Here is a 144179-nt window from a genome sequence, read left to right as displayed (position 1 = left end):
CCAGGATTAAGCGACAATATTTGTTGCCGAATTTGTTGGCATTAGACGGGCCTGAACAGTACTTCTAGATAAGCTAAAGCATTTCTGCAGCAGTTTCACCGAGCGTTGCATCTGCAAAAGTTCTTAAGTTCCTACTCGCCCTCTGACGGCGACTTCTCAGTTATATGCATGCAACGCACCCTCATACGTGTACCCAATTATACGTCAGAAAATAACCTAACCGTCCAGCTCTAGGCTTATCTCGAAGCCCATAAGTGTACTGGATGTGTAATCCAGAGACAGCTGCTCTATGCGAGCGTGTCACCTCCGTGAGAGCGAGTCAGGCATACTGTGCCAGCCCGCATCTCAGCGTATCTCAGGTTTCCCGCCGCTGTGTACCATGTGTACCGCTTTCACACGTGTGTTGCGGGGCGCACCCTTTCGCGGTCCTGGTACCAAAGTGTCGGTTGGTCATCATACCTCGTGGCAGTGGCATCACTAGCGCGGTGCTGGACCTGAACGGCTGCAGCGCTCGGAAAGAGGGGACAGCTTGGGAGTCAGGGAAGGTGGGCAGTGCGGGGATAAATGGGAACGTCAAAATGCGTATTCAGTGTGAAAAGAGAAAGGAATGTAAGGTTCGGCGTGTCATTTTTTTATGTCTTATTGTGGAATTGTCCGCGAGTGGGACAGAAACACATACCTGTACGGAAATATACAACACCCTTCTAGCGTGTCTAGTGAACGACACGGGCATGGGAACTGTCGAGGGCGGCGGGTGTGTCAAATGCTCTCATAGCATTTTTAGCAGTATAAATCATCATCATCATCATCATCAGCCTGACTATACCCACTGCAGGGCGAAGACCTCTCCCATATTTCTCCACTTAACCCGGTTCTGTGCTAGCTGCATCCACTTGACCCCCGCGAACTTCTTAACCTCATCCGCCCACCTAACTTTCTGCCGCCCCCTGCTACGCTTTCCTTCTCTTGGAATCCAGTTTGTTACCCTAAGCGACCATCGGTTATCCTCTCTTCGCACTACATGTCCCTACCATGTCCATTTCTTCTTAATTTCCACTAGAATGTCAGCAACTTGAGTTATTTCTCTGACCCACTCTGCACGCTTCCTATCTCTTAATGTTACCCCTACCATTTTGCGTTCCGTAGCCCTCTGGGTTGTCCTCAACTTAAGCAGAACTTTCTTGGTTAGCCTCCACGTTTCAGCCCCATAGGTGAGTACAGGTAAGATGCAACTGTCGTATACTTTCCTCTTGAGGGATACCGGTAAGCTGCTAGTCATAATCTGCGAGTGCTTGCCAAATGCGCTCCATCCCAATCTTATTCTTCTTGTTATTTCCTTTTCATGGTCCGGATCTGCGGTTACTACCTGTCCTAAGTAGACATAATTGCCTACTACTTCCAGTACTTCGCAACCTAATGTAAACTGCTGTTCCTTCCCGAGGCTGTTGAACAGTACCTTAGTCTTCTGCATATTGATTTTCAAGCCTATCTTTCTACTTTTCCTGTCTAGGTCATCAATCATTATTTGCAGTTCATCCCCCGAGTTGCCTAGCAAGGCAATGTCATCAGCAAATCGCAGATTACTGAGGTATTGTCCATCTACCCTTATCCCTAACTGCTCCCATTCCAAGTCTCTGAATACTTCCTCTAAGCAAGCTGTGAATAGTACCGGGGAGATTGTGTCTCCTTGCCTAACACCTTTCTTTATGGGAATTTTGTTACTTTCTTTATGCAGAACTATGGTTGCTGTGCAGAAGATATATATATAGATATATATCTTCCAGCACCCCCTGATTTCGCAATGCCTGCATCACCGCCGATGTTTCAACTGAGCCAAATGCTTTTTCGTAATGAATGAATGCTATGTATAAGGGCTAGTTATATTCCGAGCATTTTTCTATCACCTGATTGATGGTATGGATATGATCGATAGTAGAGTACCGTTTCTGAAAACCTGCTTGATCCTTTGCTTGGTGGCAGTCTAAGGTTGTCCTGATTCTATTAGTGATTACCTTAGTAAATACCTTATACGTAACAGACAGTAAGCTGATTGGTCTGTAATTTTTAAGGTCCTTAGAGTCCCCTTTCTTATGAATGAGGATAATGTTTGCATTCTTCCATGGTTCCGGTACCGTCGATGACACCAGGCACTGCGTATACAGGGTGGTGAGTTTTTCTAGCACGATATCCCCCCCGTCCTTTAGCAAATCTGTAGTTATCTGATCCTCTCCAGCTGATTTCGCCCTTTTCATAGTTTCTGGTGCTTTCTTGACCTCGTCCTTCGTCACTGGTGGAACGTCTGACTGTTTTTCCCTGCTGCCAATCTCGTTACGGTCCTGACTACTTTGGCTGCTGTAGAGATCAGTCTCCTCGGCTACTTTGACTATCTTGTCCATATTGTCCATAATTCATCATAATATAACTAAAACTTGCAGTATAGCCGGTTGGTTAAATGTGTGTTGAATAGTTAAGTCGCAACCGTTAGTGTTGGCCTTCTTTAATGTGAGATTTGTAGACCAACCGTAAGCAATGACCATATCAATTTTCCGAATTTTGAAATTTCAAATTCTATCACTTAGTATAAAGAATGCGTTGGGCGTATTTTTCTTTCGAGCTCCAAAGAAAGCTAGCGAAAAAAAAAAAAAAAAAGACACGTGATGAGCGCATTCGCACGCCTCGACTTGGTGCTCTCGAACTTAGTTCGAGCGACCGAAAACAACTGCGGCCGTGGCTCTACGGCTCCATTGCAGCTACAGGACGATATGTCTGCGATGGTTTTTTTACTTTGGTCGTGTCTGAGCGCGACGAGCTCGCTGGATACCGCTGCAACGGGGCCGTCGTATCACGGCAGCAACTGATTTCGTTCACTGAAACCATGTTTGACAGCTGTACAATCGCTGAGTGCGAATGTGCTGGTCACGTTTCTTTCTTTCTTTCTTTCTTTCTTTCTTTCTTTCTTTCTTTCTTTCTTTCTTTCTTTCTTTCTTTCTTTCTTTCTTTCTTTCTTTCTTTCTTTCTTTCTTTCTTTCTTTCTTTTTGTATTTCGCGGGCTTTTTTTGGAGCTCAGAAAAAAAGATACACCTGTCGCTTTCTTTTCGTAAGTAATGGAATGAGGGTTTCTGACTGTACTCTCCAGCTTTGCAAATCACATTTATTGTCCAAAGTCAAAATTCAATCGTTTAAATTTTTTTCTAAATAACAAACTAGCAGCTGTATACAACAAGTATCGCTAGCCTATCCGAAGTATTTTATTTTTTAACCCTTGGCTCAAGTGCCTAGACACCCGGGATGTTTCACATAACTTGAACCAAGGATTAAAAAAGAAACGGTGCAGCGAAGCTTGGTGAAATCAACGGCATATAATTTTCCGTCATGTAGTGCTCATCAGGGTATTTTTACATACCGATCAGTTAGTTAATTAACTAAGATAGATTTTACAAAGTATTTATTCACTTTGGGGCCAGCCCAGCCGCGGTGGTGAGTACCCTGGTTCGATCCCGACCACAGGCGGCTGTGTTTCGATGGAGGCGAAACGAAGAGATGTCCGTGTGCTGTGCGATGTCAGTGCACGTTAAAGGCACCCAGGTTGTCGAAATTACTCCGTAACCCTCCACTACGGCACCTCTTTTTCTCTTTTCACTTTCGCTACCACCTTCCTCCCTTCCCTTACGGCTTGGTTCAGGTGTCTATAAAACAAGTGTGACAGATACTGCGCCTTTCCTTTCCTGTGAATCAGTTATCATCATTCGAGGCCAAGTGGGTTTCATCATGTTGTGGAGGGGGTTCCGAAACAACATATCTAGTTTTTTTCTATCAACATACAGCCTTGGTCAAAAGTCCATGAGGCCAAATAATTTTTGTCTCGGCCACAAAACTAAGCCATCACGGCGTAATTTAAGAGGAAAAGGCCATAAAATGCTATGAGACAGTTGCTCGGTGTGATAAGAAAACCTTTCCGTAGCATTTTAAATGTCATCTCGCCTTTAAAGATAGCGTTACGGCTCCATTTTGCGGCTGGGACGAAAACCCTTTGGCTTCAGGACTTTTGACCGATACTGTAGTTATGATTGGATTGCAAAACGTTTATTTCGTAAAAAAAAAAAAAAAAAAAAAAAAAAAAAAAAAAAGGCAGAATGCAGAGGATCCGTGCTAGGTAACTATCAGTCCACGGCTGACAGCGACCTGAGTATCCCATTCAATGACCCGGGTTTAAACTCCCAGGTCTGAGCTGACCAACACCCATTGCTCGAGAGTATGAACTTGTATTAGAGATTCCTGGAATGGCTCCTCTTTACAATTCCGCAATATGTGATCACAAGTGGCTATTTCACCACATAGTGTACATTCCGGTTCGTAATCACCGGGGTAGAATTTTGACAACAGGTAAGGAGTCATAAAGTAAATATGGCGCGGCCGTTTTTCCTGCATTGAAAGAAAGCCCGCGAAGTATTCAAAAAGATGTCACGTGTCTTCGTCCGCGCGTTATAATATGGCAGCGCTCCCAAAATGTTTGGACAAACGAAACAGTTTGTTAAGCTTACCGGTTTTCCTCTGTGACCAACCGACACCTACGACAAAATGTACGCAGTGACATATGCCCAAGTGAGCAGCCGCCGCTCATTTTACGGGCTGCACTATGACACAAGTAAATAATAAAATAAATCTAGCTTGCCTTGAATTAGGCGACTTGAGTGCTTTTGCTTCCTTTTTTTCGTCAGTGTAATATCTCGATAAAATCTCCTTCACAGATTGCTGTCGGTGGCCTTCCCATCGCTGCTGATCGGGGCTTTCTGTGCGCCGGCAAAATATGCTAACGGCGTTTTCATCTAGGTTATGCTGACAGTGGGCGTCCGTCGGCCCGTTAAAAATTCAAAACGCGTTTGGCAGCGCTGCAATGCGGTCGCGCAATACAGCAGTTTTGTGGTATTTATTCATATTTCGCGGGCTTTCTTTAAATGCAGAAAAGAATTATCACGTAGGAGGCAGGTTAATTTTAGAAACTGGGTCGATGCATGTAACCCACTGTACCACTTAATGAAGTGTACTTGGCCCTAAAGTGCATAATAAAGATTTTTCATAATTAATCTTAGTTAATTGCTTAATTTAGCGGAATATAAATATACCGCTGGAATCCGCTGGGGCGAGGTGGCCTCTTCCCTTCCACAGAACGGTTCAGAAGAATCTGATCTTCAAAAAACAATGCTGCCATAATTACAATCTGTCAACATGCAATCAAAAGGCATGTCACGGCTACGTGTGATTGTATTATTTAATCTACTTTCAAGCCTGTGCTTTTCTGGCATCGAGCCAATCTCTAACTGAAACGGTATACAGGTATAGTATTGCGCGTTCCAGGGTCGGCCCCACGCACACTCAAGGCTTTCTTCTGTGTCTTTCTCTTTCTCGGACTTGACGAATGTTTTAACAATGCACGACAAAGACACTGACAGGTGCGGTTCTCGCCTTGTCGGCACGTTCAATCTCACAGCTGGTCATCTTTGATGTACAGAAGTAAATAAGCAAAGCACGTCGAGTAATGTCCACCGCCGTTAAACTGTCGGCGTGATAAAAAAAAAATTGTTTGGTCTGGTTTGTGGGGTTTAACGTCCCAAAGCGACTCTTTTCGAGAGACCCAGGCTTCAGATTCGAGGAAAGCTGCAGAACATAACCTTATACTCGATTCTCGAGGTCTGCGTGGGCCGGTATCTATAGAATGGGCCCAACTCTACTCGCCGCCACTTCGGCCAAAAGCCGCCCACGGCCTGCGATCAATTTCTAATACCGGCCCGGCCCGGTGCTCACCCAGGTGGGCCCATGCAGGCCCGTTTAATTTTCACGACGGAACTTCACTCTTAGAAAAAGAAAACAGTGAAAAAATTTCACTTTTGTACAGTATGCTACAAATTAAGTTATCGGCTATATACGGAAATGAAAGAGAAATTACTGCTGGTTTCTGAATCATTCTCATTGTGCGGTGGCAGTGTTCTTTTAGGTGACTTATAGATCACACGGGATGTCCTGTAGTCGTCGGCATTTCTATCGGGTCAAGTTTTCGAACTCAGTGGAATCGTCCATAGCCTCCTGGTCAGATAAGTGGACCCCATGCCACATCCCAGAAACATGCTCGTGATTTTTTTGTTTGTTTTTTTAGGCGGCGAGGCTTCAAAAACACGGGGTGCAAGGGTCCGACGTGTTCGATTCCCATTTCGCTCTTCCGCACCAACCTGGTTGGCAGCTCCTTTCAATATTCGAGCCAGTCATCTGGTCTCATGACGTCACACAACCAGCCGAGCTGTTAGACGTCTGGCCAAAGAGAAATGAGCGCTGGAGGGCCCCTCCTAATTAGCAGTGACCTGCCACCTTCCAAGGGCATGCTCGTAACATTTAGAGGCTGCGCGGCTTCACATGGTCGACGTCGATGCCAATGGTCTTTTTTTTATTGCCAAAGCAATACTGCTCGCAGTTTGAGCCTTCAGCGTGGAACGGCGATGACCACCAATTGACCTTTGACCTTTAGACGACCCCTAGCTGGCAGGAGCTGCCAACTTGGGTCTCTCGTTTCACATGGGACGGTTATGTCAGAATCAGCCTGCCAGGACCCTGGCGTTCACGTTACTCCTAGAGCCCAATAAGGCACGTTCATACGGCTTGGTTAAAGAGGGGCTTTATATGTGGGCTGGCAGGAGCTGCCAACTTGGGTCTCTTTCACATGGGACGGTTATGTCAGAATCAGCCTGCCAGGACCCTGGCGTTCACGTTACTCCTAGAGCCCAATAAGGCACGTTCATACGGCTTGGTTAAAGAGGGGCTTTATATGTGGGCTGGCAGGAGCTGCCAACTTGGGTCTCTCTTTCACATGGGACGGTTATGTCAGAATCAGCCTGCCAGGACCCTGGCGTTCACGTTACTCCTAGAGCCCAATAAGGCACGTTCATACGGCTTGGTTAAAGAGGGGCTTTACATGTAGGCTGGCAGGAGCTGCCAACTTGGGTATCTCGTTTCACATGGGACGTTTATGTCAGAATCAGCCTGCTAGGGCCCTGGCATTCACGTTACCCCTATAGGCCACTAAGGCACGTTCATATGGGTTGGTTACAGCGGGGCTTCATATGTGGGCTAAGGAAGAAGAAAAAGAGAAGAAGAACGCTCGGTCACCCGCAGCTAATGCTTTCGCTCAATATTTGGTTCAGCAGCGTTGAACCCTTGTAATTTTGTTTGTTTTTGTTTTGTGTTTTTGACATGGCGTTATTAACGCTCTCGTATTGAAAGCCTTGCAAGAGGCGTGATCGTGGTTCTTTAAGGCTTCGAGGCTTCAAACGACCGACGTCAACGCTCTCGACACCGACGGATGATTGCTTTATTTTTTCTTAGGGGAGGGGGGGAGGGGGGGGGGGGGTCATGGGGGTATTAAAGCTCTTGCGTTAAAAACATGTGTGTAGAAGCTGAAGAGGTTATCAGGAAGCAACAAGCACCGCTGCGGGCTCGTACCAGCGGCGAGTGCACCTAGTCAAGTCGGCCAGCCGTAAATCATTATAAAAACAGCACTGCTTTCCATCCTTTTCCGTGGATATCGTGAGAGAAATGTCTGAAACTTGCTCCCCTCATAAGCGTACTTGATTCAGCTAGTGGGTCAGGAGAGCAGCCGATAAACAGGGGTTCAAGGTAGTCATAACTTTACTTAGATGGCGAAGAGACCTCGTAAATTGTTTTCACTTAAGTGATGAGCTCCCTTCATAGGGAATCTAATTGGGGCATTGCGGCGTATTAGAGCGGTAACTCTGCTCACTGCAAAAGTTGCCCACATGCAGGATGTGTCTGATTTGACCTTGACACAACCTTGATGAGCATAGCATATCAGTCACGATCATGGATCTGGTAGGTGGCAGAAAATATGGCCAAGTACCCATTCGCCGGTGAGTTGTGTGATGTCACAATACCACATGCTGTCACAAAGGTGGGAGCATTCCAACTCGAGTAAGGTATATGAATCAACATTTCAGGCCTCTTGGATGCGGAGCGAGCGTCCGGTACTCCTAGTTCATGGAGGCATGTTCATACTGCTCGATTAATGCGGCGCTTTAGATATCTACGTCGGGTGGTCAATTACAACCCAGTAACTGGAAAACGTGGCAGCTTATAACTGTGTGGTAATAAGAATGTGCGAGGCATTAGAGGATTGATCACTTAAAAGGAGTTGTAACAATGACTTTATAAATTTGTCTGTTAAGCCTCTTGAAATGCAAGTTTCTGCCACCAACGCATGCCTGTGTAATACTTCAATGCTGTGGCTGTAATTTATGTTAATATACAGCATTCGTAATGCTTACTTCCTCTACATGCACACTCCATGTCTTGGCCGTTGCTGAAGGCCCATAGCAGAAAAAATAACATTTTATGTTTGGTCAGAGTGGCATATGTGAAACAGACGACATAAAAACATTAAAATATTGAATGCCGCAGGCCCTGGTCAAGTTATCTATGGCATACATAGTTCGACCATACGATGCATACATTGTATGCATCGTTTAGTATTCTGCACGGCTTTTGTTGCAGTTATTTATATGACCTTTCTGAATGGATGGGGAGGAGGAAAAACTTTATTTAATGCAAATTAAGTCAGACACTCCCAGGAGGGTCCCTTAGTCCAGGAGCCCTCTGGCCGATCCGTCTAGCTTGGCCTGCTCTACCAGTCGTAGCAGATCGGCAGGTTGCGTGGCCAGAAGGGCGGCCTCCCAGGAGGAAGGGGTGTGGTTTTTGGTAGGAGGAACGCGGACGGGATGTGGGCATTCCCATAGGTAATGGTAGAGAGTGGGTGAGGTAGCGTTGCAGTACCGTGGGAAGACAGTGTGGTGAAAAATGGGTGCAAATTGATGGTCAAGTTTCCTGCTGTGGCCATCAGGTACTTTGCAAGAAACATCATGATTTGGAAAGTCGAATCATGGACAACGAAAGGCGGCTTGTTAGCTCTGAACAGTATTCTAGAAGGGCCAACATTGAGATACAAGGAGTCACTAAGCATGATAATGAGTCGACTGTCGAAATAGTTTCGAAGATTGGGACGGCAATCAACGAGCCAATCTTGGAATCAGATCTTGAGGCCTGCCATCGTGTAGCCACAAAAATCCTAGTAAATCCAGCATCGTCGTTCAGTTCCAGTGCCGAGCAAAACGCGACACTGTACTTCGCAAGGCAAAGAAAATGCGTCCAACAAACAATGACGATCCAGCCCCCGTGTACGTGAACGAGCACTTGTGTCCTGCTCAAAAGAAACTGCTTGGTCTGGCTACCAAGAAAAAGTATGAGCATGGTTGGAAATCTGCATGGTCATACAACGGCAAGATCTATATGAGGTATAGACTGAAAAGTCAGCTATCATACTGATAGCCAATGAAGCTGATCTAAGCAAGATCTCCGCAGCGCCTGTCAATGACACCGACATTGTGAGCCAGGAAAGCAGCTCCGAAACTACCGCTTGAAAGTTTTTTTTTTTTTGTTTTTTTTTTTCTGGCATTTACATATATAGCGAACAGATGGATTACCACCCGTTTTCCTTAGCGCACACAATCAACCTTAAAAATCAGTTCTCCGAATCAGCCTTTCGGCTTAACGTCCGCTCGGCTTGCAACAAAGAAGATGAGATTGCTATCCTTTTGAATCAATTTCCTTTCAAGTTTACTGTTGTAATGTTGACGGAAACGTGGTACCAAGATGGATGCAGAATGCTAGAGCTACCCGGATATGAACATTTCTTTCTTAACCGTATGAATAGACGTGGCGGTGGTACTGCCCTTTATGTTGCTTCCCGCAAACAATGCCATAACATACCAGATTTTAGCATGATAACTTCAGATTATGAGAGTCTAACGTTACGAGCTGGTAATGAAATTTTTTCTGTATTGTACCGGCCCCCCACTGGCGATGTTGCACCGTTTATGAATTTTTTGAGGAGTTATTAAAATATACTTCTAAAGAGATGTCTCGGTTTATTTGTGGCGGCGATTTCAATATTATATTGTTCGTGACTTCTCTACGCAATTGCTCTCGTCTGGTTATGTGAATTTAATCGAAACCGCAACTAGAGTAACATGTTCTACTTCGACTGCGCTGAATCTTTTCATAGCCAATATTGAAACTGATGTCTACAGTGCCGGAACAGAGGCTTCTGATGTGAGTGACCATTGTCCTATATTTGTCACCTATCGAAAGGAAGCCTCGAAGCGTTGTGATTTTAAAGAGTCTTTCTTAGTTCGACGCATTACAGATCGCGCTTTAGAAGCCTTCAGATGTGCCATCTTACAACACGACTGGTCATCTGTTATGTGCAAGGAAACAGCGAATGATACGTAGGCTGCTTTTAGTGCGCAGTTTTTACATATTTACATCAAGCATTTCCCGCTCGAAACAGTAACGCGCTCTAAAAAGATAAGAAAGCCGTGGATTACTCATGAACATCTAAAAATGATAATAAATAAAAATAGATTCTATCATTTGTTTTTGCGCACGCGCTCAGAAGACACACTGAAATACTTCAAACAGTTAAGGAATAAACTCAACTCAGAACTTCGCAGGGCAAAAGCTGCATACTACGAACGTCAGTTTACTGACACTACTCGACAGCCCAATAACATTGCCTGGAGAGTGATAAATGACGTCTTAGGCCGTCAAAAGGGAAACCTCATTCCTAAGGTTTCTTAAATGGTCTCGAAATAAAGAGCAAATCACTTGCAAATTATTTCAATAACCACTTTGTGAATACTTTAGTTCCTTGTTCCTGCAATTCGAATACAGATAACGAGGTGAGTAGTTTGACTCAAATAACGGAAAGCATATTTTTAGAGCGAACAGATGAAATTGAAGTTTATAATATATTCCTGGGCTTAAAGAATACCAAGGCTTTGGACATCAATAACAAACAGATTAAACCAGTAAAACACGTCGCTGACTTATTTTAATCTGTGCTCACTTATATTTATAACTTGGCGCTTGAGTCTGGAATTTTTCCCACTAGTATGAAATCGGCTAGAGTTTCGGTAATTTACAAGGGTGGTGAACGCAACTTAGCTTCAAACTATAGACCAATTTCTGTACTTCCGGTCATTTCGAAAGCATTAAAAAAGCTTCTCTACATACGTATAATGAGGGTTCTTGATAAAAAGCATGCTTTAAGTGAATCGCAGTTTGGCTTTAGAGCTAGTAGGTTAACATAGACCGCATTGCTAGCAAGAAAAAATATTGCAAAATATTGAAATCACCGTAGGCATTTTCATCGATTCTAGCAAGACGTTTGATTGTTTAGACCATAATATTCTAATCAATAAGTTATACTCATGTGGGATACGCGGAAAGCCGCTATCATTACTGGAAAGTTATCTCAGTTGTTGAACACAGTCTGTAACACTCCATAATGTAACTTCTGAGTTTCTACCTATCCGCTTCGGTGTACCGCAAGGTGTGCTGGGGCCCTTCAGTTCAGTTCAGTTTATTACCTTAAGGACCCCCGTGGGGGTATTACATAAGGGGTGGATTATACAAAAAAAAATAAGTACAATGGTTGCCATGTGGGTTCAACATACAATATGATCTGTTAGTGCTTTGGAAAAGTTGGATGGGCAGGTGATAGCGGCGATGCTGTGGGAAAGGCCGTTCCAATCTAATGCTGCTCGGGGGAAGAAGGAGGCAGCGAACGTGGTCGTATGGGTCCGAGGCCGGGCAACTTGAAGAATGTGACCAGTGCGATGCGATATGCGAGCTGGTGATGTGATATAGCCTGCGTAACCGTGGGTGCTGTAAAAGAACTTATGAAACAGGTTTAGGCTGGCAATGCGGCGACGAATAACAAGGGTTGATAAGGCGGATTCTGCTTTTAAAGACGACACGCTGGCTTGGTATGAATAGGTATTGTGGATGAATCTAGCGGCACGGTTCTGGACGGATTCGAGGGCATTTATGAGGTATATTTGATGTGGATTCCATATGGGGGATGCATATTCTAGTTTCGGTCTGATTAGCGATTGGTAAGCCAGGAGTTTAACTTGTTGGGGAGCGTGACGTAAGTGGCGTTTCAAAAAGCCTAGTGTTTTATTCGCGGATGATATTACATTAGAAATATGTGTGCGCCAAGATAAATCATGAGATAGCGTGACTCCTAAGTACTTAAATGACTTAACTGCTTCTATTGGGATTTGAGCTATATTGTAAGAAAAAATAAATGGTTTAGTGCGACGGGTGAAGGATACAATCTTGCATTTCTGAGGGTTAAGTGTCATCATCCACAGGTCGCTCCATTTCTGAACGTTAGTTAGGTCAGTCTGGAGGGCTTCTTGGTGGGAAGAGTTATTAATAGTACGATAAATGACGCAATCATCTGCGAACATACGAATGTGACATGATACGTGAAGGGGCAAGTCATTAATGTATATTAAGAATAATAACGGTCCGAGCACTGATCCTTGGGGGACGCCTGAGGTTACTGGAATGTAATCAGAAAATTCGTTATTAACTATGACTAATTGGGTTCGATTTGTTAAAAATTCCTTAATCCAGTTTAGAATGCTAGGGTGAATATTTAGGTAAGAGAGCTTAAGTAGTAATCTCTGGTGTGGTACTTTGTCAAAGGCTTTTGCGTAATCTAAAAAAATAGCATCAGTCTGTTGGTTGCAGTCAAGGTTGGCATGTAAGTCATGAACAAATGTAGCCAGTTGTGTCTCACAGGAAAGGTTTTTACGGAAGCCATGTTGTGATGAATGAAAGAAATTGTTGGAATCGAGAAAGTTCATGACTTGAGAATAAATTACATGCTCCATGATTTTACAAGGAATGCTTGTTAGGGAAATGGGTCGATAATTTAAGGGCGAGTTTTTATTACCGGACTTGAAGATTGGGACGACCTTTCCCACTTTCCAGTCATGCGGTATGTTACCTGAAGAGAGAGACTGAGAGTACAATAGTGATAAGTAGGCCGCGGAAATGTGCTTAGTATTTTTCAGAAATTTCGAGTTAATTTCATCGATCCCGGCTGATGACGTTAGCTTGATGTTTTCGATACGAGATGATATACCATCTGCGAAGGAAGAAACTGGATCCATGGTTGACGCTGTGAAGGAACTTATGAAGGCGTTAGCAGGTAAATCACACTCTTTCGCAAAAACAGTTGAAAAGGCTCTATTGAAAATGTCAGCACATTCACAATCGCTGATGGTTTGACCCATATCGTTAGTAAGAACAATTGTACGTGTATCCTTCGGGTTTACTACGTGCCAGAATTTTTTAGGGTTGTTTATTAGCATTTTTGGCAAGTCAGAGTGGAAAAAGGTGTGTTTTGCGTTGCGGATAGCAGCAAGGTAATCAGCTTCGGCAGTGTAGTACTTTTCCCATGATGCTTGGCTTGGGTTCCGCTTTGCTGCCCGATAGTGACGCTTTTTCTTGTTTTCCAGGCGTTTCAGGGCCGTAGTAAACCACGGTTTTTGCTGGTTAGCACGGAAACTAGCTACCGGAATGTACTTGTTCGTTAGTTCGTGAACTTTGTCCCTGAAAATCGTCCAATTTTCGTTAAGAGACTTTGTGTGGAAATCGGTTTCATAAGTTGTAAAAAAAAGCAGTTAGTTCTTCATTTGTTCAATATATTCATTAACGATATTATCAACATAGATAGCACAGTTCAGTTTATAATATACGCTGACGACACTACACTGCTTGCCTCTGGCACAGACTTAAACAATGTCTTAACAAAATGTAACGCTACTCTAGATAAATTATCAGTTTGGTGCCGCTTAAATCTACTTAAATTAAATGTAGCGAAAACTAAAGCAATCATTTTTCGGGCAGAAAATAAAAGCTTGCACCACAATTATGTGTTAAGTTTTGAAAGACAGGTGATTCACATTGTTGAAGAGCATAAAGCATTAGGAGTATATCTTTCATCTAACTTGAGTTGGGAAACGCACGTCAATTATCTTTGAAAAAAACTTTCTTCTGTTGTAGGTGCACTGTCACGGTGCCGCAGCACTTTTCCCTTAAAATGTAAAATTCAGATTTATTATGCACTCTTTCATTCCCATTTAACCTACTGCAATTTAGTATGGGCTACGACGACAAAGACTAATATGGACAAATTAAGTGTACTACAAAAAAGAATCGTTCGCCTGATTGCTAACCTTGAATGATCATTTCCCACAACAGACGTTTTTCAAACACATAACATCATTCGCATCGACAATCTTTATGAATTCTGTCTTCTGCAAACAATGTATTTTTCTTCCACCAATGTCACAAATCATTTATCAACATTGGCATCTTTAGAATTGCGCCATACTTCGGTTGACACAAGGAATCAAGACACATGGACAATACCGTTTTTTCGTAATAACTACAAATTGCAGTCTTTAATTCATAACCTCCCTTGCCATTCAAATATTTTTAAAAACACTGCTGGCTATACCAAAAAAGATCTACTGAGCTATTTTGTTAAATTATGAAATAAATATATGTTGCTTTGATTTGTTTATCTATGCATTATTTCCGTATTTATTGTGTTATCTTTGTGCTGATTGCTGTACGGTTCTCTTATTTACTTGATTTGCATTAATATAGCAATCTTCTATTTTCTCTTATTTACCTTACAGCCCTGTTACTTTTGTATGAAAAAAAAAATTTATACGTGAGTCTTTTTGATGTTTCTTTTCTGTTGTATATTGCGAGTTTTCATTATGTTTGTATATTTCATCGTTACATTTTGTTGACACGCTTGCTGTGTACGCCATGCCTTGCTGCTCTAGCAGGTTTTATCCAGGAAACCTTCCAGCAAAACTGGAAAATAAACTGAAACTGAGCTGATGGCCACAAACGTCATCAGCGCTCAAAGTCTACAAAGCACTTCTTCACTTTTTAAGAGAGACAAGCTTGACTGACAGACTGTGACTTTCGCTTCTCCTCTCCTCTTCTACGCTCCCCATTTAATACCCCATTCCCCTTCCCAGTGCAGGGTAACCAACCGGAATTCATTTTTTCTGGTTAACATCCCTGCCTTCCGCCCTCCTTTTCTCCTCCTCCTCCACAGACATGTAAAACAGCCAATGTACACTTTATCCCCAACCCGGCAGGAAAATCAGCATTGAAAACCTACACCCCGTATCCCTCACGTCATGCGCAGGCAAACTCATGGAAAAGGCAATCCACGCGCGTCTCTCCAACTATCTAGAGAACAACGAGCTACTGCCACTCATGATGTTTGGATTCAGAGCACATCTGTCCACCCATGATGTGCTTCTGCAACTCAAACGCGAAGTCATTTATCCAGCACGCAAAAACAGTGACAGAGCCCTCCTAACCCTCGACCTCAAAGGAGCGTTTGACAACGTCAAACACTGCACAATCCTCCAGAACCTCCAGAGCACGAACTGTGGCCAGCGAGTCTACTCATACATCTTCGATTTCCTTAAAGACAGAACCATCAGCATTAGCATCGGCACAAAACAAACCACGCAAGTGAAGATGGGCACGAGAGGCACTCCGCAAGGGGCAGTATTATCGCCATTTCTGTTCAACATTGCACTCCGAAATCTTCCACCCCTTCTAAATCAGATACAGGGCATACGACACGCCCTGTACGCTGACGATATAACCATCTGGACAACCACGGGTAGTATGGGTATGATTGAAGAAAAACTACAAACAGCGGCAACAACCGTTCAGAATTATGCACGAGCGTGTGGACTAACCTGCTCTCCCGAAAAATGTAAACTCCTAGTCTTCTGCCAGCACAAAAATCAGGCCACGATCAACATCCACGTTGACAAGTCACCCATCATGGAAGTTCGGACCGTCAATATATTGGGTCTGTACATCAATGAGAAGGGCAACAACCACCTCGCCATCCAGAAACTCCACCTCGTGAGCGAGCAAGTCGCCAGGATGATCGCGAGAATAAAGACGCGGAAATCAGGGATGTGAGAAGATACTCTCCGACTGGTGCAGGCTTTCGTCGTGAGCCGCACCGTCTATGCAACACCCTACCTCCGCATCAAGAACCTCGACGCCATAATCAAAACAGCCTACAAGAAGGCCCTGGGCCTCCCTCTTACGACATCGACGGACGGGCTTTTATGACTGGGCGTCCACAACACGGTAGACGAACTGATGGAGGCACACCTCAAGGCGCAGGTGGTACGACTCTCCACGACTCTAACTGGCCGACAAGTCTTGAACAACTTGAACATCAATTGCCCCCGACAACTAGACCCTAAAAGCGACATCCCAGCCTCATGGAGAGGACAATTCAAGGGAACTCCATTGCCGAGGAATATGCACCCCGACTTTCACCACCCTCGGTAATAGAGGCACCCCGCAGGGATCAGTCCTTTCCCCTTTTTTATTTAACATCACACTCATCCCCATGGCTAAAAAGCTGTCACAGATCCCAAACCTCTCCCATTCTCTGTATGCAGATGATATCACCCTGTGGACCACCACTGGGAATGTAGGTAGCATGGAAGAAACTCTTCAGGAGGGGGCAGACATGGTGTCAAGATGCGCAGCTTCAATAGGCCTTGCATGTTCCTCCACCAAATCCGAGCTCCTGATACTCCACCCAAGCCCGCGGAAACACCACCAACCCCCTATGCTCATCACCGTAGATGGTCAGCCAGTACCACAAGTTCACAAACTTCGAATACTAGGTATGTTCATACAAGACAACGGCCTTAACACGGATACACTCTCCAGACTGACTAACACAACACATCAGATCACCCGCCTAATCAAACGTATAGCCAACAAGCACTGTGGAATGCGCGAGCATGACCTCAGACGCTTAGTACAGGCATTTATTATAAGCCGCATTCTTTACTCGATTCCGTATTTATATCTAACAAAAACAGAGACAGACAAGGTGGATGCTCTCATCAGACACGCTTATAAGGCAGCTCTCGGCTTACCTAAGCGCACCCCAACCTATCGACTCTTAGGCATGGGAGTTCATAACACCCTCAGCGAACTGGTGGAAGCCCACCGCATCGCCCAACTAGGACGGCTCTCCACTACCCCAACTGGTCGCCACATTCTTTCCTTTCTCCAACTTAGACCATTAGGTCCCCCTCCAGTAGAAACTTATGAAGTTCCAAAGACAGTCCGCGATCACCTCACTGTCCACCCACTTCCGAAAAACATGCATCCCCTTCATAACCAGGCCAGACGAAAAGCGAGAGCACGTGCCCTACACAGAGCACATGCGAACGAACCCGACACGGTCTACGTGGACGCCGCAGAATATCCACAACGCTCAGCTTATGCGATATGCGCGGTATCCAACCGCTTCGAACACATCACATCAGCCTCGATCATTACCCGAACGTCCGTAGAAGCGGAAGAATCCGCTATAGCCATCGCGATAGTCTCTTCCACTGCCACCCTTATCCTCAGCGATTCTAAAACTGCCATACAAAATTTCGCCCGAGGCCAGCTACATGCTGCCTCTCACAAAATCTTAACTACCAACGTTCAAACCCCCCGACCCATAGACCTTGTCTGGGTACCAGCCCATTCGGGCAACCCCGGTAACGAAGCGGCCAATGCTGCTGCTCGAGCATACGTCGACCGAGCAACAGATACCGAGGACCTAGGCAGTGCCAGAGATCGGCTGATCACCTACAACGACATTACACTACACTACCGGTCTGAAAGACTTCACTACCCTCCCCCACACCCCTCCTTAACTAAACCACAACAAATAACATGGAGACACCTTCAAGCCCGTACCTTTCCCTCCCCAGCACTGCTGGCACTCTTCTCCCCCTCTACTCATCAGTCCGAATGTTCCCTCTGCGAGGCCCCGAGAGCTACATTCGAACATATTATGTTCAGATGCCCGGAGTTTCAACCACCGGCCGAATTGCGCCTTACGGACAACGAGGCTTGGGAGATCGCGGTCTCCAGCTCAGAACCGGCTCCACAAAGGAGACTGGTCGACTGGGCTGAAGCGGTCGCCGTCAGGCACTGCCTGCTGGCCACCACCCGTGATCAGGAGCCGGCCCAGCCCTTGTAACGAGTATTTCGCGGCTCCACTAAATAAAGTTTTTCACCACCACCACAAGCACGAGCGGACGCTATAAAAAGGCACCACGGCGGGCGCGAGGGCGTATTCTGTCGATGTCGCGGGTCCTGAACGAGGAATGGCGGCCGTTGCGGTAGTACACCAAAATCAAACAGTGGACGGACTATTATTGCCCAGCCAAGACACACTGGCTGCGGAAGAAGTGGCGATTACCCTAGCTGCAACACACACTACCTCAGAATACATTCTTACAGATTCACAGACAACATATCGCAATTACCTCAGGGGCAGGATTGCACCGCTAGCAACTAAAATCGTGCAAGATAGTTACATCCGTGGCTGCCAACCCACACATAAACAGTTAATATGGATATCAGGTCACCAGGGCATCCCAGGGAACGAGAGAACACATGCCTCAGCCCGAGCATTTCTCCCCCGCGCACCCAATACGGATCTCGTGGAACCTCCTACCCCATTGCTAATTTACACTGAAATCTTTCAGCATGTAAGATTATCTCGCCGGGTCTACCCTCCACCGGCTAAGACACTAGACAAAGGGGAGGAAGTACACTTCCGCAAACTACAGACCAACACTTTTAACAACCCACGAAGACTACGCGCAATAGATCCAGAGGCGGATATGATGTGAGCCTGCCAACGAAATTAGACTATCGCTATTATTAACCAGCCAACGCAGGAGGGGTGGGAGGCAGCTCTGACCAGCTCTGACGCAAGGAGGGAAAAAGAACTCGCTGAAAGAGCGCGGACAGCAGCCTACGCCAATGGGGTTCCGGACTAAGGACTCCAACCGCCGCTGCAACCTCCTAAAAATTTTCATTAAAATATTTTCACCACCACCTAGCGCCTCCTAGACATCTGGGTCTGTTTGCTGCTTGTTTGCTGTGTGGTGCGGCGTTCGAGGAAGGGGCATAAAAGGCGCCGCACGGACGCCTGGATCGGACGCCCGGCGGGATCAGCTTCGTATATGCATGAATCACCTGGTGACGTCATGATCTATCTTGACGGTACATCGCGCGCCCCTTGTCGAACACAGCCAGCACCGGGATTCGAGCCACGGTCCTCTTTGCATGCGAGGCGGAAGTTCTACCTCTACACCACCGCTGCACCCCACATTGAACATGTACGCAGAAATGATTATTTTATTGAATAAACTCAAAGAATGTTTCAAATTTGCAAAGCAATAATAAAAATCTCAGGTAATGCAAATTCAACACTTTAACAATAACTAAATTCATCGCAAAAAAAAAAAAAGAAGACACGTGAGCACCATTGCGGACAAAAGTGTAGCAGAAGACATACAGTGCAGGCGTGTAGCATATTACTTTATGCACGCTTCACTAATCCCTGCAGTAATGTCCTTTATACGCAAAATTATTATGACTGCCTTAATTTTTGAAAAGAAAGTCAGCAAACACATTGGATCAAATAGCGGCAAAGCAATAAAGTAAAAACAGTGCCGGCAGCAAGGGACATTGGAATGAACGCACAGACGCGCGGGGCCCTTGCGTCGCCCTCCTCTGCGCATTGTTCGCAGGAGGTTTATTGCCTTTTTTCTGGATAAAACTGCTCTTGTGGGTTCAAAAGCGTAGCGCGTAGAGAGCTACTGGCGAGCTAGGAACACATACGCGCTGAAATGAAACGGTTAACTGTTTTTGTTTTTTATGCGAAGCATACCAGCCGCACAACCGAGCTCTTCCTTGCTGCGCCGCGCGCGGCCGCGTAGCTACCACTTGACCTGCATCGGCGCACCACGTGATATGACGTCACAACAGCTGTGAAAGCTGGGGCTCAACTCGTGCGCTCGCTTGCGGACGCGCAGCCTCCGCCGGCGGCCTAACTCCCGCTCCTACCGCTAGGAGATACTGACGTCACGCAATTGTAATCTGCTTTTTGCTGTCAGAAATAACTGGAAAATTACAGTCTCTCGATTGCATTTGTCGCGATTATGCTAGGATCCCCGGCCTCCTTCACTAAAAATCAAAATTCGGGATTGTAGAGGAGCTAGCCTTTCCAGCTTGTACTTGTAGTGTGCGTCGGTTACTCGGGAGCAATGAATGCTGGCCCTGAAAAACTATTTGGCAAGTAAACCCGAGGTATTGCGGGTAATCTGCACTAGTTAGGTCGTACGGCATATTTTTTTTTTTTCAATTCTTGAATGTGTCTTGCCATGCTTCGACGCACGCGTGGGTTAAAAAGTATGCCTTCGTTTTATCAGGGATACGGCCAATGTGCGGGAGGTGTTCACATGATCACACACGCTTCACTTTGACCACGACTACTTGGCGTTGGCAGGTTAACTTCGCTTTGAAAGCTGGAGCTCTAAAACCGCGATTCCGCGTATTCATTTATTGCGAGAAAAGTTTTCCCATCGATGTCAAATCAGCCGGAATCATTGCATCACTTTTCTGTATTTACGAAACTTAAACAATCAATAATGATTATAGTTATGATGTAAAAATAGGGGAACATTTTGCGAGCAACAATTCTTAGCACTGTAACATATTACTCATTTCAATTGTATGCAATATTTTTTTTTCACCTAGCCTGAGTGATTAACTCATCGCTCTATGTTCTAGCTACATTTCACTGAAGACCAGTTTGAGCCGCCAATATTACACGAACTCGAAAAAAAACAGGCCAAACGCAGTTCCCTCAATTTTCTCTCACCGACCTGTCCTGAAGTAAAGGAAGCCTCCTCGACAGACATGAACCTCGCGCTGATAGTAGTCAGTTATTTCTGTGGCTTGCTCTTTTCCCACCTCCATTTATGAGAAAACAAGAAAGTATAAGAATTAAAAGTCAATGTATAGTTGTCTCGTCAGATATTATGAGATAATAGAGATATGACTGACAACGTAAGTCAATGAAAATTGAAGTATATCAATGGGTCATGGGACGGCATCAGATTAAATAGTGATGGTTATGAATAGTGATAGGTAATGATGGTGACTGTTACGGATAATAATAGTAAATTATAGTAATAGGCCCGGATAGTGAGGTGATAGTGTTCGTTGCGGATAGTGACAGTGGCAATAGTGATAGGATAGTGGTATTAGTAGATATAGTGATAGATAGGATAGCGATAGTTAATGAATTGGCAGTTATATGCTTTCTCATTTCCGCACGTTTAAGACCTATGTGCACCCTGTAATTTTTTTTATTTGATTGTTGCGTTCAATGAAATCAAGCTCTTTTACATAGCGCATGAGGCCACAGCATGCTTGCCCCAGAACTTCAGTGAGTCGGCAATAGGGCCCACCACTTCTCCCAGTGTACCCTGCTGTCTTTTAACCACACGCGAAGTCAGTGAGTGGCCGCGTACTCATAAAATTATTTAATTCCTCCATCAGCATCATATCAAGACTGCCGTGGCAAACCTGTTCCTTGCCTCGAAGCAGCAAGGAACAGCTCAAAATTTGGTTTTATACAAAATTAACTAATTAACGCAGATTATCGCGGATCGCTAACTAGCACAGTGCCACTACACTTGGCCTAAGCTTTCCAACGGTATACGTTTCGATGTTGCAGCTAAAATTTAGATTTTAATTGCAATTTACTAAATATCAATTAATTTGGCCCAGTAATTAATCAACATACATGTACAATTAACCAATAAACCAATCTCGTGATTGATCACGTGACATATACTATGCTTAGAGAGATAGCTTGACAGTAGCGAAATAGACTAAGTCCTGCTTTGACCTTCTCAGATCTTGAAGTTCAAAGCACCAGCCTGGATCGTTTTCCGAAGTTTTACCGCGGTGACAGATTTCACGCTCTAAAAAAAACACGAAGTCAGAGGCAGTACTAGATTAGGTGCACAAAGTAAAACCTTAGACTTAAAAAGTGTCTGTAGCACAGAACTCGCCTGAAAGCTTTGTTTATCAGTATTTCCCATTCAAACAGTTCTAAGAAGAAACCAATCAATTCATGAACTTTACTTTCGGCATTTCAATGCTTTTCTTGCAATTTTTCAAAAATTTTGCGCACTCCTGGAGCGCAGACCTGGCCCAAAAGCTCGCGCTTCACTCACTGCTGCGGCTGGCCGGCGGGCGCTGAAAGCTTTGTTTATCAGTATTTCCCATTCAAACAGTTCTAAGAAGAAACCAATCAATTCATGAACTGTACTTTCGGCATTCTCAATGCTTTTCTTGCAATTTTTCAAAAATTTTGCGCACTCCTGGAGCGCAGACCTGGCCCAAAAGCTCGCGCTTCACTCACTGCTGCGGCCGGCCGGCGGGCGTCAAGGAGAAAAAGCGTGTCGTGCGCAGCGCTCGCCGCCGCCGCGCGAGGAGAATCGAGGAGGAAAGCGCGGCGCGGAGGAGAGTGTCGCTACTTTCAAATTATCAAGAGACTTTAGCTTCATTAACACCAGAGATATCGGCGATTAAAAATGGAGCTCCTCCTCGCTCCCCTCAACACTCGGAGCACCAGAAAAAAAAAACGAAGAAAACAGCTCGGGAACTCCGCCCCGCTAGCCCCGCCCACGAAGCGTCATCGGGTGACGCTTGGTTCTCGGACTTCCGGTCGTCGCGCCTCTTTTTCCCGAGCGTCGCCCATGCATTCACAGTCTCTGCCTTTACCGTCCCGTCTGCGTTTGCATAGCTTTCAACAGTTTCAACAATAGTGAACTATAGTTTCAACCTTGTCTGCTGTCTTCCTCGGCCGCCGGTTTTTTCAGTTTCTTGACGTCTCGGAATTGTGTGCGACAGCATCCCGAACGACTCGGGTCGTTCGCGAGCGCATACCTGCAGGTGGGAAGCCGCTGTTCACACGTACCGGCCGCCGCCGCGGAGAGAGCACTTTTCTTCATATCCCTGTCCCATTCAGTGCAAATTAGCGTGCACTCCTGCCGAGCACGGTTTTCTACAAGACCGCTTTCTTCTCTCGCGCTGCCTGGGTCAGTCTCTTTGGTACCGTCTTCTGCGGTTTGACCAACGGCGGCCGGTGACCCCTCGCGGAGTTGACGCGATAGCATCGACTCTGCATGCATGCAGGCAGACGATCGAGCGTGCGAGTTGCCCGCGTGCAAACATATGTCGTCGTCGCTTTTAGTCCGGAGCTGCTTTCATTATGGTCGGCGAGAGGCATCTCTTATGCATAACGAATGGAATGTATACGTGTACGTATCACTGACGAGAGCACGGACTGATGATCGCTACAGAGTTTGGATATCGGATGACAGCTGAGCACGAATTATTCGTTCGCGAATCTTAAAATTGAGATTAACAAAAAGGATGGTGTAGTGTTGTTTTTTTTTTTTTTTTTGACGTCCTCTCGCACATCGTTTAGGAAGTGCCAATGCGCAACGTGCACGCGTGTTTTATCTCATGTGTACGCATCGTCCGAGCCAGAAATGACGGCGCAAAGCATCAGCAAAGCAGCTCGGCACATTCAGTTCGGCAGCGCAGGTGGTCACTGATTTTCGCAGCGACACGCAAGAATCGCGCACATGAGCATGCGAGCGGCTACGCTAGAGACGCAGCGAAGCGGGCGATTCCAAAACGCCGTCCGCCGTGGCTTCGACGCAAATAAACAAGGCCTAGCGACGACCAGGGAGCAGCGCACGACCGGAGTGCCGTCTGCCGCAGCGCACCTGGCGACATCAGGTGCTGCACTTAAGCGGTGCGAATTTGTGTACTTTCGCGATGAAGCTGAGAGTAGACGATTTTTTTTTTTTTGACGCACGTTCCATTTAATTATCAACACGCCGCACAAATGGTCGATGCGGCAAAGACGAGACAGGACACGGGACTACAGTACGCTGCTGCGCCGTCGGTCGGTACATGAAGGTTGATGCTGCCTATTTAATCGGTACGGTGTTAAGTCGGACCTGCTGGTGCTCTTTTCGCACTCCTGCACCGACGCGCACTTTCAGTCGGACGCCACCACCTTTTCGGTTAACATCGCGAACCGAAGCGCCAAACTCGGGTTCACGCATGCATCGCAGCATTCGAGCAGACGACTTTCGCAGCTACCGGAAGTGTGTTCGTGACGTAGTGGCCGTCGCGGCTGCAGCCAATGGTAGCCTGTCGTGGCCTGTCCCTCTCGTGACTTGATACGTAGGTAATCACGGCAGAATAGTCCCAAATCTCGCCGCCACGCGGAAAGAGCGCAGCCCGCGAATTTCAAAAAACGCTGTTTTTAAAAATCAATAATAAATCGCCGGATTTTTCTTTCTCAAGGAATTTTGCTTTGGACGAATGCTCGGAAGTATTTATTCTACACATTGAAAACGTTTGTCAGTGACCTTTCTAGTCGTTTCATGCCCCCTTTAACCCAACAAACCAACCAACCAACCACGTCCAATGAAAACGGCAGCGGCGCGCCGATCGGTTTCCGTCGACGGCGGCGGTGCAGCGAGAACACTAGGCGGCGGCGCGAAGGCGTTGTCGCTAAATTTCCAGGGGCTTTAGTTGTCGCGCGTGTTATCTGATCGCGAAGGCGGAGCTTAGGTGTCTGCGCCATGTTTTTGCTTCTGAGGTTTGTTCTGTACGTGTTCACAATGAGGAATTAAAGGGGCGATGACAGGGTCGTTCGATGTATTGCCGTTTTATACTTCTGTGAATAATATACAGGTCTGTGATTCTACTCGCAAAGTTGTAGTGCCTAGCGCGCGGCGCATATTACAAAAAAAAACGCGATAGAAATCAGAATTCGGAAGCTCGTCCCACCGAGAGCCATTTTGATGCGATGTGATAACTTTAATTTTCCACCAGATAAGGAGGCCCCCAATACCCGCCCCCGGCACGCAGGCCTAAAGGACGGGAGCCAAGACCTCCGCGATCAGAAGCAGGCAAACAGGTCTTGACCCTTTTGCGGCTTCTTCCGCCAGGCGGATGGCTTGTTGCTGTGGAGCAGGGACCTCGCTCCGCAGCAGGGCTTCCCAGGCTTCTCTACAATTTATATTTCTTTTAGCCCTTGGGGAGCTAGCACATTCCCAGATTGAAATGCTCATGTGACGTCACAAAGTATACACGGTGGAGCGTCGTCTGCAATGCAGGCTGCGATATCAAAGAACACATTTTTGTTTTCTTGTCATGCAGAAGTGCTTGGTGAAGATGTTACCGCACGAAAGCGATATAGGGAAGGCATGTTTTCTTCAGCATAAGGCATGCTCATAGTCAGTGGGCTGCACGGTTAGGTTCCTTAGCTTTTCGATGCACTGGTCTGTCACATTACACCGGCGACGACGCCAGCACAGCCAACGGTCGCCGATCAGCGTAGTGTGAGGTTTTCGGCCCCACGACGCCGACGGAACTGATCGGCGGACGGTCGTCCGATCTGTTTTGGTCGGATCGGAGGTCGAGCGAGAACTTGACACCCGATACTCGAGTGAACGGCCTGAACAGCTGCGCTTGTCTGTAGCTTAACCGAGTTAGAAAAGGGGAAACAAGAAGCTACACTTTATGTGCTCCCCCTTGTCATCAGCATCAATGACCTTGACCAAAAATGTTAGTCGGCGCCGAACTGGTTGGTTGGTTTGTGGGGTTTAACGTCCCAAAGCGACTAAGGCTATGAAAGCCGCCGTAGTGGAGGACTCCGGAAATTTCGACCACCTGGGGTTCTTTAACGTGCACTGACATCGCACAGCACACGGACGCCACTCCGTTTCGCCTCCATCGAAACGCAGCCACCGAGGTCGGGTTCGAACCCGGGTACTCCGGCACTCTGAGTAGGCCTAGCTCGAGTACGCGCGTTTGGGTCTAGAGTTTCGGCGATTACGTTACGGAGCGCGTATTCATAAGCTTTAGCAGTCGCATGTGGTTATTGAGTGTATTTCTGGCAGTAGCGATCCCAAATCGACGACTGCTTACATTACAAAGCGAGTTCACATTGAGCGGCGTCGATATATGTGACCCTGTCCAGCGAGCAAAGCCGGCAGCTGCCGGCGCCGCATCCGGAGCAGGCAGGGGACATAGCATCCACGTTGCTTCTTGGAGCGCACTTGTAGTTTGTGAACAAATAAAGGTGCAACTGATGCGAAAAGAATGGTAGTGTTTTGGTATTGCTAGGGCAGCTTGCATTTTATGCCGTACGAACGAGCAGCATACATCCAGTCATTGCAAAAGCTATGTAAACAAACACGCTGGGGGCACAGTCGTAATCGGCGAATCGGCGCATTCCTGTGGGAGTTGAGGGTTCACACACTAAGTACTAAATGGTGTATGCTTACGTTGAAGCACTCACGAGTCATTTGCTGGAGAAGCACTAAAAATGTAAGGTGAGGCTCGGGAGTCGTTCGCAGTCGCCCGCGCGGCTGCGGGGAAGGCGAGACGGAGAGGGCCGCGGCTGAGAGGATCTTGCGCGCACGGGCATGCATTGAAGAGCAATCGAATCGCGTTGGATCTTTCGATTACAGGACTGAAGCGGCGGCGGCACATGCTTTCGTCCGCTGGCCGTGGCCAGATTGAACATAGTTTTTGCGAAAATGCTTTACCAGCCGAAAATAGTCAAGTCTGACTAACCCGCGCATAACAGCAAGTCACGAGGTAGCGATTCGTTTAAACGTTTTGGCTGCTCCTCTAATGTCGCAAGGTATGCTCTCACGTCAAGGTATGCTTGTTTGAGATTTAATCTTAGTTTTTGGACCCAAAGAGGGACGGCTCAACACTCAGGAACATAACGCTATCCCCTCCCCACTTTCGCGGCACATGTACACGGCCGAAGGAAACATTGGACAAGTGCCTTTTTATATTCGGGAGCGCTTGTTGCTAAAACAAGCTAACTCTCTTAACGTAAGAATAATATGCTTTTGATTGCAGGCCTAAATTATATAGCATGAGCCCGTTGATTTCGGCCTCCTCGGCAATCTCTAGACGAAGCGCAAAACAAGTCCGAGGATCTCTAAGGCCGCATATTATTGTAAAGACTTCTCAAAGAAAACAGAATAGGTGAATAAAATATTTTTGCTGAATAAAACAAAAGCTCAGTGACCACCATCAACGACGTGCACGCAAGAGTGCAGCCGGCAGCGCGAATAGCAGACGACATGGAGACGTCAGCGTTGACACTGTGATTATAGTGCCTAGAATATATTGGCTAGTGTGCCGACCGAGGCCTCCCGGGTGGCACCATGAGCGATGAATGCCGGCGGCCGCCGCCAGGAGCGCTGCAAACTGAGTGGGTACCAGCCGCGCTGTCTGCTGCCTACCGCGCTCTCACATCTTCGGCAAGAGGGCTGCTTACACTGCATTTCAGCTCTCATTAAGTCGCAACCGACCTCAGCTATTACTGAAGCCGCTGACTACTAGTTTCAGGCTGTGTGTTTTGTCTTGGACTGGAAGCGGCGCACGTATTTAACGCTTCTTGCTTGCGAAGGCTTCTGCGAAGTTTGAGCATCTTAGTCCCGGACATCCCGTGCTCACAAAGGGAAACCTTGAATTTCTATTCTAACAACAATTAAGGCATAGGCATTTATTTCTCTGGAACAAAGTGAAATGCTTCATTTTTATTGACATATATGGTTCTTTCTGCGCACTGTACACTTGCTGACAAGTAAACACGTACGCGCAGTTTTATTTATATATTGTATATGCGAACAATACAGGAAACAAAGTCACGCAACACTCCTCTTATGTATATGTAATAACAAACACAGGCACATGTGGCAGAATTGCATGAACCATTGTATAATGTACGTTTTGAAAATAACGATGTTAAAATAACCATCTTCTATGTACATGCTTCTGTTTCGCACCCCAGTTATGTAACCCCCCTAGCTCATATAATACTCCAAACGGAGTCCGTGAGGTATTTGAATAAAAAAATAAATAAAAAAAAACAGCAGAAAACAAATGAGGAACCTTTACTTAAGCGTGACCCGCATGGAGCGTTTTTCCGGGCGATTCGCCAGCGTCGACGGCAGCGCAGCGTTTTTTTGCCGCCGGAGAGGACGATTTTGCCAAATCTTCGGGATCTGGCTGAACAGATAAAAACGCCGACGACGCGCCGACGCCGGAAGTCGGCAGCGGCAGAGGGCCAATGACAGCCAGAGCATCCATCACGTGATTCCGGTTGGGGCCACGCCCACGCCGGCCGAGAGAGAGAAGCTCGCGAGAGCGGAAAGGAGGGTTGAAATCTGGGTCAGTTGGTACATAGTCAGAGAATAAAAACCAGCCAAGGGACGAGGACGAAGAAAGACGATGTCCAGCTTCCGTGTGTACATCGTCTTTCTTCATCCTCGTCCCTTGGCTGGTTTTTATTCTCTGAGAGCGGAAAGAACTACGGGGGTTTGGCGCTCCGACTGCTCCGACGGCGCCGAGGGTTTCGGGTTTCTCGGCCGAAATGGCCGAGCAGCAATGTAGTCTTTCGGAGTCGCTCCGCGTACGAGGCGACGACAGCAAGGTCCAGGCATCGGGCAGCGTGCATTTCCTTTTTTTTTTTAGGTTTTTAGGTCAGTGTTCGGTGAAGGTGGGCCGTCCGCTGGGGCCACGAGTGTTTACGCTGAGCTCGGAGGTTGTTTATGAGCTGCTAGCCTTGCCAGCGGACCTCCGATACCTCCCTTGTGCTATGGCTTCTGCATTTAGATCCATTGCTGTTGGAAGTGATGCCTGTGCCTGTTTATTTGACACACCTGACACAGAAGAAAGAGAGGAAACCACAACTTGAAGCTCGCGGCGACAGGGAAAACAAGATGTGCGCGACCTCGACGCACGGCCGGATGGGGGCGCGTCCGTCGCGCAACTGGGCGGCAAAAAAAACGCCGCTCGGCTGCTGACCATGCAGGAGTGAAATCGTCGGCGCGGGCGTCGGGTATGCGACGCGTTTTCGCGTGCAAAAAACGCTCCATGCGGACCACGCTTTACAGCGGAAGGTACATCGCGGCCTGCGATTGCAAAAGGTTTTGCCGAAGTCACCATCTTTTGAATGAAGAAGCTGACGAAGTTTTTTTTTTTTTTCTCAGATACACAATATGCACGAGACGCGGCCGGTTCATCGCGATGAAGCTCGTTGGTAATGCCGCGCTTACGGTGAAACATGCGCCTAATATATAACTGCATCCATATGACATATGTGTAGCGCAAAAGGATAATCGAGGGACACAGAAAAGGTATACAACACAGGTGCTGTCTGTAGCGCCCGATTGTGTACACTCTTTGTGCTACACACTGCCATGGAGCACCGTTACCGACTCGCCCAGGTTTCCATCCTTGTGAATATAACTGCATGCTCTAAAAATTTCTCGCCAACAAAAGCAGTTGCCGTTTACCTTCCGTCATTTCTGTCGATGCTTCGTTCCCATTGTACAGAATGCGTACTTACGTAGCATCAGATAGCGCAGTAATACGTACGCTCCTTGTTCTAGCGGTAGCCCCGTTTGCCAAAAAGCAAGTCTTCTCTGTGCACCACCGCTTTCTCTTTGGCATTTTTCTCTGCAGTTTAGTGAGAGGCACTGGGGAAACAACAATCGGGAACCGCACTTCACCACTGGCGACACAGTAAAAAAGAAGGGATACAGGCGAGCACAGAACGCTAGCACAAAACGAGAAGAAAAAAAAAAACGATGCAATCGTCGCCGAGCAGGTAGAAGTGCGGAACGACTCGCATGAGCAAACACCTACACCGTAAATAAACTACTGCACCTTCGTGAAAGCAAAAGACGCGCAGAAGCAGATTTACCACGCACGCACAACACCAACAGATTGCCGTATTCTGAAGCGAGAAAACTGCGTCGTCTGCTCAGATGGTGGTGGTACCCTCCCGACAAGCAGCGCCCTCTGCCGCTAACGGTTGGCTTTCATTGCAAATAGCGCCATCCTCGCCCATAGGGAAGCGCAGGCGCTCGTCACACTAGCCAGTATATTATAAGCACTGTACTGTGATGTCAGCGGCTAATTGTTGCCAGACCAGAAAGCTGATTTCGATATTAATAAAAGAAATTGATTTTAAAACTATCTACTGCACGGAATCGGCTCAAATTTTGAGAATTTATAATGTAACGTATGAGGAGTGAAATGCAATAATCAGTTTATGCTCAAATGTTAGCTGTCATGACCCCTTTAAGAATGTCATACAAAACCAGTGAAGTGTGTTCTTAAAAGGGCGCCGTGACGTTCGCCAGACCACTGATTCCAGTCGGCCGCTATAGTTCTTTACACCTTCCCGATGCCCCGAAGCCCAATCATAACGGCGAAATCGTAGCGCGTAATATTTTAATCCGCTTCAATAATCCGCGTTTTGGCACCAATGGGTGCGGCACACGACGGCGAAGTTCGTTAACTGAGTCTAAAAACCAGCCAAGGGGCGAGGACGAAGAAAGGCGATGTACACACGGTAGCTTCCGCGTGTACATAGTCTTTCTTCGTCCTCGTCCCTTGGCTGGTTTTTATTCTCTAAGACTATGTACCAACTGACCCAGATTTCAACCCTCCTTCGTTAACGGAGGTGACGTTACTTTCTCTGGGGCGGTGCTTCGCTAATTGGTCGGGCACGCACTTTAGATTTTACATTCGAATGTTCTTCAAGTTACTATGCAGAAAACAAATAAATGGTGTTTTAATTCCGCGTGTGTTCGTGGAGTGCTTGTATAGATGGAGACTGTAAACTCAGATAAATGCGGTGTTGTCAACAAGCGCGATGGAGCGTCTGCTTGTTGTGATGATGATGATGGTGGCTTTGCCCCGCGCGGCGGAGAGAATGAAAAAAAGTCTGCCAATACGCTGTCCAGGCTCTACGGTCACAAGCACAAAGGTCACTCCAACAGGCTCCTCAAACCCCAAGTGCCCCAGGGCAGCTGATAACATTCGGATCTCGGAGGTCGGCAAAATCTCTGGACCAGCCAAAACCACGTGGTTGATTGTTTCTGCCGGCGCCCCACAGATGGCGCTAGTTGTGTCGAAATCGCTCGTGAAGCACGTTCGCCAAGGTCTATCTACCATGCGTTCGCTTCACAGCTGTGTGGCTTCGGCTTAGCTCATATACGCCATTCTCCCGTCTTTGCCTTTCGCACTCGTTCTCGAACTTTCGCACAAGTAGCGCTCGAATGATCCGTGACAGCAGCAGTGATGGACGCCGGTGGAACACCAAAACGGCGACGCAGATTTGCTGACCGTCGGGTCCACCTCGTCGACACCCCGCAATTGGGTTGGAAAACAATTATTATCAATATTGAACCTTGAACAATGTGTGGGCACTACACTTAGATTACAAAGATTATTTGGAGCAGCATTTGGTGGGCTAGGCTAACTTTGAGCAGACCAAGAAAGCAGACGAAGAAGCCAGTCCTCATGGCTGTGCTTCGCAGCGTCGTTATCATGGCAACTACGCTGTGCGGCTGCAGGTTGGGTTGGACAGGCAACCATGGCGGATAGCTTCCGATACGTCAGCAGAAAGCTGCGTTCCTGATAGGTTCCGCCCGAGTCGAGCGCTGGGCGAGCGAAATGGGAGAGGGGCTCCCTCTCGCACCAGCTCAGATGCGCGGTTTCTTTTTCTCTTGTATTTAGAATTTTATAAACCGAATAATTCTCATTTCCGTGCGCCGACTTTTTGTCATTCTTTTTTAACTGACATCAGCATGGTGCAAAGAACCTAGAGGTTGACTGGAATTAACGGCCTTACGCACGGCCGGAATACATGGAGCGTTTTTGCCGCGTCAAGCCGGCGTTATACGCCCGGCGGCGCGCACTCGACGCCCGGCCCGGCGTCGGAAAAAACGCGCGCCGCCGTCGATCTGGCCTTGCCAGATATTTGACGCGCGGGCGGCGCGGCGTCCTCTCGAACCGGAAGCAACTGCCGACGCGAGCCAATAGGAGCTCGGAAAGCTGGCATTTCCGGTTTGAGCGGCCGCTGTCAACATGGCCGCCAATGGCCGCCATGGCTGACGAGGTGTGCGGCAGTTTGGCCATCATAGTTTGGCCGCAAAAATGTGATTATCGTAAAAATAAACGGTTAATCAAGCACGGAATATCGCTTTTTTGTGAGTATACTACCTACTCTCGGATCGTAATGTATTTGTTTTCGCCCTGAAGCAAAATTTGTAAAAAAAAAAAGAAAAGAAAGAATCGTGCCGTTGGTATCCGAGTGGGCAATCCGAGGTATCTTCGTTCATTCGAGCGAGCCAAATACTTGTGCGACCTGTGTACGCTTTCTACATTTAGCACAGTAGCGTTGGAATGCGCCCTTTCGCGATTTTAACACAAGGGACAGCGTCGCTTCTCTCACGTACCTCGCTCTGCGGTTATTTCCACTCGCTGATGAATTTGCTTTCGCGTCGAGTCATCCGCGGCGGCGCTCGCGCCGCTTCGTCGTTCCATGTATCTCGAGCTGGGCTAAAGTGAGCTAGAATTGGGTAGTGGGCTCACTCCTCAGCCGGCGCCATACATTGCGATGACGCCGTCTATGTCAGCAGATTCTAGTTCTGCGCGCCTCCGCAGGGGGCCGCCACCGCCGCCTTCAATGTAGCAGCGCGCCGTTTGCCTTTGCCTGCCTTCCCTTTCGCTGCTGTATTCTTGCCATTGCGGGGGTTTTGTTTTGCGGTGGGCGATGTGACTTCTGATACGAAGAAGCCACCCTGATGACAAAACCATTGTGCTAGGCTGCCGGACATGTTTACGGGAAAGGCGCCACGAATCGAAAGATATGTGGCTCTTGGAAAATAATGGGGGCGAATATAAATACTCCCTAAAGGATATAAATACACAATGACCTGATCACATCAATGACACGTACACCAGCCTAGTTTTTCAGTTGTATTTCATTCTATGGCCTTGTGAAAACAATAAGCCAGGGGACGGGCAAGCAGGGTCAGCTAGCCGGATCGTCGACATGCTGCATCAAGGAAGCACAAAACTAGACACGAATGTGAACAAAAAGGAGGACCAGTAGTTAGGAAACAACTTTATTCAACGCATTACTAAGCGTCAAGAATACGCTGGTATATCTGTTGACCACAGCCAGCATATTATAGCCGAAGCGCGTGATTATAGGCTAATATTTCACACTACTGGGTATATGTTCTAAATAGAGTCTAATGAAATTGAATTGCGAAGCTTGTACAAGCCTGCTAACCGCTTACTCGGCGCAAACTTCCGCGACAATGGGAAATCAGCTATTGTAAGTTCAGCTTTCTTGAGCAAGCTCGAAAAATGACGGCCTGTACGTAGGGCGATCATTCATGACTTGAAAACCACTGTACACGGCGCAAAGACGACAACACAAGAAATAAAAGAACGCCATGTGAGCATGTGCTGTCCTTTTCTTTCTTGTGTTGTCTTCTTAAATTTGCGCCGTATACATGCAGTGGTTCTCGAAAATTTTATATGTTCACGGAGTGTTGTTTTTTCCGTGCCATAAACTGCATTCGGGCAGCAAATTAATTGATGCACTCGGAGTAGTAAAAGACACGCTCCCGCGAGAAATCGGATGCTTACAACATATACGCGCCTCGCCTCTCTCATCAGTTATGATTAACACGGGTGTACTTTTTGTCAAGGAAGCTAGCAGTGGAGCCGCCGTTCATCAGCCCGAGATGCCTACTAAATGCTTGTTTTCACACTCCTAGAGCTCGACAGGTCCTTCCCTATCGATCAGAGCACTGTCTACACGAATAAAGCTAATTCGCAATTGTGCAGTTATCTGAAAATTTTCAGATTAAACTGCTGATAATGGACGGGGGATGCTCAACTGCAAGCTTTTAAGATGCGTTCAATAATGACTTGTGGCAATTTTTATGCACCTTTCTTCCATAAACAGCGTCGACAGTAAATTAAAATTCACGATCCAGAAGGCAGGCGCGACAAAAAGGTGCTGACAGCTGCGGCCTATTAAGAATACGGATACGGCTTTACACGTTACACACGTAAACCTACGTGTCTCTGTACTCTATCATCGCGGCCGTGAATCACAAACCTTAGAAAATTGGGCAATCGAGCGCCGCAGTCATTTTCATACAAGCGCCTTAATTCACTTTTCGCCAAGGACTCCGGAGAGAAATCGGACACGCGTTTGCAGTTAGAAACCTCTTAGTTCATCTTATAGCACCAGTAGTTGCACAACTTGCTAATATATCCAACCTCTGCATAGCTGCCACATGCAAATCTAGAAAGTGTGGACGAAGACGGTGCGTTTTTCTAAAGTGAGAAGGCCGCGGTCGCACGAACGCAACCCCTCAACCAGCAGAGCGCTACATTGAAGTCTGCGGTGGCGCCACCTAGTGCATGTGACACAGACTAGTAAAAAAATCAAATCGCCTCAAAGGCCGTGTCTGGCACCTGGCCAGACACTCATACAACCCCTACACTGTTGGACGTACGCTGTGGAAGGCAATCGCAGTACCAGTGACAACGTACGCAGACGACGTGCTGGCCTACTCCAGAGAAACGACAAAATGCCTGGAGCGGCACCAAAATGAGCTAGGTCGCTGGCTGCTTGGGGGCAGCTTGGCAACTGCAACCGCGGCAGTGAGCGGTGAAATGAGCTGGTCCTCATACGAGGCAAGGGAGGCGAAATCCAAACTACAATACGCTGGTCGACTTGAATTCATGGCAAACACAAACTGTAGTCGCAGAATGTACCTACATCTAAGGTACAAAAACATCAAGACGGATTGGATTCAAAAATACACGTCCCTAAACAATAAATACAACAGAAACTCAAAACACGACACCAAGTCAGAGACAGAGTGGCGCAAGGCGGTCTTTAAAGAAATTAGAGACGCCGAAACTACGGTATGGCGCACTGAAGCAGGAAAGAAACAAAGCCTGGAATTATACTGCCAGCATAAACTCGAACCATCCCCACCATCATATTACCGAGGTGACAGAGGCAGCGCCCTTCTATTTCAGGCCCGCACGGGCGCCCTGCTCACAAATCAACGCCGGCACGAGCTATTCGGCGTGGATCCAAGGTGTCGACTGTGCGGAGCACCGGAGGAGACCCTCCAACACATCTTACAACAGTGTCCAGCTCTTCCTGCTGGTCCACAGTCGTGCACCTTGGCCGAATGCTTAGCACTGTCAGGCGAGACCGAAGAGGCCCGAGCAGCACACGCCGAAGCCACGAAGGCACGGCTTCAGCTTTGGGAACGGCAACAGCCACTCCGAAATACTGGCAGGAAAACATGAAACGGGTCCCGCCCTGCCAGAGCAGCTCTGAACCACGCGGGAACAGCACGACAACAGCGGCTACAGCGCAGTGCCAACGTTTTGTGCCACCACGGACAAAGCAGGGGACAATGACCCTGCAATCACGCCGGCAGCAGCGACAACGACTGGTGTTGGCTGATTTTGCGACGCTGTGACTTGACTTGACTTTTGGCCGAACGTGGCTACCGGATTGGATTCGTGAGGCTTCATGAGGCCGTTCGACCGACGGTGCCTTTAAAGTGCAATAGTATAACGAAAGACGTATTTCAGTGCACAGTGACGCAATGTGTGATGTACTGCTCTTTTCCTTTAACTATCCATTTCCCCTGTGGCGTTGACAAACGCCTGCCCTGAGTCAAAAGGGATCAGGACTTCTTACTGCGTCAGGGAAGGAGCCCCAGTGAGCCCACTACCCCATTCTAGCTCACTTTAGCTGGGTGTCGCGTCTGCGCGGCAGTTTTCGACGCGCGAAAATCGTGGAAAAAAAACGCCGCATGTATTCCGGACACTGGAATTTAGATCTCGATTTTTTTTTCGCTGCAGTGAAAAGATTGATGTCTAAAATGTTCGAAGTCCGGTTTTGTTAAAAACACTGCAGAAAATTTTTACCAGGAATTTTTCGATCAATGCGTGCGCCCGTTTTTATGTAGTCCGATGCTGGAAACCATGAGCAGCGACCGCGATGACGACTGGTGGTCGACAAAAAAGACGTACCGAAAACAAATATAAATTTCACTCGTCAGACAGTAATCAGACATTTTTTCGCAGAGTAACGTCCTTTTAGTTTCACACTCAATTCTGTTACGGCACAATAAGGCATGCCCTCGTCGACGAAAGTTTTAATGGGCACTGTCACTGTTTCATTCACTAAATTGCAAACACTGTGGCACCATCTAGTAGCAAAATTTAGAGGACGCTTAAGCTTCGCCTTTAAGAATGGAACGCGATAGCGTTATCGAGCAACTTGTTATACTCATTTTTATTTATTAATCTTTCCGTGACGTAAAAGTGCTGCCAGCCACCTTGCCGAAACGCGCGGGCCTCAAGTTGCAGTCGTAGTTCGTCGGCAACATCGTTGCCGATCCGAGCCGGCGCGATGAAGATCTCGGAGGCCATGCCTTGTCTATCTTATTCCGTGTGCCACACGCATGATGGCGCTACGTGCATGCCAAGCGAAGAGGAAGTACAGCGGCAAAGTAATTTGCCACTCACTTAACTGCATGTTCTGTAGTTCTGTAATATGCTCATAATTATTATTATACGCCACAATACACTTCTATACAAGGGACATTTCTGAGACAACACCGCAATCAATAGATGCGCCTTTGTCCATTTCAAACCATCTAGCTGGCGTGGTGGAGTGGTTAGCGTGCTCGGCTCGCACCCCGGAGACCCACGTTCGATTCCTAAGGTTGGCGATTTTCCTACTCGTTTTTATTGATTAATGCTTCTGGGATTTTTCGCTCATGGCCAACGCCGGACTAGGCGGGACGGCGGCCGCCGACGACGACGCCGACTTTGCCGCGACACGGGGCCGCCCTTAACGCTGTTGTGTTAAACCTGAAATCGTACCCATCGCGGTGCAAAAGCGCAAAATATCATAAATTATGGCAAGCACTCCTCGAAGAAGAAAGAACAGTGCAGTTACGAAAATCAGCGATATTTTGCTGACATGTAGTCACATGTGGGGGGTGGGGGGGCTGCACTGAAATTACGAGGGTTTCTCCGCTATGTAGCGCCTCGGTTGTTTTTATGCGATTTTCAATGGCAAATTAATATTGTAAAGCCTCTTTTCTTTGATATTGTAGTGCTCGATCTGTACTATGTGAGGCAAGATCTTTTCATCTCCACCATAATCTCATGACGTATTTTGACCAGTGTTCTTACCCTGCGCTCACAAGACTGTCATAAAAACCGATACGGTTTGAAAATTAATCGCCAAAAACTAGAACATCCTAGCTACCAGGGAAGATCTGCTGACATGGGGTTCAACGTCCCAAAGCGACTCAAGCCATGACAGAAGCCGTGGTGGAGAGCTTCGGGAATTTCGAGCACCTCGGATTCTTTAACGCACACTGACATCGCACAGCACACGTGCGTGCGCGCCTTGCTTTTCGCCTCCATCGAAAAACGGCCGCCGCGGCCGGGATTCGATCCCGCAGCCTTGGGCACAGTAAAGCACAGCAGTCGAGCGCCCTAAGCCACCGCGGCGGGGCTCATTGTATGCGAAAAAAAAAATTCTCACCGCTGTCCTTGTCCTCCGGGTATTCAGGGACTTCCGGGTTGTTCATGTAGCTGTCGTCGTAATAAAAATCGATGACGTAGCCTTCGGTATCGACGAAGTGGCTTATATGAATGTACTCGTCGCCACCATTATAATCTTCATGGGCTTCTTCAATACAATCATCAACCTGGATCCCACCGCCATCGCTGAGGTAGTCCTCGACAATGTGGACTGCCTCTGAGCTCTCATTGTTAATCAGCTTTTCGTCTGAGTCGCCAAGGCATTCGATCCTGATTTTCTCATCATCGGCAGTCTGCAACATGTCGAAGGTCCTCCGCATTTTTTCTTTGCGACTTTCCATTTTTTCGCTGCACCACGAACAACAACAAGAGCTATCCAACAAAGAAAGGCTTAGAAGCGGTAGAACAATAGAAGTTCTGTCAAGAACTGCTGCTGATGATGATCTCAGACAAAATGGCACATACCCACGGCGGGGGATTGACCAGGTTGCATTGTAGATTGTAAATATATAATGTCAAGTACTGGGTATTCAGATAAATATGGGTGTTTAACTATAATTTGGAAAAAATAAAAAGGAAAACAAAAAGTAACAAAGTCTTACCTAGCATAGAAATCTACCTGTTGAAATTATGCAATCATGAATAGAATCGCACACTGTTTTAAAGGTCCACAGAAACGGCCCCCAAGAAGCCACTGATAAACGTGTTCAGTGTGTAGAACACATCCTTTTGAGCGTTAACGCAAAGTATAACTCCTTGGAACAAAGCCAGCGATTTATTATTTTTAAAAACAGCGTTTTTTGAAATTCGCGGGCAGAGAGAATGTCGCTTGGCGGTGTCGCATGGAACTATTTCCTTAAACCGTGACGTCACGGGTGAGTTGACTGGCAAGGCTTGCTAGAAGCTGCCATTCGCTGCGGCCACTGCAGCCATGACGTCACGGACACACTTCCGGTAGCTTCGAAAGTCGTCTGCTCGTGCGCTGCTCGAACTCTGTGCGGGCTGTTACACAGCTCGCCGCCCTTATCGGTTAGGTGGCCATTGCCCATTAAGTACAACAACCGAAGCGACGCAGGGATCGGCAGAACGAAGCTGCATTTACAAATATCTTATTTATATAACGTGGTTTCAGGAGTACCGGTGTGTCGTCCGACGAGGCGTCAACAGCACGGTCAAGCACCGCACGATGGCAGCACCTCCTCGACCGCCGTAAACACCGCCCCTGTGGCCCCTCCTCCCGCATACTGTTCGCGAACGACACGGCGGGTCGTTAGCACCGATGTCCGAAATAAAGCGTGCCAAAATTTGTTGGCGTCTGGAATACTGAGCCGATTATCAAGTATGAAGCCCCCGTGAGTATCGCTGACCAGCAGCAAATTGCTGGTAAGAGCGATAGCCGTGATACAAGCTAGTTTCTGCTCAAGCCAGCTGCCGCTGGTGCATTTCGGCTGATCCGATCTGCTCGCACAAGCTCTGCGATTAATGCGTCGGCAGAGTTGATCGTATAATTATTTTACTATGGCAGGATAGGATTCACTATAAGGCAGTTTCATAAGTAGACGATTTACTACAGCGTTGATCATGTTCCAAAGCGTCGACCGCCGCGGCTTCGAAGCGAAACAATTTAGGCCTAGCGATGACTAGGGACGGTCACGCACGGCGCCGTCGTTCGCCGCGCTCGCGCGCCCCACCCCCGCGGTAATTCTGTAACGTACCTCAGCCTGCTCGCGGCATCCCGTGCTGCAAGCGTTGCAAACTCGTGCACTTTCATAGCTAAGGCCGCGCATTTTTTTGACGTTCTGCTCAGCAACAAGCCGTTCAAACGATACTGCAGGCGAGACAAGGCTTCAGTATGCAGTCGCTGCGCTGTGGGCCGTAACCGAAGACGTCGGGCGGCACCATATTATATAAATCGATCTTTAGATGTGATACAGTGGGCAAATGAATAACTTTGTGAAGCAGACCCGCTCGTACGTTTTGCGCACTCGGGCGCCGACGAGTAGCTTCCGTCAACAGACACCGTCATCCGTCATGACGCCAACCCAGGTCGTCAAGCTCGGTTTGCGATAACCGCGGTTAGTGGTGTAACCATGGTTTGGTCCGCCGTGTAACATAGGGTAACCACGGGTTCGCGGTTACGCTAGCCGTCGCTGCGCGAACTGGCGAACTCCTCAGGCCTGTGCGAGCGAGGACGGGTTGAGGCCACGCGAGTTACGCCAGCGAGCGAGCGCGCGGCAACCGGAAGTTTGTCGAAGCGACGTACGTCTGGGCGGAGCTTTGAACTTGCTTGTATTCTTTATTTTTTTTATGGCTCCCTTCGGCGTACTAGTTGAGAGGGAAAATTGGAAGGGTCATTTTTAATCGCCGATATCTCTGGTGTTACAGAAGCTAGATAGAAAATTTTTGCGGGAGAATGATGGGTGGTTCAATAACTATCAGTGTTGTGGCGTTGTGACCCCTTTCAGTTGACTTTTAAGGCATATCCCTTGACGCTTGCCCCGAAAGAGAGGGGAACTGGAATGGTTAGTGGAAGGCCTAATCGCGAAAGGGGAGTCGCTAAGTAAATTTTGCGGAGAGATGCGGACCTCCGGCAGAAGAGGAAAAAATGATCCATGGATTTAATTTCTTTGCAAGACTGACAGAAGTTAGCGGATAGCCCCGAACGATATAAATACAAAACTATAGTTTCGATAATCTGCAGCGCAAGAGAGTCATAGGCACTTCACATAGCCTTGAACTACACATGCGGCCACGCCAAGGCCATCTAAGGTGTTGGTAATCCGGTGCAGAAAGGAGAGGCTCGTGACTGAGGTGATGGAGACGTTGGAAATTTTGAAATCGTGCTAAAGTTTAGTAAACGGTAATATGTATGCACGGAACAAGAGGTCCACCAAGGGAGGATTTTGCTAAAAAATCTGCTCCTTCATTAGATGTAATAACACAGTGGCCAGGGACCCAGTGAAAATGCAAATCTGCAATGTGAGGAGAAATAAAAAATAAAGGGAACGGCAAAGCAGAGTGTCTCTCGAATTTTCGAGCGATGCCAGCACGGATAGGCCGTCAGAAAGAAAAATAACCTTTTAAATATTACCAGGGATCTTTTTCAAGGCCAACTCAATGGCCAGAAACTCAGCAGCAAGAACTGGCGTATAGTCAGGGATCCGAAATGAATAACTCCAGTCTAGAGCCTGGGAATATGTGCCAATAGCTGCTTTTTCATTCCGCTGGGAAGCATCTGTAAAAATGGCAATATGGCTCGGAAAATTGTGTAGATAATTATCTATTAGGGCATTTAATACATTGGTAGACAAATTCTTAGCATTTCCTGGGAGGGTGTCATCAAATGAGATTATAGTATCAGGCCGCCGGTGGTTAACTTGTACTAAAGAGGTTATTGATACGAAAAGTTTCGGAATTAGTAAACACAACCTGAAGGAGCTTATATTGCTGATACATCGTTTGCCCTCCTCAACTGCGACTCCTCTTTCTCTCTGTTTCCACTTTCACCAACACCACCTAGACGAACTTCTTTCACTCCCACATTCTTCCCTTCCCTTAAGGCATGGTTCAGGTGTCCACGGACCACAGGAACAATTAAGTGCTACAGATACTGCTCCTTTCTCTTCCTATGAACCAATTACTGTATTATACACCGTTTCTTATCCATCCATTCCTTTTAACAGCCCGTGTACGCGAGGCGCAAATACATCTAGACTGGGCTATGAAAACGCTTCGTTGCAGTGTGTTGTTTGGAAGTTAATTTTGGTTAATTTATTGTTGTGGATTGAAGTCATATATAGCGATAATAATTTTAATTCACAGCAATCCACGCTGTTTCAAGGGATGGAAGAACAACGGCGTATCGGCAGTTATATATTGCCATTTTTCTCATGTCTCATAGCTGTTTTTTTTTTTTTTTTGCTCATTGTGTCTTTTTATTCAGCGCATAACCTACACATCAGTAACACCGGTGTAGCAAATCTCCAATCTAGTGTAGCATCGTGTAGGTTAAAAAAAAAAAACCCTACTGAAACAGAAATCCATACAGTTATGCTACATAATACGATAATACATCATAGGTTGTGGTCACTTTAATTGTGGTCGAACTAGTCTAACGGTTTAACCACTGTGCGGATACTACGTCAGTGCAAGCGTCCGGTCACGTGAATTTCGACTTCCGGATCGTTTTGTAGTGTGTGTTATCTCAGTAGCTGTTGCTGGCTGGTGTGCAGTTTCAACCCATATCGCTGGAAAAAGGGTGTCGTGCTTTGCCTCAAGCTGCGGCAACTTCTTTGGAATGGGATGCAGGATATTCTGAAGGCTGTGGCTAAAGGTACGTCGGACGGACCCGATCAATGGTCTTAAAGGTACGTCCGACGGACCCGGTGCGTTTTTCTTCGGGATCCGTCCGACGGATCCGGGAAATATTTTTCAGAGGTACGGCGGACGGACCCGATCGGTAGGGTTCTTCCGACGGACCCAACGCATTTTTCTCCGATATGGGCCTTGGGATCCGTCGGGAAAGCCGGACTCAGATGTGGTTGTAGCAACAACATGGTAGCCATATGTAGCCAAATCGAAGTTGGTATGAGGTGTACGTGCGAGGTGTAAGAAGTATGTACTACATACTGCATGCGTGAAATGTGAAATTACAAAGAATAGTACAGTGGCAAGAATAGTGCCTAGAATGGGTGATATACTACGTGATGGCATGATGATAGGTTTACGTGAGTTGGACCGCGGCAGGGTGGCAAGCACGACCAGAGCGCAAGCGCATGTAATCGCGGTGTTGACGGCCAGCCCGCGGCCCGCACGCCCGCTCATTTGGTCCTCGTTATAAACGTCTACGACGGTCGTTATGTAATTATGTAGTTTTGATTCTTCAAAGTTTCCTCACTTCCATCTGTGATGAGATGCGTCACGTAACGCATCGCTTTCTGCTCGCATTGAGGTTTGGTGCTGCAAGTTCTACGTAGTACAAGCGGCGCTGAAAAAGCTGGGCACCGCCGGCGTGTCTCTAGCCCAAGCATCGCGTCATTCGTGTTTGTTGTACAACTGGAGGTGTGGTTTGTGCTTACCGTGAGATGCTGTGATTACGGATTACGTCCTAATAGAGTGCTGTGTGAGACTACGAAGAGTGCTGTGATGAGTGCGCCGATGTCCGGACGGACATCAGTGTGTCCGTTTATGATCGGCGATGTTGCACGTGCATGTCAGTGTTTATTAGGTGCAGTGGTAATTTATTTACACGCGCTGTGCAACAATCAGACGAAAATAAGTCATCGACAATTTGTTAGCCTGTACTACAGAGCTCAAAACTCGGAAAATGGGAATGCACGATGCAGTTTTCGCATGTTGGAGTGGACCGAAAAATAAGTGCCCAGCCCACACCGCCGGGATGCGTATTACTACAGGTGAAATGGTTCAGGTTTCTGTAAAATAGCTGCCTGGCACAGCACCTTTCTAAATGTTCAGGCTTTGTACTATTGTTGAAGGCCACTTTATCATTAATAAAGGAACGAATATGCTTTATGTGTTAATGACTAATGCTTTTTCAACATATTATGTTCATTTTTTTTTTTTTCGTTTTTCCTTAGTTTCCTTTGTTTTTCATGCTAGACAAACACAAATAGTACACTTTTAAACTTGTCAGTCCAAAGCTGAACATGAATATCTGCCATGCATGTGACAGCTTTAATGCTAGAAAGGTTGACATGTATAGCATGTACGTACACGCTGCGACATCTTAGTGGCACGTTAGGCTACTTGCCCCAAGGTCGTGATGTTTAATACCAGTGATGGCAGTCGCACTTTGGTGCAGGTGAAATGCAAATGCTTCTGTTTTCTGCAAGATGTCAATTCAAAGTACAAAGCCCAGGCAGTCAAATTAGTCTGGAGCTCTCCACTACGGTATTCTTCATAGCTACATATGTCACTTTAGGATGTGAAACCCTACATGCCACAGGTAGGCTGCATTGTTTTTTAGATTTTGTAACCTCTCATCTATGTTTTGCAACATTTGGCTAAATTTAGTTCCCAAACAGTTGCTAAAGATGAAACCGAAGCAGTTCTTGGCATGGTTTGCTGCTTAGATTAATTTGCTAATTGCAGTTCTTTGAAACTTGCATCAATGCTGGACAGTTCAAATAGCAAGCAGTTGAATTACAGAAATGATGTGGATCATGCATTTCAGTTCTGACAAGTGGAAAGTAACGGTCCCCTCCTTGCATGCATAGGTGCCTTTAGACAAATACATACTCGGGTGTGTGATTGTGACGCATATCAAGGGTCAACAGAAGGCCATGTGGAGCCAGTGTGATATTCTTCATGAAGGCTAAAGTAAAATTGTACAACAGCTGCTGTACCATGCAGAAAAAAAATTGATCATTTAGTGTATGATTAACTGACCATGAATAGCATCTTACTCAGAGTATGATGTGATATATATCTGGTTTAGCATCCCAAAATAACTACGGCTATGAGGAACACAATAGTTGAGGGCTCCAGTATAATTTCGACCATCTGGGGTTCTTTTACATGCACTGACACCGCACGGTGCATGACGGCCTATTGTTTCGCCTCTATTAAAATGTCCCTGCTGTGGCTGGAACCAAATCTGCATCTTTGGGTTCAGCAGCCAAGCACTCTAACTACTGAGCCAGCACAACGGGGCCAAGTATCAAAATGCATGCCATTACATTTCTTTCTAGCCTGTGGTTTTCTTCACAGAACTAATGTGTACAAGGAAAAGTAAACAGCAAGAAAACACAAGTTTTATTGCACATTATATTCACATTTCAGCAAACATTCTCTAGGAAAAAATTTCTCATAATGTTTTCATGGAAACCATGAACAAAACAAAACAATGCACTTACTCCACTTGAATTATTAATGGGCAAGGTTGCATCTATGCTACTACACTGCACTTATCACAAAACCACAAGCCCCATCTGCTTTGGCCAATCACTTGATGGAACTAACGGAGACAGATGTCGCACACCACAGACTGGTCGTCTCGCAACATATCTCTGCATATGTTGCATTTCAATTTCATGCCTTTCCACTTAGTTTCAACTGTTGCCAGCATTACTAGTCACCCATTTTTTCTGAAATTCCTTTTTACGCTGTTGGGATCAGCATCCTTGTTAACGATGGTCTCTGGCATTTTAGATGCTATCATTTTCACATCTTCCTCATCTGGAAGAACGAAGGAAATGACAAGCTTTGAGCAGACAAAAAATTAGGGAGACTCCTAATCTCCACCTGTAAGGGTATGGTGTGCCAGCGTTAATGGTTCTTGTCTGCAGATCCCACTGTGGATTCTCGTTAATTTACATGCCCTTTGCTACAAACATTACTACTAATTCCTTAATTCATGTCTCTGTTATCTCAGATATACTCATTAGCATACGGTCGTAGGCTGCCCTGTTAGGTGATAGACAACCTGGCATAGACCTCTGTAAGCCTCAACCTTTCTTAATTGGAGCTGAAACGTTGAAGATGAAATATTTCAAATATAACTTTGTAAGCTTGGCTTAACAGCTCCTGCCATGTCGTGTGGCCTCGTGACATTTGGCTCGTGGCACTTTTGGCTTGTGCACAGGGGTCATCTGTTAAACACTGGTTAACATGCATGAAAAATACATTTTCACACAAACTGGTGGCAAATGGTCAAGTGGTGCACTGCAGATTCTGAAATGTATACCTATATTCATGCAAGGATCACATCATCACATAACATGATCAAGAGTTCTATCAGTACCTGTAGTTACATAGCATTTCAATGCCCATTAAAGGACCACCTCAGACAATGGTTGTTGTTATCTCAAGACCTGTTCTAACAGCGTACTGACGCCATTCCACTGAGCGATGGACATGTATATGCATACCCTAGATAGCTCATGATTGTGGATCTCATTTATTTCTATGACTTCCAAGGAGTTCCTGTCGTCAGAAACTTTATGAAATCGGGACAGTAGTCTTGAAAGGTGAAAAGAAATAACCAGGTTACCTTGACACAATGCTAAATTACAGAGGGTGAATATGCTGCATGAAGATACCAAGAAGCTTGTACAAAGAAAAGTGAGAGTGAAATGGCAGGATTTTTGAAACATTGAAATAAACTACAAACTATACTTGTCAAACCTGTCATTAAGGAATGGAAATCATGCAGTAATCAAAAACACAACATGGAGGACATTTTAGGTCATCTTCACAAAACACATACCCAAATCTCACACACAGCTTCATACTTATGAAAGAGGACAAACCAATATGCAAGGAGTGTGGAGATGAACTAACAATAAACCATATCTTACACATGCGCCAGAGTCGAGAAAAGAGGAAACATTTTGTACAATTTCCAACAGATCCATTTCCATCCCAGCATGATCCTAGGAGAGACGTGCAAATTTCCTGCATTTTTGGTTTCCTAAAATGTTCCTAAACAAGCTACATCCTAAAGAACATTTTAGTCATTACACACAAAATAAATACATTAAACCTTGTTCTTGGTGCATGGCAGCATTAGTCGCTTAGGCACCATAAAAATCAACACAATGCTGTAGTAAGGTATACCTTGGTTAGCTATGTTATATGAGACAAGCTTTCGGCCTGGTGTGGTCCTTATTCACGTGACAGCGCTGTCATGAGGGTCTATGTCCCAGCGATCGGAAAGTGACCTATTCCAATAATTTTACAAACTGAAGGTGATTGTACAGATTTCTAAAGACTGGAGTGCTCAACTGTTTTATCAACGTCCGCCTGCTTTGACAGCCTGGAGTGAAACTGTTGAAGAGAATACATTTTTGAACATTTAACGCGTTTCTGAAGGCGTTGCTTTCAATTACGGGGCCAACAAAAAGCAGGTGAATGTCAAACGCCGCCTAGATAGGCTTTCTAGCAAGACAGCGGTGTAGCGTGGAAAATCGCTCCGCCGATCCATCGCTGGCGCCGCTGACTTGAAAGGCGAACTGTTCAAACTTATATAGCTACTGACCACACCTGAAACACTGAATTGCGCATGATCAAGGCAGAATTTCTCTAACACTGAGAACTGGTAGCTATCGATTTCGCGCCCAATATTGTGAAAATCTGTCCTCTCTTCGATCATTGATACGTCCACGGTTGAACATTTATGCGCCTCGGGGTAGGCCAGCCGTGGGAACATGGATGCGTGGTTGTAGCAACGATCGCTTGCATGGCACACTCTGCAAAATTCCAAGAGTCAGCTTCTTCAACGAAATGTTGCAGCGCACATTTTCTACCGCGTACCTAAGCCCGGCGATGCATGCATATCGATCCCGATCGTTTCAAAGCTGCGCGGCCGTTCAGTCGGGTCACGCTAACCTCGAGCATGCGGGGGTTTAAACTACATGTACGCAAACTTCAACGACAAGAAAAAGATGCAGCCTAAGCACTTTAGTCTAGTAATCCCCTATATACCAAAGAACATTGCTGTTCACAGGGAATTCGGATCATTCACGCTTTCGGCTTTCCGGTTGTGCACTCTTGCGGTGCGGTGCAGTAGGTCTTCGCCTCGACGAGTCGATGTGCAGGCCTCTAGTAGATTCGGCATGTCTTCTGCCACGGCTCTGAGGTAGAATTTAAACGAAGAATTTAGCTAAAAACATCCTGTTTCCTCGGTCTGCATGTGAGGAACGAGCACAATGCCATTTCACATACATACTTTGGACTGCCGAATGTTCAGCTGCACGACGAGGTGTGTGTGTGTGTTGTGCCGGCGCTAGATCTTCAGAGGTCGATGCAGGACCTAAGACAGCGTAAATGCTAGGAATAGCTCGCTCGCATTACGGGCAGATCGGGGTGATAGTTTAGTGCGAAGCGAAAGCTGCTCGTGAATGTGCGTATCTCGATGCCAGCTGGTGGAGCTGGTGCAGTACGTAGCATATCGCCTGCAGCTATGTGCTTGACAGCGATGTTTGCCGTACACAACCCTAAGTGAATACCGTGATCTATGTTAGAACGGATGCACTCTTCGTAGCACCTCATCGAGAGTCGCGGCTAGCTGATATCATAGAGGATGAGATCCATTCACGCGTAGCAAGCGGAATGGGGCCGCGTTCGACGTGCATATAGCCAATATAGCCATGAGCCTGTATATCGACGTCCGCCGTATCTTTACGAGAATCGAATGGATCCGTCGGACGTACCTTTAGACACTTCGTATTCTGAATGCCGGCGAAAAATGAGCGGCAGAAACAGCAGGCCGGCCGTTGCGATCCGCTTGCATACCGCCAACGGCTAGCTCCACGGGCAACTCTAAGCTTTACTTCGAGTGTTTTGATAGCGGTAAGTGTTATTACAGTGTTGTGGAGGCTAGCGAATTTCGTAAAGTAGGTTTTCTCTCGTTCAGTGTAGTACAAAGCTGTCGCCCGATCAACATCGGCTATGCGCTGCAGTGGGAGCAGCGCATAGCCGATGTTGACCAGCAGCAGCGTGCGCGATCATTCGTCTTGAAAAGCTTTGCAAAAATATATGGGTATTCGGCCTACATCAGTACAGCGTGATAAGGCGTTATAAGCAGTGGAATTTTTCGTTGGGCATTCGTGCTGCATGCGAGCTCCTCGAATCAAGGTCCATGCGACAATGCTATCAGCTGCATCCCGATGGAAGGTTTCGTTTGCGCCGCGGTGTCAGCGAATGTGTTTTATGAGCACTTGTAAGATTTATACATTGTTATGTAATAGCTTTTTCGCTAATTCAATGCCCAATAATGAAAGATGCTTCACCAGCAGATCAATCAGCTTGAGCCCGCTGCAAGTGGAGAAATTACAAGGAAGATGTGTTACGATAAAGTTTTCTGTTCGTGCGGACCCGAATATGGTGCAGTTAGGTTTAATCATGTTCTGTGTATGAAGAGAAAGGGCTACAGACGAGGTGATCGCGTTAGGAAGAGATACGAATCATTTGCCAGCATTTTTTAATGCTCAGAGTCAGACTTCAGACTCCAAATCTAATTCATATCAGATAGCTCAAATTAAAAAAAAAAAAATGCCAACATTAATCAGCACTTCTTATTGTACAGCGCATAGAAGAACTAACAGCTGAGATAAATGGTATAAAGCCAAATGTTTGCTATGTAGCGAAGCAGTTTACTGATTGCAGCCTCGAAGGCGAACATGCTCATGAAAAGTGACTGTCTCCATCTAGGTACAACTTACATATTATTTGCATAGTACTGCACTCATTGTTTTCACGGTATTGCATACAATAAGTTTATGTGCCATTGTTTCTCGTTTCAGAGTTATTCTGCAGAGGCTTCAGAACTGCCGGAAATCATGATTGCGGGAAGGCATGGCCTGCCTTCTGCGTGTTATGTTTGAGATATGTCACTTCTCTCAATCTTCACAGCAGCAAGGAAGCAAGCTTTAGAAACAAAGAAAATGAAGTCCAAAAACATGTTGTGATCTAATAAAACATCACTGAGACAATGATTAGCTATTTCAAGAAGTGCAAAACACCGCAAGATAGGCAGAGGTTGGTCTAGCTGGTAGCTGTTGGGTCCTTGAAGGCCAGAGTAGTAGTTGGTAATGCTATAAAACTGCTAGTTTTAAAAGCCTAGGAAAACACTGTGTTCACAGCTATCCCAGACTTTTTGTAATCGCCACTGTCTTGGAGATGACTAACCAAAAATCATTAGGGCATACAAGCTGTGCCAAAGCAATATGCCAAAATTAAAATAGTCCGACTAGTTGGTTCAACATTACGTAGAACTTTATCAAAGGAAATTGTAGCAAATGCTTAAATTAACTTGGATCAAGTTGCTGTGTGAGTTAGAAAAGCCAAAGCAAGATTTCTGTACACTGTACCATGCATTGTTGCAGTTTAGAATTTCTCAGTCATAGGTCTATTCAAACCCTTTTATTTCTGTATGCTGTGCTGTGCATTGTGTTGCAGTTTACTTCTTCTCCCTCACAGGTCTGCTTTAGACTAATTTGTTACAGGCTATAGAGAATGTATTGCAAAAATTTTGCTAGAAAATGTTGGGTGTTATTGTCCACACTACAAGAAGGGCTTATCATTAACAGCTGAGAAACTTTCCCCTTTCACAGTTCTATAATAAAGCTGCCTGTGTCAAGAGTTATGTTTTGCTATTTTCTTTTTTGGGAGACCCTTGGGCCCAAGTTTGTTTCTTTTGTGGTGCTTGTAGCAAAGCTATGCACCAAGCTTTAAAACATACCTTCCTTTAATTAATACAGGTTTTCATTAGGAAGAACCACAAGACAAGCTCACCTTATGCCTAGCAGTTCATAATAAGTGCTTTACCTTGAACACACTGCACACAGTGCATAAGCTATATATTTTCCACATTTCTGTATGTATGTATTAGCAGCCGAGGTGTCATCCATTCAAGGCATCTGTACACGGGCTGGTGGTTCTCGTTTAACCAGGCTCCGAATGTAAAATAAACACCAGCAAAATGGCTACAGGCTTTTCTTTACATTGGTGGGAAGCGATTGCAGGGGTTTTACATTCTGAAGCTTGCGGAGGTTTCAAGAGGTGCCGTAAAGACAAAACATTTCCTTTATTACTTTCGTATTTACACAACATATCAATCAGTACTGGGCAGAATTTCCTAAAATATATAGCTCCAGCAGTTTTACGTATATGGTTTGAAACGTCTGCAACCACCTGCTTGGTCTACAGGCACGATTCTCTTGCATGTACCTTGGCAAGTGAATGCTTCTGGATCGTACTGCTGGATAGCTAGGCCCATCCGGGCCAGGAATAAATATAGTACTTCCAGGCCCTTGGCACACATTAGTAGGGGGGGATATCGTGCTAGAAAAACTGGCCACCCTGTATACCCAGTGCCTGGCGTCATCGACGGTACCGGAACCATGGAAGAATGCAAACATTATCCTCATTCACAAGAAAGGGGACTCTAACGACCTTAAAAATTACAGACCAATCAGCTTACTGTCTGTTACGTATAAGGTATTTACTAAGGTAATCGCTAATAGAATCAGGACAACCTTAGACTGCAATCGAGCAAAGGATCAAGCAGGGTTTCGGAAACGGTACTCTACTATTGATCATATCCATACCATCAATCAGGTGATAGAAAAATGCTCGGAATATAACCAGCCCTTATACATAGCATTCATTGATTACGAAAAAGCATTTGACTCAGTTGAAACCTCGGCGGTGATGCAGGCGTTGCGAAATCGGGGGGGTAGACGAGCTGTACGTGAAAGTGCTGGAAGATATATATAGTGGCTGCACAGCAACCATAGTTCTGCATAAAGAAAGTAACAAAATTCCCATAAAGAAAGGTGTTAGGCAAGGAGACACAATCTCCCCAGTACTATTCACAGCTTGTTTAGAGGAAGTATTCAGAGACTTGGAATGGGAGCAGTTAGGGATAATGGTAGATGGAGAATACCTCAGTAATCTGCGATTTGCTGATGACATTGCCTTGCTAAGCAACTCGGGGGATGAACTGCAAATAATGATTGATGACCTAGACAGAAAAAGTAGAAAGGTAGGCTTGAAAATCAATATGCAGAAGACTAAGGTAATGTGCAACAGCCTCAGGAAGGAACAGCAGTTTACATTAGGTAGCGAAATACTGGAAGTAGTAGGCGAATATGTCTACTTAGGACAGGTAGTAACCGCAGATCCGGACCATGAAAAGGAAATAACAAGAAGAATAAGATTGGGATGGAGTGCATTTGGCAAGCACTCGCAGATTATGACTAGCAGCTTACCGGTATCGCTCAAGAGGAAAGTATACAACAGTTGCATCTTGCCTGTACTCACCTATGGGGCTGAAACGTGGAGGCTAACCAAGGCAGGCATTTTAAATAAAAGTTGTTCTCTCTCTCTCTCTCACCAAGAGAGTTCTACTTAAGTTGAGGACAACCCAGAGGGCTATGGAACGAAAAATCTTAGGGGTAACATTAAGAGATAGAAAGCGTGCAGAGTGGGTCAGAGAAATAACTCAAGTTACCGACATTCTAGTGGAAATTAAGTAGAAGAAATGGACATGGGCAGGACATGTAGTGCGAAGAGAGGATAACCGATGGTCGCTGAGGGTAACAAACTGAATTCCAAGGGAAGGAAAGCGTAGCGGGGGGCGGCAGAAAGTTAGGTGGGCGGATGAGATTAAGAAGTTCGCAGGGGTCAAGTGGATGCAGCTAGCACAGAACCGGGTGAAGTGGAGAAATATGGGAGAGGCCTTCGCCCTGCAGTGGGTATAATCAGGCTGATGATGATGATGAGTAGAGCTTTTCAGCCATTTACTATTGCTTTCATGAATGTTCGGACATAATGCATACATGCTAACTGAACATTCACAGCAAACAATGCAACATATGTGATGCAGTTGCAGTTGATATGTTGGATCGTACTGCTGGATAGCTAGGTCCATCCGGGCCAGGAATAAATATAGTACTTCCAGGCCCTTGGCACACATTAGTAGAGCTTTTCAGCCATTTACTATTGCTTTCATGAATGTTCGGAGATAATGCATACATGCTAACTGAACATTCACAGCAAACAATGCAACATATGTGATGCAGTTGCAGTTTTCAATACAGCTGAAATAAAATTCTATTGCATCAGACTTTTATTTCTTTTATGATACTCGCAATCCTTATTGATAGCTATCAATAAATAAAAGGGTTTTTATACTAGCATAATGTTAATCGTGATACAGTTTATATAGCAGCATGCCAGCTTCTGCAGTATTTATTCAATAAACTATTCAATAAAGCAGTTGAGCTGTAGAAAGCATGAAGTGTTCCCTTCTAAGGCTGTGACGCTCTGGTAAGTAAACCTAAACCTTCGCGACCTCGACGCACTGTTAAGAACGGCATGTCCCAGTTTAAGCTACTGTGTGCCTTGCTTGCAGGCTGAGACAGTTGTTAATCGCTCGGCAAGAAAACCTTGCTGCCCCTGCTCAGCGCAATGCTCGTAACACGTGAAAGTTTTGTAAAGACAGTAAAAAAAAAAAAGAAAAAAAAAAGGAGTCCTTTTAAAATTTGTATGCGTTGAACTCTTCGCCGTCGCAGCCGCAAACCGCGCGGCAGTCCTCTCATATGTATGTACGCTCTTGGCAACGCAGAACCGCCAGAATATGTTTATTCTAATGTATATTAGACACACATGTAGCGGCTGCACGATAAAAGTAGCAACCAACGAACTTTAAGCAAGTGATTGGAGCCTAAACTTAGCGCGAACAGACGACATTGGTTGAAGTGGTCGCACTTACAACGCTTTTTCGCTCTTTTTTCAGGTATACAGTGCTGAATGTGGTCACAATAATGTACACAGATCATGCTGACCTTTTTTACGACTTCATTGGTGCTCAAAACACGAATTAAAAGTTGAGTTAAAGCTTGACGGCTTGACTGCGCCGCGTTTCAAGCGCTGCTTCGTAGGCGCGCTCCTCGCTGAGCGCAAGCCCAGAAGTCGGAGAGCACCGGAGCACCCAGCATGTTTTGCGCTTTGTTCACTTTGACAGAGGAAAAAATTATATTTAAAAAAGTGAGAAGTTTTAGACAAATACGGCGATCCACGTATTTATTGTTTATTGCATTTCTAAAAGAAGAAAACGTCGTTAAAATGTGATATTTGGAACCCTTTAAGAGCGATACTTTTGACGGCCTTTCACTTGAAGCACTTTAGTTTTAGCAACGCTGATTGCATTCCTGTCACGTGTCATCATGGCACTTTCCGTGCACAGTTTGGATTTGAGTGGCGACGCTATTTATAACATATCATCGGTTGAAGAAGCTGAATTTATGTACAAACAGCTTTGCATAGAAGAGGTGAAGTATTGCACGTAATCCACAACATTAATCTTTATGTACATAGCCTGCAGTTGCGAACGGACACCGTCCTCTATTGGTGCACGTACGCCGTTCACGGAGTGGAACTGACAAACGAAGTTTCGCATACTTTTTTTTTTTCTTTTTTATTTTTCCACTTGTAGGCAGCAGTGCTGCTGTACCCGTTTAGTTTTTAATTGTTTATGTAATCACACCAGTTATCGTGCATTGTTCATTTGAACCCAGTGAATTCGTCTCCATACGAATACGCTTTAAGTGTTTTCTCCTTGCTGTTCAACTTTTCATGTTCGAGTTATAACGGCATAATGTGTATGCTTCAAGAGAGGCCCCGTGAGGGGAGTCATAAGAGAGAAAGGCCAAACTATATTTGGGGACCTGTTGGCGTCAACTAAATCTGCACGAGTTTTATGCGATTCGCGCTTACATTGAGTTGCTGCATGCTTATTGACATTTCGTGTAGTGGTTGCTGGTGGGCTTGAAAAATTTTGCACGTCATTTTCTGTCTTAGGAACAAGCGACCAAGGCGCTCGATGGCTTGGTCGCGCAGAGAGCAGAGTTGGAGGCAAAGATCACCAACATTCACAAGATCTTGTAAGCCCATTTGCGCGCTTTATGCCTGCATTTACCTGGAAACCTCTACGTTTGGTATAAAGTACATTCAGCTTAGTCTTGAATTCACTGTGTGAAATAGGCGTTAGGGGAATTTACCTGTAGTTATTCATTTGTCATTACGCTATGTGCTGTTCCTCTATTTAAGGTCAGAAATCTGCACGTTATTTTGCAATTACCTGCAGTACACACATGCTGATGCTTTTGAAACATACGCGTGGCTTCACTTCTGCTATTATTGGCATGGTATGTTTGCTTACATTCGCCTCAAGTGCAGCAGCCACTCATGTGAAGACTGCCAACATCGCAAGCCCGGTCATCATTACTCGGAGGTCCTGTTGAAGCCTCTTCCTTGCCCGTCTTTTAGCCTCATTTGGATTGGCCTGTACAGACCACTTCCATGCACTGCTGTTGGTGCCCATCTACCTCTTTACAACATGTTGATTGCACACTGGGTAATGCAGATGATTTGAACCAGTTGGTCTACTTTGTGCTTTTACAATTGTTGCATTTGGTTTGGATGTTATCTGCCATGCAGAACAGCATCATTAATGTATTTCTGTTTTAGGAAGGTTACGAGAGCTTTTTTGGTGGGAAATATGTTTTGGCTCGGACTAGAGCATCTTCTTGAATAATGTATTTGCTTTGAGCATACTGAATGCATTGGGCTCTGGTCTCCGTTCAGAGCACGATGCTGTCTCGGCTGCATTCATAGCCCTTCCACAATGCGAATGATCTGCCATGTCACTGTTGGTGGCTTTATCATAACTGCCATGATTATTGCTGTGTAAGCATGCATGGTATTGCACCATGGAGTCATTTCAAGATGTTAAATTTGGCATTATTTCAAGATGTTTGGTACTAGCTTGTTGCAACTGTGTGCCCCACCTGACAGCAACAAAGTTAGCCAGAGGCACCACCTATGGGCTGTCATGTGATGTGGATGTTGGACGGTCACAAGTACTACTGCTATGGCTATGTGAAGGCCAGATACCCTTGCTTTAACACAGAAGGAACAGTTGAGCAACCTGTGGACCTCCATCACACTCTGATGTGACAGAAGTGCAGTGCTGATAATGTTGGCATCATGTCTGCCAGCATGCACTCATGTGTAACCTTCTGCAGAAGCATATATGGAATGAACGTGAGCAAGATGCATGACTAGTGCCTCACATACTACACTTATATGTGTTCAGAATTTTGGGGATCGCTTAAGATCTGCCTTCACCACCTTTGAGGGTGTGATACAACTGTGTTGATACCTTCCGTCTGCAAACTTACCTCAAATCCTTGTTATCATGCACTTTGCTGCTCGCCTAATCACTAATGCCTTAATGTGTGCCTCTGTTATCACACACAAACTCATCAGCATAGATTAGTAAGATACCACGTGATGCGAAAGGCCACCCAACACAGAGAGCAAATGCTCTGCCATGTCATACGATCTTGTCAATGCTGTCACCTCCCAACTACCACCTGCCCATGATTCTTTCCTCGCAATACCAGCATCGGATTTTCTGCAGAGCAGGGCGCCTTTAGTGATGCCGCATTAAAAAACTTATCTGACGGCCTAGTTGGTAGATGGGCACCTGTGTTTGTCTTTCTGTGTTGGGTAATTCCATGCGAAACATCCCAGGCATCAAAACTGGGCGTCGCAAATTCTTCGGGAAAAAAATTGAGCTAGTTCACAACTCTGTGAGATCTTTCGTCAGAGAAAAATTTTTTTTTGATGTGAACATTATTTGAATTTTCCACGAAGAAGCAAAAGTCGGCCTCATAAAAAGAAAAAAGAAAAAATGTTGAATAATGCGTGAGACAAGATGCCATGAGAATGCTGAATTGGGCGAGTTGGTGCATTTGCATTTTAGGAAACGTAGCGCTGAGGAGACAAGGACAAAATGAGGGATACACACACGAGCGCTCGTGTGTGTATTTCTCATTTTGTCCTTGTCTTCTTTGCGCTACGTTTCCTAAAATACAAGATGCCATGACAGATATTGTTTTAAGTTATTTTACTTGCATTGGGGGTTCTTTCATGTCACTTGATGAATAGAACAATAGAAGAACTCGTATTTTCTTTGGCCATTAAAAATGCAAAAGCTGAGACGTTTTAGGAAGTTGTTTTCATTAACCGAGTAATGTTTCAGCCAAAAGAATTTTTTTTTTTGCACTTTCACAAGTAGTATTTAATGTTCAAAATAATTTAAAGTTGTCAAGTGAAGCGGTTTTTAAAACAATTAGTTCCATACTCCGCAAAAAGATTTTATTTTTATTTTTTGATCTTCAGGCCTATATATTAGGAATTATTACCTTCGAGATAAAAACACTTGAAATGGCTCAGTATATACATTACTGTCTTAGCTTAAACTCTCCAAGATTTCATTTTTTGAAGTCCATAATTAGCCACGGTGGCATGCTTTGCAGACCTGTGACTTCACTGCAGAACACCTACGTCTCACCCCTAATATTAAGGTTCACATATTCAGTCTGGAGTCTGTTTGTGTAAGTCATGAGTCAGCAGAAAATTAAGGCTCCAGAGAAGGCTACCTTCGTGCCGCTTTGAACTATTTTGTACATTTGATACATTTACTTGTCACAGAGCAATACTCGAGGACTTGGGGAAACAAAATGTAGCTGAAGTAAAAAAATATGTATTTTTCTGATGGGGGTTCATCAAAATAAAGGACAAAAAATACCTCTTTGAGACTGCTATATTGAGGGAAACCATAATTTATTGGCAAAATAACCTTTTTTCAGGACTTCACACGTAATGTTCAGTGGGTGCAGTTTGTGGCAAACTGGAAGGTTTGGCGACAAGTGCAAGCTTGTAAAGGTGTATAATTACGGGAGTAAATCACAAGAGGATGCATTAATCTTAGCCAGAAGTAACACGAAAAGAATGAAAAGTTAATCTCCTTCAAAATCCGCTTCAGTAATCGCAGTCCTAGTGCCTCACAGTTCATCCTTCGTGTGCTGTGTGATGATGGTGCACGTTAAAGAACTCCTGGTGGTAAAATTTCTGGAGTCCTCCACTATGGCATCTCTCATAACCTGAGTCGCTTTGGGACGTTAAGCCAAACCAAACCAAACCACAGTTCGACCTTCAGACCAGCTATGATTTCAAAACTTCATGCTGAAATCCTGTAATTTTGAAACACTTAAGAAATGCATCTAAAGAAATACACGAGTGCTCAGGTGGCCTTATTTTTATGACATTAACTATTCAAGCATTGAAAAGTTGTACATGAGTTAATGAGAAAACAGAAAGCTAAGGAGAGAAGAGTAATGAAAAATCAAGTTTGTAGACGATATTCACCTGCTATCAGGGACCGTAAGCACTTGCATGCGCAGCATTATTCCTGCTGTGAAATGGGTAGTAAATTGCCCTGCCTTCACATCAGACAAAATTAAAGAATGCTGGCCACTGACTGCCACTGCAAAGCCCTCACACCGAGGTTTTGCTGCCTTGACCGAGTACCCTGGCGTCTCAAAATGAGATGTGGCGAACTGACCGGACTGACAATATTGTGTCATTTTTCTTGTATTTGCATTGATGTGAATTGACACACCAGCACATTCAGTGTGTAAAAAGCATGAGTGCACATGCCAACCATAATGTGGCATTTACGAGTTCTGCAGTGTCTGCTTCTGTAGCATGTTATGGATTTCAAAAAATTTCTTTCGTCAAACAAAATCTACTCCCATAAAATCTGCTAAATTACAAGGCGTTGATGTGTATAATGAGCCATTTCAAATGTTTTTACCTCGAAGGCCTTGATTCCTAATGCAGGCCTGAAATTGGAGAAGTCACTTTTTACAAAGTTTGGAACATATCGTTATAAAAACGGCTTCGTTCAACAAGCCACAATTATTTTGAACATTGACTGCAGGAACGCAGAAAAACTTTAAAGACATTTTAGCTGAAACATTTTAGAAGTTAATGTAAAACATTTCCTAAAACACCACATATTTTACACCTTTAGTGCCCCAGGAAAATACAAAAAGTTCCTATGTTGTTCCATTCACCAAATGGCATGAAAAAGTACAATGCAAGTGAAATATCCTAAAATAGTTTTGTTTCATGCATGATGTAAACTATTTTTTTTTTGTTTAGAAACATATTTTGGGGAAAGACCTTTCGCATAATTGACAACATGGCCAACTTTTTTTTCCAAATAGACCAGTTGCAAAACCTACAAGTCAGCTTCCCTGTGAGACAGGAATTCATGCACATTGACGACAGAACCTGACTCAGGGGTAATAGTTAGGTGCAGTGCATGTATCTACTACAATCCACCCTACTTCGGATGCAGTTCCCCTGGCACAGGCCATTGTTAGAGAAAGGTTTTCGGGGAATTCTTCTTCATCATCATCATCATCATCAGCCTGACTATATACCCACTGCAGGGCGAAGGCCTCTCCCATATTTCTTCAATTAACCCGACTCTGTACCCCAGCGAACTTCTTAACCTCACCCGCCAACCTAACTTTCTGCTGCCCCCTGCTATGCTTTCCTTACCTTGGAATCCAGTTTGTTACCCTAAGCGACCATCAGTTATTCTCTCTTCGCACTGCATGTCCTGCCCATGCCCATTTCTTCTTAATTTCCACTAGAATGTCGGTAACCTGAGTTATTTCTCTAGCCCACTCTGCACGCTTCCTATCTCTTAATGTTACCCCTACCATTTTTCGTTCCATAGCCCTCTGAGTTGTCCTCAACTTAAGTAGAACTCTCTTGGTTAGCCTCCACGTTTCAGCCCCATAGGTGAGTACAGGTAAGATGCAACTGTCGTATACTTTCCTCTTGAGGGATACCGATAAGCTGCTAGTAATAATCTGGAAGTGCTTGCCTAATGCGCTCCATCCCAATCTTATTCTTCTTGTTATTTCCTTTTCATGGTCCGGATCTGCGGTTACTACCTGTCCTAAGTAGACATATTCACCTACTACTTCCAGTACTCCGCTACCTAATGTAAACTGCTGTTCCTTCCCGAGGCTGTTGAACATTACCTTAGTCTTCTGCATATTGATTTTCAAGCCTACCTTTCTACTTTTCCTGTCCATGTCATCAATCATTATTTGCAGTTCATCCCCCGAGTTGCTTAGCAAGGCAGTGTCATCAGCAAATCACAGATTACTGAGGTATTCTCCATCTACCCTTATCCCTAACTGCTCCCATTCCAAGTCTCTGAATACTTCCTCTAAGCAAGCTGTGAATAGTACTGGGGAGATGGTGTCTCCTTGCCTAACACCTTTTTTTTATGGGAATTTTGTTACTTTCTCGCAGCCACTATATATATCTTCCAGCACTTTCACGTACGGCTCGTCTACCCCCTGATTTCGCAATGCCTGCATCACCGCCGAGGTTTCAACTGAGTCAAATGCTTTTTCGTAATCAATGAATGCTATGTATAAGGGCTGGTTATATTTCGAGCATTTTTCTATCACCTGATTGATGGTATGGATATGATCGATAGTAGAGTACCATTTCCGAAAACCTGCTTGATCCTTTGCTTGATTGCAGTCTAAGGTTGTCCTGATTCTATTAGCAATTACCTTAGTAAATACCTTATACGTAACAGACAGTAAGCTGATTGGTCTGTAATTTTTAAGGTCCTTAGAGTCCCCTTTCTTAAGAATGAGGATAATGTTTGCATTCTTCCATGGTTCCGGTACCGTCGATGGCACCAGGCACTGTGTATACAGGGTGGCCAGTTTTTCTAACACGATATCCCCGCCGTCCTTCAGCAAATCTGTAGTTATCTGATCCTCTCCAGCTGATTTCCCCCTTTTCATAGTTTCTAATGCTTTCTTGACCTCGTCCTTCGTCACTGGTGGAACGTCTGACTGTTTTTCTCCACCGCCAATCTCGTTACGGTCCTGACTTCTTTGGCTCCTGTAGAGATCTGTATAAAACTGCTCTGACGTTGCCCGCCTTGTCCCTTATCACATACATCTGGTTTTTGCCTATGCCCAATTTCTTCTTTACCGCTTTAAGGCTTCCCCCGTTCTTTACAGCATGCTCAATTTTCTTCATGTTATACTTCCTTATATCGGCCACCTTGCGCTTATTGATTAGCTTTGATATCTCTGCCATTTCGATCTGGTCTGTTAGATTGGAAGCTTTCATACTCTGGTGTTTCTTAATCAAATCTTTCGTCTCTTTAGACAGCTTACCGGTATCCTCTCTAACTATCCTACCGCCTGCTTCTACCACACACTCAGTAATGATTATTGTTCATTGCTTATAGGGTAATGTCGCCATCCACGGTTAGAGCTAAATATCTATTCTGTAGCGAGATCTTGAACTCTTCTGCCCTCCCCCTCACCGCTAATTCGTTGATGGGTTTCTTTCTTACTAATCTGTTGCGTTCCTTCTTCAGATTTAGGCTAATTCGGGACCTCATCATCCTGTGGTCACTGCATCGCACTTTCCCGATTACCTCTACATTTTGCATAATGGCGGGGGTTGAACACAGTATGAAGTCAATTTCATTTTTAGTCTCCTCGTTAGGACTTTTCCATGTCCATTTCCGATTCTTCCATTTGCTGAATAAGGTATTCATGATTCTTAAGTTATTGCGCTCTGCAAACTCAACTAGTAACTCCCCCCTGCTATTCTTAGAACCAATGCCATAGTCACCTACTGCCTGGTCTCCTGCCTGCTTTTTCCCTACCTTGGCATTGAAGTCGCCCATTAGTACAGTATACTGCGTCTTTACCTTTCGCATATTGCTGATTCTACATCTCCGCAGAAGCTTTCAACTGCCTGGTCATCATAACCACATGTAGGTGCATAGGCCTGTAGAACCTTCAGTTTATACCGCTTATTAAGCCTAATTACGATGCCTGCCACCCTCTCGTTAATACTATAGAATTCATCTTATATTACCCGTAATGTACTTATTGACGAGGAATCCTACTCCTAGTTGTCGCCTCTCCGGTAAGCCTCGATAACACAGTACATGCCCATCCTTCAGTACAGTATATGCCTCATTCGGCCTCCTAACTTCACTAAGCCCTATGACGTCCCATTTCATACCCTCTAGTTCCTCTAACAACACTGCTAAACTAGCTTCATAAGCTAGGGTTCTAGCGTTAAACGTTGCCAGGGTCAGTTTCCAATGGTGGCCTGTCCAACAGAGCCAGGAATTCTTAACACCCCCTGCTGCGTCACAGGTCTAACCGCCACTGTGGTCAATTGTTCCGCAGCCGCTGGTGACTTAGGGCCGGGGTTTTATGGAGCTTATCATCAGAGATTGCGGCCAATTACTGCACCAGGGTGGCTAACTCCTGTTCTGGTGAGCGAGTGCGTTGCCGGAGGTGTTCACCGGCATCAGGTCACACCCCAAAGCTGTTTATGCAATTCCATCGACACGCGAAGTTTTTTAAATCCCGTGGAGAATTGTGCGGCACCGGGATTTAAGCCCCGGTCCTCTTGCATGCGAGGCAGATGTTCTACCGCTACGCCACCGCTGCAACTTTCTTTCATGATCTACAAAAAAAGGAAACGGCATGTCTACGTTGTTGACGATTACAACAATGTGCTAAATTTCCTCCATAAATAAAAAAATTTCTCATTCATCATTTTGACATTAGCAAAAGAATTCCATCGCAAAGAATAGATTTATTGTGGGATGCAACACTAAGTATTCATAACACAAATGGCAAAAAATCTAATTTTCTGATGCAGCTGTCTTTGGTTTCAAGACATAGGTGACCAATGGAGACAAGACATGGTATTGGTGATGTATAACAAAAGTGATGAAACAATCACAAAAACCAGATTGTTAAAATGTACTAAAAAAATGCAATGTGCTCAAATAAACTAACAATTTGACAAGACAGCAGAAAATGAAAAGAAAATAAGAATGCGTTAGATATTCGACATTGCATTGAAGTGAATGCATTAGCAAGAAGGCTGAAAAGACACAATCTTTTATAACCCACAGCAATAAAAGTATAATTCATTGCAGCTCTCGCAAGCCTAAAAACTATTTTCTAGACAGGATCTGATATACGAGGTATCCATTCAATAACTTGTTTATAACATCGTAACACCACACAAAATATGAAATTCAACTCCAGCACACTGGCAGTTCTTTGGTAATGCAGACAAGTGAGCACTCGAAATTATTTTTGCTAAAACTAAGGGAAGGAAAGCGTTGCAGAGGGCGGCAGAAAGTTAGGTGGGCGGATGAGATTAAGAAGTTCGCAGGGGTCAAGTGGATGCAGCTAGCACAGAACCGGGTTAAGTGGAGAAATATGGGAGAGGCCTTCGCCCTGCAGTGGGTATAATCGGGCTGATGATGATGATGACATTTAAAACAACAGGTTACTCACAAAAGCTCCAAAATAAGCAAGGAATATTTGCATGAGAGAACTTTTTCACTACAAATACTCCAGCTAACACATAACATGATTAAAAACATCAGTGGAGCAGGTCTCCTCCATCGTCTGCATAAGTCTAGAGGTAATGCGATATTCCCAGAACTGTTATAAAATGTATCTAATACACTCGAAAGACAAAAATAAATGTTACATCCAACCTCACCAGCTTTCCTGAAACTGTAAAAGGAAGCATGCTCTGCAATAACGTGAGTATTAAATATTTCACTTAACGTGGGAATAAAAAGGGGGGGGGGGGGGGGGCACTGTCACCATGGGGGTGAGGAAAGATGATTTAGAATAAGGGACCCTAACCAAATAGGGTAATAGTGGGGCAACAGTGCGCACACATGGGCGCGGTGTGCGAGGAATTACACTACCGGCCTGGCCATGTGCGATCTATTACCCCAAAGCAAGTCTATGCCGCCATTGTGCAGGAATTTCTGCCGCGCAGGGAAGTTGACTTGTAGGTTTTGCAACTGGTCTATATTGGCTGTGGTTGGTTTGCGCCTGGGACGTTTCGCTTGGAATGACTCGGTTTCTTTCTTTTCTCTTTTCTTCAGCATTAAATGAGACAAATATGATTTCCTAATATGCCTCGCTTGTTTTTGCCTTGTGTGGTGCATGATTTTGGTTATAAAAATGAAGGTCTATGAGAGTGTTTTCTAAGTTAACATATTGCGAGATTTTTCTTATTTGTACCATTGTTCCCTCTGCCATACATGCTGTTCCCAGTCTGCTTTTGAAGCATGGCAGATTTTCACTCTTGCCTTTAATCTACTGCCTTGCCACTTGTGCGTCCCTCATAGCCCATGTTGTTTTGTGACAGTAAGCTTCATAGCTCAGCCTTGCCACTTGTGCTTTTGTCAAACATCCCATATTAAGTCTGTTCCTTTATTCAAGCTTCATGCTTCCCCACTTCGCCTCTATTTGTGTGGATCTTATGTCCTAACACACTGAGATTTATTCTACTGTTGCTGCAATTTATTCTGGGGCAGCACTTCTTTTGCAGCAGCATTCCAGTCACCACACATTGGTTATTGCACAGAGAAGTCAAGGAATTAACCTCAGCATAGCAGTACAAGATCGTAATAATTGTAGTACAGAGTTCCACTCTGATATGTTGGGCGAATGTGTTGTGATTCATTTGCATGACAAGGAAGGTGATGTCACCAAAACAAATTGAAAATGACAAAATTTAGAAGCATGAACAAGAGAGGAGCAGCATGGGGTGTAATTCATTTTGCATCAGCTGTTCATTTTCATCCAAAAATGGAGGTACAGTGTGAGAATACATGTGTGTCGTTTCAGCTTAATTATGAACGGCAAAAAGTTTATAAGCTTAGCTTCAGTGCAGATTGATACAACCTATTCCCAAATGCTCATGCACTCTCTGTGGCCTGATCTTATTTGTTCTGTCGAAGCAATCATTTATGAAAATTGCCTAATAGCTATCAATAAGGCGTCGCAGGGATTTGGGACTACTTGTGGCAAGGTGCATAAACTCATTTGCAATGATTTACACTGTTGAAAGTTTCCACTTGTTAGGTGCATAAACAAGCTACTACCAACCTAAAGGAACACTGACTTGATGCCTGTGAGAGGCTGTTGTGGCACTTTGAAATTGATGCTGACATTGCTCTGACATTAGAAGGATAGTTGTGTAGTATTACATTCCCATGAGACTTGGCGTGTACAGTGGTTCATACTGTGACCTGTTCAAGGGCCACCTGAAATGTGCAGTTAAATCAAAATGTCACAGCTTGCTGTCCTGTGGTGTGCTATAGCAGTGCAGTAATGCGTTACCACGCAGCTTGTGCATTTGTGATCATAAATCGTCTCGAGTGACCTTGATAGCCAGCATGTTCACTTAGCTTAGTGCCTTATGATTACCACATTTTTGGGCCTCCCAAGGAAGTGGTCATTGTCTAAAATTTCAACATAAACAGTGATGTGAAAGAAATGCAAGTGTGGCTGCACGGCAAATGTGAAAAATTGTTTTCTTCCAGAATCGAGGCTTTAATGAAGCACTGGCTCAGCTGCTCTGAACATGCTGCGAACTACATACTTCAAAAAGTGATGAAATACAAATCTGCCCAACTTTGCTTTCTTTTCAAATGGAAAGTTATTAAGATTACTCTTTGACTACCCTTTGTACCTTTGGCTTTTGACGTGTAGTTTGCCAGTCTTGTGCCACATTTCGTTGTTTGATTAGCAGACAATTGAAGGGGGAATGAGGGACTCGTTATGATACATGAATGAAAGAAACCAACAGTCGGTGTAAGGCCAAGGAAAGCGTAGGGGATTTCTTCATTTTTGTTTGCTATTTATCTGAATTAGTACTCTAATCATTGTAGGGAGAATGATAATTAAATATAAAGCAGAAGGAAATCAATGCGCTGCTGATGGAGATCGAACCCACAACCTCCGAATATCGCCTTTGGTGCTCTTACCAACTGAGCTGCATCGACGGCTGTCTAACCTACTTTTCTTGGGTAATAATGTTGCCTGTAACCGAACCTTGAGAGTGCTCACGAGCGCCAACCTCATCCGTAGTGGCGCACGCGGAACGTCCTCTATGCCTACGGCTTCAAGACTGCCATACCTGAGACCCCTGCCAGCTATTAAGCAGAAAATTGAACGAGAAATGGGGGGCTTGTTATGATGCACAAAAAAAGAAAAGCCAACAGTTGGCACGGCCAAGGAAAGCGTAGGGGATTCCTTTCGTTTTTCTTCTTTCTTTCTTCCTTTTTTTTTTTTTTGCTATTGACCTGTATTAGTTCTGGAACCATTTTAGAGAGAAAGATAATTATATACAAAGTAGAAGGAAAAATAATATGCTGTTTGGTGGGAACCACATCGAAAGTGGTGCAGGAGCATTTCTTCTTCTCCTCAATACTTTCTTTTTGCCCTTAATTTATAATCATGCTATGGGTATAAACATTCTCGTGTAAAAGGGAGTTTACTGCCAAGGTAGAATAGGTAGAATGGAAGTCCTTGAAGGCATAGCCTATTCATTAGGCCATGTGAAAGGAGGGTTGAGACACAAATTTTTCTCTGCATATGGCATTAGTAAACATTGATAACCACATGGAGTTCACCAACACTGAATAAATAACTTGTAATTGAATTTTTTCATTCTGCGAATTTAGTTTCGGTTCCAGGTTGCTGAACGAAGGTACCGACATCAAGTATGAGATCACATGACACATACGAAAACAATATATTCGCTCTTTTCTAGTTTTATTGTATGTAAACTCTTACACTCAAAATGACAGTGACCGGAAAAAGAGCTGTTATATTGCAGTTTTTGTGGGCCTTTCATAATCTCACACTCACTTATGACATCAAAACCATTGTTTGGTAACCTCAAACTAAATAGCAAAATAAATTCTGTTGGTATAAATTATTTACTGAGTGTAGGCGAATTTCACGCTGTCTTTAGCAATGTCTTAAGTGCAATCTGCCTTTTTAACAAAATGTGGTGCCCTCTGGGAGTGGTTGAAAATTTGTCTGCTACTGGTTGACAATACCGTTGGAAGACACAGCCGGCTGCAAAAGGGTGGTGTGTTCTTGACAGCTACCGTCATCTGTCGCATACGCCTGTCACGAATATTAACTGCACATGGCCTCCGAGATCAGCTCCAGCTGCGCCAATCGTGGATGCCAATAACTGCGCATGCGCAACTGGGGTTGGTGGTTCATTTTCAACCAGGAGATAGGCGCGCGTGCGCATAGCGGCCTTGTGAAAAAGGCGAATTCCAAAGCAGAAATACGCTAAAGAAAATTTGGTGCGTATACTTCTTTAAGGGTCTGACATGGTTACGGCCTGTAGTACTTTATTATTATGCACGTACTCATTAGCATACATCATAAGACACTACTTTGCAAGAAAGATCACACAGCCTACACAAAAACCTCAGCTTGTTCCCAAGCCGTGCAAGTGTGCCTTGTGTTGTAGCCTAGTCAGTAGTGTATCAGGCTTGCAACTCAATAGTGGTAGGTTCGAATCACTCCTAGAGCCTAAAAATCTTTATACTAGTCCTCTTTAAAGGAAATCACTTTATCTTTGTAAAGTTAAATCATTTGAATGAGACATGCGGCGACATTTACATACCTACCAACCCTTCCGATTTTCGACCAAACTTTCTTATTGTACGATCACTGCCCTAAATCTCCAGATAAGTGGTCTCTGCTTGCGTAAGAATGGCATGCCAATTTTGACCAGTAGTTGCGGCGTGATTGTCATTTCTTGTAGGTGGTGGTCAATGTGGTGGCGCCTGCGTTTCGGTGCAGCCGCAGTAGGTGTAGATGCTTTGTCTTCAATCTCTACTTAAGGGTGGCCTATCAGCACACTTGGCGTCGAGGGTTGTTGCCATGGCTTTGCCCAAACATCATGCCATTTGATACTTTTGTATCGTGCTCAGCCAAATGCCTCATGTTGGTGAGCTGCGCTATGCCCGACGACGCATGATAGCTCATTTTTTGGAGCCATCGTGGCGAACAACAGTCGCTCATATTGCGTGTAAAGGGACAGGTAATGATTTCGCATTAAAAGAGCTAAAACAGTGTGCCAATGACACCATGCCGATCAGTTTATATCGGCTGCAGAAGTGCAGCGAGAACACTCGGCGGCTGCACATAGACATCTCAGTGCATACATTTATGCGCTTGCTGTTGTGGCTTATGTTTAGATTAGGACTCATTGAACAGTACCCCCCCCCCCCCCCCCCCCCCCTCACCCAAAACTTATGTTGAAACATTAAATATGGCTTAGCCCCCCATTGTTGCAAATAAAAATTTTCCGATTTTTGATCTCGCCAGGTTGACAGGTATGCATTTAATTCGCATTACATACATGTCACATTTTGATAACTTTTATTCCATGCATGATGCCACATTTGACATGAGGTTTGGGAGTCTGAAATGCTTGTGCAAGGTTATGTAGTTGTGAAGTCATTACCCTGTCAACCAGTCAGGATTTTTCACTCATGGTCTATGCTGCCAACGCTGGTTTTTCTGTGGCACGGAATTTATAATGCTATCGAGTTTTAAAAAATAGAGTTTGAAAACAGGCAAGCAATATTGACTGAAGCTGGAGGTAGAGAATGGCTGCTGGTATCCGACAAGACTGTGCAGAAAAGACAGGAATAAACGCAATGTTACTACCTCGTGCAGCTGATTTTTTTTTTTCTTTTCTGTCTGATTCTTCTGTAGCAATTTCTGTTGACACTTGTAAGCTCTCCATTGCTCATGTTTTGCTTTGAGGTATTCGCTTCTATTCAAGGGGCACCTTTTTAATCTAGCACATAAATTCACATGAAGGCCTTATTTCTTGCCATCGTACTCCTGCTGCCAGAATACACGGAAGTTGCTCTAAACTTCACCTCCTTCAATGCCTGCCCCAAATTCTCATTCCCAGCATTGGATTAATGAGATTGTTATGCAAAATAGATTGTCTTGCATAAAAGTGGAGCATGAAGGTTGTGCAGTTTATAAAACCATTGTGTAATATTTCTTAGTTTTTTTCGTTGTTTATGCACATTGAAAACAGCACTGTACATATGTACATATTTGCTTTATGGCTTGGCATCCAGTCCAACTTGGTCAACTTTTGCTTTGTACAGCCCCAGAGTGCTGAACAACATAAGATATGAACTATAACTTGTGTATAAACAACCTTTTAAGGTGAAAGCCTGGTTCATGCTCACGGCCACGATCGTTTCTGTCTATCCTTCCGTAACGCTTTAGTTTGATGACATCTAGTCACTAACCAGTACTAATGACTAGACAATAGCTGGTACTAATTAGTCATTACTAAATAGTCATGGGTAATGACAGAGATAACTCACTATGACGGCATCACATGGTTACGTCATCGGCTTTGACATCATGATCAGATGTGATGTCATCTATCCGGTCATGCCTAACAACCGGAACTGACGTCATAATGACGTCACATTCGGTCATGACGTCACGACTGGTATGCATATACATATCAGACAGTGCATGCATATACGAAGCTGAACCCGTGGGGCGTTCGAATCAGGCGTCCGTGCGGCGCCTTTCATTCGGCACTTCCTCGAAAAGGCGTATCTGTCACAATTTTCTGCGGATACCTGAACCGAGCTGCAAAGAAAAGGAGGAAGGTGGGAATGAAAAAAGAGAGATAGAGAGGTTCCGTAGTGGAGGACTACAGGCCACCGCGCTACAAAGGCTTTCGCCTCATCATACTTTAGGGGTCCAAAGTGCCCCTAGCATTTTTTACAGAGCACAGTGGTGAAGAGTTGCATTACTTACTGTTAGTGATTGTGTGGGCCGCAAGTAGCCTAAATCCTTTTGTAATGAGCATGTATTTTGGGGGTTTCAATGTGCACTTGTATTCAAATGCTGGCATGTCACTCAGCGTATTTTTTTTTCCTTTCAGGCCAACGTTCCAACTAGTCTATGGAGATGCAGAGCAACTTGCAAACATGATATCTTTTACTTCTACTCTTGCCGAGAACATTAGCAGCAAAGTTCGGCAGTTAGACCTAGCAAAGGTGACAATGTTTGGCCGTATATATTGCATTACTCTAGTGCATTTTGTGTAGGGATTGTAGGATATCTGTTGCTGTATTTGTGACACAGAAATAATGACGAGGTATAATAAATGCGAGAAGAGGTTTATGAGACATCTATACAGCACCAGGAATACATTTACTTCTCAGGAGTTTAGACTGTCAGAAACCATAATTTTTGTGATTGAGCTCACGTCACCAAAGTAAGTCACTCATACAAAGTGCAGATGCTTTTCTTTTCTCTACCGACTATTTCAGAAAAGGTCTACTTTTTGTAATGTTTATTTCAATGCACAGCTGTTTGTAATATTTGATTGCAAATGCAAAGTGCTTTTAGAGCGTTATCTCTAATGCTAGCATCGCTCAAGGTCACATTGCCCCGCTGAGTTGGAGCAGTGGTTAGGGCTCTTGACTGTGGCCAAGGATGCGGGATTGAATCCCGGCCTCGGCAGCTGCTTTTTAATGGAGGCAAAAACCCCAAGTGCTGTGTGATGTTAAGGCACATTAAGGAACCCCAGGTGGCCGAAATTTCAGGAGCCCTTCACTGCCACATCTCTCATAGCCTGAGTCACTTTGGGACATTAAACCCCATAAGCTAAACCAAACCAAACTCAAGGTTGCCTTATTGTGATACATCAGCGGCACTCTGGTGCCACAGTACAACTTTAAGCTTTTGTTCCGTTATACTATACACTCCAGTTTGTGAACCAACGAGGTCGGACCACTTAGCACCACTATTCGCATAAACTTTTAACTCCTTAAATCCATAAACCAACCAACCATTGATATAGAGGTAGCATGCCTAGCTTGCAACTGAAAGGGCAGTGGTTCAGTTACCGTTTCACCATTTTTCTTTTCCGTAGGTGTACTTTTCTTTCTTAGAAGGCTCTTCACAGTGTTGCATGAATGACAGCACGGATTGTCACAGCTGTTTTGATCAGTCAGGAAATTTCATTGTCATGGACCTGGTGTTTTTGGCAGATGTGCACTATAATGCTATCACATTAAAAATTCGTTAACTGCAGTCAAACCCACTTATAGCAATACTTTTTAGAACAGTATATTGGATATAACAATGGACTACCACAGCACTGTCAACTTTACCATGTTTTCTACGGTTAAATAAACCGCTTATAACAGTGCTGTCATAGCACATTATGAACTATTAAATCTTGTCACTGAGAGCCAACCTTAAAAAGAAGAAACACAGAAATATTACAACCACACTAGTCAATCCATACTCACAGAACAAAAAAGGCATCTGCATGAGAAGCTGGTAGAGCTGATCGACCGATCGTCCTGGTGCTGTGAAAGTGAAAATCCCACGCAGCCACGCATACAAGTGTCATGTGCACCAAGGACGGTTACGTACCGCGATGCTGCAGGGGAAGCAGAAAAGATTGTCTGCAGACTGTCTGCTTCAATGACGCAGTCCTTTAATGATGTTTCTAAGGGTGTGCTCCTGGTTGAAAATGCACCGAGGCACTGGGACATGCACCGTGTGTAACTTCGTCAGTGACTGAGGTGCATGTGCCTTAAAAGTATGGTTTTCTTTTTCCTTTTCGCCGTTTGCGAGCTCATAGGATTATCGAGAATTGCTTCTGGAAAGGGGGCTTTGTTTGGTATGCCAGCACTGATGTAATGGAGACAATAGCATGTCGAGACTTGGAAGAATTCTTGCATGGTGACGATGCAATTGCAAAAAATTAGAATTTAACCAACAGCGACGATGAACAGGAACATATGCAAAAACATCTTACAGTCACCCCGGGACTTCATTTTTGCTAATGGTTCTTCACTTAGGCATGCGGGCTAGTTAGGCCGCCTGCAGGGAGATGTGAACTAAATATGCCATGAACCAGTCAGAGCTGACTGAGAGGTTTTTTTTTTGTGGAAAGGAGTCAACATTATGAGCTACTTTTCTTTCATTAGGTGCTCTGAAGTTTGTAATTTTTTTTTTTGCATAGACCGGTTACAAGTGATATTTGCTTGGTACTTCGATATTGCTATAAGTGGGTTTGACTGTACTTAGTGCTGTGGAGAACTAGTCAACATAGCAGTTCAAGAGTTTTGTTCAGCAACGGGCTTGAGCTGGTTAAGGCTGTCATTCTGTTATTTTTTTCCTTTTAATATGTGGAAAGCCTTTCATAAGTGCCCAGGTTGTTCAGCTCAAGAAAGTTAGAGTCGTTTGTAAAGTGTACCTGAAAGGGGTTACCTTTGGTCCTTAGACATGCTCTTAGTGGAGATGGTAATCCATGTAGTCCACGATGTGCATTTGTAATGCATAAAAAAGGTTACATGTTGCAAGCTGCATGATTTTGTTCTTTTATACTTTACTGTGACTGCATTTTGAAAGAAAAATGTAACAAACAGTTAGCCATTTGCTTTGTCAGTTTAAAATTACTCCACTCTGCAGAGCCGAGTGACGGAATGTGTCCAGAGGGTTGAAGATATCTTAGACCTGAAGTTCTGCACTGATGGTGTCCAGACTGCATTACAGAATGAGGACTATGAACAGGTATTTACTCTTTATTCATAGTGAACAAGGTATTTGGCCATCGAACTTCACGGTAATTTGTTTCATGTTTGGCGGGTGATTTACAGGCAGCAGCACATATTCATCGATTTTTGAGCCTGGATGAGTCTGTCTTGAAGAGGTCCACAGCCGATATTCAAGAAGGTCAGCGCACATTTTACTGACCATAAGTGCCATGTTCAGCACTTCCATATAATGCGAATGTGGTTATATAAACTGCTACTGAAAGTGTCTAATGCATCCTGAAATGTAACTTTCTAGCTGTAACTAAAAATTGGAGTTATGATAAAATAAAGGTGGTTTTGGTGGTAATCGTTTTCAGCTGCTAAGCGCAAGGTTGCAGGACTGAAGCTCAATCATGGTGGCCATATTTGTTGGAGGCATAATTAAAAATTGCTTGTGTGCTGCATGATGTCAGTGCACAATAATAAACCCAAGGTGGTTGAAAATAATCTGGAGCTCGTCACTGGTGTCGTTTGTAATCATGTGTGAGTTTGGGATAAAAGCCATGTACGATGCCTAAAATTGAACACTTTAGGTAAGCACGCTACGTTAGCGTAGTATTACTGAAAAAAATTATTTGTTAGAATTTTTCACTGTTTATAGATTTAGAAATGTTATATGGGAAGTTAGCTAAGTAATCATATTTTTTCATACAGGGAAAAAGGTTCATGCACATTACTAAATAAATCTGTTTTGCTAGAGTGATGTTTTGTTTCACTACCCGTTGTATGGCTCGGTGGTTTTGCCATTCTGTTGCTGATCCTGTGGTCACATGTTCGATCCCGGCTGTTGTGGCCACATTTCAGTGTAGGCGAAATGCTTTAATGTTTTGCTGTGCGACACCGTAGCACACGTTAAAGAACCCCAGGTGATCGAAACTAATCCGGAGCCCTTCATTGCAGCATCCTTCAAAGCCCGGGTGTTGCATTGAGAAAAAAACGTCCACAATTTGCAGTTATACAATGTTCGTTATTCTTTTTTTCTTTTTCAGGTAGCAGCTTAGAAGAGGCATTTTCATCACTCCGTGAAGCTGAGAACAGGCTTCGTGTGATAGTGATGAAAAAGTTTAAAGAGGCAGTCAACGAAGGCGATATTGCTTCTGTGGAGCGCTTCTTTAAAATTTTTCCTCTTCTCAACCAACATGATGAAGGTCTTCACAAGTTCTCCCTTTACTTGAGTTCACAGGTGAAAGAAAAGCATCTTTCTTTTTTGCTTGTTTGGCAGCAAATAGTGTTTTTCATTGCTGAGCATGCTGAATCAGCCACAAGAAGTGATTACGTGTCTGGGGAGTTTGTGGTGCAGCTAATAACAGATGTCATCTCAAAAAAATTTTCCGTTAACTTTCCATGCTTAAAAAGGATGATCCATCCACGGTCCTTTTTAGGAATGAGTTTCTAGCTCGTATCATTCATAGCTAACTTCATGGCGTCACCTATGACAGCCTGTCCTTGGGCTCATACTTAAAGGTATAGCAGTGCTGTTGGCATTTTGACTGTGGTTTCTCAACTGGGACCTTGCTTAAAGGATGAATGTAAAAGATGAAATTCTACTTTCGGCATAAAAAATGCTGGCCTTTGGTAGCATGGTTTATACAACTTAGACATACAACAAGAAATGCAGGGTGGATTTTAATGACTAGTGTGGGGACTCCAATCGCGCGCATGTTCGGGGGTGTGTATGACTGAGAGTGAGACATATTTTAATCACTTTTCTGGCCAGTAGTTGGTAGGGCCCTTTTTAGGTGCAGGTCCTATTAAGCTGTGTAGCTAAGCAGAGTTTTTGTTACAGTGCCGTTCAGCCACATGTATAGGTCACATGTGGTGAGCAGACAGTAAAAAATTTAGGAAAAAGAACCAGAGAAGTAGTATTGAAAGCAATAGCATGAAAAACATTAGTCGTGATGCAAATAAATAATTTATAATATGTCATTACAAAATTAGCGCCAGCTTCTTAGCCCAAGGACATCACTAATGTGTGTACACTGCTTGGTTGAGAAAAGACTTTGTTTGTTATATATATAATTGCAAGTTGAAAAGGAGAAAAGACAATGAGATTCGTGCTTGAGAAGTGGAGTGGTTTGTGCTGCTGGCGCCTGACAGTTCTCATGCCTCATGATTTTTCAATAGAGGCAGTACAATAATTTTTTCTGCACATAAGATAAACACACCTGACAAAAAAAAAAAAAAAGCAGCTGAGGGAGATGGTGAAGGAGGGTAAGCGGGGCAGCCACATGAAATCTTCTGTTAGATTAGCATTTCTGACATCAGCATAAACCATGCCCCTATGTGTTGATACCTAGCTAACAAGCATTGACGCTCAATAGCTTTTCAAATAGCACAACTCAGTGGTTTGTGATTCTTGGTCATAATGAAAAGTAAAAGGCAACAATGGACTGTATCACATCACCCCAGGTGCCACTGGTTACAGATACTTCTCACACTTTTTAATGACTTTCCCCAGCTATGATCACAGCCTGAGGCTAAGCATATCATATATTGGGCACAATGCTCAACAGCTTATCAGCTATAACAATTTTGCAGGATGCAGTAAAATCAAAGTAAACTCTCATTAATTCAGCCTTCAAGGGGCCGGGAGAAATGTTTGAATTAACTGAAAATTCTAATTATTGAATGGGCCTGAAAAAACTGCTAAAAATTGTTTGCATCACAGTAATTTTGTCTAATGAACAGCTGTACGATGGTTGTGTGCATTAAAAAAGTGAGAACGGCTGGTTTTTTTTTTTCTGGTTTAGTCAAATGGGCTTTTTTACGCGCACTGTCAGGAATCCTGAAAAAAAAGTGCTCCAAAAACATGGGGGTCGCCACCATCTTTTCTGCAGTGCAACGCAGTTGCAGTGGTGCCTCTTCACAAAACAGCCCTGTCGCGTTTGAGGATGCTTCACCGCACATTCCAGGCAGTGAAGCATCATGATGAGAAGCATCGCAGTAAAGCTCGCAGTGTAGCAAAATTTTTGGCACAGTGTCGGCGTACCGGAAGCAGTATGTGGATTCACGTGAGGGATATATGTGTAGGCGTTATAACAGTGTCACACTATTCCAAAATAACAATAAAATAACAGTGATGCACTAAGCAACGTCTAAAACTGCTCAACCGGCCAATGCATGCATCCATTCACAGCTGCATTATAGCATGAAGTTAAGGAAAGCGAAAGCAAAACTATGCGACTGGGCTGTATTTCGAAATCTGGAACTTTCAATCCTTTTCGTACCTGTGGTAGCACACACAAAGTGTGCAGGCTTCGTGCACGGGCACCGCGGATTCATGCGGTTGAGGTTCAAGGAGGCCTGTTTCGGTAATTGCTGGCTGCGTGCGTCATACCACGATGTGATTGCCTGTTTCAACGAAGCAGAGAAAGGCCCTCCCAAGTTTGAATTAACGAGTGTCTGGCGCCATAGACTTATGTGGGCATCAGCCAGGACCGTGCTTGTTCGAATTATTTGAATTTACGAATTAGGAGGGTTGAATTAATGAGATTTTACTGTACTAACATGAGACCCGATAATTCACATCATATGTCTGTTGTTGCACTTGGCAAAACCTGTGTTGTTATTTTTACTCTTCTATTTGTTTTTAGGCCATTTTTTTTTTAAATTGGTTCTAAATATTTTGTTCAGTTTGTTTAGCTCGAATCATTTTGTTTTCTTTTGTGCACAAAACTATCTGACTCATTCACACCTGCTCTAAATGTTTACATACTTTCCTTGCCAACCAAAGCTTTTATTGAAAGTGGAATAAGTGTCTTACCTGAAATGTCGTCATTGATCATTTTAATTTGTCTTTTTTGCTTACGGCTGTGTCGTCAAAAAAATTTATTTCAGCTCAGAATATGTGCCATGTTGGCTCAATGATTTTGGTATTCAGCTGTTGAACCCAAGGTTACAAGATGAAATCGTGGCTACTGCTGCCGCATTTTGATGAAGGCAATATGCATGCAGTAACACCCATGTGCCATGTGATGTCAGTGCATATTGAAAAACTCCAGGTTGTCGAATTTAAGCGGAAGCCCTTGTAGCTCATGTACAAGTTTAAGTATCACGTATCACATATAACTCGTAAAATACATCGTTAAAAGCTTAGCCCAAAATGTTCACTTCTAATTACGTGGTTACAAAATCTTTTTGCCCGCAGTGCATTAGTTACGGCATACCATTCCATTTTTGCAGTTGCTTTGGCTGCTGAAGCTTTGTATGTACACATTCATTATTTCAATTGTTTAGTGGCAAGTATTGATGTGATTACGAATTTTTTCTTAAAATGACTTAGTGTCAATAAAAACAACTCACAAGACAGACGGGAGATGCACAATACATATCCCGTCTCTCTTCTTCTGCGCTATATTTTTTTTGCTCACTCCTTTTAGGAAAATATGCACCAGCTACTTCCCTGCAAGTATTACCAGTGATCGCAAGTGGTTATTTTTTTCTACCCTTCCTGCAGATCTCTGAAACTGCACACAAAAACCTAAAGCAAGCTCAAGCAACAAGTTCTACAGACAAGCGGGCAAATGTTATTTATGCCGATACGGTGACCCTTCTGTTTGAAGGAATTGCCAGGACAATTGAGATTCATCAACCATTGGTAGAGACCTACTACGGTAATATTTCTCTAAACCTAATTATTGCCTACTTACTAAGTACTAGACAAAAGAAAAACCACGAGTTAAAAATTGACCCTTGTATAGGCATGTCATTTTTGTGGCATATTTTTTTTTTTTTAAATAATGCATAATATGTTAATCACCGCATGGTATCCACCTACAACTGCTAAATGATAATTAAATTTTTCTCTCATGCTATGTCGATGCATGAAAAAATGTAATATAATTGGTGCTTCTTCATTCATTGTCCTTCCATCTTTTGAGACAGGATAGCTTTAGCAGTGTAATGAATTCAAATAGTGAAGCACAGTGATTATTTCTCAATTTTTTCATGCCTCACGTGACTTATGCGTACCTTTGACGTCACAGCCATCATTCAGCTGTTGAAAAAAAAAAAAAGCAAAGCAGCATGGCAGAAAAATTTGATTATGAATTAGGTAGCAGCCATAGGCGAATATCGTGGTAATCTACTAATGCCTTATTCATCATTAAAAAATAAAGCGAGTCTCCCAAAATTATGTCTCAGTACTTCTTTAATGCTTTGCTTTGTAGATCCACCTTTGTATTAAGACTGCTGTCTTTCATAGATCTAGCTGCTTAAGACTAACAAACAATACTTGTATTGAAAAGTAACTTTTTCTTTTTTTTCCCACTTGTAGGTCATGGGAGACTCCACACCGTTGTAGAGTTGTTGCAAAGGGAGTGTGACTGCCAAGTGAAGAAAATCCTTGAAGACTTCAAGAAAAATAGACAGTTCAAGAAAAAGGTAAATTTTCCTTAGTTAATTCCTTCATTATTTATGGGCTAAGACTTACAATTGACCCTTTGACTGTTTTTGCTGTACGGGTACTGCGCTAAACGCATAACGTTTAAAAAAAATTTGACACTGGGGGTGAATCTTTTTTCGGAATATTCGACAGTCAAAGGGTTAAAGGGACGAAACATGGGCCAAAATATGTTATGAGATTATGGTGGAAATAGTACAGGTCAAGCAGTACAGGTCCAAGCAGTACAATATCAAAGAAAAGAAGCTTTACAATTTTAATTTGCAATTGGAAACGGCATAAAAACAACTGAGGCGCTATCATGCGGTGAAAGCCCATCACTTTCACTGTAGTACCCCACGTAAATACATCTCAGTAAAATATCGCTGATTTTCGTAAGTGCATACTGTTCTTTTTTCTTCTTCGAGTGCTTGTCATAATTTATTATATTTTGCACTCTCTTTAGTGCGTCCTTAAATAAAAACACCCCTCTTTTCGCATCGTGGGAGGCATGCTTTCCAGCTTTTGCCACTAGATGGCGTCACAGGGCTTTGAATTCTGTGGATGAAGCGATGATAGTGCTATCTAAAACTTCCGTCAACAAGGCGCACGTTATTGTGCCGTAACAGCCTTGTGTGAAAACTGAAAGGAGGCTACTCTATGGTAAAAAAAATGTCCAATTACTGTCTGGCGAATTAAATTTATATTTATTTTGGTGCGTCTTTTTTGATGACCATCAGTCATTGCGGTCGATGCTAATGGTTTCCAGAATTGGACTACATAAAAACAGGCGCATGCACTGATCGAAAAATTCTCAGTAAAATTTTCTACAGCATTTCTACCAAAACCACTATGGGAATTAACCTTTTAGACAACAATCTTTTCATTGCGCCAAAAAAAATTCTGTGCCTAAATTCCAGTGTTCTGTCCCTTTAACTGTTTCAGGACTGTGGGGAAAAAAAAAATGAGAGAGAGTGAGAGATTTGTGAGGTCCTGGAAAAATATTACTATTATTAAATGAAGTATATTTATCATAACTTGCTATAACATACACCAGCACGTAGCTTTTTATATGATCTTTCACACATGAAAAAAACAATTTTCAGTATGAACTTACTGAAAAAAGCACACTGTAGTAGTAAAAATTCAGAATGTGCAAAATATGCCACATTGCCTTTTTTCATAGTTGAGAAAATTTCTTCAGAAATTCTGTCTTTGGTGTTAACTCTTCCGGGGCTGCCGCGAGTTGCTCGTACATACATAAGCAAGGGAAATGCGCAAATGAAGACATGGACATGAAGAGCACAAGGACGAGTACATACTCGTGACTGACTTATTCACAATTCAGAAAAAACACATTTATAGCTTCATGCCTGTCATATCATTGTCTACAGCACATGTGCCAGCATCCTTTTTTATTTTCATATACAGTTTGATCAATACATCGCTTACGCACTTATGACCAGAACTCTCAATGAAAAAAGCCTCAGTTAGCTCACGTGCCGTCTGGTCACAACTGCGCCTCAAGGTTTTGGTCCTAGCCAGCAAAAGTCATCATGGCTTATTGGCATAGCCAAAGAGCATGTGCAGCATTTCAAGGGCAAATTGGACCCTTTCTTATTATTCATTGAAGGCTAATGCTCCCCCAATTGTTCATTTGTACAATACAGTGAAAGCTCGTTAATTCACAACTCGTTAATTCGAAATTTTGGATAATTCGAAATAGTCATCGTGGTCCGGTCCGCAGTGCATAGAAGTCTATGCGCGTAACAGCTCGTTAATTCACTAAAAAATTGGCGCCGCCACCCATAATTCGAACTGCGCGCCGCCAAGCGGCGCTGTTAAAAACCATCGTTGGAAGCTTTCGCGGCAGAACGATAGATGGCACAACCATCGGGGCGCCGCTAGGGTGCTGGAACAAGTACTAAACAGTCTTTCCTGCCGCGACTCCTTCGAGGAACGACGTTTTAGTGTTATCGACCACGGTTTCATGTTGCATTTCGTGAGCCCTCGTTTTGCACGCCGCTTGTTGTGAGCTTGTGTCCGCGAGATGTGTTCGCGTGGGAAATACTGTGCCAAGACGGTGAAGGAGAAAGTGGCTATTTTACGCGAGGTGGATGAACGGAAGGCCAGCAAAGTGGAAATCGCGAAAAAGCACGGGATTCCACCAAGCATGTTGTCGACGTACGTCCGAAATAGGAAGGCCATCGAGGATGCCTATGAAGCCGAAGATTTCGCCAGCAACAGAAAAAGGCTTCGGTTAGCCAAGTATCCGGAAATTGAGACCGCTGTGATCACGTGGGTGAAAGAAATGAGAAGCGCTGACATTCCACTGAGCGGCCCAATTATCATGGCGAAGGCGGCCGATTTCGCCCTGCGCTTGAATGTGGAAGATTTTGTCGCCTCCGAAGGATGGTTTCACCGCTTTAGAGACAGACATAATCTTGTCTTCCGGGTGTTGTCTGGAGAAGCCAAAGAAGTGGATGCAGAAACTTGTGCCACGTGGCGAAGCGGTGCTCTGCAGCAGTACTTAGAAAGCTACTCGGCACATGATATATTCAATGCTGATGAGACGGCTTTGTTTTATAAGCTCCAGCCCGACAGAACAGTAACATTTAAAGGGGACAGCTGCGCTGGCGGCAAGCGAAGCAAAGAGCGGATTACTGTTCTGGTCGCCGCTAATATGACCGGGACGGAGAAGGTCCCTCTTTTTGTTGTCGGCAAGGCACATAAGCCTAGATGTTTCAAGAACATTAGGACGCTGCCGACGGAATACTCCGCCAACAGCAAGGCGTGGATGACGGGCGAATTGTTTAAAAAATGGCTCTTGAAATTCGATCGGAGGATGGAGCTAGGGAAGCGTCAAGTTCTCCTCATTGTGGATAACTGCTCGGCACACAAAGTCGACGCCGAGCTGAAAGCCACAAGGCTCGTCTTTTTGCCCGCCAACACGACTGCGGCCTTGCAGCCGATGGATCAGGGGGTGATCAGAAACATCAAATGTTTCTATAGGCGCCACATGATCGAGCGCATGACTTTGTGCACTGGAAACCAGAAGACCAGCACCATCACATTGCTCACAGCAATGCACATGTTGGTGCGTGCATGGGAGCAGGTCACGCCGTCCACAATTGCAAACTGCTTCCACCACTGTGGCTTTGCTGCCGGAAGTATGAAAGAAAGTGGCGACGATGGGAGTCCGGAGCCTCTGCCTGCGGCTGTGCGTGCTGTGCTGCAGGACGTCAGTTTTGATGATTACGTTGGAGTAGACAGCGATGCAGCAGTGTGCGGTGCCCTAAGTGATGAGGACATTGTCGCTGAAATTGTTGGGGAGCAGTCTGTCCCAGAAGAGGCAGAAGACGAGGACGACGACGAGGAGCAAGAGCCCGTGCGTCCATCCGCGGCAGAAGTTATGGGAGCGCTGAATGTCGCGCGCCTTTTCTTCAGCTTTGAAGAGGGGGAAGAAGACTCCCTGCGTCGCATTCGCATGCTAGAAGACCGAGTGAGTACGGTAGCCCTCAGAGAGAAGAAGCAGAAGATGATAACAGACTTTTTTGCTAAATAAATGTTTTTCGTGCCCTCCGGGCATCAAACGCCTTCATTTTTGCTCACTTTCATTAGTTCGAATTTTGGTTAATTCGAACTGGCCTGGCGGCCCCGTGGAATTTGAATTAACGAGCTTTTACTGTAGTGTGTTTGGCCTATGTATACTTTTCTTCATGTCAGTGGGATTTCATATACAACCCCCACTGGATACCTGCCATACCGAGTGATGCGACAGTTTATGCATTCTCTAACACATCTTTCCCTGGAGGCAATCCGGGGGCACAAAGAAGCCAACTTGCATGGTGCAGAGAAGACCACTGCCGCATTAGCAGTTGGCTACTTTTTTGAGGTTATGGGACACCCTATCAGTATTGGGTACAGCCGCAGATCTGAAGATTTGGTCGACCAACACCTTTGTGGCATGTTCCTGCTTTCACCACAGTGACTACGACCGTCATAAGTAAACCATATTTCTGTAACCTGCCAACCTGAATTTTGAGGCTGTCATTCACCAGGTGAACATGTGACTTTGCAAGCCTACCTTCAAACATAACATGCCAGCAGTGTGTTTCATTGTCTTAGAATGCACAGATTCAAACGGCAACAGATCTTTCTGGGCTCGTGGTGAGTACTACATCCAACACATGTGATCTGGTGTTAAGGTCAGGTTAATATCTAAAAAGTGCAGTCTATGTGGTCATGTAGTTGTGGATGAAGGTTAGACTCATCCCTTGTCATTTGAAGACCGATAAAGTCTGTTGCATGGAGTTTGTGTGTGTCAAACCAGGTTGCTTTTTAAGAAAAATCAAATAGTCGTCTATGTACCTTAAAAACTTCAAGAACTATCTTGTCATCTAATCAGCTCACCAGATTACGATCAACGCTAGCTGATAACTTTCAGCCAGAATAGGTGCTACACAAGACTCAATACAAATGCCCTGTCGTTGAACCTGGTTGTCAAAGTTCACAAAGGTTGACTCAAGATAAAATTAAGAAGCATCATGAAATCATACAGGGTTAACCCTCTGGTTTTCTGAAAATCTTGACACTGTTATCTTCAGTGCAAGAAATAACGGCCCGAAATAAGGCATCATGTGGAATAAAAAATAGGTCTTCTATGTCAAATGAAACGGCGTAACCCAGAGTTGGGGAACCTTGTAGGAAGGAGACATCACCAAGTTCTTTACTACAAAAGGGTCTTGTAATACCAAAGTCTGAAAGAAGTGCTAATTTCCTGTTGCCATGTGCAGTAGAACCTCAATACGTCCCCGCTTCATAAGATTTTCTGTTTCATACGCTCAAAATCGCGCGCAGTAAAACATCTCCCACAGAGTTACATAATTTTTCTCCCGGTTAATATGCTCCTGGATAACATGATTTCTCTGTTACTACATTCAAAATTTCAACAAAATGTGGCTATATAACACGTTTTACAATCAACCGGACATGTGCTAACGAGCGCTTGCGACATGAAAAACTTATCTATGGCACTCACCCGCCACGATTGCTTCTCTGAAGTGCCAATGTGCAAAGGGGCGAAGCATCTAAGAAAGCCAACGAGCCAGCATACCAGGTGCCCGTTCTCGCGGAAACATGGGGAAAAACACGGTGGCTTCTTTGCGGTGCCTTGAGGGCATAGGTATGAACCATTTGATAGCTACAACTACTCGCTTCCGTACAAGCGAGCCGAGTTTTGAGGATGCAGCATGAGCAGATTGCAAGCTAGCGCATTGGCTTCTCCACATGTCACTGGTGTAAGGGGGTGAAGCATCCGGAAACAACCAAGGAAGCGATCTCAGCTCATCATTGCCTTCTAAACCAAATCTGTTACTAAATCTCTTTTCGCGCTTAGGACAGTGCAAATAGGGACTGAGCTCTGCAAGAGCTAAAAAAGGAGTTATGCATACTGGATGTCTATAAATGCTTATCTACACATTTATGCAGTGAAAGTCTCGATCCTAAATGCCTTTGTACCTCATTCAATAGCTAAAATGTTTCAAAATCAGGCAGTTCGGATCATAAGTTTTCCTGGATAATATGTTTTTTTTCCCTGCATTTTTTTAAAAAACATATCAAGGTTTTACTGTATTCCCTTCGCTCACAATGCAACGAAACGGCTTATCAGTTTTGTGTGTCTTCACAGTAAAAACAGTTGTACCCCGCAAGGGCACCTTGTGTAAACTAGGTGTTGGTGCTTGGTGCCACCACGGACCCTGATCCCCCATACCGAAGCTGTAATCCGTACCGTGGCGATAGGTTGAGAGGTGAAGGGAAGAAACCTTGAACGGTGGCGGTCGAGGCCATGGTCAAGCCTCGGCCGATGGGCTCCTCTCCTGTCCACCAGGCGAGGGGCTCCGGGACCTTCCTCTGCGTATAAGGGTGAACCAGAGGCGACATATATTAGGACCCCTTAAAACAATCCATACTGCATGGAAAAACTACCTTTAAAAAAACCTGATCGACCCCCGAAAAGGAGTCGCACCGAAGTGATGCAAAAAATCAGTACACCAACTGAGAACTTTCCAAAATTTCTTGTCTTGCACTCTGTAACCGAATCTCAACCAGTAAATGAACTGTCAGTCTTTCTCATTGCCAACTCTCTGAAGGCCATCATTGGGGCAAACTACAAAGCGAAAAAACTAGGATCTGGTGACCTGCTAATAGAGGTATCAGACAAAAGTCAATCTGACAACCTTCTCATAACAAAAACGTTTGCTCACCTTGACGTTCAGGTATCACCCCACCGCAGTCTTAACAGCTGCCAGGGAGTTGTCTCTGAGCGAGACCTCCTAAACGAAACAGAATCAGATCTTCTTGAGGGCCTACAGAACCAAGGTGTAACAGCAGTACGAAGAATAACAATCAGGCGAAAGAACGAAGAAATAAAAACGAAACATATTGTTCTCACCTTCAACCAGAGCACACTTCCTGAATTTGTCAATGTGGAATTTATCCGATGCAAAGTTAGCCCGTACATACCAAGCCCCCGCAGGTGCTTCAAGTGTCAGCGGTACGGGCATGGTAGCCAGACATGTCGAGGACGCCTTACCTGTGCAAAATGCAGCGCGCATGACCATGCAACCGATAAATGCAGTGCAACTGACTACAAATGTGTGAACTGTGAGGGCACCCACCCTGCATACTCACGGTCCTGTGCAGCCTTTCAGGCCGAAAAAGAAGTAATCAATATACAGATAACTGAGAAGATAACATACGGAGAGGCCCGAAAAAAGCACAGAATGCTTTCCTCCGCTCCCTATGCTAACGCAGCCCGCAGAGGGGCCAGGCCGCGTCTAGTAACGGTGGGCACGCAGTGCAATGCTGCTGACGTGCTCCCACCACGGCTCCTCACTAAGCAGCCACCGGCTGCACCAATCTTTGCAATCCCGGAGGTCACTTTCCCCCAGACGTCCGGGACACCAAAGACATCTGAGAGGGACTTTGTTCCTCTTGAAAAACCTCCTGCCTCCATGCCTTCACCAGAGGCGATGGAGGTGAGCACGGACTCTGCAGCGTCAGCGGCGCCTAGGGAGTCCGCCAATGAGAGGCGGGGCCTGCTGGACCGTCTCAAATCAAAAAAACATACACCAGTTAAGCCCCCTGATAAGGGCGGCGAGTCCTAACCCTACTCCATATTCCTTCCACACCTACCAAAATGGCTACCGAGAGTATCATTTATTGGAACTGTCGAGGACTCCTAAAAAATCTGGATGACGTATATGAAATCCTCGCCGAACACCAACCAAACATAGTTTGTCTGCAAAAACGCATCTGAAACCAACAGACACAAGTTTTCTCAAGCAGTATCGTATATTCAGGAAAGATAGGCAAGGCAGTACTCACCCTCCGGTGGCGTTGCCATTATAACACAAAAGTCAATCGCTTGTCGAAACATCTCGATTAACACAGACTTAGAGGCAGTGGCAATACAAGCCTTAATATTCGGTAAAATAACAACGGTATGTTCCCTGTATATTCCGCCAGATCATAGGCTATGCAGCAAAAATTTTGAAAGGCTGATTGACCAACTCCCAGAGCCATGGCTGCTGGTCGGAGACTTTAATGCCCACCACCCATTATGGGGATGTACAAGAACGGACTTCCGAGGTGCACTAATTGAAAAGTTCTTGTTGTCCTCAGGATCATGTTTACTCAACTCAAAACAGCCAACATACTACAGCTCAGCTCATAATACGTACACAGCCATTGACTTAGCCATTGGCTCTCCGATGCTCTTGGCAGCTACAGAGTGGGTTGTTATTGACAATCTATATGGAAGTGACCATTTTCCCATCTCTGTGAAGTACACAGGCGATAAAAATGTAAATGCATCTAGTCCCAGGAAATTTAAAGAATATGCGGCCAACTGGGAGATGTTCAGGGAACACTCAGCTCTGCCCTGTTCATCAGTTACTGCCTTAGGCGTTGACGAATCTCAACTCTTGATCACGCTGCACATTATAGATGCTGCAGAAAAACACATTCCACAAACATCAAGTAAGCCACGAAACAAACGAAGGCCGTGGTGGAATGCAGAATGTAAAACTGCCCGTGAAACACAAAACAAGGCATGGTCGAAGTTACGCCGATACCCCACGGCTGAAAACCTAATAGAATTTAAGCGCGCAAAGGCAAATGGCAAACGTGTTCGACGCATCTCCAAGCGAGAAAGCTGGTCATCATTCCTTTCTTCTGTGAACTCTTATTCTGATTCTCACAAAGTATACAACAGAATAAGAGCACTCAAAGGAAATAACACTGTCCCAACACCCCTTGTCAGCACTAGTGGTGACTCTCTTGAACACCAAGCAGACACACTAGGGCAACACTTCGAATATGTATTCAGCTCAGCGCACTATACAGATTCTTTTTTGCGGCACAAGGTAACTGAGGAGAGGAAGCCTATATGTGATAAAAGACCGTGCACAGGAGGGTACAATAGCCCTTTCACCATGCAGGAGCTGAAGATTGCACTTGGCACATGTGGGAACACAGCACCAGGTCCTGACAGGGTCACATATGGAATGCTCAAACACCTGCATACGGGCACGCTTGAAACCCTACTTTGCCTGTATAATAAAATATGGGCCACAGGACGCTTTCCTAAAGCATGGAAGGAAGCGGTCATCATCCCAATATTAAAACCCGGAAAAGAACCCACACTTGCTGCTAGTTATCAGCCTATCGCACTAACCAGCTGTCTATGCAAGCTTTTTGAGAAAATGGTAAATCGTCGCCTTCTTCATTTCCTTGAATACAATGGTCTTCTTCATCAAAATCAAGCTGGTTTTAGAGCTGGGCGATCAACAGCTGATCAGCTCATTGCCTTTGAGTCTTATGCAAGGGATGCTTTTGTACATAAACAATATTGTTTATCTGTCTTTTTCGATCTTGAAAAAGCATATGATACCACTTGGCGCTATGGTATCATCCGCGACCTCTTCTCTCTTGGCATCACAGGAAACATGTTGAACACAATTCGAAGTTACTTGTCTGAACGGACCTTCAAAGTTCGTGTTGGCAATGCATATTCAAAGCAGTACATTCAGGAAAATGGTGTCCCTCAAGGTGGTGTTCTCAGTTGCACACTTTTCGTAGTCAAAATGAACTCTTTAAAAAGCGTGCTGCCAAAAACTATTTATTGTTATGTTGATGACGTCCAGATAAGCTTCAAATCTTGCAACTTGGCCATCTGTGAACGACATATTCAGCTAGGTGTAAACAAATTGTCCAGGTGGGCTGATGACAATGGGTTTAAATTTAACTCTGGAAAGAGTGTTTGTGTACTTTTCTCTAAGCAGCGTGGCATCAGGCCTGACCTCAACATTACACTGAATGGTCAGAGCCTTGCCTTTAAAAAAGAACATAAATTTCTTAGCGTAGTTGTTGACGAAAAACTTTCCTTCATTCCCCCTCATGAAACAGTTGCGACTGAAGTGTCTCAAAGCAATGAATTTGCTAAAAATTCTCTCTCACCGGTCATGGGGCACAGACCGCGACTGCCTTCTGAACCTTCTGAATAGTGTAGTTCTATCACGCATTGACTATTGCTCGATGGTTTATGGGTCAGCATCATCCTCTGCGCTAAAATTGCTTGATCCCGTGCACCACCTCGGCCTTCGCCTCGCTACGGGCGCTTTCCGAACTAGCCCAATTGCTAGCCTCTATGTTGAGGCGAACCGATGGTCACTGCAACGAAGGAGACAATTTACTTCTCTAACTTATGCTATGAAGGTACTATGCCAACTGGACCATCCATGTCGTCGGCTCCTGCTTGACAAAACTGGCACAGCACTTTTCTCAAAAAAAAACATCTCTAACACCACCATATCCGATCAGAGTTGCCACGCATATTGAATATCTGAATGTTTCGGTTACCAGTCTCCATACAACTTCCATAAAAGACCTAATTGCTCCTTGGAAAATGCACGGTGTTAATTGTGACCTGTCGTTTCTTGAAGTGGGCAAACATGCATCCCCTATTGCCATACAACAGCACTTCATGTCACTTCAGGAGAAGTACACTTGTGATGAATATTACACTGATGCTTCGAAGTCTGCTCAAGTCTCCTGTGCAGCACATGGACCACAGTTTTCACAGTCAAAAACCCTGAACAGTTATACTAGTATATTTACCGCTGAATGCCATGGTATCCTTTTAGCTGTGAGACACATTATAGAAAATAAAATACAAACATCAGTCATCTACACAGACTCCCTCAGTGTTTTAACGTCCCTATCCTTTTGGAAATTGCATAATAAGAACCCAGTCCTGAACTCTCTTTATAACGCCCTTATGTTTGCCCATGAACTAGAAATTAAAATTACACTGTGTTGGGTGCCAGGCCACCGCTGTATACCGGGTAATGAGGCAGCTGATAGGCTAGCTGCGTCAGCTGCCCTTCGAAATGGCACAGACATTGATAAGATAACTTATCATGACCTCAAACCACACATAAAAAACATGATTCGACAACAATGGCAAGAGGAATGGGACGCAGCATCAGAAAATAAATTACACACAATAAAGCCAAGGATAGGCAGATACACCACAGAAAAACAAGACAGATTTAAAGAAGTAGCCCTGTGCAGGCTGAGAATTGGTCACACATACATAACCCATACATATCTTTTAACCAACTCTCCTGCACCGCACTGCTCGAGATGTGGTGATCGGCTCACTGTTATTCATGTTTTAATCATATGTGTACAACTGGAACAAGAAAGAAGACGTCATTTTCCCTCCTTGTTGACTCATCAAATACCTGCACACCCATCGATTTTTATTGGCGACAACCCAATGTTTCCTTTAAAACAAGTGCTTAAATTTTTATCACAAGTAGGCTTTTTACATGAAATTTCTTATCGACGTGGGTCTCAGCCCGCTCCTCCTTGAGAGGACGGATGAGATCCTTTAAAACATCTACTTATACATTGCACATCCATTATATATCGCAAATGAATTTTAGGCCCTATACACCATTGTTTTTAGCAATTTTACAGAGCGAATACATTTTTAGGCCCTATACACCACTGTTTTTTATTCCTTCATGAAAAATCACAACTATTCCATTATATAAACTTGAGTACACCTTTAACCTTGAATCTGGCGCTCTTTGGCCTGAGTCGCCCTTGCGCCATTAAAATCCATCATCATCATCATCATAAAAACAGTTGTAGGCTAAAGAAGAAAGGTTGCTGGCATATGTGCTGTAGGCAACGATTTGACAGGCATGAATCTATAAATATGTGTTTTTTTCTGAATAAAATCGATCGCATGTATGCGCCCGTCCTTGTGCTCTTCTCGTCCGTGTCTTTATTTGCGCGTTTTCCTTGCTTAAGTATGAGAATCATTCAGTGTAGGATGTTGCACTAAGCGTGATGGCTGTTGTAAAAACTTTTGACAGTATCTTTTTTTTACTTGTTCATTCAGCAGAACAGATAAATAAGCTTGCAGATTTTTTGCATTAGCGTACATAAAAAAATCAAAATGCATGAGACATACTTTCTTGTAATAATGTTTACTTTTATTTTATACTGTCTAGAAGAGTGTTATGTTGTTGTGTTGTGGCCATGTCTCTGAACATTTCTGTGCTATTATAGAATAAACTTACTGTTTTCACCAGGCGCAGCAAGTGCAAATGCTCCTTCGAAGTTCTAAACAGATGGACAAGTAAGTGTCTTTTCTGTATTAATTATGGCTGTTTTTCATTTCTTCTTGCTAACATTCATTTGCTTTTTTTTCCTAGGTTGGATCCACGGGAGTTGGATATCCTGCTCGCTGAAGTGGCACTTTTGAATAGCCGTGCAGAACTCTACCTTCGGTTCATTCGGAGAAGAGTAGCGGTGGGTTTAATTTTGTTTTTACCAAGCCTGTTACCCTGTTACTTTGTGCGCATTCTCTTCATGAATTGCAGTTCCTATATAACCATTCTAGTTTTCCTGCACCTTGATTTCAAGGCCCACGTGTTATTGATGGCCCTTGTTGTTCTTCCGATAGGTAGGTTAAAACTAGTAGTAACTTTCAACGAATGACGGATAATGATGGATACTTATGAGGCAGTCTTATATTGACCATGTTACAGCCCTACATTATCCTTGTAATATATTAGCATGTTTTGCTTTGGAAGCAGGTGGGCTGCACAGGGCAGATTGCTTGAAGGGTTGCTAAATCTACAGCCTTCTTCACCTCCCCCCCTTCCCCCCACTTTTTTTTTTTAGTGCAGTGTGTGTTTTATAGGGCTATTTTGTGGTTCTGTTTCACACAGGATTGTTAGACAGTATGGTGAAGGATGGAAACTGAAAGGAAAAAATTCGTTTTTCATTATGAACTGAAGTTTCTGTAGTTACAGCTACACAGTCACATACTTAGTAATGGAATACACGCTGAATGCCATTATTGCAAAAGCTGCACTTATTCATACCAGGAGCCTCATGGTCATTGCACTGACTGCCAATGTCACGGGAACTGGTACTAGATCGTAGTGCAAAGGTTGAGTCATGAATTGTACTGAGGGTCTCTTCACTAAAACTTGAGTTCCTTTTCTTCCTGTAATAATCGGTGCATAGGGACACTAGAAAGATCTTGCACAGTCAGTACAGCAGGAGTGTTGGCTGTGTATTTGAGATGTCGAAGCAGCAGTGTGTATGTGGGGATGCACGGGGCTATACTTTTAAGGAGAGCACCCAGGTGTGTAGCATTGCATCAGAGCAAAGTCCCGCATGTGGCAGAAAAACCTGGAGGTGGAGCTTTGTGTCATCTGCCACTTCGCTTTGATACATGGCCGGTTGGACGCACCGACGCTCTGAAGAGTGCCGCAACACACTTGCGTTGTCGCCTTAAGAGTGGTGTTCGTACAGCTGCAGATCGGCTAAAAAGCTAAACGTTTGCGCATTACATTAGGAATTTGTGCAGTGATTCACCTTGGGGAATTTTTCTGTAAATGAAAACGGCCACTTTATTTTTAGAAAAAGATTCTACTGCAGGATTCCCATCCTCATTGTCTACCATTACCACGCAACAAACAAAGGGACAGGAGGCCATCTGATTCTGTTAGTTTATAACGATTGGGTAACCTTTTCATCCGTGGCTCCAAAGCCCAATTTTCATCAGTAGTATTGAAGGCGGTTGATGTAGCAGGCTTATAAATTTACACGTGAAGGCAATAGTATTCATTTCTTTTTTAGTTTGTTAGCGACAGTTCTCCACTCTGATATGTAACTAGGAGCAAATGCTGCATTGGAAGTGCTTCTCACATAAAAATGATGCTTCTTTGTCAGCTAAATCCTCACAAGTCCACCCGTGCACCTTAGCTCTTGAGCTGTAATGTACAGACTTAGATAAGCATTTATTTTCTTGTGCTAGTGCTGATATACATAATCTCTTATTGGTCAAATATTTTATGGGAAACCCCCAAGGTGGAGTAGATCTGTAATAAGGCTGCACTTGGGTACGCTTGGGTGGCTGCGCTTGTGTGGATGCCAATGAGTAATTACTCCCTTATTACAAATCTACTCCACCTTAAGGGTTTCCTACTTCGAACTATGGATCAATTCGCTGTCGCCTTACCATCTGACCTGCTGACCGTCCTGATTAGCTCAGTCGGTAGAGCGACTGCCACGGAAAGGTGGGGGTGCCGGGTTCGATCCCCGGATCAGGACAATTTTTTCTTTAACTACGAAGTTTCTAAGAAAGCTCTATAGCTTTCCTTTGTAGCCGTATGGCTGCGCTTGGGTGGATGACAATGAATAATTACTCCCTTATTATAATCTTTTATTGCATCTGGTTTTTACAACGCAATTTCTGTTGTAATATGTGACACATAGACTGTGCCTTCAGGACACTGGCAGCTGAGTTGTGTACATAGCACACAGCATTACACCATGTTGTAATATTTCAGTGCTCATAGGTCAGCATCCACCACAATCTTGGTAAGGAAGCAGTGCTTGCGGAGGATTAAGCTGAGGACGTACAGAGGAGGAAATTCAGCATAAGGGATGTGACCAAAATAAATACTGGGCATAAAATTTTTTCTCTCTTTTTGCACGTTTAAGAAAAAGTGTTTTGGGTGACATCTCTTGTCAGGCATCTTGGAGCCTCCAAGGTGCTCCTCATGGTTGGCAAGGCATTGTTCAGGGCCATGTTAAAGGGACACTGGAAACAGCTCCATTTATTGCTCATCTTGGCTATATTGATGTTCATTCAGCTGAAAAAGATGCTTTTATTGCTATGAAAATTGTATTTAAAAATTGAGTTGTTTTTTTTTCCCACAACTAAAATTCATAATATCAAGGCAGAAAAGTAGTTAGTGACCACTTTTTGGTAGAAAATGGTGGTTTAGTGCAGCCTCACGTATTTGTGCACATAAACTTTTCTGTCACCAATATTTGCTTGAAAAAAAAAAGGTTATGGATGAGGGGTTTTTTTTTTTTTTTCCCCTTTCCTTTATTTTGAAATTTTTGTTGGAGTTATCAAATTGTGCGCTCATATGTTCCGAGGGTAAATGCAGTTTGCTTTTAAATATCTATGCATATAAATGAAAAATGCCACTAGTGAGCAAGTCCAAGGAATGCATAGGTTTCTTTTTAAGTTTCTGCTGCTGACATGAATTAGTACTGTAATCATTTATGGAGGAAGTGTAATGAACTAAATACAAAGTAGAAGGAAAAGAAGCGCTGTCACTGGTGGGATCTAAACCCATGACCTCTGAATTTTGCATCCAGTGCTCTTACCAACTGAGCTACAGTCACAGCTGCTTAATTTTCTCCTTTCTTGGTTATTAGCATTGCTTGTAACCAAACCATGAGAGTTCACCAGCGCCAGCCTCGTCCATAGCAGCGGACATAGCACGTCCTGCATTACTGCTAGTGTCACATGGAACATGGCCGGAAGTACGGGAGCTAGTATTTTTAATTCTTTGGGGAGACGAGCATAGTTATGAGCATTAGCAGAACATAAAATATTGGGGAAGGGCACTCGTTTGTTTTTCAGCGAGCGAGATATAAAACGACTAGTTTTGTAGTTGAAAAAGTTATCAGTAATGAGCTGGTTTTCTATTACTTGAAGTGAAGGGCTTGAAGTTATCAGGAATAATATCTGGAATATTTTAAAGTCGAATTTTCAAATGGCTCTTAAAACACTGCCAGAAGTGATCTTGCTTCGTAGTAAATTTAATGAGAAAAAAAAAGGGGGGGCCAGAGCGACGGTCATCAGCTTCCGAGGGAAAACTACACAGCTGTAATGATTTTTCGTAGTTCCATCAATGTTTTATGCATATGCTTTATCTGAGCTGTTGGAGCCGAACTGCTCCTAAGTTTTAGGGCTTCTGTGGCCTTTTCATAGGTGCAACTTGGTAGCTGTCTAGTCTCCCAGAGGTGGCTGTGTCAATGTGAGGAAGCTTCATTCTGCAAACAGCAAACAGGTTGAGATAAGCACGGATTTTTGGAGCACAGGAAGGACGAGGATGAACATAAGGGGAATGCACGTTGGCTCCAGAGCTTCGAGACAATTTTTAAAAAAGAAAAGACGAGTGACATTGCAATTAGTGCTCAAGATGGCCCACTGGTGAGCTCAGTTCACTGCTGTGAAGCCTATGGCCAGTGTCTGAGCACTGGTAGCGAAGCTTAGAAAATGAAACTATCTGGCAAGGGATACCTTTTATTCAATGCCACCCCTGACATAGTTCCTGTATTTGTCTCGTGTTGTGCGCACCATTACTAGAACTAACTCAGTTTCACAGCTCCCCATACTGCCCAGCAGAGGAGTGTGTCCCAGGTGGCCGTTACGGGAACTAGCGGCACTGCAGTCAACTCTTGCTTCTTGCAGGGTGCGAAAGCATGGAGCGGCCAGTACACATGTAGTTTTTGTGTGCTGCCGTTGCACTGTACATGGCTGCAGTATAATTATAACTACATTATGACAGCTTTGGCTTCGAAACGATGCATTACCTTGGAGAACGCATTTGTGTTATGCAAAATTCTCTTGTTGATGCTGTGAAACAAGTGTGACAGCGTCGTCGGCTTGCTCACAAGCACTGTTTCTTGCTTTACTCGCTGGCCTGTGTTTTGTGGTATGTTCTTTTAGGACATAGATCCTGTCATGCAAACAAATTAGTCAAATTTTCAGTGCATAGGAGCACTCTAACCTTAGAAGGTAACGCAGTGGGTGTCACGTTTACTACTGCGCTGTGCAGATTGCCTTCATTACACGCAGAAATCTGCTAGCCTGAGCAGCCTGTTCATGCAGTTCATGAAGTCTGGCTACTCGCGTCAAACGATATAGTGAACACAGATTACAAATAAACGACCTCCGTCTTCGCCTAATTAGAAGCGCTCTTCCTAATGTCTCACTTTCGAGGTATGGCGCGGAACATAGCTTCGAATTGGCGCTTTGCACTCCCGTATATAGCAATGTAAAAAAAAAAAGAAATATTCCTTTGTCATTTAAAACAATGTCAGATGTGAAGAGTTATTTAATGAGTTTACTAAAAGAGGAATCAGTGAGAATGGGCATGTTCACTGCAAAAGGAAATGACTGAACAAGCGCATGAGTTTATTAAAAAACTTATATTGTGAGTAATCAAGTCGCACCCTTAAGAGATTCCCCTCCCGCTTTACACACACACACAGAAAAGAAAAAAAAAAATGACAATTTTACTGCTTGTAGGGGAATTTAATGTAATTTCAAACTAGTACTGGACTGCAGTTTTAAAACACGGTATTCAAGTTATCTGCAACGCCAGAAAGGGCATTAGAAGTGAATCGCATGAACCTAAGTAATTTATTAGCGCAACAAGAAAAAATTGCAATTTTGTCAACAACACTAATGTCAAATGCTAATGAAATGCAGCAAACAACCAGAACTTGACTTAATCAACATAGAGAAACATGCCTTTTGCGTTTGAAATATGCGCCAGCAAGAAAATAAAGAGCCTTGCTACATGAACTATCACGAGAGTACTTGAATATAGCTCCTTTTCTAAATGTAGATCAGAAATCGTTTACTTCGAAGTAGGTTATGTCTTATGTGCAGAGCTTGTGCCCACCTTTTAATCTCGAGGAAGGCTATCAGTGACACGAACAAATGACGGACTTCCAAGTAATCGTTTCAATACGCTTCGTTGCCCCTGGTGCAAAACATGCAGGCCAGCATGAAGAAGCCTGATGTTAAAAAAAAAATATAGCAGAAAGCTTAGTCTTAAAAGAGGACGCGATAGCGCTTTTAATGCCGTCTCTTCATTCCTTCAATTTTAGGCATCTAGAGGCTGGCACATAGTTGGCAAAGCATACGTCTATTTGTTTTTGATTTTAGGATAAAGACGCAGCACCTCGGCGCACACCCTGCATTTACAGTGAATGGCATAGAATTGGAGGCACACATGTCATCAGCTTGAAACATGGCTGTCACTGTAAGCCTACATCAGTTTGTCCTTAGTGTCTCTTTAAGATAGAAGCAGGCACTAGGTAAGATGGTGTACACCTCCTAAACAAACCAAGAACTGCTACTTGCAGTCTTACCTGAGAACCCTAAGTGTAATGATCAATTAGAAGCAATGGCACTCTGGATCAGGGAATAAGCTGCATGTTTATTTATTTTATTTTATTTAACAATACTATCAACCCTCGGGCAAGGGTATAAAGAATGCATGAATTGCATATGTTTGTATGTATGTTTCTTTCTAAATATTTATCTGTCCTTGGAACGTCTGGAATACACTAATAGTTTCAACCTTTTTTGTCTACGTGTTTCTAACAAATCCAGGTTACGGGAAGAGAGCATATCCATGGCTCAGTCTATCCTTCAATATCGGCAGCAAATGAAGTGTACTGTGCACCTTATATTTTTAAACAATTCTGATGAGGTCTCCATACCACTGATATGTACTCAAGAACTGGCCTTACAAGAGTTTTATAAGCAATTAGTCTTGTACCTTGTGTGGCATGCTCCAATTTCTTTGTCAAGAAACATAACCTCTGATACATTTTAGAACATATGTCTTCTGTATGTGTACCCCAATTAAAATTCTGTGTTATTGTTATTCCTAGCTGTTTAAACTCGGTTGTATTTATCAAGAACTTTTCACCAGTAAAATATGGGAACGAAAGAACACACTTCTTTATTCTAATGTGTGCGTGTGTTGATTTTGAATAATTTATTTTCAAGCTCCATTTTTTGCACCTTTCGCTTTAGGCTTGTAAAGAGTTCTTAATTCTTAGCTGATTGTCCGGATTTTTTAAATGTAGAACAAATTAAACAGTCATCTGCAAAAAGCTTTAGTTGTACTATAGTACATTTGTTCCCATATACACCAAAATAACAGTGGTCCCAGGACATCGGAATTCCTGGAAGCGCTGCTAGTGAACCGAAAACATGACTATCCATTTTGACTACCTGGTTACGATTTGTTAAGTGTGCTTTAATCCATTTAATATATTGGTATTAATTTTAATTCTGTCCAGTTTGAAAAACCAATTAATTGTGCACCACTTTGTCAAAAGCTTCGGCAAAAATCTATGGTGATTATGTCAGTCTGCTGCTTTGCATCGATCGTCATTGCCAAATCATGAATTGTCTCAACAAGTTGTTTAGTGCTTCAAAGGCCTGTTCGGAATCCATGCTGATGTGGATAAAATAAACGTTTAATTTCTAGGTGGTGGTAGATGTGCTTAGCTACAATATGTTCCATAAGTTTGCGAGAAGTCGATGCGAGAGATATAGAGAAGCAATTATTTACAAGTGTTTGATTGCCACCTTTTAACACCAGAATTACTGCTGCACTGCAGCAATCTTGCGGTTCAGAATGAGCCTGCAAGGATTTTTCAAAAATAAGTTTTAGGTATTGCAACGCCCACTCGGCATATCTTTGGAAGAACTGGGTTGGTATGTTGTCTTGTCCGTTGGCATTTTTTGCATCCAAATTGAGGAGCTTCTGAAATGCGTTCTTCTGGGTAATTATGACGTGATCCATTTGGCTAGGCAACAAGCATTCTGAATTGAGTTCTATGTCATCTCTGGTCGCTGTGAATAAGGACTGAAAGAACCGATTAAAGTAATCTACAATATGCTCATTTTTTTATGAGAACCTGATTAATCGTGCTTCATCTCCTGCATTTTCTCCTACCTATCAGTAAAATATCGCCACAACTTTTGCAGTGATGTTTTGAGGAAGAGGCTAAGCTTTTCAGCAAAGAACTTTTTTTTTTACCTTCTTTCTTTGTTTACTTCAGCTCAACTCAGTCTCAAAACATGAATACATTTATTTTATCTTTTATATAGTCTCTTTATTTTTTGTGTTATATGAATTGTGCCCCTTATGCCCTTGGTAACCCAGGAGATTCGGAGCTTTGTCTCCTTAACAAGAGTTGTAATATACCTGTCAACGCAGTAATGTATAATTCTTTTAAATTGCTGCCGCAACTATTCAAATGTTTTGGAATCATAGTCAAATTTAAAATCATCAAAGGGAGATTCCAGGTAGTCGAGGATGGCTTCATGCGCATGTGCAGAATCACACGGATATAGAGCCTGGAGTTAATAGTGATGGTGATAATATGGCTTGTTAATTGGTTCTTGCAAGATTTTTTTATTGCTTGATGTTGTAAGCATAGGAATTCCTGTTAAATTTCTGCTTTTCTTTATATTTGTAGAGTGACTTTGACGTTGCATATCAAGACCCAGTCATAAAGTCAGGTATGTGACTGTTTATGCACTTTATAGGATCTGTACATAGCTGTTAACCAGCAAGAATCACTTCGCTTTTTTTTTTTTTCTCGTAAAGTGGCAAGTGATTTCTAACACCCACCTTGTTCTACACTACCTCTCACCTTGGTTGACTGTGGCACTTAACCTTATGCAGCAGGCCACTGTCAGTCCTTAAAAATGCCAGTCTGTATCAATCTGGGTGGCCAACGCTCCCACGATGGCAGCACCACCCACCAGCCATCTCGCAACTGCACCCCCTTAGAAAGCTGCCCACCCACTTCCACCCTTACCCACCTTTAGTAGGCACCATTCACCACCTAACTCTAGCATCCAAAGTCCACCCACCTGGAGAAGAGTTTAACGAAGAAGTGACGGCAAAATTGTGTTTAGATGTTCAGTTTGAAAGCCATCTTCCTTCCCAGAGCACCATGCAATGTCCACCTCCCAGCCCCGCCGGGGTGGCGCAGTGGTTACGGCGCTCGACTACTGTTCCAAAGAGCGCGGGATCGAATCCCGGCCTCGGCTGTCGCTTTTCGATGGAGGCGAAAAGCAAGGCACCCATGTGCTGTGCGATGTCAGTGCACGTTAAAGAACCCCAGGTGGTCGAAATTTCCGGAGTCCTCCACTACGGCGTCTCTCATAGCTTGAGTCGCTTTGGGACGTTAAACCCCACAAACCAAACCAAGCCAAACCAAACCTTCCCACTCCACTTCCTAGGTAGGTAAGTGGAGTGAGAGGCTTACCCCACTGCCACCCTCCAGGAACACCATTCACTGCCTACTTACCCACCTTCACCCTCCAGAAGTATTTTGTCATGAAAGCGAAGCTTTGGCTCCTTTCCTTTGACTGACAGAGTTTTCCTGGGTGTGACACAACCGCAGAAGGGAACACTTTAGCAGCCCTTACAAAGCAAAAAGGGCAACTTGCAAGCGCAAGTTGAAAGAGAGAGAAAGGTGAATGAAAAGGGGAATGCTGCAACAACCCCGGCTTGCTACTGAAAGCAGTGAGCGAGTCCGTGGAGGGGTAGCAACGCATACCCTTCAAACTTGATGCCCCATAGAGTTTCAAGCATAAAGCACTCATACACAAAGAAGTCTTCACTTTTTTCGCGCCAAGTGAGACCCCCCCACCTTGAGTTGCTAGGCCTCAGTCATGGCCTAGAGGTTTGGGCATCCATCTCGACTGCGGGAAGTGGTTCGTTCGAAACCTGCCGCCAGACACCCACCGGTAAAAATGGGTACAAGCGTCCCCTAACCTGGTGCCCGGCTCTCACAGGGGTGTGTGCTTGGAAGAGGCTCCACAAACCCCGCTGCGCTCCTTCTGGGGCAAAATAGTTTCGAACACTTCAGCCTACAAAGGTGGTTTGCGTTGCAGTGTTTCATGGGGTTCAAAACTGAAAAAGAGTCGTGTCTTGGACACGTGAAAACTCAGTAAAAACCAAGTGCCAAGCACTCTAAACCAGCGTGTTGAAAGTTGTAAATGTTCAGTGTCACTGATGAAGTTCACTTCTTGGAGAATCACGCTGTCTTGGGTAAGTCCGGATTTCCGGCTGTCTGACTTCGCGAGAAAAAAAAGAAAAGCTACCTTCAACCGACAAACTCGGCAAAAAGATGACAATACAAACTTCTAGAGATACACTACAGATGGCGGCACTACACTAAGCATGCTAGCTTTGCATTTTGGTTTGCATTTTTGAAAGTGGAGTGGATTACGTATGGGTATGGCAACAGCCTTGGGAAGGAACAGCAGTTTACGTTAGGTAGCGAAGCACTGGAAGTAGTAGGCGAATATGTCTACTCAGGACAGGTAGTAACCGCAGAAACCGACCATGAAAAGGAAATAACAAAAATAAGATTGGGATGGAGCGCATTTGGCAAGCACTCGCAGATTATGACTAGCAGCTTACTGGTATCGCTCAAGAGGAAAGTATACAACAGTTGCATCTTACCTGTACTCACCTATGGGGCTGAAACGTGGAGGCTAACCAAGAGGGTTCTACTCAAGTTGAGGACAACTCAGAGGGCTATGGAGCGAAAAATGGTAGGGGTAACAAGAGATAGGAAGCGTGCAGAGTGGGTCAGAGAAATAACTCAAGTTACTGACATTCCAGTGGAAATCAAGAAGAAGAAATGGGCATGGGCAGGACACATAGTGCGAAAAGAGGATAACCGATGGTCGCTTAGGGTAACAAACTGGGTTCCAAGGTAAGGAAAGTGTAGCAGGGGGCGGCAGAAAGTTAGGTGGGTGGGTGAGGTTAAGAAGTTCGCAGGGCTACAGAGCCGGGTTAATTGGAGAAATATGGGAGAGGCCTTCGCCCTGCAGTGGGTATAGTCAGGCTGATGATGATGATGGCAATATTTATTCAAAAGTTTAAAAGCATAAAAGTAATGATTGAGGTTGAATCCAGCACCTTTCACAGAGTTTTCACGTCACATGCCTTATTGTCCCACAGTTTTTGTTCAATCTATTTGTCGGTTAAGCAGTTTGTTGTTTGTTCTTTCTTACAGAAAAAGTCCAGCAGTTTGACAGAAAAATTAAGGAAAGCGATCTATGCAAGTCAATGCAAGAAATTGTTAGCACATACATCATAATGGAAGAGTATTTCCTCATTGAATCTGTTAGAAAGGTGAGAATCAGGTATCCTTTTTTTTTTTTCTGGTGTAGTTAAATTTCTTTATCTGCAGATGTTTTGTAATGAGTGTGCATTTGTAATGCTATGGTCATGCCTTTATCCTATCATTCGTTTGCAATAAGGTATGGCATCCTTTTTTTTTTTTCTGGTGTTGTTAAATTTCTTTATCTGCAGATGTTTTGTAATGAGTGTGCATTTGTAATGCTATGGTCATGCCTTTATCCTATCATTCGTTTGCAATAAGGTATGGCATTGCTTTTTTTTTTGTTTTTCTATTCACAAGGCTATTGAAGTCGACACTATTGAGGAGAATTCTCAATGCTCCAGCATGCTGGATGACATCTTCTTCATCTTGAAAAAATGTCTGAAGTAAGCCTTGCAATTTCTCTTCTTGTGACTCATTTTTGACATGTTAATGTTCTTTTAATGCACCACTATCAGGAGTGCTAAATGACATCTATTTCACCAGATATTTTTTTTCTTCATTGGGCAACTCAATTCTATATGTTGAAACAAATTTGTCCTGCAAGTCTGAAATACACTTCTGAATTCTGAGTGGTAGTTCGGAGTCTGGGAGAGGACACCATCATGGCAATAAGTTAGGAATTTGAAAACAAGCCTTCTTATGCACCTTTCAGTTTACTATGGGGGTTACTTGTAAGGTCAGAGTGTAGGCAGCTGTATAATAGCAGTACTGATGTGCAAGATGTGCACAAAGTTCAGTTTAACGAGATAGCGGGAAAAAGTGACCTGTGGCTGCCATTTTGCTTGCCAGTTTTTTATATATATGTATTGAAGTGGTTTCGTGTGCTCATTTGTGATTTTTTAGGGGGGCTTTCCTCAGTGAAATGACAATGAGGGCTTGTGAACAAGATTTTGTTATTTATTTTTTTAAATGTCTCTGTCACAGTTTTCTTCCAGTGTAAGAAAAGCCAAACTATTGATAGCTGTTGACACTCCCATTGTCATCTTGCAAATATCTTCAGTAGCTTATGTAACCCCACATATATTAGCAATCAGAAACAGCTGTCTGCCTTTTCCCTCTACTCGTGCTCCAAAGCAAGCCCCAAAAAATAAAGGTTACAGACCATGACCCCTCTCTGCCCACGAAAGAATCGCCTAGCTAATCGGCTCGATTGTTTTTTTTTTTTTTTTTTTGCTTGCACTGCTACAACAGTACAAGAGGTGGGGGAGGAGGTCCCAACCAGCCACGCATGTCTCCTGCTTCGTTTGTAACTATCAGTGCTGTTTTGGCAAGCCAATGACAACCTTCACTGCTGATGTCACGCATCCCTATCAAAGATGAAAGGGTGTATTCGCATGCGATATCAGCACCGAATGTCACCACGAAATGTGGCAATGGGAATTTTTAGAAATTGTTTGTAAACTATTGGCTCACTTTTGCGGATTTGTATTGGCATGAACACTCAATAGCCTTTATTCTGTGTGACGCTTGCATTTGATAGCCACCCTGAAAACTAACATAAAGGTGAACAGGACACTACAAAGTAAATATGAGCACTTTTCTCGTCCTCCTTCAGACTATTTTAAGGGGGATGAAAGTCTTGAAATCTTTTTCTTTATCAACTTGTATTATTAAAACGTAGCATGCAAGTGCAGAATAGATTGCCGATTTCAAATACGCATCTAAATTTCAAATACCTCATCTGGAAAAAAGATGCAGCAAAGTAACATATTCTAATTTGGTCATTACTTACTGGCCATTATGGTAATTTCTCGTTAAAGGTAGACCAGTAGTTAAACCTGCCAAAACTACTTTTATATTGCTATTTATGAGACTGTAGCGCCGCCGCTGCCTGGGGTGGCTCAAGCGTGATGCTAAGGTCGGGTTCTATCTAAAGTTCAGGACTGCAGTTCTGCCTTTAATGTTTCAGCACTAATACCGGTTTTTGCTTCAGGCAACCTCTGTGTTTTTGGGACTCAATTTTCGCATGTTGGACAGGGAGGATCACGTGACAGCAAGGACGACGTAGAACCTACGTCACGGCTACGTATTGCCATCCTGGTCCTTCTTGCCCTCTTGGCACGCATTTTCTTTTTGAACTTTCTTTCCCCGCTTCTCTGATGACACGGGAGCTCCAGCGCTGTGGTTCTTCTGCATGCGCTTTTGGTTTTCCTTTACTTTAGTTTTTCCCCTGCTTTCCTAGCTGCCGCAGATGGAGCATATGGGCAGCCTCAAGAGGTGGCAAATTTAGGTGACCGGAGACACAGGGGTATCGCGCTCCCCCTTCCTCCCCTAAACATACTTTGCTGGGCACCGCTTCATTTCATAAACTAGGCTTGACGACCTGCCATAGTTAATTAAAAGCGGAATATCTTGCAAAAATAAATGCGCAGTAGGCGTGGCACCTTCTCGAGCTGTGCTCGCTGTTAGTTTTCTATTACTGCTATCTGCATGCAGTACCGTTGTACATGGTCACTCAGCATCATATGGAACGATCAGTTTGCAGGACGTTTTGTTTTTTTGTCTACTAAAGTTGAAAATTACTTTTGGGCATTACATATGCCAAGAGGAATTCTAGTAAGTAGAATAGAAGAACAGTAATTAGATAACACCATCACACAAAGCAAAGTGCAAAAAAAGACAAAGGAGAGACGTGTCCTCACCTCGTCCTTTGTAATTTTTTTTATTTTTATTTTTTTTATTTTTATTTATTTGTTTTTTTTTCAATTTGCTTTGTGTAACGATGAACCAACAAGCCCAAAAATTTTCACTTCTGAGGACCAACACCAATTGAGGCTTTCGACTGTTGCCAAGCCAAGCAGTTTTATCAGTGAAAAGGCTTGTTCCGTGATTCTCGTCAACGGCGCTGAACTCTTCGCCTCGCTAACAGCTTGTGGAAAGAACGCCACGTCTGCTCGCCTCAGGAAGGTCTGGTTAGGGCTCTTTTAAAGCATATTTCAGCGTGGACTGCAGTGAAATTCAATACAGACTAGCTGAAACAAAATAGACTATGGTAAGATAAAATATTTGTTTACATTTCATACTGCATATTAGTGCGAAAAGTTTGGGCTCAGGCCCATGTAGACGAGAGGAGGGGCATGTGATGGCTGTCACAGAAAGAACATAAAAATGAAAATAACAATGACTGAACGAAGCGTCAAAGTTCTTCAGCTGTTTTTCAGCAAATTTGAGCTAAGAATCAGAAATGAAGTGCATGACAGCCTACAGAAAAATATGGATAAAGGATCGTAATGCTAACACATTCACCGCTCTGGTATTTTTGTTTTTCTCTTCGCCACCAAGCTTCTCATATCAAGCAAGCAGAATAAACTTAAGCCTAGTGGCACCTGCCTCCTGCTCGTCCATGTCTTCGCACCGTTTTACCTTCCGTAGTATGAACCAGTTCGAGTGATTCATCGTATACGTGCTGAGCTGCACGTGCAATATGCGGGAGCAAGAGAACGCAGCTCGCTCATTCCGCGCACACAAATAAGTGAAATAAGATTGTGCTATCAACAACAACAATGAAGAGTGAGCTTTTCAGCGCGCGCTCAGCACCTCTGAAACCTCTTCACCAGTAATCACACACACCCAAGTACGCACACACACACACAAAAGAGAAGAAAATACATTTGAGCAATGATTGCGCAGCTGTCATGTACTCAGCAGTACGCTTCCTCCTTACGCTGGGCGCCCACTCCCCCATCCACACCACCGGTTGCCAGGCAGGCGGGGAAAAAAGTTAAAGAAAGCCTGCTGAGAGGGCAAAGAGAACCAGGATGGTTATGCGTAGCCGTGATCTAGGTTCTACATTGCCCTTGTTAGCACGTGATCCTCCCCGTCTGACGTGCAAAAATTAAGTCCCCCGTGTTTTCTTCAGTTCTTTGTTACCTTCGGCAGCCCAGGTGCATTGGTCTAGTGCAGTTTTTGGAGGTGTGCATTGTCAAGTGCCACGTTGACACGGTCTTCGGCCATGGCGCTGAGTAAAGAGCGCAAGAAATATCTTGTCTTCATAAGGCAGTATACTGCTTGGATGGAGTTTGGATGTATTGTGGCGTCACAGAAAGGCGAACATCATTCGCTTTGCACAGTTTACAATTGTGACATCAGCGTCTCGCACGGCGGCAGACCAGACTTGGCTATGCACATTTCATCAAAGAAGCACTCAAGCAACCTTCAGTGCCAAGACAAGCAACATGGTCTTCAAGATTTCTTCGGTGCACAAGACGGCAGTGATGTCATCCGTGCAGAGTGCTTGTTTATAGATTTCTTGTTGGAGCTTAACATCCTGCTGAGTGCCTCTGAGCACGTTGGACCTCTGTTGCGCAAAATGTTCCCGAAGTCACATTGTGAAGCACTACGCATGTTCTAGGACCAAGACGACAGCAATCCGCCTTTTTCACAAGGCCACTTTGCACATACACTCCCCGCCACTTGTTGAAAATGAACCTCCAGCTTCAGCTGCGCATGCGCAGTTCTTGGCCTCTGCGATCGGCGCAGCTGGAGCTGATCTCAGCGGCCATGTGCAGTTCATATTCATGATAGGTGTATGCGACAAATGGCGATAGCTGCCAAAAGCACACATCGCCATTTCGCAGGTGGCTGCGTCTCTTGATGTTTTCAACCAGTAGCAGACGAATTTTCAACCACTCCCAGAGGGCATCACATTTTGTGAAAAAGGCTGATTGTCGGTGAAATGGCGCGCCATGCACGAGAGAGCATGGTGAGTGCCCTAAAAAAAGAGAGTGTTTTCAGTTGCTGTAGATGACAGTAACGATAGCACTTAGCTGTACCCGATCATGGTTACCTATTTTGTCGAAGAATTGGACTTGATCGAGAGTTAGCTTCTTGGCTGAGCACCCTAAAGGGCAACTCCCCTTTGCCCGTTTTCTCCGCAAGGTGGCACTGCCAGCCCTAGGTGGCTGGGGCTGCGGCAAGCGTAGATCGACGTTCTGTTCATGTTATGTAGCGTCTCACGTGTGCCATGGACTATGGCGTACTGCTGTGTGCTGGGGTGTAAATCATACGCGAAGCGGAAAATGCCAGGAATTTCATTTCATGTTCATTTCATGGAATTCCTAGTGACATGGTTTAAGAGGGAAGTGACCGCAAGTGATATCTAGAAAGGACTGGGTGCGAAATACGACATCACGCTATTCACTCGTTTGCAGCAACCATTTCCTTCCTAACGAGTGCAAGGAAGGATGCAAGACAAGGAAGCGGAAAAGAGGTGAGACTCCGAGCGGGTTTCCCGAATATTCAGAGTACATACAACCACCTGCAAAGAAGCCCCGGAGCTTCTTTGCAGGTGGTTGCTGTCCGGAGGCTGCTGTCCGTGATACTTCGCAGCACTTGCTGAAAAGTAGCCTGCCAGACTATGTCACTACCGACTCTCCGCTACCGACTACATCGTCCCCTATGTTTGTCTGCTCTGCAGACATGGAGGTTGCAAGTAGTAACGATCGGCACCACGTCGGGCCTTGCACTACGAAAGACGAGGCGACCCAGGTGGACGTTCGCAGCTAGATGTCTGTCATGGAACGCTAAAAGTGGCGATGGAAAACACAAGTAAAGTGTCTGAAACAAACTGTAGACAAATATAAAGAAGAGCTGAGGCAACTGAAAGAGTGCAATATCACTGCGTTGGCTGGTGTCGTCAAAGCGGCGAGCTAGAAGCACTTGAGTACTAGCATTCTTGTTGATCAGATCAAGAATTTCAGCAAGACCAGACCCACCTGATCGGAGCTAGTAGTGCGCCACTGCATTATTCTCGGGAATCTCTCAACACAGGCGTATGAACATATTTGAAAAAAGGCATACTGAAACTGTCATGCCGATCTATCTTACAGCGGTTTTTGGGCAGAGGTAACCAGCCTAAAAGCTGAAGAAGCTAAAGTGTGCTCTTTAGTTGTGGACAGGACGCGGATCCAGGAGAAACTGCAGTACAACAAACAAAAAGATGCGTTTGTAGGAAAAGTTGACCTGGAGAATAGTGTTCAAGAAAGAAATAGTGGTGTATCTGTTTTAGCCAACTCACTTTTGTGTTTTGTGCTAGCAGGGTTGTCCGTGCTTGTTCTAATACCTGTTCGGTATTTTTTTTACAAGGAACTGCACTGGACGGAAGCTGTATCCACTGATAAAGCTTGTGATAAAAGAAGTTGAATTGATTGTTGTGTCTGACAACCACAAGATTATTGTCCTTGCATTTCAGCTTTTGTGTGGCGGAAGTTTGAGGCTATGCATACAGCACCCTGAGGATTCAACACGCAAATTGTTCCTTGCGTTTGATCAGTGCTACATTATTAGGAATGTGCTGTCGCAATTCTTTGCCAGGAATTTTGGTAAAGACAGCGAAGTGTCTTCCTCTCACATCAAAGAGCCCTAACAGCGTAACAGATGCAGCAAGGAAGCATGTGTTCCCTTCTAACATTAAGAAAATGAATATATCAATTTTGGATGGGAAAAAAGCAAAAAGGACGAAGGTGATTATATCATAGTGAATATATCAAGAGCTGGGCAGGTTTTCTTCACCACCGGTCACTGCTGCACTTAAGCTTCTGGAAGAGCAAGCTGCACATACATGCGATATGAGTTTTGCTGCTGTGGGGCCTACAGTGAAGTTCATGAACACCATGCGCTGTTGGTTCTTACTGATGGATGTGAGCAATTGTGTGAAACACATTTATCAAAAGCTGCCAGACAGCACTGAAGATGATCGTCTAAGTTGGCTCATGACGTCATTCCTAAGTTACCTGGAAGACATGCGACGTAATTGTCAAGCAAAGCAATTTCTTAGTAAGGAAACGTATCAAGCCCTTGTTATGACTACAACATCAAATGTGTAGTGCTTCAAGCACCTCCTTTCTATTGAGGGCTTCAAGTTTGTTCTCACCAGAAAATTCTCGTCAGATCCAGTATACTCATTCTTTGGGTGGTTAAGGCGATCTGCTGGGAGCAATGACCAGACAGATGCTTGAGCAGTCCTGTGTGGTGTGGAGAAGGCCCTGAAGACTGGATTAGTTTCAGCTTTGCAAACAGCAATGTTGTTGACTCTGAAAGCCACTCACTCGGAGCACTGAACAATGCAGCTGACACTGCTGCGGCCCAGCATGTGGACTCATTTCCACCAGTGATAAGCAGCTTTTTGGTGTTCTCAAGAACAATAAAACCCTGCTGCCTACACCAGGCACTGCAGTATTTTTCATGGTAGGAGGCTACTTGGCTATTGTGGTGCAAGAGAAATTGGACTGCAGCTCCTGCATTGCTTTTCTGACACTGCTAGCGTCATCTGCACCCTGTGACAGCTTGATACGACATCAAGACAGAGGATGGCTTCTTTAATTATCCACTGAATTTGTCTACGTGCTGTACACTCTCTCGAAAGTACATTAAGGTCTTGCTAAACAAATTGAGGGGTCTGACAAAGCCCCTTCAAGCTGCAGTTGGAACGGCAGTTGATATTCTTGCAGAACATTTGGCAATAAAATGTGCATGTGCATCAAGTGACCACCACAGAGAACTTTTGAAGCTCGTTTACGTGAAGTTCTTCAGGCCAGTTTTCACGAACTGTGCCTTGTCTGTGACAGACAGGAAGGACATAATCAAACCACTTACATCCAAGCTCCTTTCTAACAAGCTTCTGAACCTGTGAAATGTGTTTGTTCGACCTTACGATTAGTTGCTTATGAGAGTAAAGCTCTTGTCTGTTGACTAAATGTGACTTGTCTTGGTTTCATTGCATCATTACCAGCCAAACGTTCATAGTAAAGACACAGATAGGAAAAGCTTGCAGTGTAGCCTGCAAAAACCATCTTTAGAACCTAATGTTATGTCATAGGCTCAACAGCCTTAGAGAAATACTGTCATATGCTTGTTAATGCAGTAAATTAAGAATTCTATTGCTAGTGTGCCTTCTTGTAGCAACTAGCAAACTACTAATTACTATCGCCGGTGATGAAGTCGACAAACGAAAAATTCACATTGAGGCTGCAACAATGCCGCTGCCACATGCTATCAGTATGCCCTGGCTGTCGTGTTCATAATTCGCTTGGCAATCAAAATTCTTATATATGTACACCTGTACATGCATGAAAACGATATATCGCTAGTCAATGTCGTGACTATTCTTCCAGTGCACTGTGACAAAGCGTGGCGTTTTTTACATTACGCATTACTGCTGCATTATTTGCTCAACTCGGTGCTGCGTGCGCCACCTTGGCAGCAGCTTCGTGTACTTGTGCGAACGGCGCCTGGCAATTACCTCAGCCGCCATTGAGCTGGCAGGAAAAAAATAGAGAAGGGTATGTAGGGGCCCATAAAACATCATTATAATTGGCTGTTCATGCCATTTAATCAGCATTGCAGCAGAAAAAGTGGCGTCTTGTCTCCCAGCGAAGGTGGACGAAGTCCTTGAGAAATTTTTTATTTAGAAAAAAGTGCGAAAAGAAAAGCTGCCCTTAAGCATTTTCATAAAATGCACAATGTGGAGTATTGAAAAATTCTGAAGCACGCACCAACCCGATGGCTGCCACTTGGGAAATGCCTGGAAAGGGGATCTCAGTGGGAACCTCTGTTTAGTTTTTTTCCTTTACAAGGTGAAAGAAACCACAAGTGCGCAATTTCTGTCATACTACCAAATTCCAAAGACTCCAGTGGCGTCAGCGCAAAGTACACGACTGGAGCACATGCCGTGCAAACTGAAGAGAAAGAAGGCAGGCACTGCACCAGCGGCAGTAAAAAAAGCTAAGGCCTATGATGTGGTAATGCTCGGAATCATCTGTATACCATACACAATGCTGAATGTGAGAGGCAGTTCAGTATTATAAAAAAAATCGCACCCATTTCCGACCATCCATGTCCGACACAACTCTCGGTCACATTCTTTTGGCAAAATGTAGCAGGGGCGAACATTGTTGCGCTCAGCAGTACTGAAAGGAATTTCTAAAAAGGGCAGCATCTGCCACATCGAAGATTCCGCAACAGTGAGCAATGATGTGGCACGTCTGTGGTTTGCACAGAAAAACAACCCGATTCTTCGGAACTAAATAAAAACAATTTAGTCATTGTAAACGCCTGGTAACTCTGTTAACTCCTTTCTGTCTCATCCTCCCTCCCCAATGCTCTTTCTGTGAACCTGGTAGGTATGTGAATGACACCATTGACGAGGAGGAGCGGAACGAGTGGTGTACAAACATCGACTTGTCCGCAATTCTCTATAGTTTTTAGTCACATAGGCGTGTAAAACTTCAATTTTTTTTATATTCCTAGTAAGAGCTGAACTTTTGATATTTTGAACTGAGTAAATTCACTGCATCACCATGCCAAAAATTAGGTTTTTAGAAAACAGACTTTTTGGGGAATTTTTTTTTTTTCGCATTTTAGCACCCACGTCTCTCCTTAAGTATGAATAAATTCTTGGATAAAGAAAGCTGTATAGCTTTCCTTTGTAGCCATATGGCTGCGCTTGGGTGGATGCAATGAGTAATTACTCCCTTATTACAAACTTACTCCACCTTGGGGGATTCCCCTAAATATTTGACCAACACCATTCCCACTTCGAGTTATAGATCAATTCGCTCTCGCCCTACCATCTGATCTGCTGATCGTCCTGGTTAGCTCAGTCGGTAGAGCGACTGCCCCGGAAAGGCGGTGGTGCCAGGTTCGATTCCCGGATCAGGACGAATTTTTCTTTTACTACGAAGTTTCTGAGAAAGCTGTATAGCTTTCCTTTGTAGCCGTATGGCTGCGCTTGGGTGGACGCAATGAGTAATTACTCCCTTATTACAAATCTACTCCACTTTGGGGGATTCCCCTAAATATTTGACCAACACCATTCCCACTTCGAGTTATAGATCAATTCGCTCTCGCCCTACCATCTGATCTGCTGACCGTCCTGGTTAGCTCAGTCGGTAGAGCGACTGCCCCGGAAAGGCGGTGGTGCCGGGTTCGATTCCCAGACCAGGACGAATTTTTCTTTAACTACGAAGTTTCTGAGAAAACTGTATAGCTTTCCTTTGTAGCCGTATGGCTGCGCTTGGGTGGATGCAATGAGTAATTACTCCCTTATTACAAATCTACTCCACTTTGGGGGATTCCCCTAAATATTTGACCAACACCATTCCCACTTCGAGTTATAGATCAATTCGCTCTCGCCCTACCATCTGATCTGCTGACCGTCCTGGTTAGCTCAGTCGGTAGAGCGACTGCCCCGGAAAGGCGGTGGTGCCGGGTTCGATTCCCGGATCAGGATGAATTTTTCTTTAACTACGAAGTTTCTGAGAAAGCTGTATAGCTTTCCTTTGTAGCCGTATGGCTGCGCTTGGGTGGATGCAATGAGTAATTACTCCCTTATTACAAATCTACTCCACTTTGGGGGATTCCCCTAAATATTTGACCAACACCATTCCCACTTCGAGTTATAGATCAATTCGCTCTCGCCCTACCATCTGATCTGCTGACCGTCCTGGTTAGCTCAGTCGGTAGAGCGACTGCCCCGGAAAGGCGGTGGTGCCGGGTTCGATTCCCGGATCAGGATGAATTTTTCTTTAACTACGAAGTTTCTGAGAAAGCTGTATAGCTTTCCTTTGTAGCCGTATGGCTGCGCTTGGGTGGATGCAATGAGTAATTACTCCCTTATTACAAATCTACTCCACTTTGGGGGATTCCCCTAAATATTTGACCAACACCATTCCCACTTCGAGTTATAGATCAATTCGCTCTCGCCCCACCATCTGATCTGCTGACCGTCCTGGTTAGCTCAGTCGGTAGAGCGACTGCCCCGGAAAGGCGGTGGTGCCGGGTTCGATTCCCAGATCAGGACGAATTTTTCTTTAACTACGAAGTTTCTGAGAAAACTGTATAGCTTTCCTTTGTAGCCGTATGGCTGCGCTTGGGTGGATGCAATGAGTAATTACTCCCTTATTAGAATATTCACCAACAAGCAAAATTTGTTGCACATGGACAATGAACTGTTTATAACAAGGAGAGATTTGCCTCATTTCATTTATTACCAGCCTTGAAGCAACATACTTCATTACAACATATTTTTGTTTGCATTTGACTGAGAAACAAAGCTAATGCAACAGCATTCACACAGTGAGCAGCTTCATTTGGGCAAGAATGTAAAATAGGTGGAAAAGGAAGTGAACAAGCATAGGGAACTTAAAAATTAGTTGTGTATGCTAAAAAAAAAAAAAAAAAAAAAATACGGAAGCACTGCATCACAAGTGCAGTGAGGCAGAAGTGCACTCTGTGCATCAGGATAAAGCTTAGTTAGCAGTTACTCTGAGCAGAATGACGTGTATCTTCTCGCTAAATGTTTTGCACCCAGTACTTGAAATGATGTTCACAGTATTATTGCATTAGGGAAAAAAGAAAGTATCTACATTCATTGCTGATCTGTCGCTTTGTTTGTGGGATATTGCATGGCTGATTCAGGTAAGAAGCTGACCTGATAGTCTGCTTCGGAAGTTTGGGTGGTAAAAGGAGTGCATTAGGCAAAGGTTCAAAGTGAGGTGGTGCAACAAGAGCAAGAGTAGGCTGAAGGATTGCTTTGGAGAGCCAGCACTGATAAAGCTCAAGTACTGCGGTGCAATGAAGCAAACAGCATAGTTCTGAATGCTTTCTTAGCTGGAGGCAAAATAATGCTGCGAATAGTTCCAGGTGGGTAAATATTCTAATTTGGATTTAATGAATGCTGCACAGTTAAGCTCTCTGATATTCAGAAGTGTTGATCTTAGATTCTGTCGAAAGCGTCTGAGCGATTATGTCATGTTAGAGCAAATGATTCATTGTGCATTAGTTTTAATGCCGTATGCCCTCAGATATATGTAAAATTAGACGGGCCATGTGGGAGTGGAGTAGGAGTTACGACAAGAAATGATGTACTTATGAGTAATTGGCCTATGCTTGCACATAATAAGGTTAACAAGCATGCTTCATTCTTCGTTGTTTTTCACTAATCATGCTCAAGTTAGTAGTCTTCCAGGGAATGAAAATATTACATATAAACAATGCAGTCATCAGAAAGAGCTTCAGTTTGGTTGTAATGTTAATTCATAGGTTGGCAGTTCTTTTGGTACCTACTAAAGTCTCTGCTTTCTTTTTTTTTTTTATTATTATTAAAGGGGCTTTTCTCTCTCTTCTTTGCTTCTCGTATGACACAGAGATTATACTGACAGGAATAATGATGTTCATTAGCAGTTATAAATTGCTTGTGCCTAGTTAAAAGAATTTTAAAACCAAGTGATCAGATTTTCCTGGAATGCTGATAGAAGGGAGAACAAGAATTTTTTTATTATGCTACAAGTGACATTATCAAAATCTTTGTAATTTTTAGACTTTAGTAATTGTTATGGGTCAAAGTTTGAAATAAGTGTCTTGGTTGGAATCAAAAAGAAGAAAGCTTGCATGATTTGCAGAGTTGCTCGTATGTGTGCTGAAACAAATTTCGCACAAAAGTTATGAGGATGCATAAACAACCAAGTACCAACTTTGGAGTACCTTATAAAAAAGAAAAATGCCTTTAGTGCTCCTGAAGCTATGTATCTTTTATTTGAAACAAACAACAAGCAATTTCTTCTGTCAGGGGATTGTTTTCTAGTCTGGCTCACTTACTGTGCTTCTCAGAAATTCAACATCAGGAGAAAGCCCATCATCATTTTCACAAGTCGTTTGGCTATTTGTTGGGGAAGTAGCAACACTTCTTACACTTGCTTTAGGCGTGTGCCTTATAAGTGAGAATGGTTGGATTTTCATTGCCTAACATCTTTATGGTGTAAACTTCCTTTTTGTTCTTTTCAGGCGAGCTTTTTCAAGTGCTAGTGTGGATGGGGCATGCGCCATGCTGAACCATAGTTGTTCACTCTTGGAGACAGATTTTGCCGATGAGCTTTCGGAGCGCTTGAAACTGGGATTCCCACCATCAGGAATCTTGGATCTTAGTCAGGCCTACTCCATGATCCAGAGCAGCTTTCAGCAAGGAAGAATTCAACCAGCAGAAACTGTAGAAAAAGCCAGAGCTGTTTTTGTGGTAAGCATTAGTGACACTTGTCCAATGTGTGTTCAGTAAAAGCAGCAATCAAGTAAAGCTCTATCGTGATGTGGAGCTTTCTGGATGACTGCCTGTATTCGTGTGCCCAAGTTTACTTAGCTTTGTTTTCTACAAGACCTAAAATACAGTACAGCCAATCTCTGATATATCGAATAATTGTCTATATCAAACTTTCAGAATGCTCCCTTCAAAATCCTATGCAAAAGCGTAAGAGTCGTGTTCGTGTTTATTGAACATGGTAAATTCGATATATCGAACTGCGTGCCGTGCGCTTGCAAGGTGCGCTTCTCCTAATGGGGTCCTTATGCTCATTTTGTGCACGCAGCCAAGTCGGCTGCGCAACCTTGGGCACCTCCCGACAGCACTAATGCTGTAAAATCGCTTGATGAGGTGAATGTCGAGTCCACTTGAATGCGACTCTGCTCTCATTTAGGAAAGCCAGACTTCAGTGCACCGGCTGTCATGCGTTGAAGACGGCCTAATGGACGGAAGGCTTGCGGCATTGTTGCATGGCCTGCTTCGCTGCTGATGGAAACAGAGAAATCAACAGCACCATCCTTTAATTGAGTTGTTATAGTGTTTATAGTTTCCAGTAACAGAATTACACCTCTTATAGTGAGCGGTGAGGTTCCCAAAGTACCATCTGCAGCAGCTTTGATATGGACCCCAACCCCAACGGTACATGCGCCACGCGGCTCCAGACGCTAGGTGCGAGCAGCGTGACCTTCAACACTTGATTTGACTCTACCAAATATTTAGAGCACGTGCTCGCGTTGACGGGGCATCATTTGGGGTGCACTCTTCTTTTGAGCGCCTGGCACGAGGGAGGATTATCGGTGAGCGGCCACGTAGACATGCACCGGGCGGGTTGCAACGTCCAAGTCGAGCGACGTGCAGCACATCGCTGCAGGAAGCGTACCGTTAGCTCGGGTACACCATATTGATGCTTCTGTGTTACAAAGGAGCTCATTTCTTAGCATCTTTTATATATATCGAATTAATGATATCAACTATCTCGCGATTCCCTTCGAGTTCAATATATCTGAAATCGACTGTAGTACGTCGTTGATAGGTGCTCTGGTTCATGCGGGCACTCAACATGAAAAATGAGACAGCTGCGCTCACCCACCACGGTTGCTTTTCTTTAGTGCGTAAGTGCAAAGGGGCAAAGCGGCTGTGGGGCATTGTGTGGAATGACCACGCTGATGCTGTTGTGTTTGTGCGCACTGGTGTTCCGGAAGAGTTCCAGAATTTGGAGTGAATCTCTGGCCGCTCGGGGACATCCTGTAACAATATAAGAAAGACAGTGAGTGAAAGATACGAGGCACCCGTTCTTGTGTAGAAGCGACTACATAGGGAAACGCAGTGGCTTCCTTGCAGTGCCTTAGGCGCATATGTGAACCGTATGAGAGGACTGTGCACTTATATATGAGCGGACCGTGCCTGGGAAACGCAGCATGAAGAAGCGAAATGTGACAACTGTCAGCCATCGCAATGGCTTCTCCACTTTATACAAGTGTTTGAGGGCGAGGCATCCAGAAACAACCAAGGAAGACATTGTGGTGTGGCATTGCCGTCAACGGACCAGATGTGGACTTAATTCTGTGAGAACTAAAACGGAGCTGTTCATACTTGATATCAAGAAATGCTAATTTGCACTTTTATGCATTGAAAGTGTCAGTGCTGAATGCCTTTGTACCTCCTTTACCTTGGTTGATGGAACCTCCTGTACCCTTTACCAAAAGTTTACATACAGCCTAGGGGGTTTGCTTCTAAGCCGTGTAGCAGGGCTTCTGTAGCATTTGTGGATGTTCTACTCATTTTAGGGGGCAGGACAAAAATGGTAGGATTTTAACAGAGTTAAGCCAAGTAGGATGTGCAAAAGCTTTTGTGCACAGACAGAAGTCGATGAAGATGACATCGTCCTGTGCACAACACGAGAGTGTGCAGTCTGCATGCTGGGCGATCAACTTCGGTGATAGCTATTATGCTCTATACTCGAGTCGCTTCCCACAAGAAATGCCTTTGTTCAAATTCGCTCCACTCCAACTGTTTCTTTTTTAAAGCACTGCAAGCTTTAGACAATCTTACTAGGCTGTCAACCTCTGGATAAGTGCCTTTCTTCTAAAAATCTACTTACCTTTGCAAAATTTTCAACATGGAATGCATTACGAGCCACACGATGCGACTGAGAAGCAAACTTCTGGGGCACCAAACTTTTAGCTACTGTTTAGGTTACTCCTCATAAAGGGACAACATCATAGACACATTGTGAATAAAAAACTGCTTTGAAAAGATTTGTGTACATGCATTTCAATAGCAGCACTAAGACTACTTTTCACCCCCAGTCAAATTTGGTATTTGCAAGACTTTTTTTTCTAAACACAGTTTCGGTCTATAGCACTCATATCGCTCATGTGGCTTTGAAGATTTGGAAGTATGGGCTTATCATTTTGAGGGGCAGGAGAGGAAGGAAGTTTCCATTGACACTATATGGGCTTCTGCAGTAGCTCCCATGAGAAGCAGCTGCTTGCTTAACAACTGAACATATTGGCAGACCATGGTGGCAGCAGGAGTAAAATGAGGTTATGAGCAGTGAACAGGCATGTGCATTCCCATAGTAGACTCATTCAGCATACGCAGGTGCAACTGTGATGTTTTTATTGTATCTGTTCAGTTGTACTGTATGGGCTTATTTTAATGAATATGTGCACAAGTTGATTGCTTCTTGTTTTAACCAGGTTCATATTTTCATTTTATCAGCTGCGCAATGGTTCCTAGACTTGACACTGAGAATTCTGCTTTACAAAGTTTGTCTTGAAAGTTATTGTTTTTATTCATGTCTTCAACACTGCTGTTCACTATGGGTGACTCTTCAAACATTGACTATATTACATTGTTAAAAGCCTATCTTGAAATGACAGAAGTATGGCACGTGCATTTGATGCTTTGTGTAGGTCATTCTTCTGTGAGTGCCTTTTGTGGGCTCAAAGAGCTCATGAAAATCATAGCAAAATTTTGTGGTGATTGTAGCATTCAGTTACCTGCATCTTTTTTCATTTTTTAAGGCACTTGAAAACACCTTCATTTACAGGCCATAGTGCCTGCAATTAGTATCAAGACTAAACCATAAAAATTATTCTCATGACTCCTTGCCTTGTAAACTGGTGGGTTTTTGTAACACACTACACTGTGAACAATTAATGAATGCATCTTGAACTAAATATTAAATAGCTGTGGAGCTGAATAGGGTTGTCTAAAGCTTGGCATTTGAAAACTGTCATAGATGGCATGCTTGGTAATCTAGTTATGACAGGTTTGGCTGCTTGACACAAGCCCTTAGTGCTCTGACATTGTTTCAGCTGAACAACATCGCAAACAGATCTCTCTAGATTGTATTCTAGTCACCCTGTAGAAAGGTCGCTTTGTAAAGTGTCTAATGTGGGAGCGATAGAATACAAATTTATTGTAGGCACCTTTATGTTGTCTCTGCCAAATTGGTAATGATGACAATGACTTTGCATTTTTGCATGCCGTAGGGCAGGGCTTCAAATCGGTTTCAATCAAAGGTTCTTTAATGTGCACCACAATCTGAATGCACACATTTCTATATTATGCTTCCATGATAATGTGATAACTGCAGCTGGTATTCGCATTAGCATGTTACAAATGTTAGCCAATAGTATTATTAAACTTTAGCAGTTTTTCTATTCGTAACTTTGCAATCATCTTGGAGCAGCATACAGTTTGCAATCCTTAAAGGGAAACTGTCCACATGCCTTTCCACAGTGGACTGTTTTATAAAAGGGACATATGGCTCCCAACAGCTTACTGTTTGCATTGATATCTTCAGATATACATGCTTTTAGACTGGAGGAGACTTTTTGCTTCTCTTGTATGTCAAAGTATTTGTTGTATGCTTAGTATATACGTGCCCTGAGTTTCAGTGAAGCATTTGTTGTTCTTTTTTTTTTTTTGCAGACAACGTTGAACAATGTGGAAATGGCACGAGAATACACAAAGACTCTTGCTAGCTCTCTGCAGGTGAGAAGGGTGTCTGCAGTGAAGGTGTTCGTTCAATAATTTCAAGTTGTGCTTTATTACATTGATATTCATGGGAATCGCCAGTTTGACCTTACTTCATGCTTCATTTTACAGGAAGACCTTTCCAAGTTCTTTTCTTCAGCCACTGAACAAGAGACAGCTAAACTGGAAGTGAGTTTTGAGATTGGTTTCTAGTGTTTGTTTTTACAAAAGCTTGCTGGCTTTTTTATTGCCTTGACAAATTAAAAGAAGCAAGCTTTATTTTTAAGTCCGTATTCACAAAACTCAGTCTCTCAAGTTTTCAATTAAGAATTCAAATTATTTGATAAGTGCAGACATCATATTTTGCTTGTATGTTCTTTACAGTGATGTACAGAACATTAATAAGGCCTCGTAAATAACTTATAATTTCATTTATTCTCGCACATTGTTTTGGTGTAAACAGCTGAATGATGGCTGCAGCGTCACTAAAGTTCGAGTCGCATAAGGCATATGAGAACAAAATTATCATAGCTGCTTCTTCATTAGTTGTCATTCCAGCTGTAAGGACATGCTTGTATAGGAGTTTTAGTGAATTAGAATGACAGTATAGGGTTCATGTCAATTATTTCTCTGCGTCAAATAACTTTGAACTGAACGTTGATGTCACAGTCAAAGTTTAGCTGGTGAGGCTACAGTAATACGATATAAATTCAATTATACATCATTTACCAGTCACATGCAGATTTCTTGTGGGAGTTCATATGTGATAACTTGTTATGCATCACTGCAAGAAGAAAAGGTGCTACCGAGAAATCTGCTATAAGTTATAAGTCTCCTATGAGTTTTATTTTAGTGACAATGCCGTGAATCATGCAGAGCCTCAGAATTTCCAACGGAAAGCATGGCACTAATGAATTGGGTAACTTGATGCTTTCATTTTTTTCCTCGATGCATGAAATACAGACAAATTCACAACGGATAACAAGCATGTGCAAAATTAAACAAAGAGAAAAACACTAATGCTCACAATTTGATGCCTCTCTAAATGTCTAGCAGTGTGTGTGGAAAAACTGTACCAGAAAACTTTCTAGTAAGAAATTAGAATCTTGCACTTTATTCAAGCTTATCCAGATAATAGAAGACATGCACATAGATGCATATGAAAAATGTGCTATTTGCATGTCTTTTATAACCTCTTCTTTATATATCCTTGGGCATCATGTATGCATGCATGAGTGTATGCGTGATGAGAGAAAAGGAACAACTTGATTCAAGTTGATGCTGCTTGCTTCCTTTCTTTCCATACTCACACTTTCACACTCTTTGTCCATGAAGCAATGTGTAGCTTCTTTCTACTTATTTTTGCTTGGCTTGTCAAGTATTGGTGTATTTCCTGGACAGTTCTACTAGAAAGTTCAGTAACGTAATGAACTGTTGGTAGATTAGTGTCAGTGTGCATTAAAAGCCACGGGTAGTTGAAATTATCCAGAGTCCTCCAGTACAGCATCTCTCTTCGAGTGGGTCACTTTAGGACGTTAAACCCGATAAGCCATGACCAAAACTGTTAATAGAATTCTACAGATACCACCACTAGGAATGTTTTTGGCCACCATAGCAGCTTTTTTTTTATTTGGTACTTATTGACAGCATATAGCTGCAAACAGAGGAATTCTATAACATCATAGTTAAGCTTAGTAAGTGGTTTTAAATTGAAGGTTGTACAAGCCTGCACTCCTACATCTAGTCACGAAGACTGCATCGTCAGGAGCTTCTGTGAGGGCATAGAATAAGCTGTGGGTAAAGTAGAAACACAGTACATGTGTACTGTGCTGATGGGGGAATTCAATCCTAAGGTAGGCAAGAAGCAGGCTGGAGACCAGGCAGTGGGGGACGACGCTCTAGGCTCTACAGATAGCAGGGGAGAGTTATTAGTAGAATTTGCAGAACGCACTAATTTACGAATTATGAGTATCTTTTTCAGCAAACGGAAGAATCAAAAGTGGACATGGAAAAACCTGAATAGGAAGACTAAAAATAAAATAAAATCATAGATTTCTTGATGTGCTCTATCCCAGTCATTGTGCAGGATGTGGAGGTCAATGGAAAGGTGTGATGCAGTGATCACAGGAGGGTAAGGTCTCGAATTAGTCTAGATTTAAAGACTGAACGGAGTAAACCAGTAAGGAAAAGGGCCATCAACGAATTTGCGGTCAAAGAAAAAGTAGAGGAATTCAGGACTTCGTTGCAGAATAGATATTCAGCTTTAACTGAGAAAGATGTTTAGAAGTTTAGAAGGAATGAATGATAATTTCAGAGATTTCATTGCTGAGTGCACAGTAGAAGTAGGCAGTAGTGTAGTTTCATGACAAAGCATGAAAACCTCCAATGAAATAGACAGAATAGAACTTTCAGAGCTGTCAAAGATGTCTCTCATGGGCCTCTCTAGCCCTGCTGGCCATGCCCTGCAGGCGAGTCGCGGATGCTCCACCAGTATTCCCAAGGAGTGTATCGGTCGCACCTTCAAGAAATACAGTATACCGAACGCGTTCAGAGGTACAGAAAAAGAGTTTCTGCTGAAAGATGTCTCCAGCAAGGGACTCTCGGCAGATGTTACACGTACCGGATGATGACGATCGCGAAAACCCTAAATCTGAGAACACTTCCTGGGCGCACACGCCATGCACCTGTGTGCGGTGCTGACCTGGACAAGCACGAGCGCGGCGCATGATGGCCAGCAGCTTGTGCATCTGAGCTGGAAGCGGCCTACTTGTTTTAGAACAACCGCAGGACCATGTGGCTTCCGGGATTGCCGGGGTGAATGTGAGCTGCTGTTCTCCTCATGGTGCATGAAATTCTCTGACCAAGTTCATAGGTGTGAGAAGGGAAGCAACCACGAAATGTAGTGCAAATCAGTACTTTGGTGATCTTCCCTCACTTGCACTATACGCGGGTGGAAACTTTTCTTTTTTTTTGCTATCTAGAAATAGCACCTCGTATTATATACAGGTTTTTGTTATACACGGGTTTTTACAGCATGTCTTCTTAGGACAGGTAGCAGCCGCAGGTCCGGACCACGAAAGAGAAATAACTAGAAGAATCAGATTGCAATGGAGTGCATTTGGCAAGTACTTGCAAATAATGATTAGCAGCTTACCAGTACCCCTCAAGTGAAAAGCATAGAACACTTGCATCATACCAGTGCCATAGAGTTTCTTACACTAACTAGAGGGAAAGCTGAGGGCGCTGCGCTTCAGCCACCATGGGCGCGCTAAGGATCATGGACCGGTGTGCTACTTGATGCGGGACAGTCGGTTTTTCTTGGGTGAATGGAGGGTCGTTACTATGATGTTCCTTTTTCATCATCATCACCATCTCGAGGTGTGTACATAGACCGCAAAAGCCATAGTAACGAAGGCGCAAAGGTAGACGTCGCCAATAAAAGGTTTCTGTTTCCCGAAATGCCACTAAAAACTTCCTTAAGTGAATGCACAACCATAAATATTTTCAAAACTTTTTTTTTTTTTTCCATTTCAAAGTGTGTCTATTAAGTGCGAAATATTGGTATTTGTGCTGCTCAAAACTAAGCCAATAGGAGAAAGAGCTATCGCTTATATTAGATAAATCTCACACTGACATGCTGTTTCTCTCTCTTTTTGCAATTTATAGTCACATTATTGAATGTTAGAACATTATTTAGGGTAGAACAACGTTTATAGTTGCACTAGTTTTGGCCAAATGTTCTAGTTCTGCACTCGGTAGCTCTCCGGCCTATGATGTTTTAAGCGCCCATGGTGGCTGAACTGGTCGTCTGAAAACTCCATGTAAACTCCCATAGATGGCAGGCCACAGATTTCCCTCTAGGTAAGAGTAAGAAACTTCATGACCAGTACTCGCCTGTGGGGCAGAAACATGGAGGGTAATGAAAAGGGTTCTACAAGTTTTAAGTTGAGGACAATGCAGAGAGTTATGGAATGGAAAATGGTAGGTGTAACGTTAGATAGGAAGCACTTAGAGTGGTTTAGGGAAATAACTCGAAATAATGACATTCCTGTCAAAATCAAGAAGAATGGACATGGGCAGGTCAGGGATACAAGGGGAGGATAACTGATGGTCACTAAGAGTAACAAATTAGATTCCAAGGGAAGGCAAGCGTAGCAGGGGCAGCAGAAAATTAGGTGGGCAGATGAGGTTAAGAAGTTTGCAGGGGTCAAGTGGGTGAAGCTAGCACAGGACTGTGTTAATTGGAGGAATATGGGAGAGGCCTTTTCTCTGCAGTGGGTATAGTCCAGCTAGGATGACGATGATGATTATTGACAGCTGGTATTTCAGGCCTTTAATGTGTTGGTTTAATTTATTAGTAATATAATTTATTCAAAATGATGGTAATTGTGCAGTTTTGCTGCTATTCAGAGCTGCCTGACTGACCTGAATAACTCTGCACTGAAGTTTCAATCCCTTGTGAGCCATGGTGTGGCAGAGCTCTGCAATGCTGCAATCAAGCCACACATCAAGTCATGGGCCGATACATTCCAGTCAACTGACCACTCTTTGACAGAAGTGAGTATATGAAGCAAGGCAATTTTTTAAGGCTGAGATATAACTGTGTTTTCATTTTTGCAGGATGACTTCACTTCTTATGAAGCCAATGATGGAATCAGACCATTTTTACAAACCTTCATTGTCACGCTTGATGGAGCCCTGAAATCTTTCAAGGTGAGTGCGGTAAATGCCTTCTTTACATTCTGTACTGTAAGAAATTTCATGCCAGTTTTTTTTTTTTTTTTGCAGTACCAACATTGTTATACAGTGGAACCCTGCTATAGTTAATGTACATATAGTGGCAACACGGGTATACAGTCGAACCCAGATATTTCGAATTTTTGTTGTATCGAACTTGCAAATGAAAACCCCACGTAAAAAGATAGGAAAGTTGTGCTGTATATCGAACTGCAATTTCACCAGTCGTTTAATATTATCGAACTCCACACCGCGCACAGGAAGGTATGCCTTCCCCAATGACTATCGCATCACTCTCAGCCGTTTGCCGCATGACGTTTGCAAGCCACATGCTGCGGAAGGCACTAAAAAACCCGTTTCGGCAACGGCCAGTCCATACTCGGGGACAGTTTTTCTTGGCAATGGAGCCAAAGCTACCGAGCCGAAACGCATCATCTTCCTGCGCAACTCAATATAGCCCCTAGTTACATGATCAATTTCTACAAAAAAAAACACAAATTGAAATCATAATGCTAGTTATTTATGGTATATTTTTTATCACTGAACTGATTTTCTAAAATGAAGCTGTTATGCCACCGGGTTTTCTCGTGTGATGTCTGTCGCGGGTTTTCGAGACGCCCCAACTTTGCAGACAAGATGGTGAGGTCTGGCTGTTCCAGTTGTTCTGGTCATCCACTCCGCAAGGACTGGAAGCGTTTTCACCAGACAAGATTCGAATCAAGCTCAAGAGATACTGGCTGTTGAAGCAAACGAAGGAAATGATCTGCAACGTCTATGCAAACTGAAAGCCGTGCAGTTGAACTACATGGCGGAGTGACACGTTTAAAGACGCCCCACCTCCCTACCTTTGCGCCCATTACTAAGAAAGAGTGCCCCCGAGTATAGAGTAGTGCCGCGCCCTCGAAAGTGTGTTTCTCCCAACGCAGCCGTGGTGTTTGGTTTAGGGAAAACAATGCGAAAGAGCGAGGCACAAGGGTGCGTGCATTCTTTCCTTCTTTTATTGGTGTGAGGGAGCATGAAGGAAGGAAAATTCTGGTGAACCATTTCTCTCCCCTTCCTCCGACTTTTTCCGTTTTCACAGCAGCACGCACTGAGCATGCGCTGGAGAGCCATGGCAGATGGAACATTGGCCAGTTTTTTCAATTGTTCATTGTGCCCGCTTCAGACGTTGTGCCCACCACAGTCATGGCATGATCAAGCGAATGCATTGAAAACCAAGCTTGTGTGACTTAGCCACTGCGGTGGAGGGGACGAACTTGGTAGAGTGCTAGCTCCCTTGACAGGAGTGCCCGTGATGATACGCTTGGCTTTTCCAGCAAAAAAGGAAAAAGAAAAAAGTAAAAGAAAAAATTTACTCAACAAGCTGAGGAAGCCACTCTCCTGACAAGGGCACTGGCACTCTGCCAAGCCCCCCCACCTACCTCTCTTTCTTTAACAGAGGAGCTAAAACACACCATGATGTTATCGCCGTGCAGCATTTTGGTGCACTGCCTTGGAATGCGCTGTGGTCAGCAACGGCACGAAACAATGGAACGTGCTAACGCCCCCTTTTTTTTTTCTTTCAATTCTCAGTGGCAAAAAGAAGGGGTGGGCCCACTATATAATGCCAGTGGATTCGTTATGCAAGTATATACAGGATCATTTGTCATTGTCACGAGAGGTGTCAAGCCGATTTTTGTATATCAAATTATTGATATATCGAACAATATTTCGAGATCCCCTTGGAGTTTGATATGTCCGGGTTCGACTGTAGTAAAGTGAAACTGTGGTTTTATTTGACTTTCCATAGATGTCTGTTCATTTTCTTTTGTTTATAGCAGAAACATACTGTATAATCTCAAAGATGAAATCAGGGTGGCTACGAATTTCAGGATGATACAAGTCGCATTATTCCCTGGCATTGTAGACAGTGCGCAGAATTTTGGGCATTCTGAACGCTCTCACACAGATATGAATGCATGAGCTGTGGTCGCACCCTCTACAGCGAAGCTCTGCAGTCACATTGCCGACACATGGCCGCCAGTCATGACAATGACGGCACGTGTGAGTGGGTGTGTTCAGCCTGTTGATCACTACACCAATCACCAGCTCAGTACACACCATGAGCAATGGTTCCGCAACTGAAAATATATCCTGTCAGCTGTAAATAGATACTACATACCAATGCATTATTTGTGCTTCTGCTTGCGGATGTTGTTCATTTTGGATGATAGATTTCAGTTTCAATCAATTTACAATTATACATTAACGCTGTTATTGAAAAGGCAAACAGTGAGAGGAAAATGGATATTGAAGATGATAAAATGCCTCTTTTTGAGGTGTAACCACCTGACGTGTGAGCCTAAATGCCTTGGGACCACGAGGTAAAATCATGGCACACATTGAACAAAAAATAGAATTTGACTCTGATTATGTAAAGAATGCAACTCAGGCCATTGAATAAGGGCAAGGAAACAAAGGCCAAACGATCACAGCACTGGGCAGTGTGGTTCATCAGCGGTAAGAAGTGAAGGTCACTGCATGACGGTTTTGCCACTCTTGACTGTATTGCACGTTATTTTGAACTTTTACCTCTTGAATGGCATTGAGACCATAAAACATGAGGTGTTCACACAAAGTTTGTGTTCTCATATGGACTCAAACTTCCACTTGCATTATATTCGTGGCAGGATTACATTTGTGCAGGTACGGTACTTCACGAAACTTGGCCGGAATAGAAAATGTGAAAACATAAAATGCTGTGGTAAAAATAAATCATTAGCCAATAATTGGGTGATTAGAACAGGTTGAAAGGTAATTGTAAGTGTTCTTTCTTTTCTAAGCCAACACTGTGCAACTAAATTCACAACATCTTCAGAGTCATGCCATCACTAACAACTAATAAGGTAAAGGCACCGACATAGTAAAATTTTTGCTGGTTCGTGCAACTTTACTGTAAGGGGTTTCTGCTATAGTTCAGTTTTCCCATGATTGGTTACTTCAGTGGCTTTGCTTTAGCTAGAGATCTTCGTTAAATAGTAGAAAGCAGGTTATGGTAGCATCAGTTGCTTGCATGCAAGAGTCATTACTGGGAAGCAGTAAGCCTGCAAGCAGTGACGCAAGATAATTGCAATGTGCTAAATGTGCATGCATCTGCCACCCAAAGGTGACAAAAACACATTTTCAAAGTGAAGAGTGCAACCTCAACCTCTCCCATGGCATGATACTGAGCAGAAACAGTTTTTACTAATTTCAGTGCTAGTTCATTTGCAGACATGGGCAAAAAGCCATGATTGGCAATGGTAGAGGGAAGAGTGCAAGAGAAGCAGTTGATGTAGTTCTACCATTATTCAAGTCACATCCCACTAGCTGTTAGTAAACTGATTGTGTTTGCTCCTGTATTTTTCCAAAGTAGCCCTTAGCAGCCTCACTGGCAGGATAATTTACATTGTCAGGAGAAGTGGACTCATTAAACATCCCAATGCTTGTGCAGAAATGCTACCTCACACAATTTAATGGAGCTGATCTTATGCTTGCTTTGTATTTGTGCACATTTTTTTCCCTTCCTTCTTACTGTCTGCCGCCTTCTTTTATTTTATTTTTCGCCTTTCTTTTCTGTGACTCTTAACGCTTGGTTTGACTAACTGCTTCATTTAATAGCAAGTTGTTTTTTATTTTTTGTTAGAATGAGGCTGTAGGTTAGATTTTTACCACTGCAGCTGCCTTTCAAGGAATCCACTGTGACGTGCACAACTCAGTACATCCGTTAGCTGCTTGAAGCAAATACAGTTCTCATTGTTATATTTTGTTGTCTTTGTTTAAGGCTGACCTCATTCCTGCCAACTATGACAGCCTGGTGAATCTTGCAGCTGCCGAGACCACGTTTCAGCTTGAAAAAGCACTCTTCAAGTGTACATTCAATCGGGTAAGAGTAACTGCACATAACCTCAACTTGCCTTTGAAGGTAGTATTTTAGCTATTCCTTACGGCAATGTTTCTCAAATGGTGGTCCGCGAAGCAATTTTGGGGCTCCATGAAAGCCATGCCCCCCCCCCCCCCCCCCCCCCCCCCTCAACAAAGAAAAAAAAAGAGAGAGAGAGAGAGGTCGCGCGATAGCTTTGGCCTTGCTAGGCATGATTTTGTAGAATTTCTTTAAAGGTACGGAGGTTCAAAACCAACTTCAGTTTCTCAAAGCGAAAGAAATGTGAAAGGATTGTGGAAACGGAGAGCCTTGTGCAAGAGAAAGAGAGGGAGAGAGCGTCTATGTTGTTTGTTGATGCCAGCAGCAGTGAAACTCGGGCTCTGGCTGCACTGCTGAAGGGGGCCTACAATGAAAAGCATCTCGGGTGTCTGATGAGGGAGCGGCGCGGTGTTGGGAGGAGTCAAATCCCTTCTAGCGACATGCATACTGATGCCGACGCATCCCCTCTTCGCCACATCCTCCGCAAGCCATGGTGAGCTGGCTTATCAAGTGTGCATTTTTAAAGGCTAGTTTAGTCCTGACTCAATCCCAATTCCGCAACCTGCTCCCAGAACTGCAGCAGCAGTCCGCACAAGATCCCCCATCCCCCACCCCCACCCTTCCCCCTCCCAGTCTCAAGAAGTCCCTCACTACTTCCATTGGTCCGCAAGAAGTCCTCAACACATCTATCACTGAGATCCACTGCTTTAGGAGTTGCAGTCTTATCATTAAAGCCCGTCTTTAAAAGCACAAGTATTTTGTAATAAACTGGGAGGCTTGTGTTTGGTCCTTGCAATCTCAGAGAAAGCATGTACAGTCGTGAGCAAAAGTGGTTTACAACGTGCAGTCAGTGGTGGAGCTCCAGAAAACTGCATCTAAACTCCATCTAGAGACCGCAACAGGGACAGCAACAGCGGATCATGCATATCGATAGTACCAGGCCACCGCCATGAATGTTTTGACCCCGGTTAGCTGTTGCTAGTTTGCATTTAAATGCAGTTTTCCCGATCTCCACCATTGGCTGCGTGTTGTATACCACTTTTGCTCACGACTGAACTTTTCAGCATAGTCAGAATGATGAAAGGAAACGGAAGTCCTTGAAACATTTAGCAGCGTTTGGTGATCACTGTTACGAAGTGTTACGGTGATACAAATACATTTAAAAAAAAAAACGCACTAATTAACACCACAAGGAATGCACATATGCTGCATTCTGCACATGTTTTGCAACTTTGATAAAGTGCATTGAGGTGACCCTCTAAGGTAAACCGTCTTTACTGAATGAATGCAGTAATACAAGCTGGTCTCCTTGGGCAGGTTCTGCACCGTTGTGTGGTGTATACCTGTTTCAGGAGACCCTCCCTGCTGTCATTTTGCTGCATTAAGTAGTCCCATATGTTGACTGCTGTATATGCATGAGCACCTGTGTGTAATTACTTATTAAAATTTCATGTTAGAGTGAAACATTTTGAGTGTTTGAAATATCTACTGTCAGCAGTGCTCAAAAAATTTCCTTATTTCTGTGACTGCCAGCTGGGCTCTTTTGGGGAGAATAAGTAGTTATTTCTGTTTTTTATATGTTTATTACATAGTATATTTTTAAACATTTATCTGGTAGAAGTATCAGCAGTCAGAAAAGCCAGGAATGCTAGAATGTATTTGTTGCGCTTAATGTTGTTTAATCCTGGTGGCACATTGGGACCACATGTTGTGGCATTACTCAGCTTTGGTGTCAAGTGTAGTCAGGGAGGTGTAAAAATACTTGTGACGGCTGAAATCATTTTGCTCCTAGCTATGCAGTAATAGCACTTGGGAGTGCAGCATCTACTGATTTGCTAATGTTGCTAAGGCTGTTGTTATGCATGTTCATTATCCCAGTTACCAATGGAAATTGCACCTCAAGCAAAATAAAAGAAGACAGTTATTGTAAGTGTAAAGCACGATTTACAGCTCAAACAATGGGTCTTGCAGCCCAATGTTCCGCATGAACATATTCTGTGAAGAGGAAACACAGCCTTAAGTACTAGTTACAGATCGTAAATGTTACCTTTGCTTGTGACTTCATTTTCTACGCCATGACAACCTTAACTGCATTGCAAGCTGCCACTGTTTGACATAGCTTTATTTATATGCAGCGATCTTTTGTTCATTCTGCACTTTTTATTTATTTATTTATTTATACTGTAAGCCTTTTGACAGGCTCATACAGGAGTGGGCAAAAAAAAGTCACAATTTCACAGACAGTGTACAATATATCCTATAAGACAAAAAAAAAAAACAAAGGAATAACAAGGAACATTGGACAACAAGGAACATTTTCATACCGACAATATATGCACATGAAATACACTCAAAGCACTCCGTGATTTGCTAGGGCAATCCGCATAAATGCCTCTGCTCACATTGTTGCAGTTTGCTGGGCAATAAATATTTCCACCTTGGTGATGAATTCATTTGCAGATGTGGAGGAGACAATGTCGAGTGGCAGATTATTCCAGACTTCTATGATGGACGGACCTTGTGTTATGTCTTTTAGAAAGGCGTTGTCGTGCGGGCACAGTGTTATTGTTCAAAATTATTACACGATGTGTATACAGTTCCCTCGTGTCTCTCTCGTCTAAAGCTCAAGCTGGCACCCACAACAGGAGTCATGCCAACCAGCCTGGAAGAATGCCATTTTACATTTGTGGCAACTGTAGGTTTTTACTGAGAATTGAGATTGTGTGCCTTCCTTTCCCTAACAACCAACTTAAACAAATATATATAGAGAGAGAGAAATATTCCCAGCATGAAAACGCAATGTTAAAGGCACTCCACAAGGTGCAGCTTCAGTGTCCCCCTAATTTTTTTGCAGCTTGGGGGACTCCAGTTTGACAAGGAACTGCGGTACCTGATCAGTTACATGACATCGGTCACAACATGGTCAATTAGGGACAAATTTTCTAGGGTATCACAAATTTCTACTCTCTTGAACATGGAAATGGTGAGTATACTGAAACAAAGCTTCATCAATTAGATTTTGTTCCGTTAGCCTTGTGACAGTAGATCTTTGCATGCCACATATACCATATCATACCTGCCGACCCTCCTGATTGTACGACCACTGTTGCCTCTGCCTTGCACAATACTGTTTTTTTGCGAAACCAGCATTAAGGAATCTGCAACTGCATCATATTCACCAGCATCACTGTCAGTGGCTGCACTAGCACCATCGCACTCATCGTTTAAGCAACCGATCAAGCAGCTGTAACTGGTTCCATTTCATGCTTTGCTCTTCCAGCTGCTTATGCATCTGTTTAGGACTAGCCAGGCTGCCCGTGTGTTTTGCTCTGCATGTACAATTTTCCTATTCTTGAAGTCATGGCACATCAAAGCTCAAGAAGAGATCTTGCAGAAGGTTTTGTTATCTTATGCGTCTCAATTTCCGCTCTTCATGACATGAAGAAAATTCTATCATTTTTACGTGTGGTGCGACGTTAGCGCATTTCCCGGTAGCAAAAGTGATTTGAAACAAGGTAGAATTGAGTTCTGCTCATCGGTGTGCAACATAACCCTTCGACCTCTGCTGCTGATGAAGGGCCATTGGTCTGGACCATGTTTTGAGCAAAACTACTCCGCCAGATTTTTTAAGCTAGCAAAATTGCCCGCTCAAGGTCTATGCAAAAGCTGGGCATTAGTGACTGCCTGAAAGTTTGGCGGAGCTCAGTGCCACTGCTGGCATTGCATAGCTGTATCAGACATGCAATGTGTACTGCAATCGAAAAAAATCTACCACATCATTACTGCGCTAACAGATTGCAGTCTCATATTTTAAAAAAAATGCGCATTTATATGCAATGTAGGCATTTCTTCAACTAGATCTCAGCTGCAGTGTTGATTAGTGAAGCATAAGATAAAGTCACAGCACCAGACTTCTCTTCCTAGGCGCACTGTAGAACATTGGGACGTCCATCTTATTTCTTGTTTTTGAACACAGTCCATTTTTATAGGCACAGAATGGCCCTGCGATTCTGTGCGGTGGAGATTTCAAATGTAGCCAGAATCACTGTCCTCTAGGTGCTTCAAAAAAACTGTTTGAAGAGCTGTCTGTGCAATTGTAGATGCCGTGTTGCGGAGGGATGGAGTTTGGTTACATTTACTAAGTTCATTTAGTTGTGGTGTGGATTGAAACACGCTGACATACTTCATAACAGCAGATTGCATGTAATCGAAAGGGTGGCAATCTTTCATGTAAGCTATAAGTTCACTTTAATCAGCCTGCACAGCAATCTGCATTGTAAGCTGCCTGTGATAATATGGCAAATATTTCTAGCCTTGCTAGACACAAGTAAAGAAAAATAAAGAGCCTGTGGCACGGGCAGAGGCTCTTTATTTTTCTTTCCTTTTCATGCCTCAACATAATATATGTGTGGATGAGTTGCAGTGTTACTTGTGTCTAGCAAGGCTAGAAATATTTGCCATACTATGCTATTTCATTTTGTGACTTTGATGCTACAACTGCACTTAGCATTCATCAGCATAACTCAAGTAAGCAAGAAAAGCAGCTCTTGCTGCTTGTATTGTTCTATTCCTTCAGAAATTTCATTCTATCTGGTGTCCATTCTGTGCCATCACAGAGTTGTACAGAAATTAGGTAGCTTTTTAATGTATTTGTCTGAAAAAAGAATACACCATTTTTTATGTAAATACAGTTAAATCTCGTTACAAGAGACATTGTTACAAGAGGCACTCGGTTATAAGAGACATTTGAAAATGGTTTGGTTGGTTTTCCTATGTCTGCCATGTTAGCAACATTGCATACAAGAGACATGGTTACAAGAGACACTCGGTTACTAAGGACAACTTTTTCAGGTTCCTGGAGCAAATTCTTCACTATTTAGAAGAGAGACAACCCAGGTGTGCTCATGCAATGCAGCTGAAGCGTACCAACTCTTACATGATGCACTTCAGATTCCCTTAGCTAAATTCTGTTCTATATCAGTATCCTTTTTGTTGTACATGTCAGGAATTGGGGAGTGCTTCCCCTTGATTGGAAAGTCAAAACGACCCCGCTGTTTCAGCCACTGGAATCGCATTACTGTCACCTACGAAGCAAATCAAAATACATGAATGACATCCAGCATTTTTAACTCCTCACTGTTAAAATTTGATTACTAGATGAAAGCTTACAATCTTGATGTCTTTCACTTTGTGAATGATGCTTCTTGCAGCACCAAAAGCACCAAAGTTATCGTGTTCAAAGCCACCAAAGTTATTTTTCACTTCGAACTTTACACCCTACTTTCAACCAACAGACAAAGGCATTATGCACTCTGTCAAGTTGCTGTACAAAACAAGGTTGGTAGAATGCCTGTTGCTCGTCAGGAAGCAAGACTGTACAATAGTAAATGATGCGAAGTTTGCTGTTCAGGTGATTTCAGGTGTCTAGAATGGCCTGAGAAATGAGAAATGAAAAGTTTCACACAAGCAGGCTTTAAATGTGGTGACATGATGTAAGAGAGCCCATATATGGATACTGTTAAAATCTTCCTTGAAGATGAAGCATGGGCGAGTATCCAAGAGACTGCTAAGGTACCATAATGTTTTGAGGAATTCGTATCTGCAGATGTGGATCTTGTGTGCTTCCGAAGAGCCTACAGAGTGTGCGATTCTTGCACAAGTAAATGGCACATGTGCCATAGAGGATGACTACGAGGACATTTCAGAGGAAAAGTGTCAGCATCTGAGAGTGACGAGCATGTAAGAGTGCTTCAAAGGTATTAGAGTAACAGGAAGCATTGCAAAGTAAAGTGCTTTACCTCCAGAATTTGTGAAGGAATCCACTCTGCACTCACAAAAATACATACTAGTATAAATAACTTCTTTAAGCTTTTCGGAACAATTTCCTGTTAATGCATGTGAATGCATTTATATGCTGAGGTGCAGTACACTGATCAACACAGTGCATTTAGAATTTTTGGTTACAAGAGACCTTGCTTACAAGAGATCTTTTTCAGGCCCCTTGAGTGTCTCTTATAACAAGGTTTTACTGTATCACTTTAGCATTGCCTTAGAACTATTGTCCTGGAATTTTTGTGTGTAAGTTAATGCCTCTCAATCTGTAATCTTTTTTATTTCAACTTTTTGTCAGTTTTACAGATTGATATAAAAGGCATAGATTCTTTCTTAAGTAGGCTATTGCAAGCATGCAGCAAACATGTAAGAGCCTTGCTGCATTTGCATGACACTCAACTTTGAGCCAGTACACCTGGGTTTGATTCATGCCACAGCAGCCACATTTCGGTGGAGGAGAAAAGCGAAGTGCCCGTTTGCTGTGCAATATTATCGCACGTTGCAAATCGGTGACTGAATATTTTGTACTGAATGTAGAAATACATATATTTAGTACCTTACTGCTGTGGCTGCATTTTAATAGAAATAAAGCATAATAATGGCCGTAATTTGAGAGCCTCATGTTTTTTAAAAAGATGGGTATGTTACGAATTGAATTTTAGAGCTCTGATGTTGCACCATTCCTAGTCTGCTTGGTTATTCTCAACCTGAAAAAAAGTGCACCTGTTATTTCACGCACAACAGTCGCAGACTATGTGTGCATGCATTAGTGGAGAAACAAAATAACCTTGAACCTCATGGCTTATTCACACGCTTGAATATAACTGCACAAATGTTTGAAGATAGTTGTTGAAGAGTAAGTGTTTATTCAAAACTTGTTAACATAAATATTAAACCACAAAGGCTTGCTTTCTTATTATGCATATGCGCACTACATTATGAAAGCAATACTACTTAATACTACCTCTTAATATTCTGCTGTGAATTTCAGGTTTCTGAAATATTGGACATTTGGGGAACCAATGCTGGACCAATGACATGGAGGCTTACCCCCACAGAAGTCAGACAGGTCTTGAGCCTTAGGTAAATGTTATTTTTTAGTTTCTCATTCAGATGAAACTGGTGGCATACAGATTGCATTTTAAATTTGCAAGAGATGTCATGACATTCCAAATTTGGAGTGTCGCCACTACTGCAAAAATATCACATGTGGTCAGGGTGCTGCTACACATATTTTACTTCAAATTTGCTCAGCCATCCCTTTAACTGCATAATTATCTCTCGTTCAGTAGGAGGTCTTCCCAAAAAATGTCTGACCTTTACTTCAAAAAGTTGGCAAACTCAGCTAATGGCATCCCTACCCTTTCAGAGTGCTCATTCTGTGAGATAATATGATTAACCAAACATCCTCGCACTTCTTGAAGCTTATTGCAAAGACCACTTTGTCTTTTTATGCCTTTCAAATGAAACATTATCCAACCCTTTGCTATCCAAAGGTTATGTCTGGTATATACAGGGTAGCAGAAGTCGGAAGCAGAAGAGATTCACTTGTGTTGGCCAAGTACGAGCTATCAATCACTCTGAATGTGGCACTCATTGTGCACATAACCTCATTTGATGTGATGGTATACCGCCGATCAGGCAGACGAAAATGAGAGATGGCTTGCATGCATGCTGTGGGGCCCCCTTGTAGGTGACCACGCGAGGCACTAGTGGAGCAGTAAGTCTTAGAATTAAAAAACCTGGATTAGAAACCGCCACAGCCATATTATAAGTAAAAATGCCACAATTCTGTGGCTTTGGTCTAACGCATATTTTGACCCAAGTTACAGCTGACTCATTTGTACTTCAACGCCTCATCTTTAATTACAGTCAGCTTTACTTTATTTATGCACATTTGAAGGATGACATTACTAGTTCCATCTACAATTGCCGACCGATCTTTTTTTACTCAGCGGGACCCAGGAAATGGTTCGAACAATCAGACGGTTAGAAAAATTCGTGAACTTAAAAAAAAATCACTTTTCGCCAAAAAATTGGCTTTACAAAGCATGAACTTCGTCACTTCCCATGTTTTGTTTATATGCCGAAAATAGGGAGTTATAGCATGGCGCTATCTGCTGCTGTGACCTGCTTCTGCGCGCCGCCCATGCGCACGTGCTAGTGTAATTCGATAAGTGGCCGCGGCCGCCAGTGCACGCGCACTGATCGGTGCCTACGCAGCATGCCGGGAAGCATGCAACTCACTCTAGGTGGTCACCGCATACAAAGTGGAAGATAGCGCACAGGCTATATAGACTTTCGTGAAACAGGCAGCTTATTACAAGGAGCTACTCCTCCTTTGCAGTCTGCATATATTGTATAAATATAATTCTGGTATATGGTGCCTTAGTGACAGCAGTGCCATTGGAACCAGATATAGAAAAAACTCAGTTCATTGCTCTAAGTACTGCCACGCTGACGCTGGCGTAGTGCCTGGCTTTTCTGGGGAAATTTGCTCGGCAGTTGGTTCAGAAACATGTTTACCATGGTGCGCAAGCTATCCTTGAGCCATTAAATGGAAGTCATGTCAGCACATTATATTAGCTCCCGCTTTTTAGGCAACTATGCTCATATATTAGCTGATGCAGAGCACAACGCCTGTTTTCTGCCTTATTCATTTATACTTTATTGACAATAATCGTAGTTTTGGCCACAGTATGTCACTTGTATTTCATTTACTTCTTTTACTGTCACTGCGCAATAGTTCAACACCTTTTTTTATTTGCAATTACAGGAATGACTTTCGTCAAGAGGACATAAGGAGACTGAAGCTATAGTTGTATGTAACACTGACCCTAGAGTTCTACCATGTGTCATAAAAAAGGAAGGCCATCATTCACTTGGCTAGTGCAAGTGGCCTTCAATTTTTTGTGGGTGATGGTGCACAGACCAAAGCCATGGAGTTTATCTACTAATTGTGCACTATATGGAAGGGGCTAAGTACTGCCTAACTTTATTTAAAGAATAAATAAAAGCTCACCTCGTTTTTTTTTTTTTTCTCTCTCTCTCTCTCTCTCTTTTTTTTTTTTTTTTTTTTTTTTTTTTTTTTTTTTTTTTTTTTTTCCAGAAAAGTATAGTTTATAAGTGTTTCTGTGGGTCGTCCCCAGCCCGCTACCCCAAGCAGTGGATGATGGCCATGCACATGCATCTCGGTGCTTTAAAAACTCTTTGCCTCTGAAATGAGATTTCATACATTCACAGTCTGTTCTAGGATGTATGCAGCTTTCTTTCTTTCATGGATGGACAGCACCATAGCCCAGAACTACAAAACTGTTTTGAAATATTTTGTTTATCTATGGGCATTGACCACACTTTTTACCCCCAGTCAACTGTGACATTGGTAAATGCCCTTGGCGTTTCTAAAACACAATGTTGGTCTATATTTCACCTAGTGACAAGGTCCTTGCTATTGTTGTCACACCTGCCGTTATGCACACTTCAGACATGCATGGGCTACATTTCATCACACAGTAGGCAGGATTTGTACAATAAGGTGGAAACTTGAGCTTGTGTTCTGGCATTTAAACATTGCTGTAATGCAACACAGGGCAGGGACCGAGAAAGAGATCACACACATGCAGCATTGCTGTGATATCACCGTACACACGTGATATCATTGGGCCCGAAGGTAAGAAATTTTTTTTTTGGACAGATTAACTGAAGGTGTGCTCTCGCAGGCACTTCCTAATCGATCTGTCTTTGCTGCTTCAATTATTTCCCGCGTGCGCTTATTTTTGTGCTTACCGATTAAAGCAGTCTTTGTCACAAAAAGGTGTACACCCTTTTCACTTTTGCAATGCTCTACGAGCAAACTACTTTCTCATTTTCTTTACATTGTACCTGTGCTCTCGAAGGTAATCGTTTACACACCGACCAGTTTGCCTTACATACTGTTAACCACACGAAAGCAGAACCTGGTATGCCACACATTCTTTACATTCAACAAAGGGAACTTGCTTCTGCTTGAACACCAAAATGACTTTCTAGTTTGTTGACCCTGTACTACAGCCTGTCTAACTTTCCAGGGGCTGAAAAAATGCATACTTCTGTCCACTTCGCAATATGCTCTAAATTATGGGATACAGTGTGCATATACGGAACTGCAAGTTTTTTCTGGTCTTCATCGACAGCACGAGCAGCAGCTTGCTTATTCGCATTCAACCTTCTCAACAATGATTGTGCAACACATATCTGCAGATAATCAGGGTAACCAGCGAGCGACACCCTATTGCACTGTTGCTGGAAACTACTGGACACCAAAAAAAGACAAGACTTTTGAATGGCATTTTGAAAGCAAAGGTTGGCAATCGTTCTTTTGACCAGTTTGGAATGTGCTGAACTGAAGAGTAGCAAAGGCTTGTTGCTATGCGGTTCATATGTCTAGTAGGTATGACTTGGTTGAAAGACCAAGCTAATGTCCAGAAAACTAAGCCTATTGCTAGACCGTAGCTTATAGGTAGGTCAAAACAAGCAGGTTGAACTTTTGTCTCAGCATTGTTAGACCCAGATGAAAATCCTAACTTCCCAGTTGATACCATAATTCCCAGTTGATACCAGTTGGTTTGTAGTTGAGTTCTACTTCAAGCCAACTGGGTGCTGTTGTATTGAGGCTGCATGAGTTCCAGTACTACGTATATTTTTAGCTCTTTTGAGCTCAGATGAGAATGCCGAGGTTGGTACAGTTATCCCTTTCCGGTCAGATGTGGTTTCCCCACTGAGTACTTTACCGGTCAGCATTCTTTTGGGCCTTCTAACTCCTCGCAAAAAAAAGGGAATGCTACATAATGACTGGGCTGTAAAAACATTTATTGAATGCATTTCTTTTTAATTGCACTAAGACTTCAGCGTAAGATGTTTAAGGTGTGGTACCTCTCAAAGCACTCTCCTGGGTGGAGGCCAGGCTTCCTCTCACCCACTTTCGCTGTCAGAACTTGTGGCTGACTATTCTGTCGAAGGAGGCACATAGTTGTCTTTGTCACTATGGTCATCTTCGCTTTCTACTAAGTCATTGGGCAACTTTCCATAAAACCCGCTTACCGGAATTGAACTCTGCGAGTTTTTGGCACCAATTCAGGCCATCAAAACCATGTTTTCAAAAAAAATTTGCCTACGGTATGGTGATGCATTCCTCGAGAGGAAAGCCAGTTTACAGGATAAAATAATGAAAAGAAAGCCAATTTGGACATACAACAAATTCAACCAGATGGTGCGCCAATTTACCTAGGCAAAACGTGTCAGGCTATGCTCGACATCTGACTGGACGGGTAACTTTCAGCTATCGGGCAATGCCCGACAGATGAAACATGTATATAATGAAATGGAGAAAGTGTGACTCATTATTATATTGAGTTTTTGTGTGAAAATAAGGTCAATGTAGAATGCAAATCAGAGTAGGTATGGGTGAAATTGCCTTGAAAATGTCAACCAACACGTCACAATGCACAGTCTTCTATGCATTCCTCTCTTCCGCACCAATTGTTCTCATTCTTGCAAGCTGCCACCTTTCACTTTCCCTGGCCACTTCCCTCCTAACCAAGGTTGTCCTAGCTCCCACTTTGGCAACACTAGTCTGCAGGCGATATTTGCAGCAATAGAATATAACGCCACCCTTGCGCCAAACCGGAAAAGCTGTGCTATTATGATAAAAGTTCGAAAGTTGCACCGAGCTACTACAAACTTGTTGCTCTGTAATTGGGCAGCACTGGTCTACGACCAACAACCATAAATAACCTTGGCCCGACCTTGCTGACCGAGCTTGCGCCAAGGTCGGCCTTGTCATATCTACGGGCCAACGAAGGGCCACAGTCGATTTTTCAATTGGGAGCAATTATAAATGCAGTTTTGTTGTGCAGGGAAACAATGCAATGTAGTATTGATTAAACTTTTTTTTACTTCACATCAAGTTGCAACTTGATGAGGTCACTACACCATGCATGTTTATTCAATGACATAACATACATGGTGTGCATTTGTCGCATATGTGAATTAAGTTTTTATCTGGTAAATTTCTAACGGCATTCCTTGTTAAGTTTTAATATTGCATTGCAGCTGCATATGCGGCGATGTAGGTCAAGCCATAAAACATCTGTAAGGAAGCCCACTGTACTCCGCATCACAAGCTGTTTGCAGCATTGTTATCTTCCATTGTAGCATTATGGAGGATATGGGCGACCTGGACCAATCACGATAGTGCAAACTACATAATTTTGCTCCTACATGCATGTCGCAGCCATCGATTTGATAGGTGGCTTCATTTATACCATAAAAGGTGTAATGTTTAACTTGATGAAAGAATTCATGCTTCAGCTGACCCCCCCTCTCGAAGCAAAGCACTTCAAGGAAATTTAGAGCTAACTGCTTTACTTGTTTGGGGGAGCAGCAAACTTTCAATGGACAGCCCACAGGCGGCACAACAGACTTGGCCGATGATATGCGGACAAATGGCGGTGCACACTACATTGCAAGTTATGAGTCGCGGCAGCCTTCTGCATAGCTTTACCCGTGCCTGCTTTGCCATTGATTTCACCAGTGATTGAAACGTTCTCTGTACTTTAAAAATATCCATCCAAGCTATTTTCAATTGCTGTCTTTTGTTTGAAACATGTACCTTTTAAAATATTTGAGGGACTATTTTCTTATCTGCTTAACCGAGCTCGTAAATTTATGTTATAGCTGCAGAGGACCTAACGAATATTATTAACTATACATATTTATTGGCACTTGCCTGTCTTCTCCAAAGCTTTGTCTGCTCTACGGGAGACGCATGGCTGGACTAGCCGGATTGGCCGGACAGCCGGGCAGGTCAGGCCTGTATGTGTGCAGGTTGTGGGCGATGTGGGTGCGCGTGAAAGTAAAAGAAACAATAATGTTGCTAGTTAGTTAAAGTATGATGCGCTGAGTCAGCAGATAGTACTTGAAACATGCAATGCGTACAAAAAGTTTGTACGTTAGATGAGCCATCCTGAAACAGCTGCAACCTTTATCGCCTTCATGACCCCTATAGGGTTTCTTAATAAACTTTATTATTATTCATGCCAATTCATTCGGTTACTAAAACTACAGTAATAAGGTAACGTAACATTGTACGGTACAGCAAAGGGTGGGTACGGCGTAATTCACAGTTCACGTTTTGGTGGACATTGCTTCATGGCGAGGCTTTGTCATGTGAATTTTGACTTCCGGGTCGTTTTTGTGGTTTGGTTTCTGCTGGCATTGCTTGCAGGTGTGCGGTTTCGACCTTTATTCTCTTGATATTTGCTGGGAAAGTGGTGTTGGTTGGTTGGTTTGTGGGGTTTCACGTCCCAAAGCAACTCAGGCTATGAGAGACGCCGTAGTGGAGGACTCCGGAAATTTTGACCACCTGGGGTTCTTTAAAGTGGTGTTGTGCTCGGCTTCCAACTATGGCAACTAGACTAGAACGCGATACAAGATGTTCCGAGTGCCGTCGAGTTGAGAACGGTGAAAACAGTTGGCCATTGCGATCTGCTGGCTGACCATCGACAGCGAGCTGCACGTGCAACACGAGGCTTTATTTTGAGTATTTTGTCAATGGCAAGTGTTGGATAGCGCTGTGAAAGCTAGGAAGTTTTGTGAAGTAGGTTGTTTGCTCTTGTTCAAGAGCACAAAGTTCTCGCTCGGGCGACTTTGGCTATGCGCTACAGCTGTTTTCGCATGACGACTGTAGCAGGGAGCGGTTGTTCCATGTCTTCAAATGGTTTGCAAATTGTGTTGTTTGGCCTCTGTAAGTACAGCGTGATATATAAGTACTGAACAATTTTCTCCCTGGCCATTTCTGCTAAATACAAGTTTCTAGAACCACGGCCAGTGCTTACCAAACAGCTGTCGATGGTTGGTCTCGTTGCCTGGCCAGCGTGTCACCGTTAGCAGTTGTAAGATTTATACATTGTTGTGTAAGCAATTATCTGCTGATTTAACTCCAGATAATGAAACATGCTTTCACCAGCGATGCAATCAGTGTGAGCACGCAGAAATTGCGGAGAAATACAAGCAAGATGGATAAAGTTTTCTGCTTGTGCAGACTTACTACATGGTGCTGTGGTGTTTATTCTTGTCCTGCGTAGAGACAGTTAAAGACTGTTGCAGGATAAAAATTAACATTTTTCTATACTCTGGGTCAGAGTCGTGAAATCTTCACTTCAGGATGGTACTAACACTTTCCAGCTATTTTTCATCTTTCATTGTATGGCATGTAGAAAAGCTGACAGCTGAGATGCATGGTATAAAGCCATATTTTGCTGTTTAACTAAGCAGTTTTAAAATGGCCTAGGTGCTGCTAAACGTGCATGCAAAAATTCAATGAATGTCTACATAAGCTACTTGTGATGCAATGCAGGGTGCCGCATACATGAAGTTTTAGTTTCATTCGCTGCTTGGCCTTCAGATAGAAAACAAGGCACTGGTAGCCATTGGCTATCTCAAGAAGTGCAAAATTCTGCAAAGTAGGCAGAGGCTGACCTAGCTAACAGCTTTTATGTCTGTAAGGGTGAGAAGTATGAATCTTGCCCAGAGGTCTATTGAAGCTCATTTTTAGAGCCTGTACTAGGCATTTTATCACAATATACTATTCCTCACTCCCAGCCTTGCTTGGAGGTCATTAATCACATTCTGTAAAAAATGTGCTGTAAAAGTTCTGCTGGAGAAAGTAATATGAGGTGTATTTACAGTACGAGAACGGTTTCCCATCTTTGCTCTTTCATGGCTGTATAAAGGACTAGTCGCTTTTACCTTTAGCTATTTTCTTGTGCCTGACTGTTTCTGTTGGTGCCTGAAGCAAAGCTGTGCTAAGCATTGATACCTTGCTTTCAGTTGATGTTTTCATTAGGAAGAACCACAAGACAAGTTGACTTTATGCCTTGCTTTTCCTTCTTGACTTCTTTACCTTGAACACACTGCATATAGTGCAGAAGTTATACATTGCCACATTATTAACAGCCTATGTGCCTACTGGAAACATCTGAATGTAGAAAATCTAGTTTTTCTGTCAAACTGGACCCCAAGCACAAGGTACACAACAGCAAAATATATAGTTACAGGCTCTTCCCAGCTTTGATTGGAAGAAATAATGGTTTCGTATCCTGAAGTTTCTGGAGGTTTCAAGAGATTCCGTTAAAACAAAGCTTTTGTTTTAGTACTTCCCTTTCTTGACCGATATAATAATAATAATAATAGTTGGTTCACAGGAAGGGAAAGACGCAGTATCTGTCCTACTTGCTCTGTGGACACCTGAACCTCGCTGTAAGGGAAGGGAGGAGGGTGGGAGTTAAAAAGGGTAGAGAGAAAGAGGAGCTGTAGTGGAGGGATACAGAATAATTTCAACCACCTGGGGATCTTTAACGTGCACTGACATTGCACAGCACACGGACGCCATTTCGTTTCACCTGCATCGAAATGCAGCCGCCGTGGTCGGGATCGAACCCAGGTGCTCCGGCACAGTAGTCGGGCATCTTACCACTGCACCACCCCGGCGGGGCGACCGACATAGTGCAGCAATCAGTATTGGGGAATCAAGCATGGCAATTTCAAACATGGAGAGCTTCCACTGTTGTATGTGAATGGCATAAAATGTCCCACGCACTATGCCATGGTTAACCTTGTTTATGTGTGGGGTTTTCATCATCGCATGCACTGCAGCCTCGGCAAGTGGATACTATATGTGTCTTTCTGACTGCCAGTATAGCTACATTACTAGCCGACCCAGGCCCTCAACAAGCATTAGTAGAGGTCTTTGGCCGTGTAGTCTTGGCTACATATATGTTGGTGTATAATATGCATGCAGAATGAATACAGCAGTGCTAAAAATGCAACTCGTACATTATGTAGTTGCATTTTCGTAATACAACTCAAGTAAAAATCAAATATACTTGAGAGAAATTTTTATTTATTTCGTGATCCTCCTAATGTTTTCATTGATTGACAGTATGATAACCATGATACAGTTCTTTGGCATTCTACCTCCTACAGTTTTCAGAAAGAAAAAAAAACAACTCAAGAGCATGTAGCTTAAAATAGCGAAGATTGTGCACACTTCTAAGGTATCGAAGCACTGGTAAGTAAATCTAGATCTTCTGTAGGAATAGCATAACACACTGCTAGAATCGCACATCACATCAGCTGAGCAACTAAAATGCGGTGTACTGGCCGTGCTTGCAGGCACCTGCAGTACACCTCAAGACAAGAAACCCTAGCGGCTCTGACTCTCTCGGGCAGTGCAGCATAAACCGATAAAGCTTTGTAAAGGCTGCAAAAAAGTGCACAATTTCCTCCTAGTATTTGCATGCCTTCAGCTCTTAGCCGTCGCAGCTACAATTGCGCGACAGTCCGCCGTATCGCTAAACTGCGGCTGCCGGCAATCTAAATATCCGGCTTCTGCTAGCGAAATACTTGTACAAGATGTTTAGTATATTTTAGAGATATATGTAGCGACTGCATGATAACATCAATATGAAAAACGAACACCGGCCGAATGAATGATGCATGCTAAACGACACACGTAACGGTTGCACTTGCAACGATTTTTCACCCGTTTCTTCAAATGCAAAACGTTAAATAGGGTAATAAGATGTGTGCAGATCATTATGACCTTTTTCATTCCCGATTAGAAACGTGAAGACTCGAATTTAAGCTTGTTGATGCAGAGTTTCAGCATATCAAGCACAGCGCAGCAGTCTCGCGTTGCGCGTCTCGCAGAGAGACTCGAAACCAAGACGGTGGTGGTTGTGAAGACGTTTATGAGAAATAGTTACATGGAGGTTGCTCTGGGGTCAGGCTTAGTGCCCTTCCCCTCACAAACAAGTGGAGTCCCTAGTACGGGACCCCCAGTGGCTTCCGCTGCCGCCATTGCTCGTTTGACTAATTTCAGGTCGAAGCAGGTGAGTGTCGTCTCCCAGTCCTCCCGGGTTGGGTTTGGGTTAAGTGCAAAGGCAGGGTTGGAGGGGCGCGCCCACACTATGTGGAAGAGGTCCGAGGACACTTCCCCACAGTGCGGGCGGCGGTGCTGCACTACTTGAACTAGTGCAGCTGCTGCAGGCAAATCGAAGAGACCACATGGTGTTCGTAAGGGGGAGGGTATTTTTGCACACCCTGAACGCGCAATCACGTGACACAAAAGTGACGTGTGGCTACTACGTCACTTTTACGTGTCCTGTCGACGTTGTTTTATTATTATTATTATTATTATTATTATTATTCTACTGGGGCAGTGAGAAAAGCGCTTGGCCGTCGGAGCGCGGCTTCGAGCTGGCGTCCGCACTTAACAGCACGCACGCTTTCTTCTGTATTTTTCTTCTGTAAAGCCCTCCCTCGGGGGAATGAGTGAGCGCAGATTTTGTGCATTCGCAGTATTTTGCTTTCGTTCTCTTTCTTCCGGTGGTCTCGCGGGGTTAGAGCTTTTCGCGAGTTTGCTTCTTCGCAGCGCGCTGCAGGGATTGCGAGTTTGCTTCCTCACTACAATGAAAGCATGCCAAGAGTACTGACCTTATGTGGGGCCTCAAATATATTGAGTACCTGAGCATGAGTTATTTGCACACACGCGCGCCCACACACATGCAGTTTTTTAGTGGCAAAAAGCAAACAACTTTACAGCATCTTGCGCGTAAACGTTGATGTTTGGAATTAAGCTGTGAAATTATACAAAATGATTACTTAGCTTACGGCTGATTGCGTAGTCTCTTTGCTCTTAATGTATACTCTTCTCCAAAAGATAAGGGGGTGGGCTTGCCAGACCTCCTGATAAAGACGCAACGGCTAGCAGCTAGGTCTCAACTCATCGTGCTGGGGGATTTCAATGCGCCTCATCCGGAGTGGGGCTACGTCCGAGCCACCCCGAAGGGAAATAAACTTCAGGTTGCCCAGGACCTGCGATGGACGATCTTGAACAACCCGCTAGATCATACGAGGATAGGCAACAGCGTGAGCATAGACACCTCTCCAGACCTCACATTTGTGAATGGTATCAGGGATGCAAAGTGGGTAAACACGGGACAGCCACTGGGAAGCACTCACTATATCCTTTCCACGATATTTAGTGCTGCTAAGCACAAAGACAAGGTGAAAGGAACTCGAGTGACGGACTGGGACCGATTTCGGGAAGTCAGGAATGATACAGTGACCGGGGAAATCGAGGACTTAGGAGCCTGGGTTGAGGCACTCAAGCAGGCCGTGAAGAGTACCACAAAAGAGGTTCCAGCGGAGGAGGAGGGCTCTACGGCTGACTCCAGATTGTTACACATGTGGGAAGCACATGCGAGTCTCCTTCGGAGGTGGAGGAAACAAAGGCATAATGGTGTGCTCCGTAGAAAGATGGCCAAGTTAGAACGAGAAATCGAAACGTACACATTGGAGTTGCAGTGCAAACAGTGGGGGCAGATTTGTGACCGGATGAATGGGCAATTCGGATGCAAAAAAACATGGCAGTTGTTGAGGCACCTTTTAGACCCGACGGCAACCAAATCTGCGCAGAAGGGGCAAATGGCTAGGTTAGTGCATCGGTATCAAGGCACGACTGGGGAGTTTATACATGAACTCCGAAGACGTTACATAAACGCAGAGGCGGGCGGTTGCTTGCCGGATTACTCGGGAGAGGAAAACCTTGAATTAGATGCAGACTTTACGGTGGCGGAGGTGGAGTTTGCAATGGGTCAGCTTCGTACCACGTCAGCAGCGGGTCCGGACGGGGTTACTAATAAGATGCTGAGGAACTTGGATTTCAAGTCAGTAGGGGCACTCACGAATTTGATGAATAAATTTTGGGTGGCCGGGGAGATTCCGCCAGAGTGGAAGCATGCTAAGATTACATTTATTCCTAAAGCAGGGAAGAAGCTCTGCATTGAGAATCTGCGTCCATCTCGCTAACGTCGTGTTTAGCCAAATTGATGGAGCATGTGGCCCTGAACAGGCTTCAGGGTTATGTAGAGGACAAGGAGTTGAGTTGATACCTGAAACAATGATCGAAGTGTCTAAAGGTACGTCCGACGGATCCATTCGATTCTCGTAAAGATACGGCGGACGTCGATATACAGGCTCATGGCTATATGCACGTCGAACGCGGCCCCATTCCGCTTGCTACGCGTGAATGGATCTCATCCTCTATGATATCAGCTAGCCGCGACTCTCGATGAGGTGCTACGAAGAGTGCACAAGGTCAATGTACAACTGGTCGCGCAACTTGGAAGAAAACGCGTGCAGCTGCCTACTGCCAGCGGCATCAACTCGACATCGTCATCGCCAGCAGCCATGCCGAAGGACGACCGAAGCCGAAGCTGAGTACTTTTCTTTTACCAGTTTTTATATGTAATCGTATAGTGGCGGCAAATTTAGATTATAATTTAGCTTAAGATCAGAGACAGGGAAGTGAAAACATATATGACTTAAATCGCTTAAATAACATAGAACAGCGCTAGGAAAAAGTATTTAGGCCTAGTCCGGAAAAATTTTCTGAGCAAGGCGAATTCTGTCGCAGAGTTGAGGCTATGGGGCGGCCGACCAGGAAAGCAAAGGG

The 144179-nt window shown here is 43.9% G+C and overlaps 2 protein-coding genes, 2 non-coding genes and 1 pseudogene across 6 annotated transcripts; 4 read left to right on the top strand and 1 right to left on the bottom strand.

The window, feature by feature from the left end:
- The first annotated feature begins 53036 nt into the window (after positions 1-53036).
- On the top strand, positions 53037-133668 carry Cog4 (conserved oligomeric Golgi complex subunit 4). Of its 2 annotated transcripts, XM_084590471.1 has the most exons (22): positions 53037-53192; positions 53722-53804; positions 68638-68752; positions 71187-71288; positions 71375-71450; positions 72301-72494; positions 75768-75924; positions 76587-76693; positions 88364-88410; positions 88487-88583; positions 96384-96426; positions 98946-99064; positions 99354-99439; positions 111837-112065; positions 116068-116130; positions 116245-116301; positions 120523-120669; positions 120733-120825; positions 124652-124753; positions 127644-127772; positions 131613-131704; positions 133398-133668. In XM_084590471.1, the coding sequence occupies exons 1-22, from the start codon at positions 53088-53090 to the stop codon at positions 133438-133440; spliced, it is 2286 nt and encodes a 761-aa protein (XP_084446597.1). In that variant the 5' UTR covers positions 53037-53087; the 3' UTR covers positions 133441-133668. The 2 variants fall into 2 exon arrangements, with proteins under 2 accessions (XP_084446597.1, XP_084446598.1); XM_084590472.1 differs by lacking the exon at positions 127644-127772.
- On the bottom strand, positions 91897-143811 carry LOC146205795 (uncharacterized). Of its 2 annotated transcripts, XM_084590474.1 has the most exons (4): positions 143617-143811; positions 137388-137471; positions 113216-113370; positions 91897-92141 (listed from the first exon to the last, which is right to left on the bottom strand). In XM_084590474.1, exons 1-3 carry the CDS (start codon positions 143660-143662, stop codon positions 113231-113233), a joined length of 270 nt encoding a protein of 89 aa, XP_084446600.1. In that variant the 5' UTR covers positions 143663-143811; the 3' UTR covers positions 91897-92141; positions 113216-113230. The 2 variants fall into 2 exon arrangements, with proteins under 2 accessions (XP_084446600.1, XP_084446599.1); XM_084590473.1 differs by lacking the exons at positions 91897-92141; positions 113216-113370; positions 137388-137471 and adding an exon at positions 140542-141703 and having other exon boundaries at positions 143617-143810.
- On the top strand, positions 103742-106679 carry LOC146205799 (uncharacterized; annotated as a pseudogene).
- Positions 109211-109284, top strand: TRNAS-GGA (transfer RNA serine (anticodon GGA)). The gene has a single exon. It is a non-coding gene; the product is annotated as a tRNA-Ser (tRNA).
- TRNAS-GGA (transfer RNA serine (anticodon GGA)) lies at positions 109496-109569 on the top strand. Its single transcript has one exon. It is a non-coding gene; the product is annotated as a tRNA-Ser (tRNA).
- Positions 143812-144179: the final 368 nt, after the last annotated feature.

The sequence above is a fragment of the Amblyomma maculatum genome, chromosome 1 (assembly GCF_055883805.1).
Source record: "Amblyomma maculatum isolate TAMU_Amacu chromosome 1, ASM5588380v1, whole genome shotgun sequence".
In the NCBI taxonomy this organism is placed as follows: domain Eukaryota; kingdom Metazoa; phylum Arthropoda; class Arachnida; order Ixodida; family Ixodidae; genus Amblyomma; species Amblyomma maculatum.
Note: the sequence above shows the minus strand (reverse complement) of the source record. Positions and strands in the feature narration are given on the sequence as shown.

Excerpts from the sequence above, each read along its gene's own strand:
- LOC146205795 (XM_084590473.1), bottom strand. The coding sequence starts at position 143,662 with ATGGATCCGTCGGACGTACCTTTAGACACTTCGATCATTGTTTCAG. Across the intron at positions 141,704-143,616 it reads CACTTCGATCATTGTTTCAG|CAGCTGCACTAGTTCAAGTA; the intron begins GTATCAACTCAA and ends ATTTGCCTGCAG.
- Cog4 (XM_084590471.1), top strand. The coding sequence starts at position 53,088 with ATGGCACTTTCCGTGCACAGTTTGGATTTGAGTGGCGACGCTATTTAT. Across the intron at positions 71,289-71,374 it reads AGAATGAGGACTATGAACAG|GCAGCAGCACATATTCATCG; the intron begins GTATTTACTCTT and ends GGTGATTTACAG. Across the intron at positions 88,411-88,486 it reads AGTTCTAAACAGATGGACAA|GTTGGATCCACGGGAGTTGG; the intron begins GTAAGTGTCTTT and ends TTTTTTTCCTAG.